The sequence below is a fragment of the Motacilla alba genome, chromosome 7 (genome assembly GCF_015832195.1).
Source record: "Motacilla alba alba isolate MOTALB_02 chromosome 7, Motacilla_alba_V1.0_pri, whole genome shotgun sequence".
NCBI lineage: Eukaryota > Metazoa > Chordata > Aves > Passeriformes > Motacillidae > Motacilla > Motacilla alba.
In genome coordinates, this window is record NC_052022.1 from 23,676,679 (window position 1) to 23,820,857 (window position 144,179).

The 144,179-nt window shown below is 39.5% G+C and overlaps 1 protein-coding gene across 3 annotated transcripts; it reads left to right on the plus strand.

Moving 5' to 3' along the window:
• Positions 1 to 384: 384 nt before the first annotated feature.
• UBE2E3 (ubiquitin conjugating enzyme E2 E3) lies at positions 385 to 54,138 on the plus strand. Of its 3 annotated transcripts, none has more exons than XM_038142538.1 (6): positions 385 to 551; positions 1,818 to 2,020; positions 4,168 to 4,218; positions 48,648 to 48,780; positions 50,493 to 50,640; positions 51,636 to 54,138. In XM_038142538.1, the coding sequence occupies exons 2-6, from the start codon at positions 1,827 to 1,829 to the stop codon at positions 51,731 to 51,733; spliced, it is 624 nt and encodes a 207-aa protein (XP_037998466.1). In that variant the 5' UTR covers positions 385 to 551; positions 1,818 to 1,826; the 3' UTR covers positions 51,734 to 54,138. The 3 variants fall into 3 exon arrangements, with proteins under 3 accessions (XP_037998466.1, XP_037998467.1, XP_037998468.1); XM_038142539.1 differs by lacking the exon at positions 385 to 551 and adding an exon at positions 620 to 995; XM_038142540.1 differs by lacking the exons at positions 385 to 551; positions 1,818 to 2,020; positions 4,168 to 4,218 and adding an exon at positions 25,879 to 26,010.
• The last annotated feature ends 90,041 nt before the right edge of the window (positions 54,139 to 144,179 follow it).

Genomic DNA, 144,179 nt, shown 5'->3' on the forward strand with positions numbered 1-144,179 from the left:
TCAGCCATCGAGGGGCGATCCCCACCCCCCCGTTCCCGGGCCGCCGCTTTGTCCTTGCCCGGCCCGGAGCACGCGCGCCCCCGGCCGCGGCGGGAGCGCGCCTGCGCGCACCCCGGCGGCCGGCAGGCGGGAGCGAGCGCCCCCTCTCCCCTCCCCCGCTCGCCGGGAGCTCCGCCGGCGGCCGCGGGCGGGCGGGGGAGCCCGGACGGGGCGGGGAGAGCCCGGGGGCGGCCGGGCCCCCTCCCCTGCCCGCCTCCGCTCCGCGGCGCGCGCCCGCCGCCCCCCGCCCCGGCCCCCCGGCCCGCCGCGGGAGCCCGCGCCGCAGAGCGGGGCCCGCCAGCGCCACCCGCCGGCCGCGGGGCCGCACCGCGCCTCCCCCCGTCCCCCCCTGCTCCGGCTCTCAATGTTCCACACTGCCCGGCCACAGAGCCGCCGCCGCCGCCGTAGAGCCCCCCGGCCGCCTCCGTCCCCTCCTCGGGCGCCGCGGGCCCGGCCCGGCCCCCCGCCATCCCGCTCCTCCGACCCAGCAGCGGGACAGGACGCCGGCGAAGGTAAGGGAGCGGCGGGCGAGGCGGCCGCCGCGGCGGCTGGGCGAGCGCGGTGGGGGGAGGCGGGGAGGAGGCGGGGGGGCTGGTAGAGGAGCTTTGTTCTTGTTTTCGGCGCTCGCTGCCTGGCGGCGGCCGGGGACGCGGGGCCGGCCCGAGTTCACGCCTCACTTGGTGCACACGCACGGTGCGGAGCGGGGCCGGGCGAGCCGCCGCCGCCGCCCGCCGAGCCGAGGCGAGCCGAGGCGGGCTGGCGCTCCCCACAAAGCGCGGCCGGGCGGCCGCCTGGATCCAGCCCTGCCGCAGCTCCCGCCGCTCCTCCTCGGGCCCCCCCCGGCCGCCGGGGCAGCCCCCTCCTTTCCCCCCCCCGCCTTTCCCGATCGGCGGAAAAATGTCGGTCTGCCTGGCGGAGCTGCGCGGGGAGCGGCGGCGGGGAGAGCTGTGCAGAAGGTGCAGTTTGAATTATGCTTCTTCCCCCTCCGGCAGCTCTGTGGTGGCCAAATGCAGTTCTCGCTGCTGGCCATGTAAATAACCGGGGCTGCTGCTACCCCAGTGGCTTTAAATGTGTCGCGGGGCTTTTCCCCTTTCTAAAAAAAGCCTGCCACCAATAAAAAACCAAACCTCGTTCCCCCCGTGCCAGCCCTTTAAATGCTTAGAGCAAGTGTACATTTCCATCTGAAATCAACCCAAGTGTTACTGGCAGTGTATTTTCTCGGAGAGAGAGGAAGAGGGGGGATCTGGCGTTTGGACCCAATAAAATGCTCTGCTCCAGTGTAAATATTTACAGGTTATTAGTGACTTTTTAAAAAACATTTTCAGTGAGGTCTGTTATTTACAATGTGTCATAAGTTATTAATGTTCATTGCCTAAGTACCCTGCTAAATCTGTCTCATGCCTTAGAACAAAGTCGACAATTGGCATATTGTTTAAAGTATGAAAAAAATGCGAGTGGGTTTAAAAATTGGAAATATCTGTATTTTCAGAGGTGTAAATATTGCTTTGTAGCGGTCAAACTCCAGTCCTCGGGTATGAGACAAGGAAGTATATTTTGATTAATTTCTCCCTGAAACTGACTTGTCACCTATTCAAAGTTTTCTGGAACTTGGGGAATGCCAAGAGAGTCCTGCCTGTTGTATGAACTCTCCTTCTTTTCTTCCCCAGAAAAGTTCCGCATGATGTCCAGTGGTAGGCAGAGGTCAGTGGAACTTGGGGAATGACAAGAGAGAGTCCTTCCTTGTGTATTAACTCTGCCTCTTTTCTTTCCCCAAAAAGTTCCCCACGATGTCCAGTGATAGACAGAGGTCAGACGATGAAAGTCCAAGTACCAGCAGTGGTAGTTCAGATGCTGATCAGAGGGATCCGCCTGCACCTGAACCTGAAGAGCAAGAAGAACGAAAACCTTCTGCCACCCAGCAGAAGAAGAACACCAAACTATCCAGCAAAACTACTGCTAAGCTATCTACTAGTGCAAAAAGGTAAAGGAGGGAGTGAAACATCCTGCAATATTTTTGCACAGTATTTGGGGTCACAGTACTCGCGCTGCACTTGTCAGGGCAGAGGCGTTCTTGTAAAGCTGTGTGGAAGGGAGTGAACTATCAACTTTGGTAGTTGACAGGAGCCTGCTAAGCAGTGTTTTAATTAATCCAAGTCTTGTTGGGGTAACAGTTACACAGAATGGTCCTATGTCTTTTGAAGAGTTGGTACAGAACTTGGTAACTTACAGGCTGACTGCGAGGGGGGCACAAAGTTACGTTTTGTATTTGGAGAAATGTGTGAGAGAGCTTTGGCACTTTTTTTCTGCGTTAGGTTTCCATGCCTAATTGGTATGGGGTGGAGTCCTCCTGTAGTATTTTATTATGGTTGGTAGACTGATGACAGGCAATGCTGTCTAATTAAAGAAGTCATAAAACCCCAGCGGCTTCTCTGGGTCTTATGAGAGCTTTTCATGATGATGCACAGGAGAGCCTTACGCACCTTGAAGGAATGGGTTCATTCTGCCATTCTCCTGGGGAAAACTTAGGTGAGTTTTCTCCCTTAGGATCTGTGCATTTAAACCGTGACGTTCTACAGGTAGCCTCTATCTTTAAATATGAGAATTTTCAGAAACCTTGTTTGGTTATATTGGTTGCACTTTCATTTGCATATAACTTTATTGACAGTGTGGCTCTCAAGATATACACTCTGATAATTTTCTCAAAGAACAGCTGTATGAAATACTCAAACTTTAAATTCTTTAATTCTGGCTGTCTTTGGAGATGAAACTTAACTTTACAGTCCTTTCCCTGGAGTTGCTTTTCTTTGAAAACATTTACAAGTATCCTGTAGCAAGAAAAGTTGTAAAGTAGCTGTGGTATCTTCAAATTTTGCTTATTCAGCGTGACTGTTGTAATTCTGACTTTTACGAACATTTTAGTAATATTGTATTTGACTTAGTAAATTCTTTTTGAAATATGTTAAAATTGTTGCAGAGAATGGCTGCATGGCTTTGATGATTTTTGAGCTTGTTAAAAAAACCCTTTGAAATAGGACTGGCTAAAGAGAAAAAAGTTTTGCAACTACTATGTAGCCCTTATAATTTGTCGCTACTTGTCTTTATTTGACAAGCTTAAGATACAGGTTTTTGACACTGAGTTTTCCCATATTGTCTTTATTTCATTTAATTGTTGCAAGGCTAATTCCATGCATCTCAGATAGTTCAGTAGGCTGGCTGAACTTATTGTTATTAATGCAAGGACATCCAGAGCAGTTTCTGTTAGCTCACCTTTTAACACCTGCTATTTGCATGGAATTCACAGTATTGCTCTTGTGGGTCCTTTTGTGAAGAGAAGTATTGATCTTTTAGAGAGGAGTTAACCATGTGTATTTTGAAATTGCACCTGTTATGTACCCGAATAAACTTAAATTGACAGGAAGTTTTCGGTACTCATTTTTCAGATCTTAACTCCTTGTGAATGTTTGTAATAAAGTTACGCACGGATTATTTCAAGTTATTGTATCAATTTTTATCACATAAATATAGCTACTGTATAAGGTTGCAGGAGGAAAGGCAGAAGAAGGTATGGAGAGAAGCAAAATTGATCCAGAGAGATTATTCCAGTAACAGAGACAGCCTGGCAGATTTGCAAATCCACTTTTTAAACACACTGCAAAGTACTAGGTAAAATATTGTGAAAAGAGTGTGCCTGCTGCCAGCACGGTTCATTTGAGCCTCAGTCATAGGTCCTGTAGCTCTGGTTTAAAGTCATTGTCAAATCTGCTTGTGCAGCTCACCCCCCACCCCCGCCTCATTTGCATATTAGCTTGAAAAGAAAATCTCCCTGGTAAAAAGTGCTCGGATGTGAAAAATAGTTACTTTTCTGAATAGTTGTGGGAAATTTCTACCCAGCTCAGCTGTAAGTGTTCTGTTTACATGCAGTGTGGAGCAGGAAAAAAGCTGCAAAGTTTCTCAGCTGTGGGATTTGGGTTATGCCTCTGAGAACAAAGAGGAAGCAGCCATGTTAGCATTACTGAAGGCAAAGCCAATCTTGCATTTAACTGCATGGTGGTAGAGGGCAGTGTAATTCCCTGATTTATTCTATAGACTATCTCAAATGCTTTGTGTCTGTTCTCATTTCACCAACAGAATCCAGAAGGAGCTAGCTGAAATAACCCTTGATCCTCCTCCTAACTGCAGGTATGTAATGGCTTCTTAAATTGTGGTCGGTGGTAGGAAATTAATGTGCTCAGGTTAACAAAAGGCAAACTTAGTGTTTCCGACGGGTGGCTGTTAGGCAGAAATTGCATACAGAGGATTGAACAAGCACACCAAACGTTTCAAACTGAAGTTTGATATTTTGTTTGCATGTTGAAAGTGTAGTCATTAGTGATTGATGTACACAGAGAAATCTGTTCAGTTTGTTGTTCATAGCTGGTCACTGCCTTTGTGAAACATTAATTATGTGAATGTCAAAATATGCTGAAGCTTTCAACTTAATGTCTGCATGTAGTTTGTACTGGGTTTTTGAGTGCTGAGTTTCTAGAGTGATCTTTTCATTCTGAAGTAAAGAACTGTATGTGATTTTTATATGCTTTCTTTAGTATGTTGTTTAACAGATAAACTGAAGTATTGCCTCTAAATTTATGTGTCTGCTGGTCTAAGTTGTAGTCTCTTGATAAAGAATATTTCTAAGGAAGTTCCCAACTTGCAAGGCACTTCTATTTGGTTTTGGAAAATGAAATTTTAAGCATGGAAGGCTGAGTGATTTAATTTTAAAGTGGCTTGGAATTGAAGCACTTGATCTGTAGGAAAGTTAGATAGTAGCACAGTTAGCTCATTTCTTTAAATCTTTTGCATGTTTACTTTTGTTTAAAGGATACATAAAAATTTTCATTAGCTGTGAGCATCCAGTGTTCAGATTTGTAGCAAAGCTAGCTTTAAATAAAAGCTTGCTTTCATTTGAGGCATCTCCATAAGATTTCTGATTGGAAGGTGTCTTAATAACTCGTGTAACAGTGAGCCATGTTTTAAAAATTTGCTGGAAATGATTTCTGATTCTGTGTTGGAATTGTTTGGCTTTTGAGTAGTTGGTGGGTGTTTTGTGAATTTGATAAAATATGAGCTGTTCCTCTGTCTCACTAATCCATGAGCACAGGGGCTAAACCAGAGCAGTGTTTTTTATTGAATTTGTGGTGAAGGCATCTTGTCCTGAGGACTGTGCTGTGGATTGCCTGTGGCACTCTGATGTGTTTGCATGTAGGGTCACTGGCTCTGTTTGTTTAGGGGTTTTTTGTTTGTTTTGGATTTTTGTTTTGGTTTGTTTTTTGGTGGGATTTTTTGTGGGGTTTTTTGATTGTTTGTTTTTGTTTGTGTTTTTTTTTTTTTTTTTTTTTTTTTTTTTTTTTTTTTTTTTTTTTTTTTTTTTTTTGTGAGGAGATGGGTTTGGTTTGGTTTTAAAGAACTGCTTTAGATAACTTTAAATAAATTACTGGGATCTAGCTCTGTGTTGGTCCTGCACTTTATATTTGAACCATCAAAGGGGCACGGCAGAGGAAAGTATTTAAATGAAATAGAACCCTGACGCTTTGCTTACAGTTGCCAAAAAGATAATTGTAGCAGTTTCGGGTACAGCAAGTTACAGCTTTTAGAAAGAGAAGCTTTCACACTCTGCAGCACTATCTGATACTTGGCTCCCCGGCAGAGCGTGTTCCTCTCATATTAGCACAAGAGTATTGCAGAGCCTTTTGCTTATGAGCTGGTACAGCCAGATGCCCAGGAATGATGTTGAGAATGATGAAAACCCCCCAATGTGTCTAAAATTATTCAAGTTTCTTTCCTACAGAGAGTAGGAAAAAAATGGGGGTGTTTTTTTTTGCCATTGAGGAAGTCAATCCTTCTGTTCCCTTAGGTATTTTTAAGAGGAATTTAGTGGATTTACTCAGTAAAAACTTACGATGACTGCATTTTTACCTTTTGCAAAATTAAAAAAAAAAATCTACAAGAGAAAGAACTTCTGTAACAGGAGATCTGGATTTTCATGATAAACAGTTTAAAAAGAGTTTCAGTCCCCAAAGTATTTACTGTTCCATTGAAACTGACTTGTTAGAAGGAGCCTTTCTGGTACCAAGAAGTAAATGCAGCTGTGTGTTGTGCAGAAACAGTTGGCACTTTTACTTTCTTCTAGGGTGTAGTAGCACAGATTAGGCTACAGACAACATAGCAGGCTAATGAGACCTCTGCACTGCTCATCATGCAACAAGCAGCAGAATGCTACTTACTGCATTTCTTGTGAAAGAAAAAGAATTTGTAAAAAAACCCCAAAACATTCAAAAGCCTGTGTAATTTGGGCATATTCACATGTGCTTTAAAAATAAAAACCTGGTGTCTGAGTTCTCCCAAAACCAGTTTTTCATGCACAGTTGTTTCTCTTCCAGTTCTAGAGCACAGTCTCATCATTTGCAGTCCACATATTGCAAACTTCACAAGAATACAACTGGCAACTAATGCTCTTGGATGCTGATAGTCCTTCTGCTTACTCAGTTACATAAGTAATGAAATATTAGGAATTTTTAAGATGCAGTAATGGCACATATAAAATGTTAAATGTTACTTTAACAGGATACAGTACAAATATTAAAGTACAAATATGTTGAGCTCTCTCATGTCATGTTAAACACTGATATCTGCTGCCACTTCTCACCTGCCACAACTGCCCAGAGTCACCCCATGGGAGTGACCCGAGGCTGATTTATCTACTTTAAAATGACACCGACTGACTGCACTGTGATTCTCATGCAAAAGAGGTGTAGATTTCCCCAGCAGGTTTTTTTTTTTTTTTTCCTGCAGTCACATCTATTGCTGTAACATCTGCTTTATCTGCCCCAAGAAAGCCCGTTCCTGGGTATGCTGAGCAGGCCTGGGCTGCACACTTAACTTCTATTTTAGGCACTGGGGTAGCAGAATGACAGGCACAATAAATTAACTAAACAGTAGTTTTTTGCTTGCCTGTCTCAACAGAAAAGATTGATTTCTGATTCTGTTAATTGGACAATGAACTGTTGAAAAAAATCATGTTGTCATGTATCATGCTGTCATGTTTGTGAGCAGTGAATATGAGCTGCATCCCAGGGGTACCAACTATAAAACTTGATATCTTCATGCTGATAGCTTTACTCCTTAACATGCAGTAGTACTAAATTCCTGTGATTTTGGTGTGATTTTCAAGAAAGATAAAGCATCAAAAGCAGTAAAATTAAGTTCAGTCTTAGACCACTAAAGATGTTGGAGAAAAATTAAGTGCTGCTTTCCACTCATGTTTTCTCCTGTTCAACAGAAAAGCCTGAAACAAGTCAATTACTGTCCAACACACACCACAGCACTAGGACACATTGGTAAACTGAGGACAGGTATCTGGTTCCATTTTTTCGTAGTTTTGCCATCTTAACTCAAAGCTGTGCTACTTGATGCAGTGTGCTGTATTTAATTTCTTTTGTGCTTTTAATAGCATAAAGTAAAGCTAAAAAGATCTTGGCCCTATTGCTCCTAGGCAGCTCAGTTTCAAACCATGGCCAAGCACTTATACATACTTCAAGGTGTGGAAGTGGGCCAAACCCCGCTGTTACAGATCCTCAGGTAAATGCTGCAAAGATTTTGCACATAGTGCATGGTAAATCTGGGCTGCAGTGATGCTCTGAAATAAGTTTGACATATCTAGAATAACTATTTTCAGCTCACAGCATAAAACTGTTTAGATCAGAGGTCACTGCTCTGTAGTTAAGGTTTTGTCTGAGGCTGCTGTTGAGACCTGCAGCTCAGGTGGAGCAGGGCGTTGCTGTCTCCAGCTCTCATTGAATTTCCTGGATTTTAGGGCTGGCACAAGTGGGGCTGTTCCCAGGGGTGCTGTGATTTATAGCAGCTTCCTTTAGCTGTTCCTGGCTGCCCTGCTGATCTACAATAACAAAAATGTGTATTCCCAGTTTTCTTTGCTCGCTCTTCCTCATTTCCATTCCTAAATTAAATGTTGTTCTTCTTTGTGGAAAAGTTTTTGAAGTTCTATTTATTAACACTCATGTCAGCTTAGTTTATAGTTTACAGCCCATTTTACAACAAATCCACTTTAGTGTAAACTTTGCAGGAAATGAATGCAAACACCAAATTCAGTGTATCCACTCAGAGCTTAATTCATGTGGTTTAAAAAGTGGTGAGTTGAAATAGTGCATCTTTCCCAGGCAAGCGGGAGAATGTAAGTCTTTTATATCCTGTGCTGTAAATTGGCTTTAATCTCTTCTCTTTACTAAAGTGAAAATCAGATATTTGAAAGCAGATGGTTAAAAAGAAAAAAAGTAAAGTGGAAAGGCCAGGCAAAACATATGCCTTGGAGCACTGGTCAGAGAAACAACTTGCTTTCTTTGTGGCTGCCGGGAAGTGGGACTTAGTGCTAAAGGAGAGCTGCTTGGATCACCCTAAAGGCTCCCTGCTCTGTCTCATCCTCTAGCCAGTGAGTGCCTGACCTTATAGCTCTGTTTGAAAGATTTTCCTTAATAGGGATTACAATATTGATTCCTATTTATTTTCAGGTCTTGTATGCTAATACATACTAATGTGATTTCTTGAGCAATACTACAAAAGGTGGCAGTTGATGATTTTGCTGTTTGTAGCCTCTCCTAGACTTGCAAACAGGTTGATGGTTTATGAGTAGCTAATTTTGAAATTATGTATTTTAAAAAAACACTCCAATGTGGACTAAGAGCAACTGGAAGAAAGATGTGTAAGGGGTTTGTTTTAATATAGGATTTTTCTGCCTCTGAGAACTGCATTTGTCTCTTTCATTACTGCCACATCTTGGGCTAATTCCACCCTGCAGAGTGTTGCCAACGCCAGGGTCTGGAGTTTGACACAAAGAAGAATGCCTGCAAAGCCCTGGCAGGCAAACACTATTACTGCTTCGGTTATGGACCCATGAATCCAGATGTTTGTAACTGTTAGACTGTGCTTGTTATTCCGTCAGTGTGGGAACACTGCAATATGTGTTTAAAGAAATATTGTGAAGGTATTCCTCAGACCAGCAATGTAAGCTCTTTCAATTGAGCTGTCTGAAACAATGAGGAGCAATGAAAATTTGTGCTGGTGGTGCAGGCTCGTCCACGTGCAGAGGTAGTGCTGGATTTGAGCTAATGCAGCCTTGTGTTTGTGAGGAAGGTGCTGCAGCTAAGCTTGTAGAAGCATTCCTTTTGTTAACATTCTCTGTCTGCAGTAAGGTTATAGGCAAATGTTTACTCTGCAAACAGTTGTGCCTGTTGAAGATGTTACTGCACAGCTGTGGTTTGCTCCAGTTCTGCCACAGAGGTGACTACTTCAGTCAGAAAGTGAAGCAGATTCATGTGATTACTTTGTAATGCTCCCCAGGGAGGGAAAAAAAAGGGGAAAAAAATCATCCAAGTTTTCTTAAATGGTTTAAATAGGTGATTCAAATGAACTCTGCTGGGTTTTTCCTCTCTCCTCTCAGAGTAGGCATTGTTCACACAAAGCTTTTTGCCACACACACCAGGATATGAATAAGCCAATCCATTCCTTTGTCTCTCAAATGTAGTAAGTTTCCATCTCCCTTTGTCAAAACCAGGCATTCTGTTGCTTTTATGAAATCAGGAGGAGAAAGAATATATTGCATGCAGTCAAATAGCTGGCCTTTATACAGTAGCACAAATGTGTGCCCCTCTTCACATGTATGTTTTTTTCTTTCACTCAAGCTGTTGACTTTTCAGATTGGTGTAAGTCCCCCAGTTTTGTGGTTTTTTTCTGTTAATTTCTTGTTGTGCAAATGTCTTCATAGTACTAAATATTGAATCCCAGTGAAAAAAAAAAAATTGTCAATATTTCTGGTTTCCTCCTCTGCAGTCAAAACCCAGTTGTGAGCACTAAATGGTTCTCTATAGAAGAGCAGTTGATCAAGGTGTATAAGAAATAGTTATGTTTAAGAGTGTGTCCCCAGATGCTTATGCTGAAGTTGGATGAGCAAAATTTTCAAAAATCACCCAAACTCTACTTGATAAAGTAACTTGTGACACATTATGCTTTTTATTGTCTCTCCCTGCCCAGCACTGTCACCACTGAGTGCAATAAATGCATTCTACATGAAAAGAAAGCTGAAGTTTGCAGAACGGTTTCGAGAACACAACCCACAAGATTATTTCTAACACTTCCTTCCCCATACAGTAATTTACAGCTAAAAATACAGTGAAGAGGGTTCATGGTTCTTCTACAAACATATTTGAAGTAATTCTCAAATGAATATTGAAATTCTACTTGTTAGCATTGCCCATATCTGATTTATCTAGAGTTATTTCTCCTAAGCTTTTTCTTCCCTTCTCCTTCTTCCTTCCTTTTTTCTAGCCAGAAGACTATAGTCCAGGTCAGAGTAGGAGTGGTGTAATTTAGCACAGCAATCAGAAGTCTGGTGTTTTTATATTTCTGTCCAGTTGTAGAAGCAACCTTTATGTTACAGAGTGGCTTTTACCTTATTTGCTGGTAGTGAGTGAAGCTGCTTAAGGAAGAGGGATGATGCAAATTTAGAAAGGCATTTCAGTAAAATATTTAGGTGTTAAGTAGAGCCAGACTGCACTGTTATTTAATATACTTTCATTTTAAAAATGCACTAGTGAAAGATTGTGTAACTCCTGAATGTTTTGAATTGTGAGAATATTTAAATTACTTTCTTTTCAGTTGAGACTAAATGACAAATCCACTAACTCAAAATGCCTCAAGTCATGGGGTTTTTTTTCCCCTCTGCCAGTATTGACCTCCTGCAAGCTATAAACCAAGGTTTTTTATCAGCCCCCACACAGTGAATTTCTCATGCAAGTATTCTCAGTGGCATAATTAAGAGAGGGTTATGCAACACAAATCAGCATATCTACTCATGGGAGATAGTTTTCATGCCTGCAGATTTGCAGGTTTGACACTTGTGTGAGCACTGTCCACAGTACTGTCCTACCTGCTCTGAAATCTGTGTGTTAGTCCAAAGATTATATAGATACTTCACTAGTTTTAATAGCACTACTGTCAAAATGAGAGGAAAATAAAATTTATATTTGTCTACCTAATTTAAAGTTGCAGAAATGGTTCAAACACTTTTTCATTCAGCTACTGGCGTTAAAGAACTGATGCTCATTATGTCTTAAGTTTTATCTGGAAACAGTAGAAAAGTCTGACCAGTTTTTTAAACAATTCTTTAGGTATTAGTGCAAAAATTTGTGAAAATGCCAAGTAACGGGTCTTAGAGTTAAGGACAAAACTGCTTTTTGGATTTGTATAACTGTACAAAGGCCCTTCAGGCTCTGTGATAGAACTGACTAAAATATGCCATGTGTATGTATAGTTCTTTGTTTTTACACTCAAACTGGGCATTGCTCACCCCTGCCAGCCTGTCATACTTAGTTTGTGATCAATAGTATGGTAAGGTCCTAGCACTGAATGCTTCCCCCTCACACTGACTTGTTTCTGTGTATCAGTTTCTTTACTATTATAGACTTGTGAGACCTACTTCAAATTCAATTTTAAAAAGTGCAAGTACAAGAGAATCAGCTAAACAGCATCAAACCCTTTACGTAAAATTACCTAATTCCTGTGAAACTGATGTATGGGGGTTTCCTGGAGCTGGTGTAACTCGGGTCTGCATAGATGTGGAACATTTTGAGACAAGTAATACACAGATCATATTTTCTGAGCATATTTTCTGAGTTCAGGGCTGGGTAGGCAGGAGCAGGAATATCCAGCTGCCATCTCAGACAGGAGCATGTGTACCTTTAAGCTATCCAGGAGCTGTGCTGTTCCTTTACATTGATGCCTTACTTTGAGCCAGTAACTGCTGGAGATAAATGAGTCCTAGCCTGCTTGCATTAATTTGGATTAATTTTCCCTCTGCAGAGAGTGCACTATACTGTTACCTACTTCAGAACTGTGGCTGGAGCAGTTTTTAATTTTATAGCACTTACCGTAAAACAGACTGACCAGACCTTTTAGGAGCTCAGATACAAGTTTAGTTGACAATGATTAAACTACCATTGTAAGCATCACTTTCAGAAACAAAGGAGGGGTAAGATTTTTTTTTTGATGAAACAGCAAAGTGATTTTTTTTGATGAAACTACAAAGTTAGCAGTGAGTCACTTCGTGTTGGAAGAATCTGTAGAGGACCATCTGACAGTCCCTAGTAACTGATGTTTTCCTTATTGATGAGGATACTGGCCTAGCGCATATAAATACTGCCTTTGGAGTTAACAGTGGGGATGAAAGGGTTCTAGCACATTGGAGGACAGGACTAGAATGCTAAGTGGTGGGGGCAAATGTAGGAAGTGACCTTAAAAGTGTTGTGTAATTTAATAATGAGAACTACAAGGTACAGCGCTTTACTAGGCATAATCAGCTGCACAAATCTGTGGGGAAAAAAAGACTGGATGAGGAGAAGTTCTTCACAATAGGTATAGCCTCTTTGAGTATCATGTGCTTTGAAGGAAGAAGGAAAGAAAGGAAAAGATCTTCAGATATAGAAGAAAGATGCTGCAAAGGAAATAAGGCAATTGTTGCTAGTCCAGGGTTGGTAGTTATGAAAAGCAACTTCAATTGCCATAATGAAGACCTAACATCAATGTAGGAGTACCTCGACACAAAGACAGTTTGCAAAAGGTGGTGGGTCTGCATTGCCAGAGGTTTTAAGAAACAAAGGACTGACAGGAGCAGTTTTGATATAGTTGTTTCTACTTCAAGCAGGAAATAGACTAAGTGACCTCTTAAAGACCAGCTTGTCCAAACTAGCATTAATACTGGATTTAAATTATAATGCTAAAGGAAAGCTTGTGGGGAAGTGATTTTCACTTTATTTAAAAACTGTAATTTAGTCAGGGTTTTGTAGTATAATCATCACGGAAGATATACAGGTGCTATGATTCCAAGCAGCAGCAACAGTTATTTAAAAAGTCACTGGAAGCACACAGATTTTGTGCTGTTGCCAGTCAAAAAAATCAAATGTCCTGTGATTTTTTTGCTGATTTATTTTTTTATTTTTCCCCTCTGTCCCTCCCCCCCCCCCCCCCCCCCCCCCCCGTTTTGGCTTTGTCACCTTCTGCTAACTAGAAATAAACTAGGCACATGTCCTCAGTTCTCCAGAAGTGTGTCACCTTTGTGAGAAGCAAATAGCACAGTAGATCTGCAGTAGATCTTGAATTTTGATGCTTCATACACTCTGTGCTTGGGTGCTCGGTGTTTGTTCCACAGGCCCATGTGTATCTCTAAGACTGAGCTAAACAAAAGCAAGGGGCATTTTTGTCCTTACACAGAGGCAGTTTGCAGTAGCTATGCAAGCACTAATGCATCTTGCCCAACACCCCAAATGGATCAAGCACATCAGAAAGCTGTTGTGAGTGCTGTCTGTGCCCGTGGATCCTGTCTTGAGGCACCCTCTGGAATCAGAGCTCAGACGATTGTAGTGAAAATGTAAGCAGCCTGGCAGGTTTCCAGCTGATGAGTTAATGCTGCTATAAACTTGAGCAGTTCCTCTCTGAGGCATGCAGAAGGGTGCAGGAACTGGGAAGGTAGCCAGCCAAGTCAGAGAACAGACAGCAAAGCTAAAGGCCAGCCTCAGGGATTCACAACGAATTGTCCTGGAGGTGAGTTCCTCCCTTGCCAGAAACCCTTCATGTAGCTTCAGTGGCAGGGCTGGAAATCAGTAAACAAATTAAGGCTCTCATTCAGTGCAAAGCCAGCCTGCCTTTTGGGAGCTTGTTTAACATAGCTTGAGCAAAGGTAGCTGTGCCCAGCACTCAGGCCACCCTGTGACTGACTTAGCAGTACAGGTGTTGCAGAAAGCCAAGGGTTCTCAATCAATGCTGGCTCAATTTGTTGAGCTTGAAGCTGCAGTGAGGTGATCTAGGTTTGAACTGAGGTTATCACTTCACTCTGAAGACTAGACATGGAAGTCACCAAAACATGATAGAGTGAGTCAGTAGAGCATCAGCTGGTCAGATTTCATTGGACAAATGGAACATGGGTGCTGTCCTTTCTGTAAGGTAAGGGAAGGTTAGCAGCAGAAAGCTGGTTTTGTTTGCAATTTCAGTAAAATGTTTATGCCATAAATGCTTTGAGCGGAGTGGATTTTAGACGGTGTGGAAAGTGTTTCAATAGATCAGTAGTTATGCAATAGGAAAGATGTTCAGCTGATGGTGGTTCTTGCTGTGAAGGCTCCTGTTGTGGCAGACTGGGCAGGTTCCTCCCCAAATAAACCTTTTCTGACTGAGGACCTGTCTACTGTGTCCCTGCTGCCTGGGGCTTGCTAATATTTTAGCTGGTGTTTGTCCTTCTCCCTGGTATCCTAACATCAAAGACTTCATCCAGGCTGGAGGATCCGAGGGACGAGTGGAGTGGTTCAGGGTTGGTTAGCTGACACAGAGCTCTGCGTTGTCATTGTGCATCAGTACCTGTCCTAACTTGTTTACAGATACCTAGGGCATATCTGTATCTACTTCATTAATATCAATGGCAAATGCTGTAGTTGGACACTACAGATTTAGCAACATCTCCCTCTGCAGACACCCTGAGGGCCCAAAGAACCGACATCCTTATGCAAATACCTGATTTTCTGTTCAGAGCTTTGGATTTAGAAGGAAAAAAATGAGTTTTGGTTTGATTTCTATGAAGCTAATGCAAAGAGAGGTCTTAAGAGACTAAAATCAACTTGCACTGAATACTCTATATTCACATGGAAGCAAATCTAAGTAATCTAAGTTACACAGCACAGCCTACTGAACATTAAGTATTACTCAAGTGATATATATTCTTATGCAAAAGGTAGAAATACTGTAGAACCTAAAATTCTACAAGCATGATTAAACATTAATCTGAGAGGGTGGTCTTCACTTGATAAACTATTTGAAGCAGTCTGTGGCTGAAAAAGTGTTTCTTGTCTGGAGTAGAAAATTTGTACCATACCCATACAAGTTTTATACAGCCAGGTAGTGCCTAGCTCCACCTTCCCCTTCTTCCACAAAGTCTTGGATAGCTGGAGTAGTATGAAGAGTTGCAGTAGCAACCTGGCTGCTGTGTATTTTGAGTATGATTTGCCTCTTCCTGTTTTTTTTAATAAGCCAGAATTCGGGTGGTATACTTAGTTATATCAGAGCAAACACACTACAGCTTGTTTTTTTCAAAAAAGAAACAAGTTTCTGAAGTGAAAGGGACATCATCAAAACAAAGCAGTGATTTGTTTGATAATACACAGTAGCAAACCTTAAATAGATCCATATGTGGAGAAGTCAGTTACTTTCAAGGTACTCTGAAAACAAATGCAGTGAAAGCATTTTACTTTCAAGTGTTTTATTTGGTTTATTTTCATGGTAATACTGCAGACTAGCATTATTTGAAGTCTGTTTTCTGTTAAACCTGCTTGGGGTTTTTCGTTTTAGGAATAGAAGAATCAAAGTAATTTCTTATCAGTTACAAGGCTCTCGATACTAAAACAGCTATTATAGGCTGAGCACCGTGTGGTTCTCCCAGATGTAAAGGGCATTCTGGCAAAATTCCTGTTCAATGACCAGTGTGCCTTACTAGAAATTAGAGAGGGTGGAGTTGGAGATGGAGAAAATGGAGACTGATGTGAGCTGTACTACTCTGAGAAATGGTTTTTCATCCTTCTGGATGCTGTTTATGCTGTTTGCATTGTCTCTGAATCTCTCTGCAGGCTGTGCTTGATATTTTTGCTATAGATGGCTACTGCCTACTTTTCATTCAGGGAGGACTGTAAGAGAGATTCTGATATTTCTGGGGTTTTTTTCTGACAAATGCAAGTTGATGTGCTTAATTTTTCTTAACTCCCAGATTCTGACCTTGGAAAAATAAATATAAATAAAATCTGTTGTCTGGATTGTCAGACTCAGCTGTGCTTGAACTCTCTTTTTGTTTTCAAACATGCAAGTAAGGAGATAGGAATGACTGTGAACACACCTCTCCCCACACCTGAGATAAGCTGGATTCCTCCATGCTAAAATCATCCATCCAGGCTGGGCAGCTTTCCAGTAAAAATGACACGTGCCCACCAGTGTGATAGCAGCTGGTTTCAGGAAGTGGGAAGATAAGAGTGCTGTTTGGAAAAAATGCACCAATAGAAACATCATTTGGGTTTTCTGCTTCTTGAAAGTGTGTGATGAACAGGTAATTATGAGAGACTGTATTGTACAAGGTCTTAGTCCAAATCCATTTATGCCCAGAAGAGTTCCATGTTTGTTAATTTTGAAAGAGCCATTGGCTTTTGAAGCCTGAATAAAAAAAAAAAAGGCAACACTAAATTGTGCAGTGAGCAGTGGATGCAGTGCACTGAATGTTATTTCTGAAAGTAATTCTGTTAATCTTTTTCTGAAGTTGGTTGCTGATCACAGACCAAGGGGTCAGTTCTGGTGAGCTTTGCAGTAGATGCCATAAGCAATGAGTGCTTGACGAGTGTCTGAGAGATGCTGTACTGCATCTGCTTGTGCTTTCCATATGCAACTCTGTTCCCTTCAAAGTCATCTGGCAGAGTGCAAAGCACCATGAGTCATCCTGGCACTGCTGGAGTGTGTAACTACAGTCTCTTAGCTAGGTGCAAGCCAGAGCCTGGCTTTTATCCAGTTTGGATGCAGAGCAGGACACAGGAACACCCCGTTGCGCTGTTCTGTCTTAGGTGGGTGGATAAACTGCAGTATGAAATTGCACCAGCTGCATGTGTTCCTAAGAAGCTGAAACCTCTGTTAGAAGTGAGCGTGTTCCTGGGGCACCCCAGCTCTGCTCCAGGACCAGACTGAGCCAGGGCACCTCTTTCTCCCGCCCAGGAGCAGTGCTGGGCCCAGTGTGCTGGTGGTGCAGCTGTGTTCCTCTTGTAGCGTGGCTGCAGTGCCTGTGCTAGAGGCACTGTGCCTCTCAGTCTGTCAGTAGTTTCTCTGAGTTTTTTTCTAGCCTCTAAAGTTTTATTGGTGGAGTCTGGATCACCACTGGAATAGAAATTCGAGGGAAAACGTTTTCCTGGGGGAAGTTTGAAAGACAGATGCTTTACTATAAAACCTTTCTATTCTCATTTTTGGAACCTGCAGTAAGTTGTTCCTGATATTACTAATTCTTCTGGCAATTTAGGTATTAGTCTTCATGCTGCTGTATGAATTATAGATTTAATTATGGTCCAGGTGCTCAGAGCTTTGCCGTTCTATATGTTAAATATAAAGAAAAAATAAGTCTGAGTAATTTTTTGGCTTACTGAATAAATGTAAACACTTAGAAACTGTGCCAGAGTATAAATAAATAGAGGATTTACTTCATAGAGAATGTTATTATCTACTCCAGGGTATTCTGCTTTATGGGGAGGATTAGTGCTTTGCATTATACTGGGACACACCTTTTTACAGCTACTATTCTCTGCAGCAGAAGATTAAAAAGTTTTCCTGTAATTCCTTGTATTTCCAAATTTTCTTTTGCAATTACAGCTCATTACTAGGGGCCAAAGGTTGATTTGAGTTAACATAGCCATAACGAGAAACACTCTCAGATTCCATGGTAGGTGTAAATAAACAGCCTACTTGTAGTATTCCTCTTCTTCTGAGTTACTCAGTCTTTTCTGCCTGACACAGTTTTGTCAGTCCTTGATTCACAGTCCTTGAAGGTTCTCATACTGCAAAGCTACTTCAATGTGTGTTTGTTTCTTGTCCTAAACCAATCTTCCCTCCTATTTTCTCCTAACTTATAAGAAAATTTAATTTTTGATTGCAGTTTAATTCCATGAAACTCTTTGCATAACTAACTGTTCACAATCAGGCTGGATACAAGATCTATGAAAAACCCCTTTTTATAACTGAGATTTCATAGGATAGTTGGGCAAGGGACAAGTATGTGAAGTATGTTAAACAACTGGGACTTATTTCTCTTCATTCCTCTTTTGTGTCTACATTTTTAATTACTGCCTTTCTGCTTTGTGGCCCTGAGTCAGAGGAAGCCCACCTTTCTCACCTTTTCCAGGAAACTGTGTGTGTGAATGTGAATTGGCCTTGTTTCAGCTGCTACTAAACATCACTTGACAGAGCCTGTGGGATTACATGCCTGTGTGTCTGCTGCAGTATTGGGGACAAAAAAAAAATTAAGACTGTACTTCTTTAATATATTTCACTATTAGAATGTGCCATTTTTGTATGCAATAGTATGAAATTTTCAGATGAGGGTCAACTAAATTATTCCTGCAATTGTCCCCTTATACTCCTTCTAATTTGTGGGTCAGAAAAATGCGTGTTATTATTTCATTTTTCTTTTGGGCACTGCAGCTACCCTCAAGAGTCTGCTCTTCCTTAGACACGAATTACATATTTGATGCATCTCCTGAGGAAGCAGCCAAAAGTGCATGTTCTGACCTCATCTTTAAGCCTTTCCATTTCCTTTACTCACACTTAATGAAGTTACTATCACAGCCATTAAAGATAATTGTGTAAAAGTAGATTATGTAATTATTGTAGTTGTACTGGTTTAGTATAAAGTCAAGTATTGATTCTGATTCTTTATTTTGGCCCAGTACGGCAATGCCAGTTTGCTCTGATTGTTGGATTTGGAAGACTGTGTTGGTTATTTGAGGTAGCTAGGCAGTTTTTTTCTGAGGAAATCTGAATGGTTTAGAGTACTTTGAGAAAAGAAATTATTTTCCTTGAAGAGATCCTGGGTTTTTTAATGTCTCAAGAGATTTTCCTGGGTTTCTTTGATGCTTAGTACAGGGGATCATTTACAAAGGTTTTGCCAGTATCCCTCAGGTCAGTTGTGGTTCACTGGTATTGATGCTATGGAGAGCTGTGCAGTTGTCTTCTAGATATGACTGGTGTGAATGGATCTACAAGTGGGTTCTTACACTTTTTGTAAGCTCTCTTGATGCACTGCACCTTTTGATTGGGGAAGCTACACATGCAATTTCCTTATTTGAATACACCTCTAATGTGGTTAAGTTTAGACAAAGATCTGGAAGTAAACTCTTCATAGGGATTTTCTTGTAACAGAGTCTAAATTTAGCCTTCTTTTATATGAGCATAATTTTAGATCTTGAAGAACCTACACTTTGTGGGAGGTTAGTGAATGAATGGGCTGGGGGCTGACTGTGTATAGGTTTTCAAGTCCTTTACAAGAAGGAAATGCAGTTGATGTCAGCATGTTAATTTGATGGAGTGGAGTACATTTGTAGGAAGCTTTATACAGCTGTTGGGTGTTAACTTAAAACTGTGTCTTCGTTTGCTACATTTGTTTGTTTGCTGTGTCTTTAGGTTATTTAATAAAACCTGTGGTGAAACACTAGAAAAGCTCCTGGACTTTGTCTTCCAAACAGCTATTGTTGTCAGCGTTAAGGGTCTTCATGTCTTAAACAAAACAGTCATTTTTCCTTATAGCAAAACTATGATTTTGAAACTTACTTACTCTTTATGTGTTATGGCGTATTTTTATTTTAAAAGTGAACTTATATCAATTGGGCCTTTTCTGGATGTTGGAGTCAAATCAAGTCACTGTGACTTCTGGAAATAGAACTGCTACTGTACAAAATCCTTATTAGTATAAAAAACATTCAGAGGAACACTTCAAGTTCGTGCCCACACTCTTCAGATTCCCTTTGTTTCTGAAGGCCATTGTGGGCTTGACTGCTGTATTTCTGTGTCTGTGGTAAATCAGTGCATACAGTGGTGCAGTGCACGAGACAAGGTTGGCTTGGCACCGCTGAATTGTCATCAGTCCGCTCTTGTTATTACTCATAAACTGTTCTTGGCTCTAAGCACCCTATAGATGCTCCCTGTTTAGTGCTCAGGAACTCTTTCCTTCGAAATTGTGTGCCTTTTTAATGTGTCATGGCTCAATTATCACATTCATTTTGGCTGCCAAAATAGCCATATATATTGTCTAGCAAGCGACAGCCTGGGCCTTTATCTCTTTCTGGCTGTTTGCCAGCTGTTTAATTGCAGCCCTGTGTTTGCTGTGTGTCACATCTTATGGTGGTCTATTATACCCAGCTAAAACAATATTTTGAAAATGTTTCAAATGTAAACTAATTCTGTGAGACTTTACATCCTGTTATTTACATGATCTGCTAGGAATGTAATATAGGTCATTTTTCCCCCTACAAATATGAACACTTGTACCTCGGATCATCTTACGAATTTCCAGGGCAGAGAGAAGACAAGACGGGGATACAGAAATGCTCTCTCATCCCCTTGAGAGATGTAATTAAAGCTGTACACTTGTCATGCAATTTTTCATTTGTAGTTTCCAAGATGTTTTTAAAGCTAAATATTCTCTTTGTTCTGCCTTTAGAAAAGAGCAAGCATGCAGAAATTGAGCTGAGATCTCAAAAGGAATAGCAAAGCCTGTGAGCCATATTTCTGCCCAAATGGATACTTTGGGTGAAGGTGATGTTGGGGTTTCCGTGAATGGTGTCTCACAGAGGCGGAGAATGGTGCAGGTGCTGTTTGCACACAGTATATTTGGTTTGGCAGCCACCTGCTTTCCATCGGGAAATACTCTCTGTTCTGCTACCCCACCTGGGGGATGGAGCTGCTCAGTGTGAAACCAGGATATTGGAGGGCTAAGCACTCCACAGCACTTAGGTGTGCAGGGAATCCTTGGGCTAAGTATGAGTCCAGTTTTAGCTACCTCTCTTTGTGCAGATATTTGTATCTCGCTCATTTTTTGCCTGAAGAGCTGTTATCTTGAGAGTTTCAGCTCCTGGATGGATTCCTTTGTGGTGCAAAATGCTTTAGCCTTGAGAGCAGTGAAGGTACATTAGCTAGCAATCTTGGCTGTGTAGATTTTTTGGCAGAAACTTTGCTTTTCCACTGCTTTAAGAGGAAATCAGGATTTGTTCTATTGCTTGTTTAATAGGAAGAATAACTGTTTAACAAGAAAAACGTGATAAAAGTCTTGGTAAACAGCTTTGCAGTTCAGAGGAAGACAGAACAGAAGAGCACTTAAGAAAGATCCCATTTTTGTACAAAACAATAGGTTTATAATTAAGTAGTAAGAATTAACCTTAAAAAAAGGAGAAAGAATAAGTTATCCTGTAGGCAGGATTAGATCTACAGGATTTTTTTTCTTCTTAATTGGAGGGGAAAGGATCCCATCTAGCTAAAGCCATCTAGCGTACTGTAAGAGTCTTGATTTAAAATGGGCTTTTTTTTGAAGGAAATAAAATTATTAAGAGTGCTCTTAAACCTTGTGAAAAATCCAATATTGTGTGAGGATAATGTACTCAAGCATGTGCATGTATGTTTTTTTCTGGTTTATCTGCTAGAAAAATTGTAGTTAATAACTCCCTTTTAACGTATCTTTTTGAGAAGCTGACCTGTTACAAAGTGAGCATTCAAAGGTTTTTAGGAGAGAGTTGTACATATATGGGGCAGCTGGAGTAAGAATGGTTGTGGCAGTTCTGCTGTGCTGTCACTGCATGTCTCCTCAGGAAATGGATCAAAACAGTCACTAATATAATTTTTTTTGTAGCAAGATCTGCATAGTTCCAGTACTCTACAATGTGACCAGTCTATCCAGTGTCAAAAAAAGGCCACTCTGCTTGAGTTTCTGCTTGACAAAACTCCTCATTGTTCCATTAAGCTTTTGTGTAAGTGCTGTGTTTAGCATGTTTTGCATGTGAGTTTTTTACATATCCCAAAGCACTTTACTTTCTAGTGAGTCCAAAGACATCATCAACTAAGTTTTGTAGTATACAGATGAAGTGGGTGCTGAAAGGCAGCCTGCAGAAACCCTTCCTCTCTTCATGCTGCCTGGTTCGATAAGGCAGATGTGCCTGTGTGCCATTGACACAGAGGTGTAGATTTTTACTTGATTTATTAAGTTGTTTTTGTTTCTGAAGAGAAGTTCCAACACTCAGTGAATAGATACCTTTTCATGGGAAAACACTCATGTGTTAGATGTGGTCATTGCAAACTAATGGTGACTTTGGGGAAGTTTCTCTACTATTTGAGGTCTTCAAATATCCCTGAGAGTAGATACAAGGAAGTTAAATCCCAGCAAGGCTTGCACAAAGCCCAGGTGGCAAAGCAATGATGCCAATTACTCGTCATGGCTGAACATTCACTATCTACACAACAACAGATATGAAGGACATGATAAGGACAGGTGACCAGAATGCATAAACCATACACCACTACAGGCTGATCAAGCCTGAGTGATGAAATAATGAAATATTAATGAAATGCAGGAAACTGGTGGGAAGCAGGGTGAGAGCAACACTCTGCATACCCACACTGCATTTGCTGTGGAACTGTTGAGAGGTGCAGTGTGGGGCAGCCAGTGTGCAGAACTGTCACAGACCAATGGCTCAGACAGAGTGTGGACCAGCTGCAGTACTGGTGCTTCAGGGTTTTGCTTGGCTTTTCATGTACCTAAGCTTGCTGTGCTTTCTGTTCCAAGTCCTGTTTCACATGCTGCCTTTGTTCACCATTGCTGCCTTTTTTGCATCCTCTTCCTCTCCCATCTCCACAGCTGTGATTTCAGTAATTGGGACTAAACACTGGCCTTTCTTCAGTGGAATATTTCTTGTATAATCACAGCTACTTTCTTTGGGCATTAAAAAAAAATAAAAAGAACAACAAAAGAACAGTAAAAATATGCATCCTTTGCAGGAACGTGCAGCGTGTTCAGGGTTAAAGCAGACCAGGAAAAGGGGCACTTCCCTTTCTTGTCAAATTAGCTTTGGTTTCTAAGATCCATCACATTGGAATGCAGCCCTGAAATGCCAATTTTCTTGTAAGGAGGAAGCAGAGCCAATTGACTTAAACTTTTAGTTGCATCTGCTGGCAATTTCCACCAGAGGCTAATTACAGCTCACAGCTATCACCAGCAGATGACTGGCTGGTTCCACCTCACAAAAAAAGCAAGTTTAAACCCACACACGGGTTTCTTTTTCCTTGAAATTTTAAGACTGGGATAGCATTTTTCAAGCAGATATTTTACACATACAAAGAGAATTCTTCAAAATTTAGGTAAATTATTTTATCATACAAATAATATTTCTAGGTCTTTCCAAATCTGGAGGTCATTTACTGGGCTTTGTACTGTATCCCAATACCATATCAACACTACACATTGTGTGCATTAAATTGTGATGTGATTAACCCAGCTTACTTTCTGCGTTGTCAGTTCTGGAAATTACTTCAAGATAACTGAAATAGCTCAGACCTTTTTACTTTGTTAATGCTGCAGGTCTGAAAATGCTTATGGGTACTGAAATATTTGCACCTCTTGATACTGTGGTTCCACAGAAATGAATTTTGCAAGAGTGAGCCTTTTCAAGAGTGATTGTTTTCAAAAAAGAATGGAGCATCACTTTTTCAGCTTGCATCACTAGATGGCGTTGCCTAGTAGTCTAACAGCTGAATCTGACAATAGATAAAATTAATGTAAATCTGTAGAGTAATTTAAACATTTAAATCTTTCACTGTATATGTCTTAGGTATTTTTTCACCTTTTCAATCATACTTCTAATTGTTGAAGAATGGGTGTTGTGCTGAAGTGTTACTTTTGCCTGTTGCAGCTCTTAAGCAAGTAGTGAGTGTGCTGTAGTTTCTTCTGTGGTTCTGCTCTTCCTTGGCCTGCTTGAGCACTCCTTGAAGTCGTGTGCTGAGGGATTGAGGCTCAGCCAGAGCTTGTGCTGCTGTTTCATGCACGGTTCTCTCTGTACACAATTAGCCTCTTTTAATGGCATGCTGAAATACTAGCAGAAGGACTGCTTGGAGGATGCCAGAGCAGACAGGCAATGAAAACTCTGCCAGTATTACTTTATAGAAAGCTCCTGGTATATGACATGTGTTTCTAAAGTAGGATGTCCACTGTTATTACAGACAACATGAAAAAAACCAAAAATGTTGTTTGAGGCTTTTATTCTGTTGTTTATTTTGTGGTTTAGACACCATGCCACATTTTTTTCTTCCTGGCTGGTTTCCTCTGTTTTGTCAGTGGTCAGTCATGCTCTGGCAGCAGCACTAACATGACACTGCTGTGCCTGCACATGGGGCATGGCCATGCCTGCCTATTCTCTGGTGTGCTTTTTCCCAGGCAAGGCTGGAGGAAACTTGCCTTTCACATGAGAAGTGTATTTAGCTGAAAGCAAAAAGATGTCAGGTAGGTGGATTTATTCAGGGACGATGGTAAGGAGAAATGATGAACCAAGCAGCTTTTGTTCAGCTCCATCATCTGCCTCTTTTAAATTGTAAGTGAGAATTTGGCATAACATTCTCCCTTTTCTTAGTTCACTAGCACTTTTAAATTAAAAGATCTCCTGCTTGACATTATAGTTATTTAAAAATTCTTTCTTAACCCATTGCAGATGTCTTTATCAGCCTACTAAAAATCAAAGAATTATTGTTGACAGGAATTGGTACAACTCACCTGTTTAGTTTCTTAGTTTAAATAATATTTCTAGATAATGTCAATTGGTTTGCCTGTAATTATACATTTAGATGTAGGGAGTGTGCACACCTCTGGTTTTAACACTTGTATTTACAAAACAATATTTTTAAGACTTTACGGTAGAATCTTAGTTGTAGGATAATGTTGAGTTTGGACACCTATAAAGCAGTATCACATTTCATAAAAGAATGAGGAATAAAAAAGCCAAGTTAAAGAAAGCAACAAACAGTAACCGTGTACCAGACGCTTTTGATGAAGGTTGGTAACCAAAGCTTCTGTTTATAAAAGAGATTTAAAATTAGATGCTAGACCTTATTTGAAAACTTTCTGGAAACCTGTGCAGTGTATTTCTGTATGTGAAGGTAGCTCTTTGCAAAGCATCGCTTAAGAGAAATGTCAAATAAGATCTGGGGAGTGAGCAAGATTGTTTTGAGAACTGCAGCACAATGCTTAACAGCTCCTCACGTGTGCTGGGGAAGTGGTGTAAGAATGCCAGGACAGGAAAACCCTTAATCTTCTTTTACAGATCCACGATTTTAAATCAGAATAATGTGAGTAGCTATAAAGTGATCAAGTCACTTATGAGCTTATTTTTCATCACTTTATACCAGGCAATTGATAGTAAAGGTACAGAATTTGGTACAAGAGAGCACTGGTGGGAAAGGTTACATATTTGAGCAGCCCAGCCAGTTACATACTGAAGCATGTGCTTGTCTCCCATTGAAGGCACTGGGTTTTGAGCACATGGAGAAACACTTTCCTGAGCTGGGTCTGAGGGAGGGGAGTCGGTTAAGCAGGGCCAAACACAGAAAGAGGAGGGGAAACCAGCATGGTGACTGCAAGTGGGAAATAGCTATCGTGTTCATTATTTTACAGGGAAAAGCTCTACCTGTGGCTGTGCAATGCACTGCTAAAATTTGTAACAGATCTCAAAACCTCATCTTCAAATACGTCTGATCCCCCAGTGCCTCCACAGGGGGTGTAGCCCAGTGCTAGGTCAGTGCATTTGGAAAGCATAGGCTTTGGTGCCTGAGCAGGGAGGGGAAGAGAAAGGAGGGGAACTAGGACAGCCTGCCTGCTGTCCCCTCGCTTTGCCAGCTTTCTTACTGCAGCTTCAGAAATACGCCATTCAGAGGGATAATATTTCTGCCACACCTCCATCCCACTGTGCTGTCTGCCAGCAGGAGAGGCAGAAATGTGGAGCCAGTAGTTTTGAGGAACTGTTTAGAAGATCACTGTTTGGAAGGACACTGTTTCATGAGCATAAAATCAAAGTGCACATTCAGTGCCAGTCTTTTCACCTAAATTTTACATAAGGGCTGAATGCTCATTTAATCCTGTTTATTTGGGGGCATTCAGCACATAATACTAAATGTGCTTGATTTTTTTTTTATTTGCAGGTCACCTTTTAATGGAGCTGTAAAAGTAAGTGCAAACTGCACCTTCTTTTGTCATCAGTAAGTGCTGAAGGGTGTAATGCTCAGGGCAGGAGTGGCTCTGGGCTCACATGTGGGAGAAGGATGGGCAAACCCTAGCACTACCCAGTAAGTAAGAGGGTTGAAAGGCATCATGGGCTCTTGTTCATTTGCACTGTCTGTTTGTACAGGCCTCCTCAACACTACAAATACTTCTTTTTGGTTTCTTACTTGGGATACTTCTCAGAGGCCCTGTTGTGCTAATCCTAACAAAGACATGTCCAGAAGAACAGTTTTTGCACTGAAGAGTTTATCTGCAATACCTAATGGTTCTCCTGCTTGGTTGAAAAAGAGATCTGGATAGCTTATCTTGATGTCCTGCAGGTCAGACATAATTAGGAAACAGAGCTCAGGCTGCTGCTCTACTCAGGGAGGTAGCACATACCCCTTTCAGAGTGTCTTACGGAGGAATTTTGTCCTTGGTAGAAGTCAGTTAAGTACACTTTCCACACAATGAATGCAGGCAATTCCTGTGTTCCCTACCTACAGTGGAGTATGATCTGGATGCACTTTGTACATATGCCAGAAATGCAGATGGGGGCCAGATGAAACACTCATAGATCTCAAACCCCCTTTTCCCCTCTCTGATTTGCAGCTATTGAATTAATTAGCAGTGCACATAAACAGGAAATGACCCAAAGGGCGCTCAAATTCACAGTACACTGTGAATGCTTTGAGCTGTAATCTGGATGGCTGGTGGAATAAAAAGTCAGATCAAGAGTCAGTTTCTTTCTGAGCTGCCCTCTTCTGTCACAGGAGCAGATTATAACCCTGCTGCTGCAGATCCTCCTCATTCACTCCCTTCCTTGGCAGCTCCTGTGTTTGAATAGGAAATGTCTGCATATCTGTGGTGGTGGGAGGAGATGAGAATTAGGATGTCTCACGTCAGAAGATCATCAGTCCCTTTCAGGCACCAGGCAGGAATGGGCAGTGTCTGGAGGTGGCTGCCCAGCTGCCACTGTTCTGTGTGTCTGCTGGGCCTGGATGCTGAGTGCTGTTCCTCTAGCAGTTGTGTGATCACTGAAATCAGGATTAAGTTCTCATTTTTTAAAGAAACTGTGTGTGTTTTTTTTAAATTACAACTTTTTGGAAGAAAAGCCAACTGTTTAACCATGGCATTTCCAGGAAGGTGGAAAAATTGCCAAATGCAGGCAAATGTAGTTTTTACTCGTTATGAGAAGCAGACATGAAGATCTGTGTAACACGTGGCTGCCATCACTGCAGAAGTTGTCATCCTCTGCGCAGGGCTGAGCTTCTCTGTGTAAAGTCAGCATTGTAGGAAATCATATAAAACAGATCTGATGTCTTACCTCAGTGCCAAACATGGGAATTTCTCCGTTGGCTTTTAATCAGTTGCAATAATAATAAAAAAAAAAAAGCTTTGGCTTGTCCTCAGCACCTGAAACACACTGTTTGATTGTCAGTGGTTTCATCCCAGCCATCTTTTCAGACCCAAACAGTTTGGATGACTTTTGTTGAGTCTGTTCTGTGAAAATGGAAGAAAGTCATGTTAAGTGCCAGAAGCTGGGAGCTGAGAAGGGCCTCAGCCCTTGTGCAGGCAGGGCTGTGTTGAGGGTCCCTGTGGTGTCAGCGAGCTCTTACACGGAGTCATGTGCATATTTGAAAAGTATAGACCAGACTTGCAGGCAGTGTCTATCGGGGGTGTGTCTTGATTTCCTGCTGGCTCTGGGAGCTGCTCTCTCTATGAATGGGGGTGTGGCTGGCAGCATTAGGAGCAGGGCTGAGGTAGTGCTGCAGTGAGCTCCCCTTCCTGTGCTGTTGGCAGGAAGGCAAGGAGCACGAGGCACAGGTGAGCTGCCAGGCCTGACAGAGTGCCAAAAGGCAGATCTCCACAGAGGCATGAATACTGTAAGGGAACACCAGCTGGCCTAACTTCATATTGAAGGCTGCCCTTCAGTACAGAACTGTCCCTGGATCCTGTGAGGAGCTGTGTTAATGCAGCAGAGTCTAACACAGCAAAGGCAGGATGGCCAGTGCCCCTAAGAGGGACTCCCTCCACACCCTGCACTTGTGTGGAGAAGACAACAGGAGCATCCTGGAGCAGGAAGACTGGGAGAGTGTTTTCTCAGAAGGAGCTCTTCCCTTGCCTTGTATCTTCCTGTGCGCCAGGAAAACATCAATACTCAAGTAAAATATTTTTTTTCTTTTTTTAATTAAAAAAAAAAGCAAACCATTACTTAAAACAGAAGGTTCAACTGGAGCTTGTCAAGAGGAAACACTCAAGTCTCGTGCAGCTATAGAGAGGTTGGTGCAGGACATTTTGTGTGCAGAACGATGTAATGACACTTGCATAAGATGCTCTGCCTGTCTCCCAGCTCAGACCCACTGTGTTGCAGCTTTATTTTTTTCAGACACTGTGTGAATAAACTCAGGAGCAGGAGGTTGAAGCAGCAAGACAGCTGCTATCCTCTCCTGGGAGACAGGGAAGTATCACCATGCCACCAGACCTGCTTATATTACATGGGAAAAACATGCTCAGTTCCATTCTTCTGTATATTTTTCATCTAAAGGTTAGAGCACAGTCTCTAACCTTCTAAAGAAGAGGGACTTTGAAGAGCAGGGCCCTCTGCCTAATTATGCATTAGGCCCCCTACACTAAACAAATAAGGAGGCTGTCTCCTAAGTGGTCTAGCTCCTATTTACAAACCCACAAAGGAGTTAATGGTGCTCAGTTCCTGCTTTCCCTTGATGTTCCCAAGCACCGTCTCTGCCTGGAAGCCTTCTCTGTGGCCAGGGAGACACTTGCCCTGTTAGATGTGAGACAAGGAGGGGGAGGATCATTGTTTCCAGAGAAAGTACTTTTGGCAGTTTTACCTGTGAGAGCCTGTGAGAGAACTTGGATCCCTGCCAGTCCATTCTGAACCTGTGATTTGGCAAATGTGAGGTAGTAGGAGGGAGATTGCCCAACAAAAGTGTGGAGAAGCACACCTAAAAGATCAGTTTGTCCAGCCTTGTCCAGGGTAGCTGAGCGCCTAGCACTTCTTTTCACATGCTGACCATGCTGCAAGGAGCAGCAGTCTACTGCAGAGGGGAGGAGAAGATTGGCAGCCTTCTACCTGTTTGGCCCTTGGCAAGATGTGTGCCCTCAGGAGTGAGCTTGGAGAAACGCTTCCCTAGCACAAGACTTGACAGCAATTTAAATGGCTGATCAGGACCAAAGGAACCTGCTTTTGCTTCCAGCACTCTGTGTTGAAAGGCAGCCCACCTCTCCCAACAGTTTCATCCTCTTCATGTTCTCTCTGGCAGCTTCCACCGTGGTAACTCTACCTTGAAACACATCTTGTGATCCTGCTTTAGACCAGAGAGTGGTAAAAGGCTGGTATGAGTGGCAAAGCCTTGCAGTTAGCTGCAATTACTGGCCACGTGTGAGAATGCTGCCTGTTTCAGCTCTTTCCTGACCCATTCTCCAGACAACATGCTTTTCTGCATCATCCCAAGGTTTCTTGAATCTCCGTTATAACTCCTGGCTTTTAGTTGGAGGCTACAGGATTATTTTGTTTTTTACAGCTTTTCAAATTGTCCAGAGGTCCTGCTGGAATTCTTGGTTGGCTTTCAGGTCTGGCATAAAAATGAGCTGAAATATCCATATTCTCCACTGTCTTCTTACTGTTGCTGGACAGGCCAGTTGTTGCTTGCCTGAGCTCTTACTTCCCTGCAGAGACCCTGGAGATGCAGGAAAAGGGTGCAGCAAGGACCTCTGTGTAGGTAGAACAGGGGACAGAAGTCTCCACCTGGCTGCTAACAGTGACAAATGTTGTGGGGAGAAGCACTGTCTTGTATTTGTTTGCATTAGGAGGACAAGGAGGCATTTATAGAGAGAGGAAGGAAAGCACAGTTTAAGTATATTTAATATTCATTTGAGTTTAAAAACCCATAAATGTTTATAATCAAATAGATAATTCAAATTTACTGAAGTATACATTCAACAAGGAAATATTGCAAGCTAAGGGCTTTGTGATTGCTTTGTTGATGGAGGATGGACTTGGCTGAGGTTATTACAGTATTGACTTGAAGAGGATGGATTTGCTAGCAGGGCGGGTGATCTTGTCTGGCCTCAGCCAAGGGAAAAAAATGAGGGAAGTTAGGAAACTAGTGCCAGCTTGTGGCATTGGATGAGTAATCTCAAACAGCCATAAATATATTGTAGCTTTAAAGTTATAGAAATATATGGTAAGGAAAAGGAAGATTTCATTCAGTAGACAGGATAGTGGCAGTCAAGAGAATTAGTTTACATTTTTATTAGGCATTCTCATTAAGGGAGTGGGAGAGCAGGATTTATTCGCTTCCTGACTCATAAGGCTTATTGGGGATGTTTCAGTACTGAGATCCTTAAGCATCTCAAACTAATGAAAAGATCATTTCAGGGCTCTTGAACTGCTTTATAGCTTGTGATAACAGAAAAGATGTGTTTATTTTGGGAAAGATTGTTTAACTGGTAAAGAAATGTTCTTAAGCACTGGCAGAGCAATATGCCAGCAGTTGTCACATGCATATGTATAACCGTAGCTGAATATGGATCTAATCTGTTTACCAAGAAAGTAAATAATAAGATTGTGGGGTTTGCCCTTGCTCAGAACAACAGTGAATTAACCTGAAGAGATTTTGTTTCTTATGCCAAGAGATTGTATCTTATTTGGAGAGATTGTAGAGGTTCTTACAGATTTTCCTGTAAAACAAATATTAAATCTGAAGAAATTATAAGTAGATTTTATCTAAAGCAGTGGAGGTCTGATTCATTTTTAGTTTTATTGCCTCTTTTTACATTGTTTATTAATTCATTGACTAAACTAATTCATTAGTTATACATTATCAATGTTAATAATTTAGTTGTTAGCTGTTAAATGTTAATCATTGTTCATTTATTAGATATTCATTAAAGTATACTTTATGCCCTAGATAAAGCACAAATTGCGATCTTTTAATGAATTTTGAACCAAGTAAATTAATTCTTACTAGCATTTCCTAGTGTCCAAAGTGTAATACAGTATATTCATTTAAAGCAACTCCACTGACATCAGTGACATTAGTTGAGCCTCAGACAAGACTGAGAACTGAATTTGGTCAAAAGGACTGAATACACTTGTTCATTTTAATAATTCTCTGCATAGCCTATGCCAGCAAAATATTTCCATACCAACTAAATATACCAACCATTATGTACCCTGCATGCATCCTGTGAAATGCTACAGATTAAAATAGTTCTGCTGAAAGCTTTTCAACCTCCTCCATTAAACTTGCGAGGAGTATCTACCCAGAAAGCCTTTAAATAGGAAAATGTCCTCAGTTTTGGATCTAATAGGAAAATGTCCTAAGTTTTGTCCAAAATTCTGGATCTTCACTGGCCTTTATTGCCTCCCTCTCTCCTGCCCTGTTGCATGTTTCTTGGATTTGGCACTAAAAGCCATTAACAGCTCAAGAGCTAAACTTGCTCATCACATTGACATAGGTAGTGAGTAGTGCAGCTTCAGGCTGAGAAATCAGGTCCTCTGCCTAGATCCCCCCCGGTTCCCTGAGGCTAGTCAAGGTCTCTGGTAAATCTTCAGAAAAGGGGACAATAGGATCTCCTCCTGTAGTGTGTTCTGCATGGAATGTTTCTAAACTTGTTCCAGACAATGTAAACTCTTACCTCTCTAGGAACAGAAGGTAATACTGTGTATTTTGCTGATCTGATTTATCATTTTAAGGCTCTGTTTAGTTGACCTCCTGCTGCTGGCATTGGTTACATTTCCTGGATAGTAAAACTGAGCCTGTCTAACTGTCATAACTACTGGGAAAAGGCATTTCTCTGCTTCACTCCTCTCCACAAGTTCCCACTGACCCTCTGCTGACAGCTCCTCAGCACTCATGTGAATTCTCCCCACAAGTCTGGACCTGAGCACACAGCTTTTGTTTCATTTTTGGACATGCCTTTATATGCTGCTCTTCTAAGTAAGAATCAAGATTGCATCCAGCTGCTCCAGACTATTTAAATTTTTCTGAAAGCATGTTTGTCCTGGAACAGCCCCACTGAAAGGAACAGAGGAGTGGGACATGCCAAGCATCTCCTTGGCAGCTCTGAACAAATCCTGCCTGATAACATGTTTCTGTTTGTTGTTCAACAGTGGAGTAAGTTTATTGAAATCTCAATGATCATAATTAGGCTCAAAAGTTAGCGTTGTGTCAGCACACAGAAAAGACGTTGAATGTTGCCTTGGAGTCAAATTTCAGACTTGGTGTCGCTAGTTCCTGTGTGCGTGGTACATCTGCCAGGGCAATGACATCTTTAACCTCTTCTTCAGCAATTGTTCCCATCTAAGACCGGTAACAGCTCTAGTATAGGGCATCTTGTCCATCCTTTTGGTGCAGAACATACAGAGGCAGGCCCTCAGGTGCTGAGGGAACAGTAGTGGCCCCTTTCCAGCCAGACTTTACTTTAAAATCCTGTGTGAGTAGCTTCATTTTATGAACAGCTCCTTGGAATGCAGTGAGTCAACTGATAGAGTCCAGTTTACTTTATCAAATACCAAACTAGTCTCTACCTCAGCAGAGTTTGTTTTTGGTGTTTCTGTGATTTAAGGAAAAAACAGCCAACCGCACAGAGTTTGAGGGTTTCCTTTTTGGGCGTTGGGTCTTTCTGGCTTATTGTTGTTACAACACCCGTGGGACCTGTTGAAGTCTGGAGATGGCATTTGGCCTGGAAAATGCTTCTCAGCTACAGAGTAGGGCACAGCCCAGAGGCCAATAAACACCGTACAGATGGCTTTAACTTCTCAGCATCACCTGTCTTATGCCAGGCAGGGAAACGGCTTGATGCCGCACTCAGCTGGCTTGTTTCCAGACTTCATTAATGGAGTCACCATGAACAAGGCCTGCTCCTGCCTCCCTCAGCACTGGTGTGTCATATATTCCCAGAGCAGAGTGTGGCACTGAGGAGAGTTTTGGGTAAAGCAACTTTAATATTTTTCTGTATTATTTGTGTACACCACATGTTGGTGGAGTTTTCCTGCTGCTCTTTCTTCCTTACTCTGGTTGCTTGTTTCTGGAGGTGGCTGCTGGAGCCTGATCATTCTTGAAGGATCTGGTCATAATTCAGTAGCTGTGCAGAAATCTGTGATAATGTTTCTGTAGGTTTTAACTGTGTTGTGTGTGCTTTTACCAATGTGTCTTCTGTGGGTGTGTCTGAGCTGCAAGACTGGGATATCCAGCCTCAGGTGCATGAAGAACTTTCTTTGTCTTTCAGAGGGAATTCGTTTAGTTCAGATGTGCTGCTACTGGGATCATTTTTTGTCTTGTTCAGTAATGCAGCTATGTTTTGAATCTAAGTCCTCAGCTAAAGTAAAAGTAAAGTATTTGAGAAAACTAAAACAAAAGAAATCAAATGTTTCTGTTGTGTGTTTATAAAAAGTCTGTTTACAGTTTTATTTATTGAGATGGAAGGTGGATGAGATAATGTCTTTAGAGATGAAAACCATTCTTACAGATAGGGGTCTGCAGAGTAAATTATTCAATCCTTTGTCTTTTTGTGAGTATTTGAGTGTTGCCACGTACCATCTCAAGCTCTGATTTAGATACAAGTTGCAGAAAAGTAACATCAGTGTCATGTATCTGAAAGAAAGCGGGAGGCAGGGAAGCAGCCCTGTGCAGGGCAAGCATTGTGGTCGGGGAACTGAGAGCAAGCAAGGAAACTCTCAGCGTATTTGGCTGAGAACTGACTGTGAAGAAATCAGAGGATTTTTTATGTCTTACCATTTTTAGACTTTCTTTTAAAAAATGAGGATTACTAAGCTCAGAAGGAATGCAGCTGCTGCTGCTGCTGCTTGGACAACTTTACAAATACCCAAGTGTAAAACAATTGCAAATCTGAATGTGCATATGTATGTTTATGGCAGACAGGCTAATTGCAGTATCTCTAAAATTGTACATACTACTGTCCCGTACTGTACAGTTGCTTTAAGTTTCTGTTTGTTTTTCAAATTGAGGATGCTAGTTTTGCCTGTTTTGATGTGCATTTAATGCATCCTGTTATATTTTATTTCCTGTATATTTGCCTCATTCTTTTGTTATGACACTGGCATTAGTTTGATATCTTTCCTAGCAAAAAGGCCTTGCTCTTCTCCAAGACTTTTTCTTCCTTATTTCTCTCAAGGGACGTTAGTGGCGAACTCAGCTCGGCATGTGAGCCATAGCTGTTCTCTGATATTTTGGTATTTTGACTGGCAGGAAGCTGTGTGTAGACAGTTTGCTGTATAGGTTATAGGTACAAAATATTTGTCTTACTAATAGGTGATGTCTCTGAAATTGTGAAACATTATTTAAGACAGTGTACAGTCAGGTAGTTAAAGGGAATGTCAGGAACTTATAGGAGAGTTTAGACTTAAAGTTGTCATGTGTAACTTTGGATTTAGCATTACCTAGTTTATGAATATTTAATAATCTCCTCTAACATTTCCTTGTCATTTTTCCTTTTCCTTTTTTATTCCTTACTATTGAAATATTTCTAGATTTAAAAGAAAGACTTTTGAGGAGAAATAAATGTTGACAGGAGGAATATAAGCACTGTTAACAGATCAAAGTATTTCAGGTAACTGCAGCAGTTTTGCGTTGATATAGTTTTGAGATTAAGATGCAAACAGCTAGAGGCTGTTTAGACTCATCATCCTCTTTAGACTTAATTTATAGTAAAAACATTATTGTTTTCATATTACGCAACAGACATAAACCAGCTAAGAAGTATTTTGCCAGTGTGGGGAGGGATGGGTTGGAAGTGGAGGAATAGCAAGGAGGATGGTAGATTCCATCAAGTGACCTTGCAGCTGGGAATGCCAAGGCCTGGAGAATAACAGTGTGGGAAACCATATATTATGCCTACTGCTGTTTATCCTTTGACTGTTTGAGAAAAGGAATTTCTGTGTAGAGATAACACAGGTGTTTACAGAAACTTGGAGGCCCTCTTCCAGACATGCTTGAGCTCCCTGTGTTGGGAGAGAGATCAAAACAGAGATCGTAAAAAGCAGAGAGGAAAATCAGAGCATGGTGTTAACCCATGCATGCGTGGCCCTTTGATAAATGGGTGCAAACAGCAGCCCTGTTGCCCTGCCTGGGACTGGGCTGAGCCTGACGGTGCCTGCGCCCTCATTTTGGATGTCTGCAGCCCAATGTAGTTTTGGGATCCTCTAGCCAGTGAGGTAACAAAATAAATTTACTCTTTACATTTCAGCTGTGTTTTTTTGGTTGTCCTCAATCAGCTGTGTGTGGTCATTCACTCAACTACATAAAAAGAGGGCATTTGACTGGAAATTCAGGAAGAAAAAACGCTCTAGTTCTCAGTAGTTGCTGTTAGTTGTATGGCATGCTCTGAAGCAAAGCTTTGTAAACAAAACTCCTCCAGTTTGAATATGAGTCTAAGATGAGTAATTCAAGCAAGTTGGAATCAGTGATGGTGAATGATGCTTTGGTTTGCTGTGTGTCTGATATGTATTTTCAATAGATAGGAAGCATGTAACTATGTCATTTATAATTAATGTTTCTTCCTTGATCTAAGGGATTGTCTAGGAAAAGGAATTTTGTCTTCATGGGATTAGGATTGCCTTCATTGTAAGAAGTGTAACAGAAGGATTACTAGGGGCATATTCAAGGAAAGGGCAGAAGGTCTTTTTGGAAGAGATGGGAGGCATTCAGCTTAGCCAGATGGAGGAAGAGAGGTAGAGAAAACGTATGCACATTCTGGGAGAACCGCAGTCAGTCTCTGCTGGCTGAGTTTTTAGTGAAGACAATTTTTTTCTTGCATTCCTGAAGGGAGGTTGAGAAGGCTGTGAATAGAGTAGGAAGGTGTAAAGAGCTTGAAAATTTGAACTATAAGGAGGCTGGAAACATACAGTCTGCAGAAGTGGTACATTAGTTTTGTGGACCAAACTTGTCAAAATTAGCCAAAAAACAAGTAGATAAAGCTGGAGGCAAGTCACTGTTTAAAAGCTGGGATTTATTTTTCTGTTGGCTGCTTTCTAATGCCAGATAGACAGCTATGTTTAGATTATTTGTGCTTGGCATATCAAATGTATCCTGTTGTTTAGATACAACCCTTACCCATTCCTGCTTCACCTTTTTCCTTGACTCTATGGTCTGCTGTTTGGAGCTGTGCCCAGACACCATTCAGAAGTTAAAATCCAGCCTGTGCTTGTTTGATAGACAGCACTTTATTGGAAATGCCAGCAAAATTGCCTCCTGGCCCTTATTTGGATTTGAGGGTGGAGCCTGACCTTCAGAGCATTAGGGATTTTGAAGGCTAGGATATTTGCAAGGTGGGTCCTTGCTGCTCCATTCCTGCTGCCTGGGGAGGGTTTCCAAGAGGCATCCCAATGGCACTTTCTCTCCAGAGCCTGGAGAGGCAGGTTCACCCTTTTCAGTGCTCCACGAAGTTCTCCCCACATCACACTGCAGGTCTGGTCAGGATCTGTAGCTTCAATATAATTGAGCTGAGTGGATTAGTTTATGACTGTGTAGGCAGTTGATTTTTAAGTGACTAATGTAATTCTTGTTCATAGGAAAGCTTGACATAGCCACTTAGTTGATCCAAGAAGCACAGAAATGCCAATCTGCTGAGTATATATAAAGGTTTCAGAAGGGAAAGAAGAACACAAAAAGCATCATCAAAAATATATCACCATGCCATGTTCCACTTCATACTGCTAATTGCTGTCTTTATACCTTGAGTGGTTTAGCGCCTTGTATAAGGCATGAATTGCTGCATCTTCCATGGCTCAGACGAGTCAGTGGTTATTGAGGTCATGCCAGGTGCTGGAGGTCTCTCCAGGGCAGATCTTGAAAGGGAGGTGCTAGTTCTGAAGTGTTTGAGAGGCATGTGAAAGTGTGATAGATTAACTGCTTCAGAGCATGCTAGGTGATCTATCTTTTCAAAGAGCCACACTTGTAAAATTGCTGTTGTAACAACTGAAATTTGTTAGCATTTAAAAAAAAAAGAAGATTCATGGAAATGTTCAAGGCATTCAGGATAGCTTGGGGAGCCAAGTGCCCTAGAGGAAAATGGTGTAAATCTTTTCTTTGTTTTTAAATATGCAAAAACTTCAGATGGGCTCCTGAGAGCTGCCAAAGATTGCCAAGATTGACAAGGAAAGCTTAAGGGAAAAGTCAGAAATGACTGATAGATCAGCTCAGCATTGACTGTCAGCAGGAGAATAGTACCACATTTTGCAGTACTTCTCTTCATAGAATATATTCTGAACAGTTTTTTACTTTTAGTCTGATTGAAAAAAAAACAGTGTTGCTGCTTTAGCTTTACACTTCTGACTCCCATGTGGAAGCCTGCATGTGCCTTGAGTTCATCACAGCCTTGTAGCTCAGGCATAGCACTGCTTTGAATGAATGGGGCTTCTTACTTCCTTTCTCCCAAAGGCACAGAGGATGTAACATGTAGTAGAAGGGGCCAGTCATTTCCAAGTTTTGCTGTTTGGGCCGTGCCAGCAGCAGAAGGATTATGGCATTCTGTGCCTGCTAAAAGGGCGGCTTCATGTCACCAGTCTTCCTGGATAGTCATCCGCATGTGAACACAGCTAATTCTATGTTTGCCACTGCCTTTTAGCCACTGAGGTTTTTTAGTGAATACTAGCATTTGCTTGAAAAAGTAGCTCAAATTAAGATCGTGATTTATGTATCACATGGTTGGAGACATTACTTCTGTAGTGTCAGTTCTTATAAGAGTGATGTTCTGAATGCTTTTGAATATTGTCTACTAAGAACTATATTTTAGGTACTTAAGTTAGTATTTTGGAGAAGGGAGGTAACATGATGCTTGCAACAGATGACCTTCAGCCCTCAAGGAGTACAGTATTGTAGGCTTATTACCTAAAATGCATGCGTCTAAATACATTTAAAATTGAGTGCTGATAAAGGTTGCCTATTTTTATGGTATGTAACTGACAACATCCACAGGGTAGAATTTGTACAAAATAAAAGTGAAGGTATTGCTTCCAATTTTAGTTATGACAGTCTTTCTGCAGGTGGTATTCAGCAGTCTTGGTGTTTTGCCCAAGGTGAAAACTCTTTTGTCCAAAGAAGTTCAAATAACACAATGCTGATGTTAAACAAGACATTGCCACTGTACAGCTACCAAAAATCTGTATGACACCCATTGCTCTTGGTCGGGGCATAGGATATGTTTCCTACTTCGTCCGCTTCCATAGCACAGTGAGAGCATGGTCAGACATTTGCTTTGCAATCAGCTGAGCATACAGAGAGTGCTGCCAGCTGCTTTCTGTGGTGTTTCAAAGCCCTCCCAATTCTGCCAGCTGGAGGATTCATGTGAATGGGGTCTATATTGGGGTCTATATTCCCACTTTGTACAGAATCCATCCAGTTACTTGGTAAGTATCCCTGTGAAATAGGTTATGTCACACTGACAGTCCCCTGTGTCAGCAGCACCGCAGTAACAGAAATACTCAACCAACTCTTCATCTTTTTCATTAAATCCCCCAAGAGGAGACATTTTAAAATCATTTCCATCCTTCTAAATTGTAGACTTGAATGCTCAGTGCTCTGCAGAGTATATCTCTGCATTGCCACTAGCATTTATTTGGAGTAAAATGTTGTGGACAAAGCTGTTGCATCTAAGTAAATGTCTGACTTGGTCCTTGGTTCTCTTTTCATCCTCCTATAAGATTTTATTTTAAGTTACCCTCAATAAGTGTAACACTTGAGTGGCCATATGCTTGGCAAAAGACAGATAATTACAACTGGTTTTTGTATTCATTTTTGTAGTTCTGAAGTTATTTTAAAAACACAGCCTAAAGGACTTCTTTCATAATTAATATGTTTTCACATAAATCTGGAAATGCCCGTACGTCTACTCAGATCTCCGGAAAAGTGCATTTAGTTCATTAGTTTCATGCTGAAGTGTTAACATTTTAGGTTGTTTTATTAGGGGAGAACAAAGAACTCCTGCTTTGTTGAAAATTTGTTACACAAAATAAGGATGAAGAGGTTCCAAAAGAGCTAATGCTAAGCATTGGAAACTGGATGAAGCTGTGCAGATTGGAAAGATTTCCAAGACATCTGGTAATTAGCTTCCAGTTCTTATGGAGTCCTGTGAAAGCTGCTGCTGCTTGGTGAAGGGAGAACAGGAGTGAGATGAAGCCTAACTCTGAAAGCTGGATCTTTGTGTTCACAAATTATCAGTGGGCTATTGAAAACTCTCTGACTACCCCTTTGGAAAAGTAACTCCTACAAAAAAAAAATGTCCAGTATTTCTCCCATTGCAGGTCTATCTTCAGTTCTGCATTACACAAAGCAGATTCTTATCCTCAGCTGATTTGTTTTGAGACTCTCCAAGCACTCATATTTAACTAGTGAAGTGGACATTGTTGGGCTAATGTTTCAGAATGCAAATGGATCCTGCCCTGTTCTGGTACAGGGTGGTTAATGCTTATAATGTTGGGTCACTCTACAACTCCCATACTAAATGAGCATTGTGGAACAGCATCAGAGAGAGGATCCTGAGCCCTGACTTTATCCCTGCTGTAGCTCTGGAGCTGCACATGCAGAATATAATTCCAGCATGTGTTAAGCCAGTTTGGGTTGAGCTGCTGCAGCCCCCTCTTTTGCCCTCCTCCCCACTGCAGCAGTTCTTATGCTGCTGCTGGCATCTGAGCCAGTCTGCAGCCGGCTGCTGCTTCCAGGAGTCTTGGCAGCAGTCACTGGTTACTTCTCAACTTGCTCAGCACCACAAAGCAATTAATATCAAATAATAAATTAGATATGTAAAAATTGTCAGCAATGATAAACTTGTCCCCTGCACGGAATGTGAAGCTTGTCATCATTTTGCTCTAAGCAGAGTTTAAAGCTCATAGCCAGAGTTCGGGTGCTCATTTCAATGGAAAAAGAAACAAAAGTGAAAAGCTCATTTAATCAACCCTCAGTGCAGGAAATTTGGTTGGCCAGTGTGGAGACATAACTAAAGACAAACCTTCTGAACATTGAACTGTTGTGCTGAACAAGGTTCTTGAGTTTTGCCTAATCAGATTCATGCCCCTTCAAAACAGGTAACTACTTTCAATTCAGCTAGTCCACGTGGTGACCCCGAGCACGTTCCGAAAGGAGCTGGACTGGAGAAGGTGTCCATATTGTATGCAAGGTGGAGAAAGTCTTGGTATATGAACTGGGAAAGAACAATTCTTTTTTGAGAAATACAGCCTTTTTTTAGTTACAGAGATTTGCATCAGACTTTCATGGCTTCAAGGTAGGCATCTGACACAGGGGGCTATGGCACAGCATTTTCTGGTTTGTTATGCTGTACAGTCTGATGTGGAAACAGAGGCAAGAAGAAGAAAGTATTTAAAGGTAATAATAGAATTACATTTTGGAGAAAGCTTGTGCTAGAAGGTTAGGAAGACTGGACCAAGAACTGACTTAGATGCTGAAAATGCAGACTTTTTTTGAATGAAAATATTCAGTGTTCACAACAGGTTAACTTTCAGGAAGTTAGTATGAAAGCTAGTATGAAACAGCTCTAAGTACAGAAGTGATATGCATGTATTAGAGGTCATAAATCCCCAAGTAGGTGCTTCTTATTCAGAGTGTTAATGCGAGGTAATGGAGGCAAGGTTACCTGACTGACTGGTTTTGTCTTTACTTCTGTGTAGGCAAGCAGGAACTTCTTTGCTGAAGTTGAAAGCTGATTTTTTAGAGGATGGGGAAATGCAACTTCTAAATCTGTTATTGTGAAGTGATAGAGAAACCCAATCCTGGACATCCTGCAGATGGAGGAGGAGGTTCCTCTGTGGGAACACCAGGCATGTTGTGTGTTCACCTTCTTGACAGGTGGATACACACACATTTCAGTGAAGGTGACTTCTCAGCAATTCTCTTTCTGGGCCCTTCATGAAGTACCTGAATAAATCACGTTCTATAAATTGCACTTTATCCTTTTATGATATTAGAATCAAATTTTTCCACAACATTAACGCCGTTCACAAGTTTTATTACAGAGTCTGCCTTTAGGCTTGAATTATTGGATTGTGGTGATTCTCTAATTCACCAGTGTGCTTTCTGTCTTGAAAAACACATAGATGGTTCCTTTCAATTTTTGGATGAAGGTACCTTCCTTAGAAAACAAAACATAATCTGCAGAGAGGTAGAAGATTTTTTTAAATACCTTGGTCACATTTTTAATACATTTGGAATTGCCTAATAGGTATTTGGTGTAGCTGGATAGCTGGGATTTCATTTGAATAGCTTAGTTAACTTGCAGGCTTAGTCTGTTGAAAATTGCCCCTTTCTTGTTCTTAGGCAAGAGTATTTGGAAGTTTACTACATTTTTAAAGCCAGTTGTATTTTTAGTTTAATTAGGTCTTTTAGTGAAATAGTTTTTACTTCTTTCTTCTACCATCTAAAGGGTGTGCATAAGGGATGTTGGGAACAATATGTTTTTCTCTTTGTTGACATTAAAAGTGTTATTGAAAATATTGGTAGGAAATCCTAAACTGGATTTCTCAGTGTCACTTAGCTTTGTGACGTGAAAATTTTGCAGTGGAGGGTGGAGGTGGCTGATATCTGGAACACATGGGTGCCCCAGAACAACTGAAATAATGTCATCACCTGAGGGTGAGGTGGTGGTGTGGGATTTGGGAGTTGTACGTTGCAGTTATACTCCACAGCACGCATCTGCTGGATGTATTTGTGGGTGGATACCTTAAATTGAGTCTGCACAATTTCTCAGGTACCATGTGATTCTTTCAGTGTGAATTGCTAGAATCAGGATGGAGGCTAAACATACTGAAGAACAAAATATTTGTGTATCCCAAATTGGTTTTGTTTGTGTTAGGGAGTTGAGAAGGATCCTCTCTTACAGAAGAAAAGCAAAATTTTCCATGTTTGCTAAACCCAGATTCATCAGTAATTTTGAGTGGAAGAAAAAAGGGAACTGTGTACCCACTAGATAAATTCCTTCAACGAAAGAAATTCTTCAACGATTTGGCCTTAGTACAAATTGAGTCTTATATCAACAGCAAGAAAATAGTGTTTTGACACTAGCACTACAGGTCTTTCAAAACTGATGAAAGGGATCTGGTCTTTTATTTTATGCTAAATTAAAGATTTGTTATTATGAACATATGGCAGAGTAGCAGGAAATGTTTCCCTTTACTGACTGTCCTGCTCTGTGTTTTATTAGGTAGTATGGACGATTTCTCCAGTGTAGGCATATGAGAGGGACTTCTGTGCATATTTCAAGTTAGTTCCTGCTGAACATTTGGTTTATTTTAAATTTCTTCATGCCTATGAGATTTCTGTGTCCAGAAACAATTCACATTGGGTAAACTTTTTTGTGTATTGCCTGGGTAAAACTCCTCTGTCGAGCATAGACATAAAAAGTCTGATTTTTGTTACATGGTTTAAATTAAGTATTTCTGTTGTAATTTAGCAAACTTTGTTCTGGTATTTAGTTACTTTTTCAAAAGAAAAATTACAGGAATTCTGACTCCATAATTGGATTGGGTTGTTCTGGAAGATGGAAAGGACCTGCACAGACTTCTAACTGCAGCAAGAAGGGTCCTAGGAACTAGTAGGAATACAAGGAGGAAAGTAATCTAAAGCTATTGTAGCAGTGAACCTATTTAATGGGGCTTTAGGCAGTGGGAAAACTGTCAGCTTTCCAAAATACATTGCTTGGGTTTTCTACATATTACAGCTTTGATGGAATTAGCAAATGATTTGTTATTTAGCTTCCTTTGGTAACAACAGTGTATATTCTTCTAGTAATGGCAATTTTAGCACTGGAGGTTCTAGTGGTGTAAAACACCTCTTTCCCTTCAGGGTGATTAATAGCAGATCTGCACTGGCTGAGGTCCCCTGATGGTTTGGTTCAGTGTGACCTGAACCAAACACAGCCACTTGGTTACATTTCTAAGCCAGAGCAAGCGACTAAAGTTCATGCCCTACTCTGGCTGCAGGAGGGCAAATGACACCTGATTAAGCATAAAGCTAATAATCCATGGATGGATTGTGAACGTGTATGGTTTGGCCAAGTTAGTTTAGGCTGGATCAGCACTTTGCTTGGAGTAGCCATGCTGCTTTTGAGGAGCTCTCAAGTTACACTTGCTTTGCATTGAACCATGTCCTTAGGCACAAGTCCTGCGGTATTTTACAACCAGCTGAATTATCAGGGGATCCATGAGGTAAAAATAGGCTGGTGGTTTTTTTTTGAATGCTAATTTCTAGATTTCAATCATAATGACATTATAGACTTTAGGGAAGTGACACAAGGAAAGATTTGTACACTGAACTAAATCCTTATATCCTCAATTCCACAGAGTCTCTGTGCATTTGCTAGAAGCAGTAAATAACCTTTTCCAGCAAACAAATATAGCAGGTGGTTCAGTGGCAGGTAAAATAAAAACAGTTGTAGCTATATAAAGAACACAATAGACTGAAACTTTTTCTTTGTAAAAAATTGCACATAACATATAAACCTTAATAATAGTGAGCACCTTATCAAAATGTGTTTTCTGCACAGTTTTGATACATTGCTATAGACAGCCCTCATGTGTCCAACCTTAGAAAAATGCTGGAATCCTAAAATTAGGGCTATACTTGTAGCTCCTGTCAGTGAAACCAGAATGCTTTCTGTGTCTGTAGGATGTAGTACCCAGATTCTTTAAGTAGAGGTGCTTAGGCACTGGTACTGATAATATGAATGCTGAGAATAAGCACTCCAGAGAGCCTTGTAAACAAGGCATTGAAAAATAATGAAAACAGAAATTTTTATCCATGCTTGTCACAGGTCATAGAACTGAAAGCCACACACAAACAAACATATGCCTTTTAATTAATGTTCATTTCCTTTCTTGCACTCTATAACCAAAACCACAAGAGTGCCTCCACACTTGGAAAAGAGAATTAAGAAAAAAAAGGATAATGGACAAATTTCCTTCAAAATGTTGAAGATATCAAAGCAAGAAAATATTTTGAGCATTTTCTATTCCCATGCTTAACATTAAAACATAACTACTAGTAGTAAGTGGTTTGGGCTCTCTCCAGGCCTCACTGAGCAAGTCAGACAGCTTGCACCAGATAAAGATCCTTTGGTTGCTTGTGAAATTATTTTTTGTTCTTTAATTACCAGCAGCATGACAGTTTGTATCTATATCTAGATAAAAAGATAGTGTGCTTCTAGATAGGGTCGTCTAGCTCTGTTTTCACTCACTTTCTCGCTGCATGGAGGGGTGAGGAGGATTTTTTCAAGTCCTGAGCTTAGTGGCTTGAGTTGGGAGCCAGGCTCCCCATCCTGTTGGTGAAAGGTAGGCGTCAGATGGAGCACGTTGGTGTTAGGGAGTATTTAGATATTCCAGGTGCTGCAGTCACTCTTCTCTCTACCCTGATTGTCTGGGTAGCCTGAGGGGCAAACATCAGCATCCACACTAGATATCCTGCATGGTAAATATGAATCTCCACCTCTATGATAAGTTGAAGTTACTTGAGCCTGGGACATTTTTCTTCCACTGGAAATGAGTTCATTAAGCTCAGAAGCTGAGATGGTGAAGCAGGCAGAGTCCCTATAGATGGGGTCTGTATATTTACCTGAATTGTATATGCTGGTAGGATCTGTCACAGCCCCTTTAGTATCTCATGGTATCACACTGAACTAGATAATTCAACAGCTTTAGCTGAGACAGTGGTGTCCAAAACACAGCCTTTTGTGCTGGTAACATCCTGAGTGCCTTTCTTCCAGCAGTAAAAGTCAATTTCCAAAGCTGTGTTGAAGATTTCACAGAGCTTCACTATACTGTAGCGTTATGAAGTGGATTTTTCAAGCACAAGGTTATGGAACATGCTTGAGGGCATTTTTCTTTCTTAGTACCTCCAGTTGAAATAAGAAAAATCAAAAGAGATATCTTATCCCTCTCTTAAAGCACTGACTTCACTTGTACTGCTGTAAAAATTATATAGTGACAGAGTTGTGGCTGAGCAGTCTGTGAAGAACTTCCAAGAGTTTTACTTTGGCTGAATCTCATTTTGAAATAAACGTTTGGGGAGGATAGAGGGAGGTCTTTCCTTACGTAATTCTCACCCTAGGTGCCCCATTTGGTTTGTTAGCTGCTGCTTTTTTAATAATGAGTAGAGATCTTTTCCAGTCTTTACAGTTCAATGATTCTGCCTGCTTGGCTATCACACCTGAGGGTGAAGCCTTCGAGAGGAGAATGTGAGAAAATATTCCACCACTTAAACTTGTGCCAGGTAGGCACCCCCGGTGGTTTTTTTGAGGTGTAGACCAGTACCTTTAGTTCCGTGATACCAATGACATTTCTCATAAGGCTTTTAGAGTCAGACACGCTTCACTGTTGGAAGCTTCCAAAAACAAGCACACCCACCCCCCAGATTTCTATATGCTGTTGCATATGTATCATAATATAGCATAACACAGAGTTAACATCACATGTAGCTAAGTTACATTTTCCTTCATCCTTTTCTTCTCAGCACAGTCTCAGTACTATGAAGTTGCATTCTGTTGCCAAACTTAGAGTCTTGTGTTTTAGAGGAGGGCTGTTGACAGCAGTGCATTTAGTAAGTGCAGAAAGCAAAATGCTACCAGCATCATTGTAGATTGGCAGTTTCTTGTCCTGCATTTAGTTCCATATGGGCGGCTTCAATGCATTTTGATTTAATAAATTGTAACAAAAGCTGAACTTGGATTTCTGTAACCACTGCATCGGGAGTCTACAGGCTTCTTGCTGGTGTGAATGCCGCTGCATCCACATGAATGCTCTTAACACTGTGCTGGAAAAGCTGTCCTTCATCTTTGGGAAACTTGAGAGCCAGGGTTCAGCAGAGTTAGGTTTGACAGACCTGCTGTGAACCCAGGGGCCCCTCAAGTTTAACCTCATGTCTTTTCAAATTTACCATCTGAAGTCACACTTGTAAATTAAATCTGTTCTGTGGACTAGCTTGGCTACAGCATGGTCATAAATCCTTTGTCTTATCTGAACCAGGTATATATCCCTCAGTGAAGTGGCATAATGAATATTTGCTTAGGAAGCAGATGCAGCCAGTTAACTCTAATTTATTTTTAAAAAGCAATCCATCTTTAATGTATGAAGAAAACCCCCTTAATTTTGCAAATAATATTTTGTCATTTCAATTAAATTGCTTTGTTATTTTGTCTGAGATTTCTTTAGCCCATATTGTAAAAAAAATAATCATGTGGATTTTTTGTTGAGAATGAAGTATTGGTGCCTTTACTGAATTTGTGATGTTCTGAAGCTAATTTAGGAGGACAGCAGGCTGTTAGCAATGGGCTGCACTTGTATGCTCTGTAGCCAAAACACTGAAGCTGTCATTCATACCTGTTGCTCCATCAAGATTTTGTGTTTTGTGGCTACCAGCTCATGGATGCTCTAGCTCTGACTTGTTAAGTGATTACCAGATAGTTTGACCCTGGGCTGGTGCTGCACTTAATCGTGTCTGATTCACTGGGCTGAAGCATGTCACCAATTTGATACATCCATTTCGTAAATTTGATTGAAATGCGTCCAGCCATTGGAGGTGTACGAAAGAAAGGTACCCGGCATGCAGGGCAAGAGCACTAATGCCTGCATTAAACTATAAAGCAGTCATTAGGACATCTTATGCTGAAATTAGTTTGCTCCACAGAAATTTGGTTTTCAAGCACAATACTAATTAGCTGTAAGTTTGATGAATGTCAAGAATTAATTGAAACATTTCAGTGGTCTGTGTGGGTTTTAAATGTTGTCATTATTGCCCCAATATTTTCAGTTCTTACACTAATTGCTTTTTAGGGAGCGTGAATAAAATTATCTTCTGGAGTACTGAAGGTACAAGTGGTTCCTTTCATTACCAAAAATGGACCTGTTTGCTTCTAAATTTCCCTTTTTTTCCCCCTTAAAATGTATCTAGTATTTTCCTTACACTTTTATGTATGCAAATAGAAAGTAAGGTTTTAGACCCAAACTTTATTTTTGACAGAACCCATAGGGTTTTTTCCCCTAGCTGTGCTCTGGAGGCCAGCATTCTATTGTTACCTACGTTCATTTTGGCAACAGGAAAATAGCTACAGCTTCATAAAATAATTTTTATTTTTAATTAAATAGGATGTCATCCAAATTCCATGATTATTTTGTCCTGTTTATGAAAGAACTGCAACATTTGGTAGATGAAATGTCTACAAGATAAAAAGCATCTTGGAAAATTTTGAATTGAAAGTGAATTCATAATCAAAATTAGCATTTTTTTCTCAAATGTGATCTTAATGTAAAAATAGCTAAATTGGGGGGGGAGGGGAGATTGTGCAGACTGCTGATATTCTTTGTCTCTGATATCTCCGTATTTGAATACATAGTAAGGATAAATGTCCAGCATGTTGTGTTACAGACTGCAAACATATGTATGACAAATATGTGGAGTGACATGACATAGGAAGAGCCTTTTATTTGTAGGGAGTTTCCTCTGTGTGTTGAGCAGTTCCAGAAACCACAAATTCCCAGGCTCCAGTGTGGTGCCATGCGCTGTCACTCGCGTCATGTGCAATTCACATGTGACAGTCCTCAGGGCCTGTTCTGGGCACCACAGAGGGAGAAGGATGGGGCTGCTTCAGCATGTCTGGGAAATGGAGATGGTGCCTGGGAAACTGCCCAGGTGGGGAAAACTGAAAGGATCTTTTACAGTGCTGTGTTAGTGGCTTATCTGCATGAGTTCAGGGCTGTTGCTCTCCATAGCAGTCAGTTCAGTAAGTTTGGCTCTCAGCAGGGTGGGTTCAGGACCCTTTGTGGAAGGTTAGGTTAATTTTTATCCAGGCTTGCTAAAGATTTGACTTTTTTGGTGGTTGCTCCTTTGGGGGGCAAGGGGGAGGGGTTTATTGTTTAGTTAGGGTTTTTTGTGAGGAGATTAGATGGTTACTGTGTGATAATAGCATTAGTGACAGCTCAGAAGTTGTGAAAATGCTGGTTCATTATCCATTCTTTCAAACCTTTACTTTAATAATAATTATACAGTAGCCCTTTCCCTAGTGAGAAATGCATTCTTAAAATAAAATATTTTTTGCTCGTTGTCTCACTGCTGATTGCCCAGAGGCATAACACAAATATATCCTGAAGGAACAGTTATTTGGAATGACTGCTGCAAGAAGCTCAATTCCGCCTTACTTGATTCTCTCACCCTTCCCTAGTTTTGCTGCCCATGGGTGTAACATTTCACTCTAGCCTATGAAACAAGTAGTAATAAATGTGCATCAATATACTTGAAAGCCACATTTTTTATCAAGGTGTGATCTGTTAAATGCTTGGAGAAGACTAATGTGGTCAAGATGTAAAACTTCTTTTGTGTTACGAATATGATGGCACTGAAAGAGTGATGTAGAAAAGGTGATGAAAGGGTGGTGTAGAAACTCAGAGTAATGACATACTCAAGTAAAGAGATCTGGGGTTATGTTTTGGACAGTGAAAAACCAGTAGAGCATGGTCATTCTATTTCATTGCTGTCTCTCCAAAGGGACAGCAGAGTACCCAGCTTTTGTGCCAGTTTAAAACAACTAGCCTACTGAAATCAGCTGGAAATTAGGCAGGTGTTAAAAATAATCAAATGTTTTTTTATTCAATAAAATGAATGCTGAAGGAAATCCATAAAATGCCTCTCTCAAAGGTACATCTGACTCTTTCTTTCCCTCTCCTCTTTTTTTCTTTATGCAGTGCTGGTCCTAAAGGAGATAACATTTATGAATGGAGATCTACTATACTTGGACCTCCAGGTTCTGTATATGAAGGAGGCGTTTTCTTCCTGGATATCACATTTTCATCTGACTATCCATTCAAGCCACCAAAGGTAAGGGTAAGGTTTTTACCGTGCTTATCATTTTTTCATGTGAGAAGAATACAGTTTGCAGCCAAGTGACTGCACATCGCTTTCTGAATATCAAATTTGTTTATGGTCTCTTGAAAACTACAAGGTCCAAAATCTTGGCTTGCAGTCTCAGAAAAATCCCATCCAATTTACTTCTTGATTACCACAGTTAGTACTGATTTCCAAACTTGACCAAGTGATAAATGAGATGATAACTCTGATCAACAGGTAAGAATCAAGAAATTTTAGTTCTAGTAGAAGACAAGACTGTCTTATCTTACCTTCTTCTCATTCTAGCTACTAAAATATATGTATAATAGTCTTTCCTGTTATGAGCCAGATTCAGTATTAAATATTATGAGTAATTTTTTTAAAAATAAGAAAAAGCTAAAATATGTTCACATAGAAAACTGGAGCATTATATTGTGACTTAAAATTGGGTAAATTAGTGTGATGAATTTCCATTATTTTAAAATATCTATTTACTATTGGTAAAACCAGCAATCTTGTTTGATAATGTTTTTGAGCAAAAGCTCTTTTTTATTAAATTAAACTAATCTTAAATTAAAATGTCAATTCCTTGCTCAGAAATAGTATGGACACCTAATAAATTTTAAGTTACTAATGGATATGAAAGAATTTAAAGGTCATTCCCTTTTCCCCTCCCTTACTGTCAAATTACAGCTCTTGACCAAGTCACCAGAAAAGACACTGCAAAACTCTCACAACTAAATGCGTTTTATCACACAACATTCTACAACTTACATCTTTGGGGGCTATAACTATGTTACTATAAATCTAATACCTTTTTTCATTCCTAGAATGATTACAGCATAAAAATATACACTCTGTATTCCACACTTCTCTTTAACCCACAGCATTTAATATGTTCTGAATTAAGAATGTTATACTGAAGTGATGCACAGTTTTAGACAAATTCCTCATTCAAATCTTGTAGATATTTTAGATCATGATAGTTTTTAAATTCTTAGGATACTGTGGATTCCATTCCCCCCCCATCATTCTGAAAAAGAAAAATTTCCGTATGTTCTTGTGCTTTGTGTAATTAAAGCAGTTACATATTTCTCACTTCTTGTTTGTGCAGAATGTTCACATGCTCTATCAATATTAGTCTGAAATAATTTAAGGATGGATTTAGTTAGTGTAATAGCATTGTTTTGGCTGTATATTATATTCTGCCTAATGAAGGGTAAGGACAAAGATTTCATTGTTAATTTAACAAGACTAATTTTCATGGTCTGTATTTAGTCTTTTGAAAGAAAGAAAAAGATCAACTAATACTGCCCACGCAGACAAATTCTGTGTACTTCTTCATCTTCAGAAACTACAGTAAAGTTACATTTGTGATTCGAATGTTCCTGACATGTGGTATGTTCATTAAATAGCTACTGTACTATAAAGTAGGTCCTTATTTTTGTGGGTACCGTACAGAGAGCCTGTGTGAAAGCAATTTATGCACCTAATCTCACCATGATAGGTTTCTTAAAGGCAGCCCTGGTTACAGAAAATTGTCACTCTTACGTTGAACAGTTGTGGTTTGGAAGCTGAGCAGAGAGGAACTGCCTCTGCAGAAGCTCTGCAGAACTGGGAGTCCCACAGGCTGCTCAGAGCAAGGGGCACCATTCCTGGGCAGCACTGAATGACCATCTCTGTCTTTCATGCTGTGATTTCAGGTTACTTTCCGCACCAGAATTTATCACTGCAACATCAACAGTCAGGGAGTCATCTGTCTGGATATCCTGAAAGACAACTGGAGCCCTGCTTTGACTATTTCAAAGGTTCTGCTGTCTATTTGTTCACTTCTGACAGACTGTAACCCAGGTGAGGAGCTGATAGTTCACTGAGAGACTCTCAGTCATTTGACTTAGTTGCCATGGAATGTAATTTGTATATTTGATGGCAGGCAGATTAAATAAAATTTAATTTTTTTTAAAATTTGTGATTAAGCACTCCATATTGGATGTGGTCCCACTTTTAATGGTGTTTTTCATTCCTGTGACACAACAGAAAGTAAATAGCACTAAGTCCTTTTTTTTCCAAGATATGATGGAGAAAATAAGCTGATGTCATTGAAGGTCTGTATTGAGGGAGCTCCAGCAAATGAGTGTTCAATCCAGGAAAGGAGCAATATTCTCCTGAGTTATAAATCCTGCATGTCGAAAGAGGGTGCAGGAAGTGTCTTAAGACAGCAGTTGAAAGGTTTAATCTTGCAAATGTGCGGGAGGTGATGTTCAGAGAGAACTCTCCCTATTTCAAAGACGCTTCCTTGATCATGCAGGGAGGGGAGGAGCTCCACTGGAAGCAGTACAGATTCTCAGCAGCAGCTGTGTGACCAGTGTCATTAGGCAATGGATGCTAATTGCCTGCGGTCAGGGCAGGAACTGAGCAATAGTGCTAGGGGACCGGTCATTTACTGAAAGTGGTCACAGTTTGGGAGAAATAGATCAGCCTCTTAGGTAGAAAGGCTTGATGGCTCCTGAAGGGCTCCCCTCGTGTGTCCTGCAGCCCTAATGCTCGACAGTGCCAGGCAGCGCTGCTGCATGTGTCCTGCAGGCAAAGGGCTGAAAGCAGAGCACCTGTCTGAGGCAGGATTCATTCATATGCAGATAAGCACAATAGATTTCTGCCGTTTTCTGTTTGTCGTGCTTGGTTCATGTGTGCTTTCTTGGAAATGTCTTCTATGATAAGAGCTCCACTGTATTTCTGCTCTAAACTATATTTTGGAATGGATGCTGCGTTTTAAAAATATGTTCTTACTTGGGGATTTTGGTTACTTGTGGGATGGATTCTGATGCATTTTCTCCTGCTTATTGCAGCTGACCCTCTGGTTGGAAGCATAGCCACTCAATACCTGACCAACAGAGCAGAACATGACAGGATAGCCAGACAGTGGACCAAGAGATATGCAACATAAATGACAAACTCCTTGTGCAGTGTGAAGGTGCAGAAGGCAACTTTGCAGTGTGCAACAAATCTTTATAGCCTTTACAATACGGACTTCTGTGTATATGTTATACTGATTCTACTCTGCTTTTATCCTTTTGAAGACTGGGATACTGCCCCCCAAAAAGGTAAATGCTATCAAGAGTAGAAGTTTGTAGCTGTAGATTAGTTATGTTTAAAATGCCTACTTGCAAGTCTTGCTTCTTTGGGATATCAAAATGTATTTTGTGATGTACTAAGGATACTGTTCCTGAAGTCAACCAAATATTATAGTGCATTTTAGCCTAATTCATTATCTGTATGAAGTTATTAAAGGTAGCTGTAGATTACTAGGAATTATGTCATTTGTATTAAACCCAGATCTATTTCCAATATGTGGTACATGCTGTTGTGAAAACTGTTTTAACTTTTACCTTTGTCAGTTTGTAATGAAAGGATTTCCTTTTTCCCTTTGTAGCTCAGAGAGCACCCAGTGTATCATCTCAAACACAATAAACATGTTCCCCAAGGAGTAGTTTCTTTGTTTTCCTATTTTAAATTAATATTTTAATAAATTTAGTTATAGTAACAAGGCAAGGCCAATATATCACAGATCCCTGTGGATAATTTTTAAATTAATATGCATAAGCAAAGGCTTGCTATTAAATGTTTAATGCACACCTGTGGATTAAGTTTTCCCTGTTTTGTTTCTAACAGAACAAGTGAAATTTCTAAAATTTTCTGAAATGTAATACTTGTCAGCTCTTTCTCAAGTTGAAATGATCACATTTCCTATGCTTACTCCAGAAGTTAATGTAGCTGGTTGCTTCAGGGCCAGTCCTGCTCTCAGAACAGGCTGCCTCAGACTCACTACCAAGATTTTTTGCAGGAGGATGGCCAAGTTAGAGATAGTCTGGTGCTTTTTTTTTTTCTGAGTAAAGCAAGTTGGACTTGCTGACCTAGAGAACTGAGTTATCCATCGAAAAAGGTCTTCCAAAGCATGATTGAACACTGTATCATCTACCCAGAATGAATTTAATCAGATTTATATAACATAAAAACAGTTGTGGGGGAAATAATCTTTCTTAGTAAAAATGAAATCTGTAAAAGTGTTTTAGACTACCTTTTTCCCCCTTCACTTCCTGCCTTGGAAATTTTGTAACATCTGTAAGTACAAAAATACAGCTTTATAGTACATACAGTTTAAAAGGTAGAGTCACTAATAGTTTTATAATTTAAGCTTTTATAGTTTGCCAGTCACAGTAATTATTATAAAAAAATACACTTGATTCCTTTAAATGATTTTAAAATTACACTTAATTTTAAATTTAACAGTCTCCCTTACTACCTGGTGTTTTTTGGCGATAACGTAGCACTTCCATCGATAAGATGCTCTGCTCATTTTAATATATGAAAGCTGAATGTTAAGTTTAAATATTAAATCAATACAAAAAATACTAAAGATTTAGATCTAAAATTACCATTACTATACAGGTCCCTGGTTTTTGTATCACATAACCTTTGACCATGAATTGTCCACCCTACTTTAAATATTTCTACAGATGCCTGAAGGTGGCTTGAAGAACTGTGTATCCCAAATATCTCAACCTAGAAGCCAATCTCTCTTGGTAGCTACAAGATAGCTTTAGAGTTCAGGTTAAAAAGTGCAAAAGGGAATGAGAAACAGGATCTGGCAGGTGAATATGCCTAAGTCAGGTAACAAACTAATGCCAGGAGATGAAGTGCTGGAAATCACTGCTGAAGGTGACCAGAATTTCTTGTCATGTCATTGGATGTGTGAGAAATAGCACAGATTGGCAAAGAAACAAGGGGCTATCACATCTGGGCTGCACGTCTAAAGTCTGCTCCCTGCTGACCATTAGTGCACTCGTGGGCCACAGGGTGCTCGTACACCACTGCAGTGACCTTCCAGTGGAGAGCAAACTATGGAGTTCATGCACTAACTGTGTTGCCTACAGAATTTACAGATATTTATATCATAAAATATTCTGCTATAAAAATACAGGTTTTAATTCTAATTTTAATGTATTTTGGGTTTGTATCGTACCTACAACTTCAGATACCTAGGTGTACAAATGGGATGCCTTGTTAGTGTTGCCCCATCTTGCCTTCCTTGCAATTGGATCCTTTACACTGAATTCCCATCCTCTTTTTTTTTTTCTGTTGGTTTGTCATTATTCTGTTCTTTTTTAATGTAGATTTTTTTTTGTGTGTAAATTTTATATTTACTGAAGTAAAGGTTGTTTTTGTGTAAACATTTAAACTTTAAAAGAAAAAGAAAAGAAGCTAATTTTGTTTCTCAAGTTCTCTCTGCTAAACCATGCAGTAGAAAGAAATTTGTATTGTTAAATAAATCAATTAGTTGTTAAATAAGAATGTGTGTCTGTTTTCATGGGGAGGGAAGAAATCCCTGCTGGAAATATATCCAAAGCACTGGTTGTGAACAGTGTCTGGTGTTTCAAACTATTTCCTTCCTGGCTATGCTGGGATGAATACTGTATGCTACCAAAGAATGGCACTGATCCTCTTTTACAGTTTTAAGAAGATAGAACAGAAAATTATCACCAATCACTGGGCTCTGTATTTGGGAAACAGTGAACCAAAATGACATTTTTGTGTAAAGCTGAAGATACTGCGCATGCCCTCTTCTTCTCCATTTTGGATGGGCTTTTCTTTTTCTGTTGTCTTTGGGATTTGAATGGGGAATGCATGCATCTGGCTGGGAAGCTGCCCAAACTGGGCTCCATGATGATCTGGCATAAAGACATGTGGTGTGGAAACCAGCAGTCCTAGCCTGTGACACACCTGAGGAATAGAGAGGGGTAAACACCTCTTCAGCTGAGCTGGTGCTATATTCACAGCAAATGAGAAGGGATGGGTAAATGTAAGTGCTTAAGAAATAAAAATACTGCATATAATAGAGAGGCTAATAAATATCAGCCTTGTTGTTTCTGCACTAACATGTTTTTGGAGTCTCAGTGATGTGTGCTGTGCCTGATGTAGAGACAGTCTCACTGATCAATGCTGACTAGTGATCGTTCCAAGTCTACAGCCAGGAAGGAAAGGGAGTCATAGAAAGCAAGACCACAGGGCAGCCCAAGCCATGGGCCAGGCTTATGCAGCCTCAAAAGGAAAGCGACTGCACCAGATCTGGTTCATGCTCTGCTCCCTCCCTACCCTTTGGGGGGAAAGGAAACTCTTTCAGGCTTTGTGGTACACCAGTTCCTGCTCTCTACCAGCTTATTTTTGGTCATTGGTATTGCTGAAAATGAGACCAAGCCTCTTCCTTTCTTCACCTTCATGTGTGAGAACCAGATTTGTGGCCTCTCAGAGATGTTCTCTCCTGCCTGCACCATGACAGGAAAGCTGCAGGGCTGAAGGGCTTTGCAGTGGCTGGGTGCAGTTCTGAGCCACGGGGCAGCCCTGGCTGCATGGCTTCCCCAGGGCCCTCCTGAATCCCCTCAGTGCTGGAGGGAAGAAAGCTGCAGACCACAGCGGCTTCTACAAAGAGCTCATGGCCTTCTGCCTCTGGGGTTTTGTCTGTGTGGGCAGAAGCAGCAAAGGAAGGACTCCTGACTCCAGGCTGAAGAGTGAATTCCACCTTGCCTGCATTTTCTTCAGCAAAAATCATCAATGTATATTTATGTCAAAGAAGGAAGGCTTGTGCAGGAATCCTGGACTAAAGCAGTTGCAAAAGACAGTGACAGTAGTGTGACTGAAGTGCAATTTGATTCAGCCATAAACCAGCATTGTATTTTGGCAGCATGTGCTATAGCCAGGGCAACAGATGCATTTGAGAACTTGGTGCTGCTTTATGCACAGCGTCCCTTCAACTTCTCCTTGGTGGCACCACTTGCATTTGTGTTGCACAGTAACTTCCAAGGCTGAAGCCCCACTCCCTTTCCTTCACTAACCTCTCCTGACTGAAGGTGGCTGCAGACAGGTTCCAGAGCAACACGAGGGATTATGTAATAGAGCACTCCCTTCTCCAAAGGGAAAAGCAGGGCACAGCTGCCTGACCTTGCAGTGAGAGTTGGACACATTCAAGTGTTCAGCTTAGATGAGAGAGCAGATCATGCCCTTGGAAAATAGTGGCTGGAACATTTGCAGCAGACTGGGGCTTTTGCTTTTTTAATCCTTAAAAACAGAAGCCTGCTTCAGCTTGTCTCTCCCCATCTCTCTGCATGCATGTCTCTGGAGGGTAGCTATGACTTCCTCTGTTGCTGGGTAGAATAGATGGCATCCAACATACTAGCAACAATTTGGGGATCCTTAAAAATAAAAACTGTCAGGAATAGATAGAAGAGGCACAGTATGAAATTTATATAAGTCTCGTCTCTTCGTGGGACCACATGCATGAATATAAATGCACAGAGTCATCTTGTTGCTATTGCTCTTCCACAGCTGAGGTGTGGATGGCCCTATCTATTTATATAGTGTTTCCAAGTATTGGGAAGGATTTCCTAACTTTGTGGTCCAAGGTAAACCACGTAACCATCCTAAACGATTACCGTAACATCCTTTGGCAGTTAATGCTACAGGTATGTATTGGCTGTGTGAAGAAAGCACTTTGTTAGGTAATTATTTCATGCAACCTGGTATGTGAGCACTTAAGTTTATGCCTTCCAGTTTTATACTGTGAAAAATAATGAATAATTGCATCTGTTCTCCTGGATCCCATTGGTGATTTTATGTGTCATCATTATTATCAGCTCCTGGTAACCTCTTTTTTGTGCAGGCTGTAAAGTCCTCATTTATTTGATCTCTGCTTATATGGAAGATGCTCTGAAGATTCTGGTCACCTTTGTCTGTACATTTTGTAATTCTGCTCTAGTTAATTTAGAGGAATGAGAGGTCCACACTGCATGCAAAATATGAACTCAAAGTTCATCTGGAACAATGTTTTCTGGTTTGATCTGTTTGCCTACTAGTTCAGAATGCTTTGCCTCTTTGACCTTTATTGCTTAGCTAATGCCTTCATTAAACTGTTCAGAGAGGCTGGGATCTGTTTTCTGAGAAATAGCTAATTTAACCTTTTATGTAGATCTAACAAGTGTCTTTCCCCATATCTACTGCTTTATATTTATCAACACCAAATTAATATGTGATCTTATCTTCCACTTCTCTGAAACATGAAATCCTACATGACTCTTGGCAGTAAATTTTAGCTTAGTCTGCTTTGAATATTGACTCTGTTTGTGTGCTGCATGCACCAGGGGTGGGAGGTAACAGCAAAAGTAATAGCAAAGTGCAGTGGACAGGTCTGACTGCCAAGAAGTGATAGGTCCCTGAGGACAAATTATCATCTGGCTTCTGAATGGCACAAATGAAAGCAGCTGCCAACCGTTTTCATCAGTCCGGGCTTTGTCTCCCTCTACAGAACAAATGTCAGGTCATTATTTAAAGAGGACCTCAGCTTGGGTAAATTTCCAGAGTGCTGAATGAGCTGTCATCCTGGAGATTAGTTTTCTGGATATCATATAGGTAGACAGGGTGAATCACAAATCTTGTGGGAGACCATTCCTCTGAACACAGCCACTGGATGTATGTCTGAAGGATACAGTTGGGTTAGAAATCTGTAGCCTAGCATGCATTCACAATGCCAGGCAGCAGTAGTGGGGCTGCAAATGTAGAAGTGATAAATGGGAGGAGAATGAAGCTACTGCTGAAGTACAGTGGGGTGTGATGGCACTTCTTACACTCAGGAAGGCAGCTTTGTGCAAGTGCAGAAGTCTAGGGTTGTGTTTATGTATTCCAGTGTTTTAAATGTGTGTACTTTTGTGAAAATTTGCACCAAGCTGAGACTCTCGACCCCATGCTAAATAAAGGTTACCAGTACTTAACAGTTCCTAATATATAGGCAGTGGACTCAAAGTGACAGAAAATTTTAAAATTGTAGTCAGTTTCTGAGGAGAAATATTAATACACCCTATGCTAATCTGCTCCTGCCTAGGTTTCCCTGTTAACTGGGAAGCAAATGTGCTGCCTTTCGCTGGAATGATCAGTTATCACAGAAAAGTGACATTTTTATTCTATTCACTATTACATGTTGCTGTTTGCAAATAGCTTTTTTTTTCATAAGTATGGATTTGATGAAGAACTAAAAACATTAAGGTATCAATTAAGCTTCATTCATTGATTCGGCGGATATTTTACTGTAAAAATAACCTGAATTACCTTTTTTAAATGAAAAACATTAGTGTCTGGACCCAACCATAAAGAAAAACTAAAATTAGGACAAGTCCAGTGCTGGCCTTGTTTAGTCCAGCTAATTTCCTGCCTTTCCATGTGAAAATAAATAAATAAATAAATAAATATGGTAAATACCGAGCCAGGGAAATAGTCACATCCCGTGAGAAGTTTTCCGCCGAGCGGCCTTTCCCAGACGCAGTTGTAGGGGCGGGCCGGTTGCCGCCAGGTGGCGCTGCCGCTCCGGCTACGGCCGCGCCGGGGCCCTCAGCCGCGCGGTGACAGAGCCCGAGCGGTGACAGAGCCCGTGCGGTGACAGAGCCCGCGCCCTGACAGAGCCCGAGCCGTGACAGAGCCCGCGCCGTGACAGAGCCCGAGCTGTGACAGAGCCCGTGCGGTGACAGAGCCCGCGCCGTGACAGAGCCCGCGCCCTGACAGAGCCCGCGGGGTGCTCCCGGGACGCTGCCGCAAGCCCCGCAGTCCCGGCCTGTGCGGCAGCTGGGCTCCCCTGGCCCGGCAGAGCAGCGGGGGAGGCTGCGAGCCCGCCCCGGCACCCGGGGTACGGGAGGGCGAGGCCCCGCGGCCCGGGGCTCCCCTGCCCGTGGGGATGGAGGCCTGCGGGAGCGATTGCTGCCTGTTCTGCTCAGCAGCCGCTGCGCGTTACACTCGAAAGACAGACGCTTTAAAACGTAGTTTTACCCCAAAATTGTTAAAAATTAGAAGCTGCAATAGATTAAGTGAAGTAGCTGCTCCTAGCCCCATAGTCCATCTCTGTCAAGTTCATTAAGCTGCTCAGCTCCGCAAAGTTAAATAGCACTTACGTAAATCCAACAGCTCTAGGGAACACGAGGCGTTTGTGCACTGGCCCGTACCTGTCAGCTTGCTCATTCTCGGAGTCTCTTTCTTCTCAGACAGACAGACCATATATTTATGGTGCTGCTGCACCAAGATGCCACTGCTTCCAAAGAACAGGCTGTTAAAGAAAATAAACACACAAGTTAAGAAGAGATATTTTCTATCTCTATTAACTATCTTTCAAAGTTAAATCTTTGCAGATGGATAGATTTAGTCCAGATGGAGTAAAATACCATATTCAACTTTTATTTTGTTTAGGAAATTAAATATTAGACTCTTGGCATTAGTAAGCCATTTTCCCTCTTTTTATAGGCCACATTCATTTATATGTCCCACTCTAAAAGCAAGCCTTGCTGTCCACTGGTTTTCTCTCAGTAACAAAGGACTGATGGTGCTGCTTCCTTTCCTCCTTGGCAGCCCATTCTGCTACTCAGGCTCACATTTCATCCAAACCTGTGGCATTTGTAGGGGGACTACTGCTCTGTAGGCCAGCAGGGCTTTTCCAAGATTTTGACATGTATTTGGCCACTTGAAGGGTAACCTCGGCTAAACATTGTCGATCAGGTAAAGCTCACAGAGGTGACTTGTGTCTCTCTCAGCTTTCAGCTCCAGTGATACCCTTGCCTACTCAGCCATAGTGCCTAATGCTGTTCCTGTTTACCCCTCTGGCAGCAGTTCCCCAGTGTAACAAATGGAGTTGTACTAGTCTGGCACTCTCTGTTTAAAAATGACACATAGTTAAGTATTTTAAATTTACCAAATTGCTAATGATTTTCAAAGGCTTTAACTGAGTGATTATAGCAGTCATTGATTTTTCAGGCTCCAGCCTATGCTATAATTCAGACACTCCACGAAGGAAGTCATGCACAATCAGATTTAGCCATCATTCACAGGGAGGCCTGTGCAATTACCATTGCAAACGTCAGGTATTGTGTTTGCCTTATTAACTTACATTAGGAACGTGTAGAGAAGCTGTGAAAGAGCAGTTGTCTTAAGACATTTCCTGTGGTAAGGTTTTTATTAAAGACATCTACATAGCCATAAACTGCAAAGGAGGATGTTTGATGCAAATTGATGAGATTTATGTTTGAATGTGTAGTACCATCTGTAAATGTGCTGGAAATCCTACAAAAGTGCTGCTACATCCACAGACTGCATTGGGAGGAACAAGTACTGTCTGGCTGTGGGCTTTTTAAGCATTTAGCAATTTTGACAGTCAGCAGCAGTGCTTGGAAAGCTGGTTAAAAATGACCAGGTTTTTTGCAATCAGGCCAGGATTGAGGTTGGAAATTGGGCACAGGGCAGTACAGTGGGAAGTCTCATGACACTATACCTCCATCTCAGGCACTGCATGGCATATCTGCCCCATCCATCACACTGCTAAGACAGTTGCTACTACATGAGGAACCTTCTGGCTCACTCCCTTGGGGTATTGGACGTTCTACCTGCTGTTAAGTCTGTCTAGACTTTGGGAACCTTCAAATTTCTAGTTAGAGGAGGAGCTACAAAGAAAGGATGAACATTTCACAACACAACTCAGTTTTTTGTATAATGGCAGTCATTCAGAGCTAAGGAGCATTTACCCCACAGTAATATAAAAACATTCACAAAATGATATGTATATGTCACAGTTGAGATGGCCATGGTGTGCAGAATACAATTTCAGAAGGCTTTAAGCATTCCCCCATACAGAGTAACACCATACCACATCAGAAGGCTCCAAGCATCTGCCCACACCAAGTACCATCACGGCACTTCAGAAGGCTGAAAGCATCTGCTCCTTCTTAGTCTTCAGCACAACCTTTTATACCCTCATATTAATGCATTGCACCTGTGTGCCCTTCACAGCTCATGCATTGCACCTGTGGGCCCCTCAGGGCTCATGCATTGCACCTGTGGGGCCCCTCAGGGCTCATGCATTGCACCTGTGGGGCCCCTCAGGGCTCATGCATTGCACCTGTGCGCCCCTCAGGGCTCATGCATTGCACCTGTGGGGCCCCTCAGGGCTCATGCACTGCACCTGTGGGGCCCCTCAGGGCTCATGCATTGCACCTGTGGGCCCCTCAGGGCTCATGCATTGCACCTGTGCGCCCCTCAGGGCTCATGCATTGCACCTGTGCGCCCCTCAGGGCTCATGCATTGCACCTGTGGGCCCTCTGTTCCCTTTGGTGATTGCTCAGTGCACCTGGGCACTCCACATCTCATTACCTTCAAGGCTGCTCACCTGTCCTACACAGCTGTAGCCCATTGGGGATGAGGCTTGGCCACAACTCCACTCCCAATTACCACAAACTGTGTGCCTACAAAATGAGAATCAAATGAAGAAGTTATTTGAGAGCAATTTGACAAGCTGTTTCTTGGTATTAAAGCCGCAGCTCTTCAGAGGGAGTGGATGAGGTCTTGGCAGTGTCCTGGGATGCACACATTTGGGAAACATGAAGCCCTGGAGACAAGAAAGTTTAAAATTCCACAAGGTTACTACCTGCTCTCACCTACCAGAACTGACTTTTACTGTGAAGATCTGACTGTCTCTTAGAATCTAAGACTGAAGATTTTTTTCATTGCAGTCAACTAAGGGAACTGAATTAGCTCTTTTCAGGTCTTTTCCCCCTGTTATTTTCACCCTTAAATTTACAGCTCCTGCTTTTGTTGTTGTACAACTTACTCAGTCATTCCCAGGCATTTTTTAGTGATGCATTGGGAAAGAGGCTTTGGGAGCTGCTTCTGCTGGTTTAAGACCAACTAATTTACTGTAGCAAGTGCCAAGCAGGCTGCAAGCACCAGATGAGTACACCTTCCTCATGGCATATACGCCACTACAAAAGATTTTTCTCCCAAAACCATCCTTCCAAGCCTCACTAATGTTTTCTTTACCACCCACTTTAAGCATTTTGAAAGAAGAGTTATTTTCCTTCAATTTGTTATTATCAAATACTAATGTGAAGGCAGAGCTTCAGTCTTAAATTAATATAAGGTTAACAGTCATGGCAGCTGAGTGATGGGGAAGCAGAAGTGGCTCTGGCTGGCATGCAGAAGGTCCCTGGAGACCATTGCACTGGCAAGAATTATTGCCTGACGGGCAATTACATTGGCAAGCATCAGCTGGAGCACAGTGCACCCTACTTTCTCACCTCATCATGCCAATTCATGCCGCCAGCTTTGTTCTGACACCCATCCTCTATCACAGGAGCAGGTGGCAAGGAGCCAGCTCTGCTCAGCATGGGAGTCTGTGCTCCTCAGAGAGCCCATAACTGAGGGCCAGCTCAGCCTTCACTGTGGCTACAGAAATCCAACACAATGCAAAGGGCAGAAATAAAGCCCAACTGAAAAAACCCCAAAAGCTTGGACAAGTCTAAAGAACTTTTCTGTAAACAGGAGGAGCAAGATAGTGGGAGCAAAGAAAATAAAACAGTCTGGAGCAAGACCTGACTGGTGACAAATTGACAGATGGACAGCTCTACTCATCCTCCTCCTAGGAAAAGGGGTGATCATTCAAGTGTGAGACAAAAGACATGGACAGGAAGGTACAGATTTCCCCATCCTAGCTTCCATCCTGCCACCTTCTGAGACACCTGTGGTCCCACTGGGCCTTTACTGCTCTCATCCTATTAGGGTGGGGGATGGGGTTGGGAGGCAGATGAAGCCTGGCCCTGGGCTGGAGAACTATAGGACGGAGGCCACCAAGGGAGAGGCCATGCTGCCCAAAGACTGGTGCATGAGCTTATCCTTTGGTCCCTGGCCAGGTGTCTCAGGCTCAGCCTGAGACTAGAGTTAGGGATAAAGGACTAGGGTTAGGGATAAAGCTGATTCTGAAACTGTTGAATTATTGCAATTTTTGTTTAATAAATTAAGAAATTATGGGAAGACTGGAAGTCTAAGATTGTGTGGCCACAGAAAGTACCTATAAATGAAAAAGAGAAGCACCACAGTTCTACTTGTTCCAGGCAAAATGTTATTTTTGCAGAGCTACCCTGTAATAGTGCCCAAAACATGCTTTCATTTTATTCGAGAAACCAAGACATATTTTGAAAAATAAAATAAATAAAAACCAATATCACAGCTTAATTATCATCCCTAAACGTTTACATGCCACCTACTGGCACTTTGCTTGCTTTATACATCTTTTTTAAATGCCTTCAACATTAAGAAATGAATGTTCTTTTTCTGGAAGAACTCCACCTTAGCTGAAAATATGGAGGGAAAAAAGTGGTAAGAACAGAAAAAATAAGTATTTGATTTTACACTAATGTGCAGTGAATAGCCCAGATGTCTTCCATGAAAGATTTGAACATCACCATCTAAATTTTTCTCTTGGCCCTACACCAGCTGCACCAAACCCAACAGATACTCACTGCTGCAGATGTGGGGGGTTTGAGCCTACACTAAATGAAAGAGCAATCATTCAACATATATCAGGCATCACATTGTTGAAACATGATAGGAAGCCCTGCCAGCCCCACTCTGCCCCACACATTCAGAGGCTACTACCGTGCAGTGAGGACTGAGGACTGCACCCACTGAGAGCTACAATTTCCAGCCCTCTAGCAGCTGACAAATGAATGACCCAACCCAACTCGTCAAACCAGCAAACAAGGAACATAGGGAAAAAAAGATGTAGTTTTGTGCAGCTGCCTTACATTACATCAGCTCAGTGTGGGGTCAGGTGTGTGCTAGAACTCATGCACAGGCATGGGTGAGACCGCATAGCTGTGAGCAGGGGAAGAGACACAGAGATGGACAGTGGGAAGATGTCTGCCCTTCTCAGCAAAATGAACTGCCCTCTTCCTGCAGAGTGCTTAACTGCTTGCTTAAGTATAAATCAGTCCTAAACTGGGGCCTTTAAGCTCTTCAAGGTGGGGACCCTATCTTCAGATTTGAAGATGCTCTGCTCCTGTCAAACAACTGCGGTTCTTCCTTTCCTTTCACATTGCTTTCTAGTGATACCCAGTTGCATTCAATTACAAATAACCTTGGAAATCTGGCACAGGTAGATCTTCCTGACTGGTTATCAGGAATGTCATATTAAACATTACATTATCTCCACTCCTTTAACAGATAAGTCCATTATCTCCTGTCGGTATCTGGTCAATTTTCCTCTCAACTGAATGCTTCCGTTTGATGATGGAGAGGCCCATGCTAGAAAAGGCATTTCTGAGGCCTTATTTTTCCCTGTCTGTGGTGCTTTAGCTCTCTCATTTAGACTTCATGACTTATAAGTGGACTCAAGATACACAGTGAAATAAGTTGTCCTTCTCTTCAAATACAAATCCTGTTTTATTTCATTAATGATATTTATTTGTTCTTATTCAGACAGAGTGATGTCAGCAGGGCTTACTAATAGCCACAGAAATATGCTTTTTTTTCCAGTCTTTAGTAGACTTATATAAAAACACAGCTGCATTTTTTCTCTAGGCTGTGAGTTGCATATTTTTTCACAGCATCAAATACTGTCTTTTTTTAATACCTGCAGCCTAGAAAAAAACTAGCAGCATGGTCTCCCTACCTCTTTTAACTGCACATATGTCTCTATTACCTAAAAGTGGATTTGAATGTGTACCTGCAGCACATGTAGAGGCATGATTTCTGACTCATGTTCACTGAGGCTTGGAAAGTATATTCACTGTCCATTCCCCTCACTCATCACTTCTAGGTATTGGATAGTGAGTTCCAGTGGACAGTGATCAGTAATGCACACTGCAGCTACCCTTGGTTCACATTTCACTCTTTTTCTTTCCTATTTGCCAGGGGACCACAGTGCCAGGGACTCCAGCCCCCAGCACACAGTGTCAGCTACTGTGGTGACGTACACAAAGATGCTCAGCACCAGGATATGAGGGAGAAGGTTTCCTCTAATGTATAATTACAAATTTGTTAGGCTTCTCACAAATAACCCTGTGTGTTCACTTTGGAAAGAATAGTGCTGTAGAGCTGAGGAGGTGGGAAGGGAAGCACGCCGAAATTAGCACGTTAAGGACTGTGCAAATGGAAGTCAATGCAGTTTCAGATTCTGAGAGGACTTGAAGATTAAGTCATTTGGAGAAGAAACATCAAATAATAAAGTAGCACCTGTGCCCTTGCCTAGAATTTGGAGTACAGTCTTTCCCAACACTCACATTAGTATGAATTTTTTTTTTAATTCTGAATAATCTAGCTTCAAATGATCAAATTTTATGTGAGGTCCTATTGCAGCCTATTTTTTTCAGATGCATTCACACCAGCTAATTTGGGGAATGATCTGGTCAGTTTGGGCTTTTGAACTCACACCTCTGTGCTCCTGAGCATGTCATCGCTCCAGAGTCAATTCATTGCTAATTAACACAAATCACAGGGACATAACCTTTGGAAAATACTGCTGATGCACAATGCATTTCAACACAGTATCCAGCACTGAGATGTGATTTGTTGGGAACACTGTTATAAATATTCTTTTGTACAAGAGAAGCATGGCTAAGAAGAAAACCTTATCTAATCCTGTTTTATGCCACATGCCAGATTAAATGTATCAATTGCTATCATACGGGATCCAGATGTAAATATGCTGTCAGCTTTAAATGGTATTTTAATTTTATAAAAATATAAACCCCATGGCTGAAATGTTTTTCTGGTTTTTCTTTCCCATGTTGGATTAAAACATCAACAGCTGTGAAAGAATGTTTCCAACCATGCTACAGGATCTTATTATTAAAATATTGTCCATACATAATGTCCAACAAAAGGAAATTTTAAGTCTTGAACTCTCTGCCTCTGCTGTACACACATTAACAAATACATGGCTTAACATTTCAGAATTTCCTTTCATCCCAAAACAAAATTGGGAGTTACCATTTCAAAAGTCATGGAATAGAAAAAAATCATGAACTTCGCAAATACCAGAGGGAGTTTAATTGGGCAGTGGGCTGAGAGAGGATGAGGATTTTTCATTTTGGTGTCTCTATTTGCATGTGTGCCTTCCAGGGCACCATCATCAGCATCTGAGCAGCCAGAACAAAGTGGCTTCACCTGATCAAAAGCACAGAGGGGATTTTCAATAATTTCCATGAAAGTTAATATTGATGAACATCATGTGTTCTTGCAAAAATTTGATCACATCAAACCTATTTTTCTTCAGTGAGGAAAAAAAAGAACTTTTCTTCAGAAAGATGAAGCAGGGAACAGTTCATAGTGCAGGGATGGTTAGAGACAAAAGATTTTGAAAATTTTGTGAACAATGCAAATTTAGACCCATAAACCTCATAGCTCTGTGAAATTTTTCAGTAAATACATATGTACACTTTGTAGGGCGTTTCCCTTCACCACTGTTTTGTTCTCATCCACACCTATGTGAAACTAGAATCACTTCCCTCAAGCTGTTCTGCTTTAGACATTTTCATTTTTCTGTGCATGAATTTCTGATTTCCTCCCTTTATGTTTTCTATTTATCTATTTCTTTAGTCCCATTTATAGACTATAGACTCCTTTCAGTCCTCTTTCAATTGCACTGGAGATTTATACACCCTGCTATTTCAGTGGGGAAAAGAAATATCCTTCTCCTATTCTATTCTAATAATGTTGAATTTATAGTTACACTTTGGAGTAGGATGCTTTTCAGGGTTCTTTTTAGCCAAAAGGGAAAACATAATTAAACCAAGAAGAGGCAGGCCCTGATTTGCTGCGCATTTGAGGGAACATTAAACTTTGCTGAGGAAAAATACCCTCCTCATCTCTTCCAAATCAAACATGCAAGAGTTTTCTTCCCTTACAGGTTTTCCATGTCCATCCCACATCTTCACTCATCAGATGAGGGCTTGTGCTGCAGTCATAGCCTCTGATCTGTTCCCTACTTGGTAGAGCAGAGCCCCAGCAAAAAACTTCAGGACATCTGAGCTCTCTCTGTGTATGAAGTCTCCTGGGGAAATCCACAAGCACACCTTGCACTTCCACTGTGCATTTACCAACTTGCTGCTGCCTACAAGGCAGTTAATAGCAGTCTCTTACCCACTTGATGCTCTTTTGTAGGATTCCCTTCTCACGGTGCAGCTCCCATTTCCTGTATAAGTTATTTCAGCTTTTGGGTGCAGCTGTTTGGGAAGGATGCATTTTTTTGAAACTATATGTATGAATAAAATCTGGAACAGTTGCATTCTGGACCCTAAAGAAGACAAATACTCTAATTATAAGAAATCTTCTAGCTGATCTTTGCTATGTTTGGCTGGCTGAAAAAAATGTTACTCCAAAAGAGTGAAAGTGCTCTCAAATTTCCCTTTAGATTCAGGATTTCAACATCTCCAGTTATGCCATTGATGGCAAATCTCAAAGTATCCTGTTCTCACCAGAAGAACCCTTTGCAGATAAGGCCTTGTCCCTGACTTCTCTCATTCCATGATGGCAAGCCCTGAGGCTGCCGTGGCTGTTTGTACCTGCATGAATGTTCTGTCCTAACTTAGAGGAAAAAGGATGCAGTATGCAAAGAGAAACTATTGACAGTAACATCTGTGAAAATGAGGCTGTTTTTGACTCTGTGCATATGCATGTATGTCACCATTCCTCTTCATTTTAATAAGCAGATTATTTCTTATCTACTAAATATTTGGGGCTGGGTCACAGTGGCAATTATGACAGACGTTAGCGTACTGTCAAGAGTATCCATGCACCAACGTAGCTAGTATGCAAATACAGACTTTGGGGAAAAAAAATAACATCTTATAGCCAGAAGTTGCTGACTTTGAATTGACTCTTTGGACTAAATTGAAGAATAAGCACAGAAATGCCCCTCCTGAAGATCTGTCTGGAGATTTGCTTTTGGATAACACACTCCAGAAGACTGTGTAGACCTCCAAGCCCTGTTCCCTTGCCATCCCTGTTTACAACTCATCCCACAAAGGGAAAATTCTAACTCCACTTTGTGATGCATAGGATCATCTTCTGACTACCCCCCCCCCCCCCCCCCCCCATTTCCCCCCCTTCCAGCTTCACTGTCCCTTGACCTTTTAAAAGACAGAAAGAGGAAAAAGCCCTCTCTCAGCTTTCCCCTCCCCTTCCCTGGCAGTGCTCTAGTGAGACCCAGACAGCTGCCCCAGACCCCTCTCGTGGCAGCAGCACGCTGGTGTGCAGGGCTGCCCTCACACCTCAGGCCCTGGGCAGCACACAAAGCCCCCAGGCCAGGGCAAGGTGGAAGTGCAAAGCCAGGCTGGGTTAGGCTCTGGATACCCACAAAGTGCTCAGCCCTCTGGGAGGCTGCCAGTGCCCAAAGTGGTGCAGGGCTGCTCTCCTGCTGCCTTTGTCCTGGCAGCAAACCCCCCGCTTTGTGTGCTGGTGGGGCTGCTCGAGGAGCTTCATCTTAGAAACCAGGGAATCAAAATTAATCCTGCTGCTTCATGATGTTGTATTCTTTCCCTGCATTTGCATGGTTTTCTATGTGTACCTCCCTATAAGCAGACAGAGTGTGACTTTCTTTTAAAATTGGTCTGGTGAAGATAATAATTTTTAGATGATAATTTGAATAGACTCATAGATATTCAGATCAGTTGGGGCTGGAAGGGGTCTCCAGAGCTGGTCCAACCCCACCACTGGCTCAATCTGGGTCAGCCAGAGCCTGTTGACTACCCACCCAGCTGGACTTCGAGTAATTCCAGAGATCAGGATGCCTCAACTTCTCTGGAAACCTGTTCCTGTGTTTGACCATCCTCACTAGGTGAAGATTTTCTCTTATGCTTAAGGGGAATTTCATGTGTTCAAGTATTTCAAATAGTGTTCCTGAAACATGTTGCTTTCAGTTGTCAGCAGAGTGTCAGGTGGAAAGGGACACACACCCTGAAAAGCACAGCTGTGATTCACTCAGTGATACTGAGTGAAATATAAAAGCTTTACTACTAAGAGCTTTCCAAATTGAATGTGGTATATTCATTCAAAAGTTCTTTGTGTACACAGGTCAAGAGGAGGGTATTTTCTTTGCGCTGTCTTCTATCCTTTGTACAATTCCCAATGCTTCCAGCAGCTCAAAATGATCTTAAGGTTAGATACTGTTTCTGCTTGTTATCAGGCCATTACCTTGTCATTCTGTCACAGAGGCAGCTGAATAACTTCAACATGCCTGGAACAGTGCGATAAACATGAAGATATTTTAAAACATTCCATACTACTTGCATGACATTCTGGGTTTTTTTTCCACTACAGATTTCATAATAATTTGAGAAAAAAACACACCTTATTTCCCTCAACCAAACTGGCAGAAATTACCTGGTCTACTATAAAAACAAGTACAGGTCTCAGCTAGTTCAAAAGTCCTTAATTTTCCTTTCAGATACATTTTGAACTTTTTTTTCTCTTTCCTGATCACCACAAACAACCCTGCAGATGGATCAGACCCACTAATTCCACCAGAGAGGTTGTGCCACGGCTGCGTCCAGCCACAGCTGTCCTAACGCACAGAGTCAAGAGCATCTGATTACTTTGTTTCACTAGGCAGGATAATAAAGCTTTCCTGAGCAGCAGTGTTTACAGCAAGTGAACTATGCGAAATCTCTCCCCTCAACTGCTATTACACAGCTTGCAACCTTTCGTTCAGGAGATTAAGTTTGCATCTCTTCAAATTATCTCTTTGTAATTGGAAAACTTTCGTTTTGACAGAGACAATGTGGCAGCCTCCCTGCGAGCCTCGCTACAAGCCAGTGCTGAGTGCCATCTGGAGAACTGATGCCGAAGTCAAGCAACAACATCCTGTCATATTTTATCTGGAACTTTGGAACAGAACAACTAATAGCATCTTAAGCTTCATTTGTCTGGCTCTCTCATGCTCTTGGCAGAGGTCATAAGCAATGGTGGCTTTGCTGATTTGCTGCATCAAAACTAATTAGGTTACAGTGCTCACTGACAGAGCCTCTCATAATGGCATAAAAACCTCAGGCTTTGACTTTGCTCATCATGTCAAGGTAAACTTTCACACTCATAAAACTTGCACCTGTATCATCTCTTCAGTCATAATTTTAACATCCATTAACAGTGCTTATTCAGCTTGACAGACTCCTATATTTCACTTCTTGACTCCTATATTTCAGTTTTCCCGTCCCTCTTTAAGAATGCTGTTGGTGACAAGTGGGGCTCGTGGCATGAAGGCACATGCCTGACGTGGCAGATGCAGTATTCCAAGCACAACCTCTTTGCCTTTTCCATGCTTTAGAGCAGCAAGAATACCCCAGTCTGACTAGATGGGGTTTGTATGTCAGTGCACTGAGAATGACTCCTGCTTCCTCTGATGAAAGCCTGGCAAGATGACCTTTTTACCGAGCTTATAGGAAATCTATTCTTTTACCAGACACTTTCAGTTTGTCTTATTGAATGAGTCAGTTCCAAAAATCTGAGTAAAATTAAGATAACCGTTGCACAAGGTTAAAATTAGGGCAATGCTCAGGGTAAAAGTCAGGGCACATCTTAACGGCTCTTAGTTCAAGAGAGAAACCAGCAGGAAAGAAGATTTCTGTCTGCACTGAGGGAAAAGAGAGAAGTAAGGTTTAACAGTTTCCTTCTTAAATGTTGTAAAACATGTCAGCAGGGGGCTGTGGCAGTAAGAGGAATTGTGCTTTCTCACAGCAGGGAAGTGGCAGTTCACTAGACTGGCTACATTGATTATCAAGATGAGGCCGTCTTAAAGAGCAAGCACAGCACTTAAATGTATTATAATGTGTGGAAAAATCATTATTAAAAAAGACAGCACTGTGTATTTGCTCTAAGACTTTCCACCTGCTACTGCTTGCAGGGGCTGTGGGAAGAGACCACACAACTCTCTTTTTTACTTGTGTGATAAAAATATCAGCTGAATGCTAGGGAGAGCTGACAATTTTGCATAGCCTGGATTTTGCTGGACATTAATGCCAGATCCTCTGTATTTGAGAAAGCCATTAGAAGTGTGTAAGAATGAGGGTTAAATAATGATTTATTTATATATTTCTCTGTTCAAAGTGATTACCATGCTGTTACTTAATATTTTTGCACTTCCTATTTATTTATTTATTTACTTTTTCCTTATGCCTTTTTTTTTTTTTTTTTTTTTTTACATATAGGAACACCACAAAACCCTTGAACTTATAGTACTCTTAATTTCCTTTTAATTGAGAAAAAGGTTCTGAGTTACATTAAATTGATAATTACAATTCAGAGCATTTTAGATTGCACTGCACCTTTACACCTGTCTGATTTGTCTTAATAGAGAATGCTCTGGGGTCTCTGAAATCTTCATACTCTTTCTGTCCTATTTAATGTATTTCATACATTATTAAAAAAAAAAAAATGGAAAATTTTTGAGCAGCACACATTCCAGTGTCATAAAATGGAACATATGCTGTTCACCCCCAGGAGCATTTCCAGTTGGGAGCTGTGTCTTTCTTAACATGGATGTACATCAATGGTTGTGACCAACCATGTGAATGAGTGCTATATGATAATGAACAGATGCAAAGACGTGGACTATTGGGTACATATTAGGATACCTGATTATCTGAAGAGACAAGATATTTAACAGGGAAAAATCAGTACAAAATTAATGATGTGGATGGGCTGCTTTCAAACAGGAGACTAACGTAGGCAAAACATGTAGGTTGACAATGCAGCATTTAAGGAGATTTTAGCCACCCGAATGAAGAGATATTTGAGGATATTTAGATCCCAAACACCCTGTACACATAAACACGGTCATTGTTTTACCACCTTTATCTCGTATGCCTCATGATAACAAAGTTAATTGTATGCATAAATATGTGCAGGACTACAGCCACATAATGGAGAGAAAGTATTCAGCATGATATACTCAACTCCAATTAAGTGGTAGAAATTAAAGGAATGAAAATTAAGATTGAAAATCAAGAGAGCTCTCATCATGGAAATGTCAGGTTGTGAACTGTTTTCCATGGTTGATGAGTAAAGTTTCGTTGTTTGGCTTTTACAACCAAAACAAAGCAACCAATTTCTTGATAAAAACAAAACAGCAACCCACACACCCTAAATGGGTCAGGCATTCACCAATTGTAACCTCTACATCCACGTGTGTGTCTCCAGACTATTTTTTGCACAATCAGAAGAAAAGCAATACCTTATCATATGCGCTTGGTAGGATCTACAGGTACAGATCATTTAGTCCTTTGGGAATATACTAAGTGTTATGTCGCCACAGGACAGTACAGCAGCTAGCACTTGTGAATAGGGAACTTAGCATAGTCTGGTGATACTCCCTGTCTCTAGTCTGAAGGTTTTTTTTTTACTATTATTTGATTTAGGAAACTTAAAATTCCAAGACTGCTCTCTTGGGACAGAAAAAATGAGCTGAGAGACTGCATTGTGGACTAATAAATATGGACTTATTTGCATACATGCAGTATTATCACTGAGGACTTGGGGGAAGAAAAAAACTCAAGTGGCTGTTTTATATTTATTTTGAGGATTTTTTAAGATGGAGTTTTAAACCAGAATTATATAATGTGAACCAAAATACGTACAACTTAGATTTCAAAAATATGCTTTCAGAAGAGAGGTGCACTTCATTTCCTTTTTTTTCTTAAACCGCTCAGCCGAAATACGAGCTTTAAATCTGCTTACCTCAGGGAAAAGGGTGTTGTCTAAATTACCTTACCACATTAGAGGGGTTTGTTGTGACAACATATTAACAGAGGCTGAGTGAGAGTACTGCCCATTACTCAAGCCTGCTTCCAGTGCAGGAGTGCTGTGAGGACCATGTGTTACAGCTGCTTTGTCCTATGAGGTAACTTAAAGAGGGACATAATCCAGCCATAAATTCACAACATGAATTCCCCGCTGTAGAGTAGCACTGCTGGATATAAATGTGCCACAGTCAATCTGTGCAAAGGCATAAAAACATGTTGGAAAAGAGGCAGCAGGACTGAGGCACAGTGGGATCATGCTGTGCCGCATCTCTGCTGCTGTGTGGGCACCAGGGTTTTCTCTCTGCCTGTGTGCTTGGGACCACACCATAGCACATCCCACCCAGAGCTGCCCTCTGCTCTCCAGTGGGCAGAAATTACCATGTGAGAGAATGGCCCTCTGAAAGACTAAAGGTCGGGAAACTGAGAGGCTCCTACTCCAACTGGCTTTTCTCTTGAATTCTCAAGTTACGCAGGAATGACTCTTCCCATCATTAATGTAGTACATGCTAGTGATGTGTGCCAAAACTTGCCTCTTTCAGTAATAGCTTTGTATCTCCCAGGTGCTGCAAATCTGTAGAAAAGCTGAGTTCTTCAGATCATTGTCCTTCATGGTGGCAGGATTCAGTTCTAACATACATCTTCAAATTAAAAACCCCCAAACATTAAGAAGCTGACAGTGGTTACAATTTTGACACCACTAATCAAATCCAGAGAGTACTCACTGTCACTGACAGAAAGGCACAGGACAATAAGAATGGAACTGAGAAATGGAGATGTGACTCAGACCTCAGCCTTTGAGGATGGAGATCGTCAGGTTCTCTGCATGACAGCTGCAGTCACCTTCTGTTTCTTGTTTTGCTAAGTTGTTTTTCTGCAGTTGGAGATGGGTGTTAAAGAGACATTGCCAGTATCCAGTCTTTCTGCCAAAAGTGGAACTGTCACCAGCATTGTGCAAACTCGATTTGGCCTCTGAGCATGCTAAATCATGTTTGTTCTACATTGATAACATTCAGTTTATTTAACTGCCTTCAAAAGTCTGTCTAGATTGCATTCTGTTAAAGGATATCTCTGTGTGTGAGCATGATAGGAAATCATCAACAATCCAGGGTTCAATGCTGGAGAAAGAGAGGCCCTTGTGGCTCCCCCAGAACTCATGACATGCTCAGACAGCCTAGATTAATACTGGAGTTTCATGCTTCTTATAGGGACTTAGTTGTGACTGCAGTGAGTTTTCTAAACCCACTCAGCTGGCACCGTTACAAAATGAAGAACATTATAACCTAGAGAACATACTAATAATCTCCTTAAATAAAACACATTTTGTTTGCAAATGTGTTACTTCTATAGTCTAGAAGTAACACTGTTAACCTGGCTTAGCATCTTGTAAGCTGTGTTTAGTTTGGTATTTTCCCATGCTCAGCAAGAACAAGTTTTTTTCAGCTAGTATGTTACTATGTTTCAGAGGCATGTTCTGTTAAAACAAAGGACTGCGCTCCCACACCCTGGTAAGGAGAGGCAGTTCAGATTGCTAAAAGGGCCAGAAATGTAGAGATATATCCTCTGCAAGAGATCTGAATAAGCATCATCTAAGCCAGCCCAACTCTATTGCTTGGAGGGAATGTGATGTCTCCATCAGTTTTATGTTCCAAACACAGAATGTTGAAGCCTGTTAGACCTGTTTCACTAAGTAAGATCCTGTGGCTGCAGTAGGAGACCCAGTCATTTTGTGAAGAGAGGTTTTATTTAGCTCCTGGCATTTCCAATAAAGACCCAATAGTTTCAAAACTTCCATCTTTGGAGGAGATTTCTTCTTTACTTCTGTAGATCAGCTGCCAGCAAACTCCTGGGCCTGTGAAGAGGCAGAGTTCAGTCAGTCTGTTCACAGTATGGAAAGTCATTGGCCGGTCAGCGAGGATTCTGTTGAGCACAGCACCCTCTCTGCCCATAGAATCAACCGTCGCTCTTATCAGGGGCAAGCATTAGTTCCTATATTTTTGCAGTGCAATGTGCATTTTCAAAGGCCCTGTTCTGAGAAACTGGAGGGTAAATGAAAGGTTTTTTTCTCTTTGTCTCTGCCTTCTGATTTAAAATGTAACTTGCACCCTTTTTGAACCTCTGGTTGCTTTTAGCTGCTCTCTGTCTCTGTAAATAGTTGACAAGGTCTAGAAACAAAGGCCATTGTGAATGTTGTTGCTGTTCTTTCTGCCTGCATGAGAGGAGGCAGGAGAGAGAGGCAGTCGTCATAGAAGTTGTCACGGTTTCTCCTTTAATTTTTTATTGCACTGAAGAAGATTCAGGAGACTAAACAAATAAATCTGTCTTAGGGGAACACATAGGTAAATCCATACTAGACCCACTTAAATGCCCTTTATGTTGATAAATGAAGTTGCAGTCTGCTACTAAAGCTTTATCTGCAGTTGCCTTCGTTCCCCTGTGTGTCTCTCTAACACAAGAGCTGACACAAATATGCCAGAAAGCCACATATTTTGCCTTCAAAAGGCAAGTGTAAATGTTGCCATAGCAACACAGAAATGCAGAATGCTACTTTTTAAAAGTGGTAGTGGGGAAATGAGGAAGAGATAAACTGAGGGAGAATTAGGGGTTTACAGAACACAAAAAAAGAGATGGTTCTAGGATGACTAAATGAACAGAAATTTGCCATGAGACATCTGAAGCTACTTGCAAGAAAGTTTGTCTGAAACACAAACAACTCCCGTGAACTAGGTAACATATTTAAAAAATAGTTAGAATTTTTTCATCTCATGTGTCTTACATGAGAGAAAATCTGAATAACCAGGGGTCAGACAGACCTTGGGCTTACCCAGGTCTATTACTGGAAAAAGAAACTGCTAACTAACAAGATCTTTCATTTTTATAAACAGTTTGGGACATTCCACACCACTGTCAAGATTTGAAAGTTTCCACTGCAACTGCTAGACATTAAATATTATAAATAAATCCAGGAGAGCAAATGCTAGCATATCTATCTCACACTAGACCCTTTGGTTGAGAAGCTTTTTCTTCTGCTTGTGTCTTCTCTGGTGATGTAAAAGATGTCCTATTCTGCTGTCTCAAGGATAGGTTTTCAAAGGTTTTATCAACGAACTGAATAAAAATGGTTTCAGTAAGAAAAAAGAAAATTGAGAAGGAGCCATTAAAGAAACATACTTGTAACTGTGTTAAAAATATTTCACAACAATTTTTTTCTCATCTCATAAGAAAAAGCTGTGCTTATTTCCGAACCACTGTTGAAGGTATTTTGCTTAAAATGTTTTGTGTACATCTGTTTGTGTAGGTGGTGAATCTGGGTGTTGCAGACTTGAGAAGCCACTGTCAACAAACCCAAGGCGACAAGAAAGAGCCCAAGGCCCTTTGGTGATTGGCAGATTCAGTCACTGAAATGCTGCGCCCAAAGCTGAAGCCTGAGCAGAGTCTGTTTCACAGAACTATGTGAACACCATCGGAAACTTTTTTCGTTTTTGCTTGTTGTTTAAAAAGATCAGCCATCTGAGGACAATTCATTTCCAGGACTTTATATAACATGTAAAGTACTGTGAGGGGATATTTTTAATGTAGTTGCAGTTTGCTCTAGTATCGTAGAATATGGAGAATGTCTTCGCTTGTTTTTTTCCATTCCTGTAGCCTGTACTGTAGATACAGATAATACCATTCAAGACGGAACAGAAGGTTGCATTTTCATTTGGAGTTGACAAGTGGCACATAATTTCCCAATTTATTAATGTGAAAAGCTGTACAGAAATAGAAAAAAAATTCTGGCTGCCATATTTACAAAACTAAAATATTATTGCTAAATGCCTTAAAAAAAAAAGTGAAAGAAATATCTATATAAAGAAATCTTTCAGGCAGCTTTTGCTTCTGCCTGTATTTCTGAATTTCTGGGGGATTTCTGCAGGTCATCTGAATGACCCACAAGAATCTTTCTAGAACTTTCTCTTCTTGTCCTCTGCAAAGGCTCGTCTCCCCCTAAGTAACAGATACCTTTAAATGCAGGTATTTTTAAATGCAGGCTAGCAGCCACACTACTGCAGGTATTTTGACTAGAACAACTCATCATTTCTTCCCTCACTCTGCAGCTATTGGCTTATGGTGAGGACGGCTGGAAGTCACAAAACTAAGATTGAAACAAAGCTAACACAATGAAAGTTAAGCACAAAAAGTCATAGTGCAGTCTTCTTAGTCCTTTTCATAAACATGCTGATGGTTGTAGCACTACACATTGGGTAAGAAGTCAGGAGCTCTGTTCACCTAGCAGGAAAGAACTGTTACCCAGTTCTCTATAAAGTCAAGAATTTACTGACCCATCCTATTTTCCTTATATATACAAATTGATTTTTCACCAGCAGCAAAACAGCTTGAGACAATTAATTTTTACTTATTTTTTTCTAGTGTGGAGAGATGCAAATTTGCAAACCTGTCCTGTATCTTTATCACAAAATAGGCTTTAGTATCACATCTACTTGCTGTGTTTCTAACCACAGAACCCTTCAGAGTGCCTTATTTGCCATGTTCAGTGGTACTGGATGCAAACAAGCTGTGGTTTTCTGGGGAACAGGCAGACTTAGTGACAGGCACTGCAGCTCTAAGCTGGTTTTTAGAGCAGAACATGGAAAGCCTTGGAAAGCTTTTTTCATGTAAGTCACCCTATCCAAACAATGTTACTTACTGGGTTCCCAGGTCAATCATAAATTATTTCCTGTACACATAAATAAGCATTAGCCAGTGTTCCCTCTCTCATCAGAAAGTTCCCCATCCTGAAATGTAGCTGTAGTAATTTCCAGTGAGAAATCTTGCTCACACTTTTAATGCTTGTCAGCCCCTTTTGATAAGTGCAGATCTGGAGCATCTGGGGCATGGTGCCTGCTCAGGAAAGTCAGTCATGATGCCTCACAGCCTCAGAGGATGCTTTCTTACTACTTTCACAGGTAGAAAACACAGAATATGAACTGAGGAGAAGTGAAAAACAAAGCAATCCTCTGCTGCTTCCTCTGCTCTAGCCTCAGATTGTGCCATTTGACTTCCATTTAAATATTGGGAAGGCTGTGGATACATTTTTTACTACGAACTATTTATTTCCTGAGACTTTACAGTATTGAACTTGCAATCACAAATTTCAGCTGGGATTTGTTATAATTTTATTCTTAATTCCATTTCCAGTGAGGGGAAGTAGATTCTTTTAAAAGACCTTGATGAAAAAGAAAGGGTTTCTTTTAAGAGCACTGGAAATGGAATCACAGGAGTCTAAGGATATTATTGGGAATGTCATCCTGGTTTCACAATATACAGCTATGTGCTGAGGGGTGTCTATGGCAGGTAGGTAAACACAAAAACCAAACTGTACATGAGCATAGCTATATGGATGTTTGTTTAAGGCTTCGGAAATACGACCATGTCAAGAGAATATGTCTCTTCAAGAAGTTTTAAAATGTCCCTAAAATTACTAAGAAAATGGATCTTTGAACCAAAATTGTGAGGCTGAAGCAGAGAAAGGAAAGCAAGATTGTATTATACAGCCTCCTATGGAGGGGGATATTCCCAGGCAATGTAAAGTAAACACATTTTAATGCTCCTCATTACTCTGTGGCACGAGTGCTCTGGCCACTTCAGCAGACTGTGCTGTCATGTACTCCCAGACTCCTCATTACCACATGGTCCCACGGTCCATCTGGAGTACCAGCGCAGAGAGGGCAACACAAAACCATTGGGAGCCTGGTACAAAGCAGAGAGACAGAGCACTGAAGGAACCACAGCAGTGTTTGCAGCAGCTCCTGCAGCCCCCAGACAGCCTCACTGGGCAGAATGAGTGAGAGAAAATCCACTCCTGCCCCATTAGCTACATGAATCTTAATTGCTTTCTCTTGTAGGGATACCAAACATCTTTGTAAGCAGCATGTTCAGACTGTTACATGCAAACGTACATGTGATACCTCTATGAAATATGCAAATATCACGTGCTGAGCTATGATCTGATATGCATGTGTATTTGAAAGCCTTTCCCATGCTTTGGTTCGTGTACTGAAAATTTCTGACAGTTTGTTTAAGGTAAACAGAGCCAATCTGTCAGCATGATTCATTACCAGCGCATCTGATAAGTATGACTTAACTTGCAGTAGCCTTGTATGTTTTTAAAGCACTTGCCTGCTTTGCAGTTAGCAAATTACCACGAGGCAAGCAAACACAAAAGGAGATAACAAAAGGAATGATGGATTCAATCACATTACAGAGGAAGTGAGATGATGAAGAGATTGCTTTACCGAGCTCAGACACCTGGAAAGTAGAGTGTGTGTCTCAGCTGCTCAGACGTAGTGTGATGCAGAAGCCTCATGCTGTGCACAGGCATGGCAACAAGAGGCTGTCATCACATATTGTCCCACATTCCCTTTTATATGTATTTCCCTGATTAAGTTTCTGTTGTGACAGCTTTTGAACAGTAACACCTTTCTCTTTTTTGCCTCTGAATTCTCTCCCTTGAAAGGTGCAAATTATGGTTTTACTGTGGCCTGCTAGAAGTGCAAATAAGTACAGCATAGCCAAACTGGGACAATCTTGAAGTAGTAAAATATCGGGGCTCAGTCCTGGTGAAAGCTAATATGTATGTATTGATACACTGGGGCTAACTAGTGGGGAATATGTGTGTGAACTTCCCCATGTAGTGTGAAGTTCTGTATTTGCACAGCTTGGGATAGTGGTAAAACCAATGACGAGGGAGACGCAAGCAATGTAAGGATGGTTAAATCCTGGGAGCAAAGCAACTTTTGGAAGCAGTTGCTACAAGAAAGTTGTATTTGTGTCCTTTCCTCACTCAACTAGGGCCAAGTGTGCCTTGCAGAGTAAAAGGTGTAACTCTCATTACTTGCTTCTGAACTTATTTTGACTTCTCATTCTTAGTATTACAGAAATTCTGTGCCTGACTCAAGCAGCCACTCAAGTAGCACTTGTACCTGCTGTTGTACAGAACAGAAACCACTTCCTCGACCACAACTTATCACTAGCTGTTTGTCAAGGCACACACGAAGCTCTCATTATTCTATTGCAACTTCTTGGCGCTGAGTGCAGAAAAAGAGAAACAGAACCACATTTGCTGCTGTATTTTCTTTTCTTTCTATTAATGGAAATAGGCTTCAAGAAATTTATGAGTTTGTATGGCTTTGTTTCTATATATTGATGTTACTAAAACTAAGTCAATAATGGTTAGAATTCAATAAGAACACATGTTATCTGATCTGCACTGTATGTCCTATTTTCACTTGCCTGAAGACAGAAAGAAATCATCCTTCAGGATAAAACTCTTGATGTTTAACTGCAGGTGAGAAGAAGCATTTTTTTTTTTTTTTGGACTGAAAGGAACACCTCTTTCAATTCCTCACCAAGAACAGCAAAAGTCTCTTCTGCTACAGAATTAAAAAGGCCTGTTTCATCCACAACTTGAAAAAGTAGTGCCTTTTTCTAGTGTGCCTGCTGGCAGAGGTGAAGCAAGCCTGGTTGAGAAGGGAACTTAATCAGCCAGTTAATGTTTTTCAGATCATTGAAATAGGTATTTTAGCTTTATTTTTTTAAAGTTAATCATCTTATAAGAATACCAGAAAGAAGTGTTTAAACAGTATGTAAATAGGCAAACTTGCAGGATGTGAACCCTTCTTTGGGTTTGGTTAACCTCATGTTTGTGTGCTTGAACACAGATGAGTTCCCACTTTCTTTTTTTGGTTGGACTAACAAAAGATACTGCCTCTGCCTGCAAACAATCCCTGCTTCTCCTAAATTAGCAACCGTCCTGGCTGCTCCCATTACCACTTCAGGAGTTTTATTACAGAGCTATAAAGTTCTTTCTGTGGCATCAGAGTGCCTTTTATTCTTACACCAAGTGGGAAACCCACAGGGCTTCAGCTGAGCTACTTGTATGCAGGAGCTTACTAAGCCTCCAGTGTAACCATTCTGGAGAGTCTTTGCAAGTAAAAACTGCTTGAAGCTTAGCAAAATAAAGATGTGAGTGAAAGAAGAAAAATCCACAGTGCATTTTAAGAGTTGCTTCCCATTTTTAGTATAGAAGATATATTGGGCATTCTTTCAAAAGAAGGATGTGTTTTTGCCACTTGACAGTCACAAATATAACTCAGCCATAATATATTGCTCTTTACTTCCCTCATTTAATTCAGCCATTTGCAGCAGTTCTGCATATTCCTGTACACAGTCATTTCAGTGAGATATGAGCTTTTGTGGTTAACTGGATCTTTTAGATATTTCTAAGATTTTTTTTTTTTACAAAATGCTGAATGGAAAAACAAACATCATTCTTGTTTGAGTTCAAGTTTTAAAATCTAAACAATATAAAGTAAACTAAATTAAAAGTTAGCAATTTAACTCTATATATTCAATGTATAAATTTAACATTATTTTAGCAGTATTAAAGTATGAAAGAATAACTCCTTCAGAAATATGCATTTATACAAGTGTGAGGCAGCCAAATGAACAATTCGCCTTTGAAAGCCTCAATCACTAATCTTTTGAATAGACAAAGTATTCGTTTTGACTGATTGTTTTCTTTTCCCTTGCTTAATAAAGTTCAGCTCATCGCTTCATAGAGATTAGATACAACTGAGGCAAAATAGTTGGTGGTTTTGCTCAGGATGCATTTCTGTGAGCAGAGAAGTCCCAGCTGGCATGATTTCAAGTGCAAATTCTGCTGGGTCTCCTGCCTTGGAAACTGTTATTGAATTTTTCTCTCTTGTTCACTTTAAGTCTGTCTTGAGTAAGCTACTTCTGCAGCCTGACACACACTTTCAGTGCCCCCAGATTACAGAGCACCACGTGACATAATACATTTCGACACCTGCAGGTGTAACGTGATGCACGTCACAAGAAATAAAACAAAGCAGAGGCATGTAATTTTTCTCCTCCTCTGTGGACTTGTAATATCCACAGGTGGTTGAATTTTTCTTCATCTATGCCTCGATTCTCACTAAAGGACTAGAGTAGCTGAGGGCAGCCCTGAGCAATGGCAGAATGTGGGACATCCTGGGTGACTGCTGTGTTTTCACACTGCCCCACATGTTTAACTGGGTGCCACCCAGCTGTTTGCATTGTGTCAGACTGAAGTTCCATCAGGTGAGTTTTCCTCCTTTGTGCTTGGCAGAGAAGTCAGACAGGCTGTGTCCACACTGATTTTCAGCTTCCCTCTGTAGACAGCCGTGGCTGCAGAAAGGCCAAGCGGGCTCTGCCACCCACAGCCAGCAGGTGACAGACAAGGTGCTGCTGGCCTTGCTGGATGCACTAAACCTTTGGGCTGCCTCTGGCTCTGCTGGAGGTGTCCTGGAGGGGTGCTGGGATGCAGGGGGGAGCCATGGGGCTGGCATCATTCAGTTGCTCTCCAGTCTATGCTGCCTGAAGCCATAAAGATGTAGTCTCAGCACCGTGTGTCACTTCCTGACATGTGGCAAAAGCAGTAGAAGTGTGCTCAAATGAAAAGACCCCTAAGCACTTTCCTTCCTTCAGGAACCAAGCATTACTGAAAGCTGAGAGCCAGAGGTGAGAACTGCCAGGTAGATACACTGTATTATTCTCTTTAGTACTAAACATAAGGCAAAAAACCCCTTTCTCAGTATTTGAAACTGGCTACTGACTTCACAGGTGTTGGCAATGGAAAACAAATTATCCTGTAAAGGGTGAATTTGCTATATTAGTTTCTTATTGAACACACTAACATCTGGAGGAGAAGAAGGAACTTTTTCTTTGTATTTGCAGGTAGATAGTGCAACTAACAGCATGACCAGTAGCCAAACGGTTTACTGTCTTTTCCTTTTTCTATTTGGGCACTGAGATACAAAGTTGAATTTATCAGCAAGTGAGGCTGGCAACTTTCAGTTTTATTCAGATAGCTGCAGTGGGGAAGCAGTCCCTGCCACAATGCCTTCTCTCATCGTCTCCAGTAATCTCAGCAGTCCCTACACAACTAGATAGTGAGTTTTTCTGACTAGTTCCCTCAAATAGGTTTTGATATTTTTATCAAAAATATAAATCACTTGATCTTGTTGCCCTTTGTACATTTGGCAAAAAAGTTCAGATATATATATATATATATAGATAGATATAGATATATATGTGTGTAAGTGTAAGCAAACACTGTGCCTGTGTGTTTGCTGTTCCTGAACAAAGGGCATTGTCCTGAAGTAAATGAAGCCTCAGTCCTTCCCTCAGATTTTATCAGCTTCACCACAGATATTTGAGTTGCAGGGAAGAGAAGTGATGCTTCTCTCTTGAGAGCTCAGATAAGCAAGCCTCTGGCTCACCTCTCCTGCTGGTTGGTGGTGCCCAGCTTATCCACACACATCAGCTTGTCTGCTGGGCTCAGTGAGACTATTGAACAGCCATTTCTGAATTGCTCAGTGTTGGCAGGTTTTCATACACACATTTGTATGTACTTGTGAAATAAGCTCTAGCATGGTTAGGATAAACTTCAGCCTCTAGTCTGCTGTTGGTTTGAGCTAGGTAAACAGTTTTACTCTACATGATTAAACATTTCAAAGACATTGCATGTGGAGGAAGAAAAAATTCATGGAATCATTAGGGTTGGAAAAGACCTCTAAGATCATTGAGTCCAGCCATTATACATTTTGAAGATAACTTTTGTAAGAAATGCAAACCAGCCAAACAATTTCACTGAAGAAAGAGAATTAGCTCTTTCAGTATGAAAGCCAAACGTAGAATCAGTAGACACTGAAAAACTTACCCAGCCATATAAAAAACTTTGGAAACAAATTTTGGAAATACACAGGATAAGATCAATTCCTGTAGAAAGAATTTTCTTTTCCCACAGGAAGTGACACCAGCCTGCAAATCACTTCTCTGCTCTCAGAGATGTTTCCCATATGGATCTGAAGACATTTTCATTTCCATATGTCCTGAGATAATTTCTCAGCCTCTCATCCTGCATTAATCCAGGATATCAGATACAATACAGCCAAATGTTAGATGGGATGTTTGTACATTTCTGTATTGTGAAATTCAAGGGAGTTTTTATCTAAACATTAAAATGTATTCCTTTGCTCCCAAAGCAGTTCCATTTAATTTAGCATACCAACATCTTTCTGGATTGAAATCTTTTCTATGTCATTCAAGGGACCATTTCAAGCCTCACAAATGAAATTTTTTTAAATATGTACTTTCAAAAGTGTATGAATCTCTGGAATTTTGGTGAGAAATTAATTTTCTTAAATAATCTTAGAACATTCTTCTACATAAATATGTTTTGAGTGATGAAAAAAAGAACACCAATGATACAAATTTCAGTCATTTGGAAGATAACCTTCATATGATGTTAAAAGAAATCAATGCCTGTCAAATTTTAAATTAAGCACCCAATTCACTGTGCTTAATCTACAGAGCTAATACAAATTGACAAATAATTTTGAACAAACCTGAAGAAATGCTAATGAAAGAAACATAAACTTGAAAAGAATTTTTTTTTTTTCTAAAAGAAGTGCTGTGGGGATATCTAGATTTTTAACTGGCAAGAGATTTGAGCTATTCCTGGGAGTCTCTTTCAGGAAAAGAGTTTTATATTTTGATGGACAATGTCACATCTGTTAAGATAAAATAATAAAAATCTTGCACAACCAGCTCTAGAAGTTTGTCCAATAGAAATCACAAAGATGGGATGGAGGGCAGACCTTCTTAAGACACGAGCCTTCCTCATAATCTGAGACCTCTTGATAGACATATGAGAGCATGAGTTATCAGAGGATAGTGGGGGAAAGTGACATTTAAACAAATGGAGATGAATGTTTGTTTTGATCTCAGTTTCCCACTAGGCAGCTGTAGAAATCTATTGGCTGGCATATGGTGGAAAAAAGATTACTTTGAATTTTTAACACCCAAAAGTAAAGCAAACTCAAAGACAAGAATTAATATTATACATATTCAGAGTATAGGTGGTTTTCCATTCTGAAATCTGGAGTAAACTCTTACTTTCACTAGAGCTCTTCTCAAGAATCTAAGAATCATCCTTGTCTTGTGACACATTCACAGCCATAAAGAAATCACCACAAAACCTAATAATTAAGTGGAAATTAAAACCAAACCATGATAAAATTCTCCATTAATCAAGGAGTGACCTTCTCACCAGAGTCTATGCTCTTTTAGAAGGAATCAGAGCATGGCCAAATATTTCCTGGAACCTTTGCATGCTCTATATGCTGTTTTCTGGTTTGAGAGGAGTCTGTCATGTCCAGTGCCTTTTATTTAGCTAGTCATTGAGAAAATGAGAGAAGCTACTCCAAAACCAATTTCATTTTTCAGTCACTGATCCATTCACTCATTTATTTTCTGCTCCTGAACTTGAGATACCTTTTAACAACATAAGTTTTTTTAACAGAGGAATGCTGCAAGCGTACTTGCACCAGTGCAGATTCATCTCCAAGCACAGAAAAATCGCAGGGGCAAAAAATGGCAGAGATTTCTCCTGTATATAGATGAACTTGGTTTTTCCTCAGGTTCTGAGGCAGTTCTGCTGGCGGCCCTGAAGCTGCCATTGTGCCTCCTGTCTGATTGAGCTAGAGATGGTTGTTTGGGCTCCTTTAGCTTCCTAGTTAAAATTGCTGTTGGTGTATCCCCAATTCACTAAAACTTAAACACCTTGGAAAAGAAGATATGGCTCAATTTGCCTTCAAGATATCTATCTTATTCAAAGAAATTCATAAACTAAAGGCACTAGGTGTATTCTTAGCAGGATTTCAGGAGCTGGCCCATAGAAGCCACAGGTGGTACAGACACATTTTGCGCCCAGAAGGGATCATATCAACAGGGAAAATTGAGCCAGGTTCATGTTCAAATTCTGTGTGATTCCCTTTGGGTCAGATATGTGATATGTGATATATCCTGACCAAACTGTGCTGTGCAGAAGAGTTAGGGTGCTTGGTGCTCACCCATGGTGAGTACTAGTGGCACCCCTGTAATCCCAGGGTCTCAGTCTTCATCAAGTCTTCATGGTGTGGTAAAGGCTAAAGGAAAGGAGCAGTTCAACTTTAGAAAAGACAGCTGGACTTTTCAAAAACCTCAGGAAATGTTTGCTTGAGTTTCCTTTGTTAGGCTTTGAGTTGCAACACCAGAGTTGCTGCTCAAAAAGAAGCTCAACACATTCACTATGCCATTGTACACTGTGCTGATAAATATGCAGAAAAATGCTATCTGTTTAATCTGCATGGGCATTCAAGTCTTCTGTAATACTTGTGAGAAATACTGGGCTGAATAATAATTTGCAGTGCAGAAAAATAAAGTAATTCTCACAGCAGCTGCTTCAATCTTCATAGTAAAAACAGGAGAGCTTGTGCAGATGCACCAGTCTTAGGAGCCATAGAGGCAGATGTATCAGAGGAAATACCAATACATGGTTTTGCATATTTGTTTCTCACTTAATCACAGCTAGAGTAGCATCAGTTTTCTGTCCATCACCTTTTCTTCCCCACTGTTTCCTGTAGTGCATTAACACCACCCAGCTTCTCCCTTTCATTAGCTGAAAACACTACAGAAAAATAGCAGCATTTAAATACATCTATATCTTTTCAAAATGGGTATTTTGCTAATGAATCTTTATTCCCATAAATAGGACACCAGCAGTTCCTCTATCTTCTGCACTGGGTTCATATCTTAGCTAAAGAAATATGTTGCATCTGCTTGTTGTTGTTTGCCCGAGCAAGGAGGACAGAAGCAGCTTGCTCTTGCTGAAAGAGAAAAGAAAAAAAGTCTCCTCAAAAGTGCATAGGTGGCATTTGTTTCACATTTCATAGGCCTGGGCAGAGGTGTCAACATCATGAACCTCCAAATGGTGATGGAGTTGGTTTGGAAATGTGCATATGAATGACTAATAATTTCTTCAATATGGGAAGTTAATAGGTGTATTATTATCTCCCTGTAAGCAGACAAGGGGCAACTAAATAATCAGTAAAATATCATTCCCTGGTTGAGCACGACTCAATCAATTCTTCTTTTCTTATCAATTCTTCTTCTATCTGATAATTTGTGAAAATTATCTATTGTCAGATATATTCTGCTCTCTTATGATGATCCAGCTTCTCATGATTTCCCATTTGAAAGCATCTCACAAAAAATGTATTTCAAGAGAAGATATTTGAGGATGGTGATCTAAATTAACTCAAATCTCCAGGAGAGGGAGGAATTGTTAAACAAGATGTGTATGCTGGAATTCAAAACAAGAGAACAGTAGGAGAGTAGGAAGTGGGGTAGGAAGAGAAGAACAAGAAAGATCAGGAGGAGGGAGGACAGCTGATCCTTGGCAGTGGATAGAAATTATTGCCATGCTCTCCTCTTGGCCTAAGTTCCCATTGCACTCCTGTGATGACTCCTCATTGTGTCTCACTTACACATTTTGTAAATAGAAAGAGCATTTAACATACTTATGGGAAAATGTTATCAGAAAAACATTTCTGTGTCCATTTTCTCTTACGAGCTGAATTTGCAAAACAGATGACACAAGCTTTGACACAAATGCTTGCCACCCCATTAAATAGAAAAGTCAGAGTAAGTACCGTACTAAGTCACATAATATTTATCACATGGTGGTGATATTTTTTTTCATTCTGTCTTTGATGGAAAAAATAATACTTGTGAGTTTTTAGTTTCTTTTTTTCTCTCTTAAATAACACAGGTCTGTCCTACTGCACCCGTATGAGAAAAGACAGGTCACAGAGCAGGAATGTCTGCAGTGGCTGTTCTGTTTCATGCAGATTTGTTCTTTAGTCTGAGATTATTCCAGCAAAGCTCTGTCTTCTGCATGGGTGAACTTCTGCCCTATGGTAAGGATTTCTTCTGCCAGCCTTAAACCTCTTCCTAGGTTTTACAGACAGGAAGAGAAAGTAGAGATACAGGCAATGGCTTACTGGGGGACAAGTGGTTAGGGGACCATACTCCTCTGCTCTCTATCAGGCTTTCTAAAGACTCAGTTTTATGGCCAGATGTGTTGCTATTTTCCATGAAATGAGAGAAGACACAGATGCAGGATGAAGCCACCATCTGCCAGGGAGGGACACATTCCACTACCAGTCTGATACAGCAGAGCACCTTACTTTGGTGACTTTTACAAGGGTGTATTAACCACTTAGTCATACAAGTGTACCATTAAAAGGACTGTAGCGTGTCTGCAAAAAATCTTCAAGTATTTCCTTCACAGTTCAGAATCTCCTCTCTTCATGAGGTTTGTTTTCAAGAAGCCATTATTTTCTTCATTATCTGATCTTCCGGAGACTGAGACTGACTGTAATTACTGGTATATGATATCTTCTTATCAAATTGTGTTTACAGGAATATTGCCAGTGCTTGCTGCCGTGGCACCTCATGAGATGTCTTTAGGGGATGCTTGATGTTGATATGCACAGGAGAGCTCACTGATCATTGTAAAACTTTGTAAAAATACTCATTCCACTAGAGTTCCTGGTGGTAGTGAGAAGTATATTGGAAAAAGAAACACCTAGGTCACCTGCAGTCACCTGAAATTGGTTTGCTTATTCACTAGATTTAATTAAAGGATTATTGAAAGTGAAATGCAGCATAGAGTATAGGCCTTGGAAAACCATTAACTGAGAAGTAGTCACAGAGAAAATAATGTCATTGTCCTTGATCCCACTCCTGGCTCATACTCTTTTCACCTGGGAGATCCCCAGGTCTCCCAGACAGGGAAGCTTTAATGCAGCAGAGGTTGATGGGTTGAAATGCACTCTTTCCATGTGTGTCTCCACTGGATAAACTTGCCAAATGCCACTATTTTTTCATAAGAATGCCTAAACTTCTTCTATTTCCTGTGTTGAAATTAGGTCTCAAATAAAATTGCTCATAGTAAGTATTTCTTTGATTTTTTAATATGTTATCGTACTGCTTAGCACTAAATATAGGGGAGAGAGCACAGACCACACCTAACTGTTACACCATTACATGAAATGACTGCCAGAAGTCAGGGCTTCCTGTAGAAAGATTAAGAAGCATGCCAGTTTTTCAACTGTCTGGATCCATATGTCTTGTCGGTGGTGTGTTGGCTAGTCAATGATTGAAGAGTCAAAAAATTAGTTATCTTTGGAAGATGGTCCATTAAAAAGGGGTTTTAGTTAATTAAAAAAAAAAGATTGTGCTTTTCTTGTATTCTTTTAAAATATTTTCTTAAATAAGAATCTTGTAATTGTAAGTTAACATAATAAAATGTAGTGGAATAGAATGCCTTAAAGGCTCGTAGCTAAAATCTAAAGTCATAGACTGTATCTATTTTTATTTCAGAAATGACTAACAGCTCAGTTCATGTCTTTACCAGCTGTAGTTGTGCAGCTGAATGGGGAAAAAAACCAGATGTTCACAATATGAAAACTTCCTCTCATAGTTCATGAACTCACAAATGTGTATGGCAGGAAAGTTGTCTGTTTCTATCACAAATGGGAAACATAACCATCAAATACAGCTTGAGATCCAGGCCAGAATGTTTTTACAGCAGAACTGTTCCAGGGGCACTTCCCAGGACACAGGCAAATCCCAAGATATAGGATAGTATATTTTCATTGACATTGACATTGAAGCTGGTATGACTTTCATTTACAAAAATGTATGTGTAAATGCCAGTTTCTCATAAACACATTATTAAAATGTCTGTGAAAGAGTTTTTAAAAACAGTTGGATTATACAATTATCATCTTTTCTATTATGGTTCAGGAGCAAAAAAAAAGGAATTGGAATTAAAATAACTGCCCTTCCAAACATTTACATACAGTGCCTTTTGGATACTGTGGTCACTTGAGTGTGATAGGGACCTGAGAATTCACGAAAGTGGGCTGCTAACAATGTCTAAATAATATCAGCTCAGATGGTTACTCTTCCTACACATGCCACTTACTCTTCTAATTTGAAAGTAAAATAACCCAAAAATACAGAGATTGTTCTCATTTACTTGCCCAGAAACTTTTCCAACAATAACATTTTGCTGATTCCACCACAGTGACATCAGGGACTTTATTGGGCAGGAGCTGTGCATCTCCTGCCCCAGCTGCCCTTGGCCAGACACTTTCTTCTCTTATTTCTTCCAGCGCCATCTAAACATGGCTCTGTCTACACGGGGATGCCACAGGTGGACCATGGCTTCTGATGGGGTAGAGGTGTACCCCAGGACCCTGCACCCTTTTCACAGCAGCCTAATATCTGCTCTCCTGCCAGACTCTCCAGACAGGCCTGTGCTGGGTTTTTCATGCCACAGATACTGGACCATAATAAAATATCCTACACTTGAGTTGCCCCTTTCCACTTTAGGTGGGTATGGGGCTGCTTTTCTGTTTCCTTTAACACATTTACCTCTGTGCCAATTCAGGGTCACTTCTTTCTTCAGTTCCCCTGGTTCCCCTGTTATTACAGACCAATTGAATATTTTCCCCAAATAGGAAACTTGTAATGCTTTACTTAAATGTTTCCCTACACTATGAGGGTGTGATTTTTTTTCCCAACTTCCAACTTTCTAACTTTCTTGCCCTGGAGACTTTGCTGCAGGCTACAATCACATGATAGTAATGGCTGCATGTCCTACGAATCCTTGACGGAAGACCGAAGAGTGTAGAGAAAGTTAAGCTCCCCCTGGACCCGAAAGGTGATTCAAGTCCTTTCCATACTTCTGTGAGTTTAGTTTTTTGGGAAAGTTCTCACACTGCAATAAGTCATCTATACTTCTACAGGCTGGACATATTTCCATCCCTCTAAATGAGTTAGATTAAAAATGGAATTCACAATGTATCACCTGGTATGACTGATTTACATTAGTAGGAAGCTAGAATAAACCTAAAAATAAATGCACAAAACAAGAAAACAATTTTCAACCCAAACTAACATTTGCTATGGTTTTATCATATTAAAGGAAACTGAAAAATCCAGGTTTTAAACATGTTTAGCACATGCACAAAGCACTGCCTTTAGATACATTTTGGTTTGGAACTACAGAACTTCTATTCCATTATTGCCTATATGAACTGACTTGTCTATTGTATACTTAGTATTTGTCTCCAAAATTTTTCTAATCAGGTAATTGCTAGTTTATCATGCAGAAAATAGAGCCTTGAAAGGACAGTAATGGCATCATTATCATCCACAGTGGGCTATAAAAGAGCTTTACAAAATGAATAGGCAGTGTTTCACCAAAGTATCTATGAAAGTTCCTCTATTTACAGAGTAAAATACCCAGAAGTTTTAATGTTTATTTGCTCTCTGGCAGCCTAAAGAAAATTTAAGTGTGTGTCAGTTTAAAAGAACCACAGGAGACAGGACATCGGTTTCCCTGCACAGATGTCCCTTAATCCCTGCAGTTTTTCTGTGGGAACTGGAGAAACAGGGTCTTGCTCTCCACCCACATTATATTAGTAATTTGCAGAATAAGAAATTTTTCAAAATAAAGAAACAAATGCCTAAACCGAACCAAAACTCCAGCAAAAGTGAAGCACACAATGAAATGTTCCAAGTTAGGAAGCATGGACTTGTGTTCACTTACAAAATCATTCCCTGTCTAATCTCAAAATGAATGCCCCTTCATCTCCTTCTTAAACTGAACTTCTAAAGCTTAAACTTCAATGCAGAGGTGAAAAACCTTCAGAAATTTCTGGTTGGAGAGAGTAATGTTTGACTTGACTTAGTAAAGAGCTATTTTAGTTTACCTTATTTGTACATTGCACACAGAGTAAAAACCCTTATACTGACTGACTCAGCTTTTATGCATTATAAAGTGGGTGATAATGCTTGATTTCTGTTAAACAAATATTCTCTTTAAAAGGTTTTCTTATTTAAACGGCTTAGAAATTTATTATATTGTCATTCAAATTTTAATGTTGTGAGGATTGTCTGTTTATTTTAAAAGATATTTTTAACATCAGTCTTTTACTATTTGTGGCTAATACTGAAATTTTCAGGAGAATATGTGAGTAAATGATCATATTGTGAGTTGAGGTACACTCATCTACATGGACACGACAATTTCACACCTGAGGAGAACAAAAAAAAAACCAGGAGAAACATTTATTCAAAGAAAACTAAAATAAAGCATTTGTTTTACTGTGTGAATTAAAAATTTAAAATATCTTTTGAAACAGGCAATTGAAAATAATGTTTATGGAGTATGAAAATAAAATAGCAGAAGCAAAAAACCTAGCCAGCTGGAAAATGTTAAAAGGGGCAGAAACAAGAATAATCTCTCTTGCTAGATTACTCAAAGTGGGCAGGAAAACTTAGTAAAAAGTTTTCAGGAAAGGCAGAGCTTGACAAATCATTCTGTGCCAACACAGATGTAACAAGATTTGCTCAGACAGTTGACGTACTTTTCCTATTGGCAGGTATTTGTTTAGACTTGTGTAATAAAACCATCTGAGATTTATTGATACAGTGTAGTGTTAACTTTTCATTTGGGACTAAAGCAGGAGGTTTTTATGCAGTCATTTCAGGGAGTTGCAGCCATCCTGCCCAGTACTAAATATTCACATCAATGAACTGGAAAAACTGCAGTAAATAAAATTTGCAGGCAGCATTGGACAGAGGGTGAATCCCAGCACAGTTAAGCCAGGAAAGTTGAAGCAAAGTGTATTCAGATAGAGTTAAATGCAAAATATGTCTAGGGACTAGGAATGCAAACCTCAGCCCAGAATAATAAACTAAATCTTGGAAAGCAGTGACACTCAAGAAGAACGTATATTTTTTAAAAGTTTTTCAATTAGAGAGGCAATGAATTCAGTTTGTTCACTGCAAAGAATACTGAGCACCAATATCTGCCACAAAAAGGGAAGAAATGCGTATTTCAGATTCTTTAACCTTGTGGAAAATCCATGAGAACAGCAAGTGCCTGGAAGCTGAAGCCAGGGAAATTTAAATGAAGCATGTTAGAGCAACCTTAGATGAACATTAGATGTTAATAAATAAACAACTGGAATGAGCTGCTTTTAAAGGTCATGTACTTATGGTCACACTTCTCCTTCAAATAAAGAACTGATGATCTGCAGCAGGATAGACTCTACTTAAATTCAAGACAGATATTAGTAATTGTCAGAACACTGAGTGAACAGGTGTTTAGCAGGTCATGAAACAGCACTATCTGATGGTCCTTTCTGCTTTAAACTCCATGAATACATGTACAAAGTTGAATACAGTGATACAGTAGTATGCAGATACTACCCGAACATATAATTAACCTGTAGGTGCCAAAAAACCTCTTGCATGTTTCAAGATCCAGACATCATTAAAAGATCTTTAGAGAAGGAATGGTACCAGAAATGTGATGTGTAATCACTAATTCTGAATTTCTCTGGTTTGTCACACATATAGAAACATCTTTGGAAGGTAAGGAACTCTCATGGATCCATTCTAGACTCATGTTGCAGCCCTTATCTGCATTTATATATTACTTCTGAAAGGAAAAAAAAAAGTATTTGTGAATTTTAATAAAATACTTACTGCATTCAACCTTTCAGATGCTGCAATACATGTTCTTACAAAATGACATGGCTTATGTGTGCACTTCCTTGAGTGTGATGGGACAAGGGAGGTGCTACAGCCTCTCCCCAGCACCAGAAAAATATCTGCTCCCTTCCCTCTGGGTAACACTGCTCTCGGACTCCTGGTGGCAGCTTCACCTGTTCTCATTTTGTCTGAAATGCCCACGAGGATTCACAGGGCTCCCTTTTACATGAGTTTTAAATTCCTGATCACAGGGTCAGTGTTCTTTGCTAATCTGTTCTGTCTGTGTTTCTGTACAGGCTGACTCATGCTTTCCTATTTGAAATCAGTGTTCTGCCATGACCATCTGCTCCATTACTTTTTTCTGCTTCAAAAATATGAAAGAGACAAAATAACTCAAAAAATAATGTTAAATGCAAAAGGAGAGATTGCCCTAAGATTATTCTGTAAGACTCATCATGACATGATAAAGTAGAAATTTAGGGCCACTACGATTTATTATATTCAACCAACTATTTTCAGGACAATGCCTCAATATAACTGTTAACTGGCAATAGAATATGAGCTGACATATTATTTCATAGCAATTGATTCAAACGTATTTTAAAGTGCATCTTACTGTCTTGCTATACTAGCCTGTCTATGCCTTGTCTATACTGGGGCTTTGTCTGTTCTGAGCCTTTCCGTTCCTCAGCTGCACATCAGTGCTAACACGTTCAGCAGCATCCTTGTGTTAGAGGGAAGTCTCAGGAGGCTGGGCCTGTCTGGGGTCATCGATTTCCTCAGAGCCAGGATCTCACTCAGTGTTAACAAGAACTTCACATCTGGCATTATTGTTGAACATGGATGCTGATGTGCAGGTTTCCTTGTCTCATTTCTTGACAGACTGGGGCAGGCTCTGATGCCAGCAGCCAGGACTTTCACAGGAAGTTCTCAGTACTAAACACCGCTTGAGTGAAGAACAAATCTGGCTATGGAGTTGGGATGCAATTTGTGAATGAAAAATTTAATTTAATGGGCTGCTTTTCCTTTTCACTTCAAAATTAGAACAGCAAAGTAATAAATAAAACAGGTCATAGTGTCATTCATAAGCCACATACATATATATGTATGTCAGAATCTACCTGCACAATTCTCAGGTAACTTGAATTCAATTCTATTACTCAAAATTATTTGAAAAACTAAACTGTTGTTGACAAAAGTAAACAGAAAAGCTTTTGCTTCATTTTAACTTTTTCCTTACATCTGATTCTGTTCTTCACTGAGGTATCTTGAACATTTTGTTTAGCGCAATTAGTGAAATTCTGTATTTATTGAGAATTGTCCTTTCATTTCAGTGGCCGTTTAGATATGCTGACATGAAAAAAATAATGGAGAATAAGATAGTTCTGGCTCCCAGTGAAGAAAAAAAATCTCACTTAGTAGAATCTGTCTCCGACTCATTCCTTCAAAGAGAAGGTTTCGGGCTGTTCTTCACCAGACAGAATGACAGAATTCTTGGGTTAGGATACTGTGTGTGCAGCTCCAATGGATGGATGGGTTATCTCTCAGCTCATGGTTTCATAAGTTGATATATGCATATGTATATATGCGTGCATGCACATGTACATGTACATATAATGATATGCAAGTCTACACTTACTGTCATAAAAATAATGGGTGGTCACCCTCACAATTGTACCAAAAGTTCCTGCTAAAAAATCTCAGTCTCAATCATTGGCTCTGTTTTGGAGAAACTGTTGAGAGATATCTGTATTTGTTCGGCTTTCCTGTTGTCTTCTCTAACTTTGCAAACTTAACATGGCATACAGAATAGAACAGTTGGGGGTTCTGAGCCCAGCAGTTGAGCTCTATTGGTTTCACACTGCATTCACATGCAGTCCTCTTCCTACAACTGACATTCATTTTATTCATCCTATTGATCCTCTAAAAAAAGGATTTGTTCTCCTCATAAACAATGGGAAAATTGTCACTAGGGAATTCCTAATCATGTAACAGAATCAGATATCCAAATTATAAAAAAGGAAATCATTTGAAGATAGTCGTATCGGTGATTTCCAGGAGACCCAACAAGTATTTCTGTTCAGGATGGAAAAAGGTCAAAATGCCATTTACATGACTGATGTTAAACCTTCTATCTTGTAGGCTTGTAAATGCATTGCTGCCTCACAGGCAGTTCATGTTATGAAAACATTTTACATTCAACTGGAAGAATTGCACATTTAACTTCAAAGTTAAAACCTGCCTCAGGTGTTAATTTGTCAGGTCGACAGTGGAACTGTAGAAATGTCAGAGGAATTGGCTCAAGATAGAGCTGTCATGCCCCACAAATTATTCCATCTGGTCTGTAGTCCCTACTGCAGATATTGAATCTAAATTTCCCATAATTCAGGTAAACACAGATACCTGAAAATCACTGAAGAATGTTTAGCTTGCTTGAGCAAGACTTCTGAGCAGTATTACAAAATGAGGAGCTATTACGTTGTACTACTGCCAGCTTGCTCTATCGCTTTTAAATTGGTTTTGTATGCACAAATAGCTACAGAGCTAGGGCATGTTCCTCAAACAGATAGTTATTTAATCTCTTTTAAATTAAAAAGAAGGCTGTGAAGTTGGTTTTATTTTTGAATCACTGTGGTAATGAATGCTTGCAAAGAGATAAAGGCTCTGGTAATACAAACATAAGCAATGCCCAAGTGATTTAATTCACTGACTTTACAATGTTCCTGCTGGTTACAGAACCATTTGGCATTAACATCATCATTGCTGTTAGGGACTGCTGAGAAGTGCAATAAAACACCTTACATTTTATGCCAGTTTCAGACATTAGTGATTCAAAATCAGCGAAAAGGATTTCCCCATTTTCCACCTCTTTTTTTTTTTTTTAAATACGAACAATCAGATGAAGTGTGGGGCAGGTTAAACAAAGCAACCTGAGGTAAAGCTGATGGATGCCTGGCATCTGGGGGCAATCTGCTGGTAATTGCTGGATTCACCCTTCATGAGTTTAAGGTGGTATTGTCTTTATTTGGCAAGAACTACTTCACAAAGACAAAGCCTTTACAAACAAAACTCAAGTGATGTACGGGTGATCTTTGGATCACAAGAGAAACTTGATTTTGTTTACCATATTTTGTTACTAAAATAATATTTCTGATTAAAATGCATGCAGAGAATGGATATGAAGAAAAAAGTGAAGTAGTGGTTTATTCTCAATATTTACTGAAAAGTTTTTTTCTTGGAATTTGGTGACTTATGACATCAAATATCTTTACCTTAAAAATTATGATGGCATAGGAACTGCAGCTAACTTTAAATCATATACAATCTCTTAAAGCTTTGATTAAGTTTATGATGTTTGTTTATAGCACCACTGCTTCAAATTATTTAATTTGATCAATCTTTGCATTTTACAGTTTATGTTTAACATTTAAGAAGATGAACCCTTTTTTCCAAAAAATTTCCCAACCTAAATTGAAAAGGGAAAAAGATGTATTAGTAATTCAACTCTCATATTTCTGATTACTGCTATACAGTTTCTCCATAACAACTTGATACTATGTGTGAGATAATTCTGAAATATTTGTGGGCTAAATATTTCTGAAAACATACATTAAATAGGAACCCGGTGTTATCACCATTAGTGGAGTAAAATATTCCTGTTAAATGTTTCCAATAAATCAGTCAATGAGGCAGTTATTTAATTTCTATGATCTAATGTCTCCTGCTACTTTTAATTAAAAATGTACCTAATCATGTAAACATTATTACAAACAAAACATTTTCTACTTATGAGTTTTTAAGTGTCAGCAAACACATCTGGAACTTTGCTTTACAGATGATAAGAGTGTCCGAATTTGACAAGAACAAAAATGTAGACAGCAAATTTCAGGAGAAGGATGGGGTCTTGTGTTTACTTGAAGCAGTCTGTAGAGATGAGAGTAACATACTGAAGTCTTCATTTAACCACCAGCAGTAGACCATTAATTTAGCAAGGTAACTGCTTTCAGAGAATGCCAGATATTCTGGAATTCCAAGGGACCTGCTGCCTACACTTTTGTCATTTTCTATAAAAAAAGTGCAAGTGCATAAAAAAACCCGCTGTACAAGATAGCATTTAATCACCATGTCTGCAGAGAATTGAGCAGCTAATACCCACTCCTGAGAGACTTTTACTGGTGACAAGAAGTCAGAAGACAATGCTGACTTCCCACAAGGTTGACTAGCCACTGCATCTTCTCTTCAGGGACATAGACATACTGAAATGTGTTAATCTGGAAGTGTACTCCAGTGGGACATAAAAAACCCAAACTCAGGGAAAGAACTGGGTTTTGCCACAACTGTTGTGCATCAGAGCCCCAGCTCCCTGTTGTTTCCTGGAGCCAGGGCAGCAGCTGGATAAGTGTTGGGGCTGGCTCAAGGTGGATCCGAAGCGAGATGTTGAATCCACACCAAGTAATTCACTGAGGTACGGAGATACCTCAACTAGCAGGAGACCTGGGCTGTAGAGGTGGATGAAATGGTGACTTGGAGAAGCCAACGTGAAACTGCATTTATTTTTCTATGTTGTAGTCTTTGAGGTATTAAAAAAGTTGTAATTGCTGCTAAAAGCAAAACTGAATCTTTGTTGGATGCTGCCCTTAACCTGGCTGCTGGTCGCTCTGGGGCCAGTGAGGACCTGCCATAGTTTCTTTTTCTTTGCTATAGGGATGAGCTCTGTGAAGTTGAGAGGGGAAACAGAGGCTGCCTGTTGTCAAGAATCAGCAGCACAGTTAGATCAAAGTGATTATCTGGCTGGGCTTTGCCTGGAAGGACCACCCCACCATAAAAGAAGGCACAGATCAATCACACTCAGCATCTGCATTTGACAGGAAGTGCCTGAATTAAGCCTTGCATTTCTCTATGGCATCTGCACAGCTAATAGATGAGAGAGACATGTCTGGAGTGTGATTAACCTATTTCAGTAAATTAGCTAATCCAGACCTACACAACTCTAATGTTCTGCCAAGTTGCATTCATGTAGGTCATGAAGAAGTCAGGATTTAAAAAAATACATGTAAAATAAGTTTCCTAAGTATCTTTTCAACATTTTTTCCTGTTCTTTTTACAAATTCTCATTTAAGTAATTGTTTATATGTGATGTCCTTGATCAGCTAAGGATAACAGCTTTGATACCACTGAAAATTTGCCAGAAGAAGACTCAGTTAAGGTCTATTATTAATTTGAGAAATATTTTGAATAGACTATTCAACAGATGATTACTCCATTGCTGTATTCATTGTCAGTCTTTCTTTCACTCTCCTGAACAGAAGACCTCAAGTTGTTAGCTAATGTTCATTTTGTAAAGCTTCCTTGAAACCTGCTGAATTCTTGCCCCTCAAATTGGAAGGGTGGAGTAAGAATAACAATTGATTACACCCAGCAGAAATAGAATTTTCATTTAGATATTGTTTAGATTGCATTGTGACTGACTGCACAACAGTGTCTCTGTGCAAATGATGTTTAATATTTAACTAGAAACTGTTAAGAAATTTCAAATTTGGGTTGTAAAACTCAGTGTTTTGGGAGCAACTTCTAAAATACCGTTTGATAACCTAAAATTTTATTCCTGGATTAATAATGCATCAGCACTGTTTTGAAGTGAAAAAATGGAGCTTTGTTCAAAGCACTGATAGGCAGCACGGTATGGGGAATGTTGTCAGGCTTAAGGCACGCAACTTTATCAAACAGAGAGTAAACCCATGTTCTTACTGCTCTGCACAGGAATGTCACAATGGGAACCTCTGTTTAGAGAAAGGCATCTTAAGGGCACAAAAAACGCTTTGTACACCAACTTCAAAGTGAAGCTGCATTTAATTTAAAGGCCTGTTTGGTTTTCTAGAACAGCTCTTAATCTTTTTCTATGGGATACTCTCCTGATGCACTGCAAAGTGTTTTCTGCCTACGCTTAGTTTATTTGTGTTCAGTGTAAGGATTGCAGTGAAAAGATTAGAAAGTATTGGGTTCTGCAGGCAAACAGTGAAATAAAGTCATGGATTCATATGGATAGTTGGAGAATGACATCCCTTTTCCAATGTGCAATTTCTGTTCCTCTGCAGTTCCTGAGGAGTGAGTGGGACACTTCTGGTCTTCATGCCTGTCTGTAACAGGAGCCGCCAAGGTGCTCTGGCCAAATAATCCCTATTGTGCCATGGAGGGAAGTCAACAGCTCTGCCCCCACCTGGCACTGATTTGTGATTTAGATGATGATTTCTGCTTTTGGGTCCATGCTTGAGCTTGGACCTCCCTGCTGGCATCTTCTTTGGCTTTCAGGTCTCTCTTGTTCAAATGCACTCCAGTGTATCCCCATGAGCCACACGAGCAATGTGCCAACAATTTTAATATTTTTATAGTATTTTTGTGGGTATTTTTCCCCAGGGCACAGTGCTTACTGTCATGTACCAGAATGCAGCCTTACATCTAGTGTGATATGTTTTCAGTGAAAGGGTTCAGAAACCATGGACATATTTGCTGAAATGAAGTTTTCTTTCAGCAGGCAGTTAAAGGCTGTGAACTATCTACTCTGAAATTACCCTGTAGAGTGACAATTTTTTAAATAACAAAACTCTTTACTAGAAGAACATGAACGTTACTTCAAACCTAAAGACGAAGCATCACATTTTTATTGCGAGTGGGGGTTACTGAGGGAAGAGGGGACCTAAGGAAACAAAACACTCATTAAGTTACTTCTATGGTTGACCTATTGCAAAATTAAATGATGATGCTAAATCTAATCTGCTTCAACAACAAAAAATCAGAAATACAGACAGCACTGCATTCCTTATGAATTCAATAATAAGTACTACAGTATTTATAAGTTTACACTGGTGTAAATATATGCTCAACTTCTGACTAATAATTATATTTGCAACTATATTTAGCTATCAGATTTGTCGAAGTAAAAGACAACTTTGTATGAACAGGAAAACCAACATCATAGGGGCATTTTGTGTCACTCTACAAGTGCTCTCCTGGAAGTTAGCTTATGAGCATCTGACTATATGTATTCTTAATTAGTAATTGTGCTTTCAGCTGATAATATATGGATTTTCTAGAAAATTTACTTGAGTAAATGGCCACATTTAGCAGTCTTATCCTCTCAAATTCTTTTTCAAGCCATGGGAATTATTTCTTGCTGTGCTAAGGCAGCAGGGTTTTCTCTCTTAATTCTTATCATTCCATTAAGTAATCCTGCTGAGCAAATAGCTGTTATTATAATAGTGTAGATTTTCTGCTGCTCCATTGGAGTGAAAATAAAGTTGATAATTGACCAATATGTTATAGCATTTATCCAGCATCTCGAGGTAATCCAACCCCTATTCAGGTGATTTCTTTTTTGCCTATAAATATAAAAAAAAAAAGGAAAAAAGAAGTGATGATATCAGCAAGAAATTATTGTTAGACAGGAATGATCTGCACAGACTGCGACTTACTAGTCAGTACAACTGTCCTCCAAAGGAGAGTTTCATTCTTACTTTCAGAGTTTCATTTTGTTGCATATTTCTCTACTTTTTAAAATTTCTTTTGTATATTCTAACATTGCTGATCAGTCCATGATTTTTAGGCAAGGTTTTCAAAGGAGTCAGACAAATGTATGTACTCAAATCACACTGATTTTTGCACTGTTTGAGTGAGGGTTTTCCTCACTGGAAGTTTCATGCTTCTCCTTAAATCAGCAAGAAATGCTTACTTCTTGGAGTAAGAGCTAGCCAGAATGAACCTGGTTTTTTTTCAACTCAATATCCAGGCACTACAGAAGAAAGAGGAGGAAATACAGTGGAATAGACACTATGGTCTTCCACTGCAGTCACTGAAGTGCAGAATGAAATTCCCTGTCAGCATTCCTCACTGAGGACTAGGCTCTGTAAGAGATCCTGCTACCACAGGGGCTGTTTCCCTATATAATTTCAGCTGCTAAGAAGGATTAACTTTTTAATGACAGCATTTGCACCAGCTTTTCAATACAAGGCCATGGATATCAATCCTTTTTCTGTCTTCATTCAGATAGTGTCCTATAAAAAGGAGAAGACTGCTGTCCTTTGATTCAGAATTTCCTTTGTGATGGGCCCTTTAGGAATTCAAAGATTATTGGTTTGGTGCACTTTAGAGGACAAGCAAAAGTTTAAACAAAAAGCAAGGCCTTGGGATTATTTAAATCCTCATTAACTTTAATAAAGGCTTTGGGTTTAGATGTCTGATATATAAAGTTTTGGATTTATATCTTAAAGAACAAGAGAGGAAGAGAAAAAAGCAGAACCGTAAGAATTCAACATTAATAAATGGACAACATTTTAAAACAAGGTTTAAAAAATATGTTAATTTCAGAACAAAACAAAGAAAAATGACAGAAATTCAAGAGGTATTGCTTTCACATTGCATAGACACAGGATAAAGAAATATTTTTTCAGAATCCAAGTTAATGGCCACTTTCTTAAAGTACCCAACATTTCAGTTTTTCACATCACAGTGAGAACAGATTGAGCTTACCTAGCTGCTGTTTTTAAGACAGAAATAGAGGCTGAAAATATGTTTTATGTTTTCACCTCTAACGAGTTATTTGGGCTTGTGTCATTCTTGCTTTGTGTCTGTTTTGACCAGAGGACATTTTATGTTTGGACCAGCATAAATGACCGACAAGCACTCTATGAGCTGAAATCTTCACATTCTTGATAAAAAACTTTTATTAGTTTTTCATAGATCAATATTAAAGTAATGAATTTATGTGCAGGGAATAAGTAAAAATAACTCTGAGGAAAAGAACTATGTGTTATGATAATGATAATGTGTTATGATAATGAGAGAAATTTAGTTGTTTCTTTTAAACATCTTGGCTCTGGTCTTTGCGCAATGATCAAGGTAGCTCCCTTAGATGAGACTGTGTTGGGGTGTAAAGTCTCTTTTCATGTTTTAATCATGTGCTATTTTTGCATACGTTTTCTTTCTTTCTTTCTTTCTTTTTTTTTTTTTTCCAAGTGCTTCAATTTACTCACTATTTATAGTTACTGCATTCAGCTATGGGAAGAAACTGAAGCTACATCCTTTTGCTACTCTACAAGAACTTCAAGGCCTTTCTCAAAGGAGGCAGAATGCAGCTTATATTTTTCCAGTTAGCGTTTTCTTTATTTAACCTGAGACTTCCTGTTACTAAAGAGTGACTTGTGTAAGGAAACACCAAAGTAAAAGTTCAGCTCATTAGGAGATCATTTTCTAGAGCTAAGTTGATTCTGCTGAAGTTTACCATCCCTTGGGTGATTACTGACTAATCCATAAGAAATGAAAAATAACAGAATAGATAAGATAAACAGAAAGCTGCATATGGAAGTAAAGAGAAAAATTTTTATATTCCTCTCCACTTGTCAGCCTTACTATGTTATCCTAACACAACAAATAGCGAGGATTTGGGTTGTGTTTTCAACCTCTTTGCCTCTATCCCTCAGCAGTGCACATAGCTGGACACACCACTATAATCACAAATGTGTCTTAGCAGTTGGTTCTGTAAATAGCATGAACACAGATAACATATAAACCTAGTTTCGCAAGGAAAAAATGAATATGGAAATCTGGCCCAGACACTGATGATGTCTCTGGCCTTTCAGAGAATTTTTCAGTTTTGTTGGTTGTTGGGTTGGTTCTCCCTACCAAAAAGTGTGGTGGAATCTTTTTGACCGCCATATGTGGGAATTGTATATTTTCTTTATAATGACTGAATGCAGTCAAAAAGTTTGGTGGAGGCTTATGCAAAGCAAAACCTCAGTGCTTAGGTTTGGTGGATGCAGTCTTATTTGCATTACAGGAAAAATGTTGGGAATGACACTGGAGACTGCAGGGGCTGTGAAGCCACCAGCAGCAGCAGGGGCTTGGCCAAACTGTCCAGTCATGCAGCCCTATATGCCTGAGCCCTTGCACTGCCCTCAAGTACAAACTAAAAACCTACAAGTGATTTCACCTGTTTCATGTTGGTTGTGGCTGGAAAATCAAGCTCCAAACTTCTGTCCCGATTCTATGCACACTGTAAAACTCAGGGAGACCAAATCAATGTGCTTGATAAGACCAGAAGTTGTCATCATGTGGATTGTGGAGAGAAAAGGTTTCACAGGCGGTCTTTGCAGACCAGAGTGATTTAGCAGCAGACCAGATTTCCCAAGGTAGAAGAGTGAAAGCAGGCCCTAAGTAGTGGTTAGTGGTTTCAAGTGACTCCAGTACCTGCAGACAAGCCAATGCCACAACCACTTTAGGCTGAGCAGCTCCTGCTGATAACTGCGAGGTTGCAGGGAATTAAGAGGAAACGTTCAAAATCGGGCACAGGTTTTCTTTTGTCCTTCCAGAAGAAGTCAGCTGATCCAGTGATTTTATATTTGGGTTGCAAGGGTGCCCCAAAAGTGGGTCACCATCAACTTCTAAAATTTGAAAATCCCGATACAGTGCAATCTTGCCAGGTGTTCCCAGAAACCTTGTCCAGTGCTTTCCTTTCTACAACTAACTTGACATTTCCATTCAGAAATATTTCCAGTAGGCAAGGAATCTGAGATCAACCAATGTTTTTTAACATGTCAAACTCAGAGACAGGCTGCAGAGATTTGTGAACTTTTTGTTCTATGAGAGCCAAAATTAGGGGAATAAAAGCTTCTTGTAAATGTTCTGTTGAAAAGTTAATATTTAAACCTTTTAAAAATTCATTTGTTTTCAGTATAAAATGTTCACACAGCTTGTAGGAAATCTATTTTTGGGAGATAACTTTCTCTTCCTACAGTTCTTTTATCTTATTTCTTCCTCTTCCCAAGCAACCAATAAAACACATGAATGTCTATAAAAATAGCAGTTAGAATCAGTAGAATACTGTATTTGCACATATTTTTCATGCAAGGATTTCTTTTTTCTAGAACATGCTGTGTGGCATGCAATATCATGTCTTCTTCCTCTCAATGGCAGGAAGATGTCTGATCTAATTCAGAAAGATCATCAGTTAACAATTTTTAAGAGTGGCATTGTTTTCACATAGACAGCCTTGAAACCATATGGTCTTTCCTTTTTCTTGTCTTGCGCTTTCATCTAACAGATATTTATGTCTGAAAGTACTGGAAAGCATTTAGCTTTTGAATCTATCCCTACCTTCTGGCACGTTGCTTAATTTCCAATTTTTTCATCAATGAAATCAGTGTTGCAGCATGAAAGTAGTTTTCTCCTTCTCACGTTTACCTTCCAAGGTAAGTGTTCAGTACTAATGATAAAACAGAGCAAGCTGAGGACCTGCTGAAAAGAAGCAGATTTGTCTCAAAGTTTTTAAGCTCTTTTAAGTGAACCAGTACATTGGAAAAACTTTCAAGAGCACACATGATTTTTTAGGAATCATGCAAAAAAGTAGCTACAAATGTATGCTGGATGGTAAAATATTTTAATTTTTTTCTGGAATCATTCCAAACTTGAAACAATTGAAGATATTTTTTCTGACCAAGCAGATGATAGAGTCTACCTGACTCAGCAGGGTACTTCAGTACGTGCCCACATCTAAGTACAGCTCATCTGAAGAAAGAGAGTTCAATTGGTCTTGTTTACCTGCAAATCTGGTGTGTAATCAATGTTTTCTGAGGCTGGAACAATGGCCCAGCCTGTCTTCTCTGAGCCAGCAGCTCTTTGTGTGATATGTCCCAGGGGACGTGATGATTTGCACTTTGTGCCATAGGTGGATGAGGTAGATCCCTGTGCCTGGAGAAGTTAATCTCAGCTCCAACTGCTGTTTGCCAGTGTGCAGGTTAAAAGGGGTTCAGGATGTGGGCAGTGAATGAGCACATTCAGGAAAGCCTGAGTTGAACGATGATCTCCTTTGTGCAGATGAATGCTTGTCTGTATATTCTTCCATCTGCCTCTGATAATCATGGGCATGCATCCTTAGGGACCCAAGAAGGGGCAATCACCATGCAAGAATAAGTTTGTCTGTGCCTTCTTACATTGTTTATTACATTTGTCTTGTCAAAATGTACACAATAATCCTCACTGGTGCCCTGCAGGATTAAGTTCTCCCCTGCCATTTATTTCCTTGTCTTCAGCAGCTTTAATTTCCCTAAATTTCTGAACATGGGTTACAGACACTCTTGTGGATGTCAATTGCTACATTTTGGCCTTAAATCCAGGAAATTCAATATGCAATGGTGCATCCCAGATCTAAAGAGGCAGTGGGCCACCCAGCAGCAAGGGGGAGAGATTGTAGGGGAACTGAGACACATCAGACAAACAAACAAATAAAACCTGGCAAGGAATTATTCAGTGGCTGAGCTGAGTGCTGTGTGCAATGAGTAATAAATAAATAAATAAATAAATAAATAAATAAAAAGGCTAAATAAAAAGTCACAGAGAGGAAAAGCCTGTGTGAAGACAGTTATTTATTATTATTCTTGTTTTAAAGGGTTCAGAAAGTTGCATTTGTGCACCTTCTGTCTGCACAGCTCTAGCATTACCTTTTAAGATATTTACCCATCACAAGTTACATACTGTGTTTTTATTTACTTCTTAAATTATAGATGCTTTTCCTGACACCAGGCAAAGCTATTTTTTCCTATGACAGACAGCAACATTCATCCAGAGGAAACTCAGTTCAGAAACAGTGTTCTTGTTAATGCCACCACCATGCCATGTACCTGGCATTTACGGTTGAACTCAATGATCTTAAGGGTCTTTTCCAACCTAAATGATTCTGTGATTCCATCATAGGTCCTGCCAATAGATTTTGAGAAGCTCCCTGGGACTGGTATTGTGAAATGAGATCATTGTACTAGAGCTGCCACTTCTTTGGGAAGACACTCCAGAGTTAGCCTATCTGGTGTTGAAACTTTTTTTTTTGGCAAATGCAAAATTTGGATATTTAAATAAAGTAAAGAGGTTAAAAATGATATCACATATTTGGAAGCATTATGTGTTGATCCCCAGAGAAAGAGATCAAAGAATCAAGCTCTAGAGAAACATTTTTTTTCAAAGACCTGGTTTCAAAGGAAATAAACATGTTGATGGTAGAATAAAAAAGTTAATTAGACTAACATACCACTAAGCTATAAGATATACATATAGATAATTCTAAGAAAAAACAAAATTTGCAAGTAAACCTTAGCTGCACCGAAGAAGTTAACCACGAAGACCAGGAGGGCGTTGACATCTGCAAGCAGAAGGCTCAGTGTAGGCCTGAGGTGAACCACCTCATTAACCATCTGTCTTTACAGAGATTAGATCTGAGATGTGACAGCCTTATGTGTTAATTCTGAGATTACCTCAGTCACTGAGGCCTTGTTCCTTGCGGTGAGTTTTAACTCCATGGTAAAAATTACCTGGGCGCATGACCCTTTCTTAGATTCTTTTTTATTCAAAATCTCCTTTTTGAGCAACTGAGGATAAAACCTCTCACATTTCCATGTAAAGATCCAGAAATGTTATTTTCCCCTTGGGTTGTCTTTATACATGGTGCCTCGCTATTGGGGTTAGAAGCAGTGTTTTGTTTGCGCAGCAACTTGCACACAGAGATATTGGCTGGCCTCTTGTTTTGTCACAAGTGAATCAGTATCTGTTCCTTCTCCTCCAGTCTGCTCCAAGGCAGGAACTGAGCATGGTTGTCACAGCGTGCATCCTGCATGGCTGTCAAATGAAGCAGCTCGTGACAGGGAGCTGTCCACCCAGCTGCTCCTCCCTCTACTGCTCTCAGCACTGCTCAGGGCCAATGCTCTGTCAGGTGCCGTGGGAACAAATCTAATAGAAGAGAGGAGGAAAAGCCACATTGCAGGCAGAGCAGGAAGGGGCTCTGGTTCATCAAGAGCATGCACAATGACGGGGTTTTGATGACAGAGTATGGTATAGATTGCATAAATACTGCCCTTCTATATATTTCTTTCATGTCTGACTCCTGTCAGGTGATTTGAAGTGTCTAAATCTTGATTCTACTGCCAACATAACAGAGACTCCATGAAGATAGGATTGTGAAGGTTCAAGGAGTGCCTTTCTGGAGCTGGCTCAGAGGGCTGCTAGAGCTTCTCTGTAGAACCAAATGGCCTGAAACTGGCTGTGTGATGCCAGTTAAAGATGCTGCCTTGCAATACAGAGCCAAAACATTGCCACAGTAAGGAGAAAAATAAATAAATTGCTAACAATTTGGGAAGCTTTCTGAAACTCTTTCCATATAAAGCTGTTTTGCAATCTGTTATCAATCTGCAGTAACCCAGTGAAGAAAAATAGAGCTATGGTTTCAGTTTGAATAGCAGGTCCAGTTGCAAAAAGCTGCTAAAAACATACAACACCAAATTTGGAAGATCTCAGTTTCATATTTCTGGAAAAGGATACATTGGCAGAGACATGAGCAGAATTTTTAATTTATACAAAGAAACTTGTCTAAAACATGTTTATATTCCATATTTAACCAGGCTTTGGAGCTTGAATTATCATACCTTTTTGCCTGAGCTGGAAGATTTTCTTTCTCAGTACAAGAACTTTTATTCTGCCACTGGAATGGTTAAATTTAAGAGTATTTCTGATCAATCCTCCTCTAAAACTATAAAAAATTTCACAAGGCAACTCTCATTACTAGTGATTAAAAACCTCCAAAACGTTTTAAAACCCTTCTTGGAGCCTGTTGTTATGGACACTTTCCAAAGATTATCTTAAATGCTTTAAAAGACACTTTGTACAATCATTTCATGTAGCTGTTGTCAGTCTAGTTTTGTCTTCTCAGATTGTTTTCTTTTTTTTATGAACATGTTTATTTCTGTTTCCAGGATCTGCAGAGAGACTCCTCCTTCTTCCTATAGGAAATTCCTCTCCCCTTGCTTTTTTTGGTGTTTATTACTTCTTTTTTGGGGGGGAGAGGGGAGTTAGGTGAGTGTCAGGGGGTTTTGGGTGTTGTTTCTTTTCTTTTTTTCACTGGAGTTCACAAAACAGAGGCCCAAAGGAAAAAGGCCTTTTTGTCTCATGGAATAAATTACAAGAAATAAAATTAATTTTCTAGCCAGCTCAAATCATTTCAGTGGCAGAAGAGAATCAGGATTTCTCTACCTTTTCTCTTTTTCCCAGAGATTCCTTAATCTGCTGTGTAGTGTCTTTGAACCACTGCTAGTTAACAACTCAGCGCGATCACAAATGCACAGATCAGCACAGGTGAAGATATCTGAGATGAAGGATTCCTTCATTTTTCAGAGGTTTGTCTCAACAAAGCTTCAGAATAAGAAGTAAAAATGCTCACAGAACAGGGGAGACTCAAAACATTTAGCATTTGTACAAGAGCTAAGTATGTTGCTAAGAAAATAAAGGCATATTATTTTTTCTGGATTCAGATTAAAATGAGCCATGTCACAGGGAACATAGAGTCAGATTCAGTGGTAACACATCATGTAGGAGATGTGGTGTTCCCATTAACACATTGAGCTTCACACCCAGGTAGTGCTGGTAGACATTAAATCTTAAACATCAGCATCTGGAGAACCACAAGGACAACCAAGACAGCAATACAACTAGGGTTTAGATGTTTTGTTCAGACAGACAGTATGTGTGTTTTCTTTCATTTAGTCATTTAAAGTGTCATCACAATGACAGAAAAATGTTTCTGTAAAGAATGAGACAAACCAGATTTCTGATTACTCTTGGTTATTTGAAACTGGACAAGAGATTCTCTTGTTAGATATTTATGCACTTTGTCTTTCAGAATCAAAATGGATAGCTCCATCTCCTGCTCAACTTATAATTAAAAGATTAAGTTAATATTTTATCATCAAAGAAGTTTCAATAAGGTTTAATAATTTTTTGGTCAGATAGCTTTGAGAGTTCTCTGGCAGACCTCAAACCAATAAATGTTTAAGGAATGTTCTCACAAGACAGCATTAGTCAATGTTTCTTGTTTACATATGATATCCTGAAGATGAGGAGTTGGACAAGTTTTGTGTTGAGCTATTTCTAGACAGCTCTGGATATCTAAAATTGTAACAAAGAATTATAATAGTCAAAAAATTTGGCAGGAATATAAATTTTCACGCTTGAGAGAATTGTGCTGAACTGTAATGGGGAAAATGTTTTTGTCCAGATGCAAGTTTGGGCTGTAAGTTTTCCTGTACATTCTCCTAAAGCAAATGCTATTGTAATATTGAAGCTAACATTATTTGTCTAATTATTCATATTCATTATTATTGTAACATTTTGTAAGAACTAGAAATAATGATTATAAGGAGACAGAAGATAGCTCCACTGGAGTGCAAGACTCTTTAATATACAGAGTGGCATTACCAGCTCTGGCTCTTTGTAAATGGAAACCAGCGGAAGTGAAGAAGCATAATTCATATGTATTGGATTTCTTCCCAGTTTCTAATTTCTCATTTCTGTTGAAATGTGGGAACTGCTCTGAATCCAATTCCCATGGCATTTAAAGACCTGACTTATATACAGATATATTTGTTACTACATATTAAGAAGAACATGCATACATAGAAAAAGATGACCCACGCTGTGCCTTCTTGAGATCAGAATATAAATCTTGGAGGGTTCAAGCTGGTCTGCCTGCAAGTGCTCTCCACATACTGAATCCCTGGGAGGATAACTTTGGACACTACTGTATCTTTATCCAAACACCAAGAAACTCCGTCCCTAAACTTGAAGAATAAGTAAAACTAATGAGATGAGGATATCTGGCTGTAAGAGAGCCAGAGGAGAGAGAAATGGCAAGAGTGCACATTTTGCCCTCCCACATAAGTTCTTGCTATGGTTTAAGCCTGTGGTATATTTCTGTCACCTAGTGATGATTTTCTGGATACAGAAGCAGGAGGAACACTTTGTAATGATCACATTGCGCCTTCAGTGCTGCTCTCCAAGTTATGCTTACGTCCCTCCTTGGTTTTATTTGGTTGGAAGCACATTGGCAACAGTGCTTTCAGCATCAGAAAGATTTAAATGGCTGATATATACTAGGGCACAAATCTTCCTGCCATCACAGACAGCTGTGAATTGCCATGCTAGAATAAGCAAAATAAAGATAAAGCTAATATAGAGTTCTACTCAAATACCACATAAGAAAGTATTCAAGTCTTCTAAAAATGAAAATTTAAAACTTATAAAACTTCTCCTTGATCAGTTATGAGGAAATCAGAAACTTTATTTTGATATTTCTAAACACCTTTGAGAATTCCCTCCTCAATTGGCCAAAGAGCCTGGAATGTATTGAGCACTCTACAGTCAGTGAAGCAGATCAGGGTTAAGTGAGTACTCCAAACTTATGATCTTTGCTGCGTTTTTCACTGCATGGGTAAAACAACGTGAGGGCTATGGCCTAGATCCAATAAATCCTAGGGACCTAATCAGCTTAAACTGATTGTATTATTGCTATAATTTTAATTTTTTTTTAATTAGGCAAGAGCAAATGGAGTATGAGATGAGGATCCCAAAATCACAACGTCAATCTGGAACTAGGGATGATGGAGTTAAAAGCAGTTTCTTCAGTGTACCTAAAATGGGGAGGCAGATCCTCTGAGCCGTGCTCTTCTTTAGCAGAGGTATTTATCATGAGAATCAGAGAGCAAAGTGAACATACGATAACTAATGAGCTGCAAAATACAGCATGCCAAGTAGAAGAAAGCAGAAAAGAAGCTGTGTGAAGATCAGACTGCTTTTCTGGAACACTTCCTGCTGTCTCAGTTATCTCTTATTTTTACACTGGTATATTAGTTCTGACTGCATGAGTCAAAGTGTCTGGCAGCTCTCATGCCGAGAGAATGATAAGTGACAGTATGGAAAAGAAAGAGATACAAATTCTATTATTTTCCTATTTGTGCCTGTTACGTTTAATACCAAAAGCAGCAGAAGTACTATGAAATATTTCCTTCATACAAGAAATTTTCAAAATAGCAGTGAAATACAGAGAGGCCTGGACATGAAGTCCTTACAGTGGCAAGGTCTCCTGTTCCACTCCATGAGCTTTACCCTGCTCTGAAGGGATGGCTGAATGTGCCAGGAAAGCTCCTTAGAATGTAGCTGTGGCCTTGAGCAATGAGCTCACTCATTTGGAAAGCAACTGATTTTTACAAAGCAGCACTGGGCAGAGGGAGAGACCTTGCTCTTGGGTTGACAGTAGACACTCTGGGCTATAATGATATCTGTCAGTGGCAGAGGAGGAATACCTGGTTTTCCAAGCAATTTATTGTAATAGAAATAACCTGTTTCTTGTGACTACTCAACACCCTTCCATCTGCTAAACATTTGGAAAAGGCACTTTCCATCCAAATTGGATCAGATACTAACTGCACTGGCACAAAACAAATGCTAAAGCCAACTATTTCTGCTCGGCAAAATTTGTCTCAGACAAAGCTTAAAATCTTCTTCCACTGATGACATTTGACATGCTCTGTTTGTTCCAGCAAAATAGGTTCCATGGAATAAAATAGGATTTTACAAAGACTAATTTCTACCATTCAAACCCCACAGGTCTGATTTCTTGAAGCTAAGCAACTTGTGAATCTGTGAGCACTTTCAGTGACATACCAATAAAAACATTAATTATAATAGCTGGAAGTATTTACAGAATTATAAAAAAGGCATTTTAGGACTTAACAGATTTTACCATGCTTCCTACTGTTTTAGTGTACTTTAGCCTCTGAGCCGCACTTGCTACAGTCCAGGTTTTATGGTAAATCACTAATTTTAAGTGCAGTTTTTGCAGAATGCAGATTGTGCCCACACCCTCTCTACATCCCCTAGTAAAACTGGTTTTCTTTTAAAGAAAATTTACATGAGTAAACATCAGCTCATGAACTTATGCGTCTCTGTCTACTTTGCTTCCAAGCTTCTTATGCTTCCCCTGATAATGCAAAGAATGGCATATAGACCCTGTCCTGGTTTGATGAAACAGCAGAGCTGCTTTTTTTTTTTAAATTTCTGCACCAAATAATGAAACCTATCTATGATAGATTCTGATATTCCTCAGGGTGAGAATCCCAGCTTTTAAAACACTTGAGGACTTTCAGTTACTTTTATGAAGACACAGCAATAGTTCTTACAATTATGTTCTACAATGAATATTAGAGCCCCTCCTTTTGCTAACAAGGATGAATATTTGCCTCTTCTTTTTCACTCTTGTATTTTCTAGCTAAATATCTTCCTTTTTATCAAAACTTCATCAAAAATGTGATCCTGCTATGTACCACTCATATGTCTTTTAGTATTTCTTCAAGTATGGATCCAGATAAACTTTCATGATTAAGTTGATGCTGGGACTTAAAAAAAACAACTGTGTCTTTTATTCTGGGATAGAAAGGATATATTTTTGCTCTTTCATGGAGTTTTAATGCAAAATATAAGATATGATTTATATATCTGATCCTCTTTATATCCCAGTAGGGATATATCTCACTGAAAGTATCCATTTTCTAGTAATGACTAACATGTATAAATATTTATATAATTTCTTGTAGCTCAGCACCACTAGCTATCGAAATCTGGTGATTTTGTTGTTGTTGTTTCTTTTTTGTTTGTTTGCTTCTTTTTTGTTATTGTTGCGGGTTTTTTTTCTATACAGCTTCTTAGTGCTAGAGTAAAATGATGAGGTTTGGAATCAGCTTGGGAGGTTTCCTTGTTTTTATCAATACTTGGCACTGCAGGCTTTCTGTGGTAAGCAGTTTTCTTTTCACTCCACTCTTATTTCCTTCCTTGCTGTCTTAGAGCATATGTCTTTACCAATGCCTAATTCCAGAAGACTTCCTTAATATATCTGAAGGCACTGACCAGGAAGAATGTGCTTTGCTACTAAAAATTCAAAAATGCAAAAAATGAAAGGCTCATATTTTTAATTTTTCAGACTTGCAGGATTCACACTGATTTAGTGTAAAATTTTAAAATTCATTATTTTTTTTTACTTTCTGCCTACAATTCTGTTGAACACAGAACTTTATTTCTTTGGCAGAAGAAGTTCAGGATTCTTAAAATTAATTTAGATATTTGCTCATTTCATTTAACAGTATCTAATTATTCAACAGAACCATTTCAGAATTGTTTGAGTTGTGCTTTTTTTCCTGAGAAAATTTGTATTTGTATTTTTAATTATTCATGAGATCCTTGAATTTTACAAGGTGAATAAATTTTGGTTTATCTTCTTTAACTACATTTAAAAGATCCCATAGAGCCTGAAATTACATGCAAAGATTCACGTATGTTAGTTTCAAGGGATTGCAAGAAAGTGGAGATATGAAAGGAACTTTTCAATAGCACAGACACTGGAGTCAGAACTCTAGGTAGCTTATGTCACACAGGAGGGAGCAGGGTAATAAGTATTTGTCCAGCAACATCAGGTCTTTGTTAAGAGTTCTGTGATAAGAAATGATACTAAGAAGGGCTCTTGGGTTCTGTTCAAGGCCCCATCTAATACCCCACAGCTGTTTGAAGAGTGCTGGGGGTGGGAGATGCTGGGAGCTGTGCTGCGGGTGCTCAGAGGCCATTTGAACTGCCTCCTGTGATTTCTTTGGAGAATTGCTCCAGTGCCTTGTTAGCCACAGTGGTTTATTCCTGGTTTCTTCTCAGTTTTCGACTGTATTTTTCCTGTCCCTCACATGAAAGAAACTCTTCATGCAGAAAGAAAGAAGAGAGGTAGGTACATAGTTTCAGAATGACACAGACATACTGTGATAAAGATAAGCATTGTGAAACCCATTAGCTACCCATCTCCCTATTTCTGTGGCTTTTTAGACAGAACAACTGTTTGACAGACTACTGCACTTCTTAATTTATGTAGAACACAAAATGAGTGGAACAAGGCCATGAGTATTGTTCTTACATCAAATTAAGGATTTAGCTGGAGCATATATGCCTGAAAATACTCAGAAAAGGTGAGCAGAATAAGGTTAAATATATTAAGAATATTTTTAGTTTAATGGAGGTGTAAAAATTTAGACTTGATTGTTGCATCATAGAAAATGTGTTAGGAGGTATGCAGTAGTTTGTCCATGTAATTTTTATATAAGAATAAGACCATAGAAAATATGACTTACTGTGGAAGAAAAATATTAATGACATGTGGCTAGACATCACAGTGGAAAAGAAATGGTTATTTCATATTTCTATACTGAATTAAATGTAAGAAAGAAAAGGCCTAGCTTCTAAGGTAGACTTATTCCATTGCATAGTGTGATATGTTTAACATGGTAGATAATTTCTTTGATCTGTTTGCACACTGGCATAAAAATTCATTGCTTTAAAGGGCCTAGAACTTCTTCTCAGCCTTCAGACGACAAGCTCATTGCATAATATGACCGTATTGTTGCAAGGTAATAACTTGGTTGGAGAAGTATTCTTGTGTGTGTGCTCTATTTATTGTCATTTAGCAAACTGTAGCAAAAAAAGTCTGTTACTTTTTCTTATATTAAGCTGTTAAACAGTTCATGCAGCAAGTTTTTATGCGGTTTAAAATTGCATAAATTTTTTATGCAGTTCAAAAAAATTGCATAAAGTTTTTATGCAGTTTAAAACTGCATAAATTGCAGTCTGTATGGCAGTAGGTGCAATTTCTGCCAGACTAAAAGTTCCCATTTAGACAGGTTCATGTCCTTCACATCATACAAGCTAAAAGGCTGCCAGAGAGCACACTCCAGTGTGTTTCAGGGTTGCCTCAGAAGAGATCATCCTAAGAATCCATCCACAGTGAGGATCCTCATGCCAAAGGAAAAAATGCAGCCTAAAGCAAATTTTTCACATTTACTCTAAATCATCATCACAAAGAAATTTCTTTCAAACAGGAGATTAATTTTTTTACCCCAAATTACCAATTTGAGTTGAATAGCATTTTCCATACTCTTTTTGATTGCTTTCAATAAAGGAAGGCAGAACACCAAAACCACCCAATCTTGAAACATCTTGCTGCAAAATCTTAGAGCAAAGTGTTTCCACAATCAAAACACCTTTTATTGTAGGAATTGAATTTCTATGTATAAATAGATCTCTCTGGTTAGCTTTTTGAAATGTATTAATATGAAACAAAGTATTCCATTTAGACATGAGGGAAGTATTTTTCTATATATAAAACTGAATCTACAGGAACTCCAGCCTGTCCTAATAGTAATCTTTTTCCAATTCAGACAATCAAGAACATATTCAATTATTCATAGGGCTGTGATTCTAACTGTTTACAACTATTTCTTGTTGTTTGGAAGATAGATGTAAAAATCTAACTGTAGAGGAATACAACACAATAGAAAGAACAGCTATTAGAAGGAAAAGAAGGTTGGTGTGATGGAGGAAACAGACCAGAGAATGCTCCATCGGCTGATACACCAGTCAGTGTTACTGGACAGCCTGAGAGAAACCACCTGGCTTATGGAAGAGCCCATTATCTAATTTACAGACAAAACACGAGAGACAAGTCATTTGTAGAGAATGAAAGATCAGACCAAGTCCCTCACTTTTTCCTCTTGTGCTCTGTTCACAACATGTAACCCCTCCATGCGCAGATCTCCATCCTGGAGCTTCAGACCTGGGAGACTCTTGGCCATGATACAAGTGATCATAGCCTAGTGACCAACGTAAATTTGCTTCCAAGCTGATTGGTTTTACAGCTGAAACAGCTGTATGCAAGAAACAAAGGTGCTCCATGCAACAATTCTGAATGGCAAGCAGTTGGATGCAGGGCCAGGAGGAAGGCCATGTGGGATCTTTTGGGAAGCTTTCATGGTGAGCAACAGCACCTCCAGCGCCTGGGTGAGTAGTAGCCAGGAAAGACATCATCAAAAGGTGAGGAGTAGCATGTCTTCTTTTTTCCTTCTCCCAGTCCTGGTGGGTTCCCACAAACACATACATCCCAGGTGGTGAAAGAATAAAATACAGCAAAGATGTCAGCCTGACTGGTAGTTGCCACTAACCCCCATCAGAGCAGGGTTTGCAGTCTCCATAGGGCTTCCTGCCTGTTTAGCATTTCTCTGACTCCAGCTACAGTCTGCTGTGATTCTCATCCTGAAATGTTCTTCTGCAGGGGAAAACAGAGACTGGGGCTACCCAACATGAGACATTTTCAAAAGGAGTAGTGGAGCATGGCCAGGACCTAGATGCCTATGTCATACTGACTAAAGTAGTGTCAGCATTTATACTTTCTTTCAATTATAACATAAAGAAATGTCCTTTCATAGCTTATCCAGCTGGAAAAATTGAGAAGAAACAATAGCATGACATTTTCTAATCAGATATTTTTCCCACTTTTCCAGAAGACAGTGTCCATCTGTTTTAGCGTCTGCTCAATGTAGTTCTAAATTATCCTAAAACCAACTAGCAAGAGAAATGGCTTCACTGCCTTCAAAACATCAAGATCTAAGAATTTCTTGGGGACAAAAAAGTTGCATATGTCATGGTTATAGCTGCAAAAAATGTCCCTGACCCCTGCTCTCTGCCCATTTAAGTAGAATACACAATCTCCATTTATTTCAGCAGGTTTGAGAAAGTACTTGACTGAAAACTTTGATGATTACAAACAGAAATTATATTTTTAAAGTGCAAAAATTTTCCCTGCTGTTAAAGGCACTGACCTTTTGTTGTCATTTCTACAGAGCCCTTACAGCAATAATGAGGGATCAAACTTTGTCCTTGAAGTATCACTTATTCTATGAAACATTTGGGTTTTTTAAGTAATAAAACAATGTACACAGGTTTTGTTTCCACACATCTCACTATCTAACCAGAGAATATGGGAAAAAATCTGAAAAAAAACTGCCTAAAACAATCAAAATTTTAAATTTTCCTGTAATTCCTACTAAAACTTGCTGGAGGGTGAGAGTTCGATCTCATTTTCACCCACACATTTGCTCCTTTTGCAGATTCAGGGATCCAGGACACTTCACAAAAGTAATCTGGTATCAGAACTCACAAAAAAATTCAAGCTGGAATGGACCAGTGGAGGTAATTCAACAGTTTTGCTTCAGTTATCAACTCACAGGATATCTTCACAAAAAGAATTTTATCTTGGATGATTATAACCCAAGAGCATACTGGATATATGTCTGCCCGGCATGTGAACATTTCTGCTGAGAGTTAAATTTATAAATTCACATTTTTTCTACACACAGTTTATTCTGTTTTGTCAGATTGAATTTATACATAAATTTTGATATGACAAAAAAATAATGCCACAATTTTCAGTCCAGTCAAAAGAGAAGTGGAATTTTTTCATTTTTTCAGACTGTCAACTATGTACTGACTTCTAGGAAGTTTTATAAGTATTTCATACTATATTTCATAGTCTCCTTCTTATGTGTGCTGACCCTTCTTCTGCCTTGCACATTATTGATTCCAAATGTGACCCTCCAGCTTGTGTTTCTTTCACTCTGTGTTGCCAGTCTGATATTACCTGCTTAAAAGAGGAGGAGTGACACAGGCACAGCTTTTCTGACAACATCACTCAGTCTGACAGATATTATTAACGTGAGGTAACCTCACTGCAAAAGAACAGGAGGACCTTTTCCCTGTGGAAGCCAGTTGAGATTCCCCATAAAGCAGACAATAATAGATCTACAAAAGACTACTTAGGCTCAAAACATGCAGTAAATGTATTTCTAATCAGAATGATCCCCAGAGCCATGTTACCCAGGGACTTCAGATTAGAGGAATGAGATACTCTTCCATTGGCTTTGCTACTCTTCCACTGCCCATTTTGTTGAATGCCAGTTGCCTGTGTTGAACATACAGCAGCAACAAAGGCTTCAGTTTTGCTTCTGTTTTTACCACTGGGTGAAAACAAGGTCTGCAAGCAAGGAAAAGATGTTCACCCACGTGTACTGACATCTGCATTAGTTAGCAGTGAAATCTGATTTATCCCACGTATTTCTGTTCCTTCATTCCTTTATCCCACAGTCAGAGCTGTTGCTGGTTCTGATTAGCATTTGTACATTTCCAATGGAAATTGGTAGATTTTTAAAGAAAGGAGGTTGGAAATAACAGGAGATGACAGTGACTGGTGAGTGATACATGAATTGTGTTAACAACACATTTATCCTACAGACAAATATCAGGGTGGAGTGCAAAGCAGGGTGAGAAGCATCATGATGCCTTTAGAAGAGATGAAATACAGTGAAATGAAATATAGATGACACACATATCAAAACCAATATGTCTAAATGGCTGACCTTATTTAGACAAGGAATGACATTTACATGGCAAAAGCAATGAAATTTAAATTATTACCTTTAAATGGCAGTAATTAAAGAGTATGAGGCTACAGCAGTTTTCTGCAGAAATAAATAGATATATGAGATCATGCGTTAGTGATGGAAAAGCCTCCATTCAGCACATAATTCTCTGCAGATTTTCTTTATTTGAAAGGAGTGTTACAGCGTTATCATCAGAGTGACTAAAATTAAATGAATTAAAATGTCATCTGGAATTAAGTAAATCCTTTCATTATTATTCAGTCTATCAAAGGAATCCTCACATAACAAGGGGGAAAACCCCACAGTTTATCTGATAAAATCAGCATGATCAGTGATTTCAACCTGAACTGTTTATTGTTTTCAGTAAATTGCTTAAAATTAATTGTATTAAGGCTTCCTACTTATTTATTTTTAGCTCAATGGACAGTTTCATTGAATCAATAGGGTTATGCTTCCTTCAGAAACTGTAGAAGAACTGGTCTATATGTAGATTTTGGTGAGAAATAGTGGTAACAAAACTAGAGATTTTAGTGTCAATATAGTTTAAAGTATATTAAATACTTATTTACTATTATATAATCAGTGAATATTGTGGAATATAGAAATGCATCCTTCCCTTTTAACATGTTTGTGACAATAAATATGAATAAGCACTCTTTGATAGGTCAAATTCTACAGTCACGGGAGCAGTTATATTTATTTCCTTGTACCCTTCATTAGTTTTAACTAGGAGCACTTTGAAAGCCATTGCTGTGAGTTTGTGAAGCTGGCCAAGGATTTGCATGTGGAGGGAACATGAGGCAGTGATGTCCCACACGACATCACTGTTGTCCATGCAGGACACAGAGCTCTGCAAGCACAGTGACTGTGAACTGCTTAGGTGCTTGAACTGATGAAATGGCTCAAAGCTTTCCTTGCTGGGAAAACTGCTTTTAAATTAAACCATTTGTCTCCAACATGTTTAATTTTGTAAAAGGAAAGAAAGAAAAAAATGGGGGAAAATGTTTGAATTTTTCCTTAACACTCCTGAGATTAATAAGAATAAATCAGGGAAACTCCAATCATGATGCCAGTTTTGTTTATCCTGTAGCACTGTGTTCTGTTCTTTGTAGGATCTGGGCACTGATGCTTCTGTAGTCCAAGTATGCAATCCTATATATTCTGTATGAGTTGTTTAAAGACATCTTACATACAGGAGAAGTATTTGCCTAAGCCTAAGCATAGATGAAGTATAATGAACAATCTGTTAAATGTTAATGTAATTTATCCTTTCCTAATTTACAAACATGACATATTGCATGTATTTAGTGTTAATCTCTTTTAGACACTCATTTGTTTTGACCTATGTCCATAATATATTATGTACCTTGAGAAATTTATCTTGTCACTTTGAAACAAGATTACAATTAATATGACACACATGAGTTTAAATTACTACTCCAACTAGAGATGTGTGAGTAATGAATTAGCCACTGTCTTGAACTGTTGGCAGACAATTTAAATTGCCTGACTCTGATGCACGATCTGGAATCGCTAAATATGTACACGGTCTTAAGTCAACATGTTTTTTAGATCAGTGACTGAGCAGTACTCTTTAAGCACCTTTTTTTTCTAAGGGAAAATAGCTAAATAAAAGTTAGCTTGCGACTGGATAGTCAGATGTCTGACTGCAAACAATTCTTCCACAGATTTGTTTTGTCACACCACATTTGGTTTGCGATTGTAAGGTCAAGCCTAAAAAGTTAAGTGGCTGCCTATAGGAAGCAGGACTGTAATTGTGATATCATTAGAAATACTAAATTGTGGTTAATACTTTATATTTGTACTTGTCACTTGTCTGGTTTTTGACAAGAGGAGGCAGTTTTGATGGGCTTCCTGTGGTCCTTGTGTTTTTTATCCTGTTATCCAATTTTCTGCTGCACTGCTTTCCTTCTGTCACACTGACTGCTAGCCAGCCTTGTGTCCTTTACTGGAAGGGCACACAAAGCTTCTCGCTATAGTGGACAGAAATAAAAGGACATGCAATAGTAGGGATGAATTTTGATAAGTACCTTATGTCCCCTGTCCAGGCTAAGTCATACATGATCTATATATCACCTGGAGGTCTTTCAAATCTTATAGAAAAAGTAATGTTTATGGAATATGTGTAGATATAATTTTTTAAATAAAAAGAAATCCTGAAAGAGAGAAAACAATCTATGATTTTAAAGGCTCTTTGTGGATGACAGGAAAGCATTTAAGTTTAGTGACCTTGTATCGCTTGAAAAAAAGAAATTGATCAAACACCAACTAGTCCATAAACCACAGTCAAAGTCCTAGTATATAGGGAAATTAATACTCCCCAAAACTCCACTTTTTACACAGCTTATAATATTCAGTAATCTTTGGATATAACTTTCCACTAACTTTCCTTTTTTTTTTTTTAATTAGAGTTTGGCATGAACAAGATTGAATGTATGCAAGGTTTTTACTCTGTACACTTTCACATGCTGGTTTAATCTGCCTAGGTTTGCCTTCTGCTAAATTTATGTAGTGTCTGCTAATATTCACATTTGTTCCTATTCTTTGAAAGCAAGTGTAAGCATTGTGTGAGGTTTGAATTGTTGGATAAATCCCTGGCTTTTTGTTATATCTGATGTTAGATTTATCTGTCTGAGTGTTTTAAAACCCCACATCCACAAATTTCAGGATATAAGCATAACGATGCAGGCAAGGGTGTATATAGCATATAGCAACAGCATAACATCAAGGCTATGTCCAAATTGACAAAGCCAGGAGAGCTTTGGGTTTCTACACCCAGGTTCATGCTGCATTTGGATTCCATCATCCAAAGGTTGTTAGATGTTTGTGACACCTAACCTGCCTCTCAGGTTAGGTGCCCCAACCTCTTTGCCAGGGATCTGCAAAGCAGAAGACAGGGAAGTGGCAGACCCAGTCTGGACAATCAGGAGCCAAGGACTGAAGGCCCCAAGCTCAGGACAGCTCTGTCTCATTGCATATATGCCTAGTAGCCTACTCTAGGTTTTCAAACAGCTCTCAGCCACTTTGTTTTCCTCTTTTTTCTCATAGCTGAGGTAGAAATGCTCTTGTTAACAGCTGTCACTATATCATTTGCCATAGACTGCCCAATAACATGGCTCCTGGCATTGCTGAGAAAGAAAGACATTAAATGGGAAGAAAAAGTGTACTGTTAGGTGTCAGAGACATACCTGCATTACTGAAAGAAAGTACATCTTCAAGGCCTGGCTGAATGGGGCTTTGAGCAACCTGGTCTAGTGGAAGGTGTCCCTGGCCATGGCAGCAGGGTTTGGGACTAGATAATTTTTTAATTTTCTTCCAACCCAAACCCTTCCAGTATTCCATGGTTCTATGATCTAATATGGTCCCATGATCATTGACAACTTTAGAAAACACCATTCTTATTTGTTATATTTTCAGTACTGGGAATTTTTGCCTTATGTAGAACATCTTTTGTAGATCTTATCTATAGCTCTTGCTAGACTCAATACCAATGTCTACTATAAAGGAAGAAATAACTGCCTCAAATATCTGTGAAAATTTGCTAACACAATTTTTGGGGAATGAGGCAGTTTCCCAAAGAAGCATCTGAATCTTTGTTAGTCACTTCTAAATCTATTTTGAATAATGTAATAAGTCATGAGATTCTAGATAATCCCTCTACTTTAGTCATGCACCGGACTATGATTTAGTAGCTCTCTTTTTATAACTTTTTTGTAAGAGTTTTTTAGACACCATATGGGGTGGAGGATGTAGCTGGAACAGATTGTTGTTCATTAATCAGTAATTCGTACTTCATAAAGAGCAGAATTAGTATTAAAAGTAACAAATTCTCTAACATTCTTGGTCAGGGACATCAAGCAATTACAAACATAATGATTGTTGTCTCTTCAGGGTTTCTTCCACAGCCACCTCCTTCATTCCCACAGAATAGTGAGTGCTTGCAGTTTTATGTTTGGAAATAAGTGTCTGCAACATTTGCACTGGATTATTAAGAAGCAAAGGTGATACAGCAACAAACTTAATCACACACTGAGCAAATCTAGGATGAGACCACAGGTGTTATGTGATATCATAAGAAACCAGAAAGTTAAAGGTATAATCAAGCTTTGAAAAGTCATGAAAAAGTCAGATCAGTGCAATGCTCAAATGTTTGGTAGATCAGAGAGGAAGAAACATTACTGTAAAGAAATTAGTAGGATTTTTACTATATACTGTAACCACCTCTAAGATGCACTACCCAATACATTAGCAGGACACGTATATCTATATACTTTTCTGGTTTTATTTTATGCTACTACCAGCAATCTTAATAAATCCTACCTCTCAGGAGAACACTTCAGTTTAATAAACGGATGACACATTGTAGCTATTATGCATAGGATCACAATCAGAGCAGGCACTAAAGAGTCCTCTGTAAGGTATGAAAGATGCCTGGAAAGTGCCTTCAGGTACAAAAGAAGTGTCTGAATTCTTAATTACTTATGTGATTAAGTCTTTTGGATTGGATTTATTTTTACATATAATACAGCAGGAGTTTATTGATGTAAACAGGTCAATAGTGGTAGTAGTGGTACATATCTCTGCTACTTTCATTCTGTTCTCTCTTACATACTGATGTGGTTTTTAAGTATGAGAAACTAGTACTTTTTGGAAAATTTATTTATTTATTTATTTAGTTATTAGCCCAGGTGTACTTGTATGTGTATGTGTGCATGTGTGTGCTTACACTGCTGTGTGTTCTAGGGTTTATGTGGAATATCACAAAACAAATCACTGAAAAACCTGGAGACATTTAAGTTATTGTTCTTGTTCTTAGTGTGCTGCAGAAAATGGGGTCATGTCCATAAAAGGGCTCTTAAATTTTCCTGTTCAAGTACAGACTAGATGGATATAAATCAAAACACAGGCAAGGAGCTATTCCTTTCAAAATTTTACCTACATTTAGATTGTGTTTTTCTGTTTTGATGTTTCTTTTTCTTGGGTAGTTTTTTTATAATCTCCTATGGTTTAGTGCTGATGAGTCAAATGTGACTGTGATGCAAATCTGAACTTCATGGATTCTCATTCATATTGCAACTCCAGATGTCTTGTGGTTTTGGTGTTACAGTAGAATGATGCAAAGTACTGAACGTTGTCACCTATGATGTAAAGTAAAATGTTTTGTATCTGGATTAGAACAACCCACTACAGAAAAAAATGTGGTTGTGGTTTTTTTGGTTTGGTTTGGTTTGGTTTGGTTGGTTTTTTTCACCCAGTGACTCTAGCCTTATAATTTCAGTAACTTTGTAACTCTGAGATCTCTGGACCAGCCATAGAAATAAAGTCTGAAATTTCCTTAGCAATAAGTGATTGCCAGAGACAATTCCCCTTCTAAGCAACAATTAGGGCATTAGCTGAACAAAGAGCTTCATCTGGCAATTAGTATTCCTGTGGTGAACAGGGAGAGAATTGGTCAGAGATACAAGAGGCTCAGGCTGCAAGAGCTGAAGCAAAAGGCTCGGTGTGCAAGCCTTCTGATGCACCAATGCCTTTTCGCCTCCCAGTTTGAGAATCTCTTGCATTTATTTTTCACAATAGTTTAATACTCTTGTGTCGAAAGAATACATTATGGTTCAAACATTCATCTCTGCTTCAAAAGATAGGCAGCAGCTACTGGAAACAGCAGGGCTCTCTGCTGTGTTTTTAGTCCTGAGGCTGATCAATAAACTCCAGTGACACAAGGGAGGAAGGGGTAACACACTCACACACTGCTCAGCCCCAGGAATGCAGAAAGGATGAATAGAAAGCTAAATGTTTCTTTAAGGAATGAGACTCAAGCACAGATGGCACTCTGTATTCATGGAAGGCTCCCACATGGTGCAAAGAATTAGAGCCTGCAGGGCCTCATAAAAATAGCAGAATCACCTATACTTAAAATCTTCAGCCTGATTCACTCTCAGCTACATCGCTGTAAGATAGTAGGAGTAAAGGTATTAAAGTCATTGGATTAATGCAGTGTAACGCTGTCCTTAGGGCTCTCACCCACTGTGTGAAATGCTTATCCAAAGGTCTTGTAGTGACTGTGTCATGAATAAACCAGCCAAAAAAACTAAAACTCCAGCTTTAGCCATGATGAACCAGATCATGGGTTCTATATGGGGCCATGATACCCCTGTTGAGGTGGAAATAATCCAGAAATCCAGTTTACTGGAGCATCTGGGTTCTCACAGTGATTGGAGTTTGGTCTTGTATTAGTGATTTCTAAACTACCATCTCTACGATTCTTTTCTTTAGCTCAGAAATAGCATGAAGTCAGGAGAAAGAAAAAAAAAAAGGAAAGCCTGTTTTTTTTTGCCTAGTAATATCCAGATGCCTAATGCATCCATAAGAGGAAAATAAACTGATGTAATGCTCAGCCTTCTAAGCTGCAAATCAGAAGAATAAAGTTTCAAATACTCCAGAAGTTCGGCATACCTGCAATAGATTAAAATATTGCTGCTGAAGTGATTTGGCTAATTTCAAGAATCTGCACCTTAAACGGACATCTTCTGGAATCTGCTGGACATTTGTAGTGGATATAAATAATGCATGCCACATTTCGACAAATATTTGTATTAACTTTGTCCAATTAAATCCTTCCACAGTTTCTATATTGCTAAATTTACTAGTGCTACATACATGAGTGCCAAAACAGATCTAAGACAAAAAGAAAATAATCTCTTAATTTTGATTCAAAACAAAGGCACAGTTCCTGTCTTTGATGTTCCCTAGTAGATCACTTGACAAATGTAATTTCTCCAGAATTTATGTGCTCTGGGTGTGCTAGTTGTTCTGAATTCTCCCTAGTAATGGGAAAAACTAGTTATGTCAGTATCATGTTTGCTGATGTTTAAAAATGAACTTTTAGCTGAATTTCTGGTGCCATGGAAGTTCTGTTAAATGGACACAATTGTATACTTAAAGCAATCTGGGGAGACAAAACCCCTTCATTTAACTGCTGCACACCCAGATGTGCCAGACTGCGCTGGAGGCATGTCTTCCCAGTCTCAATCTTCTCAAGCATGAGTGAGTTGTGTTGTGGCTTTCTGCTAATGGGATCTCTCCACACTGGGGTGCCCGTTGAGCTGTGATTCATGAGGCTGTGGACCAAGGAGGGCTTTCAGATACCACAACTTGATGTAAATCCACCAAAACCAAATTTGTGGTAGAAAGGGTTGCTGATGAGGTCCTATCTGTGAGAAATATTTGGGTTTGAAACAGAACTGACTTTGGAGGGAAGGAAACATCATCAGATGAGAGTCAGGGTCCACCATATGTCTTATCAGATATGTAATGGTTGGAATTAGGATAAAATTAGAGACAGAGGAAGAAGAATGGATTGTTATCTGAATAGCAATGGGATTGTTGTTCTTTATGAATTACAGCATGTGTTCCAATTATCATGTCAAACAGAGGCAGTATTCTCTCTGTAGAGCTCCAAAGCATCATATGTGCAAGATTTCTGCCTGCCTGGCCATGTATCAGCCCTCAGAAAACTGCCGTGGCAAAGCCAGGAGACCCCTGACACCCTAGGGAGGCAGCCTGCAGAGCCCAGTGCCACTACTGACTGCAGCTGCTGCTGCACGGAAGGACACTTAAGTACAATATATAATTTGCCAGACTGATTTTCCACAGGTGCTGCATTTTCCTAGGCGGATGCTAGGTTGTTTATTTGATGGAAACACCTCCAAGAGTGACATAAAGCATAAGAGGTCCAACTGGTCTGGTCTAGATATATAGCTTAAGTACAGAACCCAAGTTCAGTGAGGATGGATTAAGCATTGATGAATTTGGAGATCACAGAAGTGATGATCTTACAAATATACATGCTTATTAGGCACTATAGAGCCAGCACATAAACTAAGTTGGAGTAATTAAATAAGAGGAAGGCGAAGGGGTGAAAGAAAACACCATCTGCTAACTCTCTATCAGTCACTTATAAGCAAACTGGAATATAATGAAGGCCATTGCATTCTGATCATGAATAGATCCGTCTGCTTGGCTTGTGTTATTCTTCTTCAAAAATAGTGCATATGTTTTGTAACAGTTTGGTAAACACATGAAAGAGAGAGGAAAAAGAAAGCTAAAAATTCTCTGCTGAACTGTTTGAACTGAAGCAACTTGGATGTTTCATGGCATTTTTAAAGTATTTATTTTACAATCTTAGCATTGACAATATCAATAGTTTGGTTTGAAGGTAAGAGCTTGATTACCCAGTCAGCAATTTCATGTTACCATAAGATCATTTCATTTGACAGAAAGAATCCAGATCAACACTAATTCATGACCTGACATTCTCAGTTATTCATAGCCATCAACTGATGCTATTAGCTGGCTGCTAAACATAGGGTGCTCACGGAATCTCCTCTAAGATTGAAATAGCAATTGTTTTCAAGTTAGTGAAATTTTCAACATGAATGGTGACTTTCTAGGCTATTAATATAGAAGAGTGGTGTAAAATGTCATAGCCACCTGTTGTGTCAACTACTAGAAGCCAATAATATATGTTAACACAAGGCAAATATCCTTTAATTTTATATATATATATATATATTTGTATGTATGTATATGCATATGTATCTACATATATATACAGATATACTGAAAAGATAATTTGATTAGATGCAAATAATTCAATTATTGCAAAAAGTAAAATCCATTGTAGTATTGTCATTGTTGTGGGCATTCAAATTGTGCCCATGAAGAACTTAAGCAGGTGAATGACTTTGTACAAAAAGGAAAATGCCACAATACGCAGGACAATAATGTGTAAAATGATTTTGAATTAAAGTCTTTTTTTGAAAGTCACTACATTGAGATGTGAAATTACTGATACAATATTTTAAGGACGTTTTCCAGCACAGATGTGGTAAAGGTTCAGTCCTAGTGATGTTAGCTCAGTTTAATTATGAAATCAAGAAAGAATTTTGGGAATCTTTGCAGAAGCTGTGAGGCTGGTCACTGTTAATAATATTTAAAATTCAGCATCCCAATTTGAATGGAATTTTTCAAAAAAACAGCTCATAACTAGTTCTTCTAAGACAGGAATACTTTTGGAAGTTGATTTTGTCATCCACTTAAGATAGTACTGTGCCTGTTCTGATGCCAGGATATGGTATCATAGTAGTGTGAGATCTGTGTAAGATTCCTCATTGTTTCTTTGAAGTTATCAGCAATCAAGTTTGTGCTCAGGAAGATGACGGAAGCACTCCTCTGCAAGGAACGCAAACTGCTTCACCTGCGGAAGGCACAACCACGCCTGCCAACGCAATGGAGCTGGACAGTACTCAGGTGACAAACTGCACCTGGGGAAACGCTTCTGGGGAAATGTCCATTCTGTCCCACCCAAATACATATATTTTCCTGCCCAGAATTTTTGGGGAATGGCAATGTATTTCTTAAAAGCAGCATTGAGCAAAATAAACCTAAGAGGACATCCATTTTATTTTAAAACCATGTTCCTGATGCCACTAATTTTGCTTTCATGTGTTACAGCAGTGAAGCACGACGTTTTAGCTGAGAGAAGGAAACAGCACACTTACACCAGGAATTAATTAGGATTTCAATATACTTGAAACTAATTTTAAGAAGCATTTATGTATGCACTATGTTTTTCTGCTTGCAAATGCTCTCTGGCCTAATTTCAGTTAATGAATTTAATTTTGAAAAGTAAACTGAGGGTACACAGACATAATTGTGCTTGAGATATGCTAGTAATATTCTGTAGAGAGTCAGCATGGTTGCATTTTTTCCAGCTCTTAACATGTTTTTACAGGTATGCTCCCAGAGATTATGAAGTTGCTTAAGCGTAATTCAAATTGGTTTCAAGACAGTTCAGGCTGGAGGACTAGAGCACAATACTTGGGCTGACAGTATTGGAGCCCAGAAAACCAGGATAGCTCAAGCTCACACATGAAGCAGAAACATACACCGTTCTTGGGGTACTCCTGTAAGATTTGGAGACTCTGAGACAGAGGAAAGAAAAACTCCTTCCAGATTGCTTAAAGGAATGCTTTTTTCCAGCAGCTAATTCTTGCTACTGAGGGAAAGTGAATTGCTCCCTCTATGTTCACAGTTGCCCAGCTATGACCAGGTAACATTTTTCCACTGATGGGGCTCCCTGAGGACTTTTCCCAGAATTCCATGGTTTTTTGCCTTGCAACCTCCACAAAAATAAACAGAAACTGCTATGTGGCTGCTTAAATGTGAGTCTTGAGGAATTGCTTTCTAATTGTCACAGTACAATAAGGGAATGTCAGTGCTACAGGATGACAAATGTGCTGGGGCTGAATTTCCCTCATTTTAGCATAAAACCTGTTTATTCCCTCGTACTTAACTTGTATCACATAATCATCAGGGACAAATGGATGCTGTGGGAGCCACTCCCACAGCTAAACTCTTGAATATCTTACAACTCAATACAGAAAATGCATCTTTGCTGTGATTTTACTGTCTCAATGGAGTTATTTAGACTTAGCTGAACATTATATTGAATTATCTCTTGCAAAATAACCCCCTGTTTGTCTATCTGACATCCAGAAACTTGAAGAGGTTACTTGCTGTCTAATGTCATAGTCAATTACTCTTTAAAAGAGTTTTACCAGGTGGCACCTGGCTAACTGACCGTAGCTGCCCTCTCCTTAGAGGCAGCCTCCCTAGGTCAGCTCTGAAGTTCAGGGTTGGGGAGCATATGCACCTTATCTGCTAGAAATAAATAGATGGCATCTCCACACAAGAAATAATCTGATTTACCTGGTGATTTACATAAAGGCTGTGATAGGAGGTTTATATTTGCCCTTTTTTAATCACTAAACTGCTGTCAAGAACCCATTCCTATTAAAATCAAAAAGCCAGGAGGGAGAAATATATTTTAGTATCATGAAACACATTATTCCTTGCATTTCATTTCATTTCAAAGCAAACATGGGCCCTGACACACATTTATTACAGGGAGATAGTGTACAATAAATGGGATGAAATTAAATTTAGGAGTGAAAACTGTCCTAAAAACAGTGGAAATCACATGGATCAGTCAAGGCTATTAAAGAAATAGGCACAATTCCAAACCACTCCCACCTCTCCAAACATTGTCATCTTGAGGCCTGTGCCAAACTATTTCAGACCCTACACAGTCCAAGACTAAATGTTTACACAGGAATATTTGGAAAGATAAAACCCAAGTAACATGACTCTGTAAACCGCATGAATCCCTTTCTTCTCTGTTTAAAATCACTTATTCTGAATGAGAGTATTCACACATTGGGATTTAAGGTAACACAACTGACTTCAAATTCCACCTTCAGATGAATCTTTTTGTATGAAATAAGCCCTGATTTATAACTGATACCTGAAAGGCTGCCTTTTGACTCCCCTGGCTGTTTGCCTGAAAGCCTGAAAGCAGATGAAAAGGTGTTAAAATTAATGAGTTAAAAAGTATCCTGCCTATTTTTAGAAACAGGGAAGATTTTATTCCTCCTGGTATTACAGATACAACTTTACTGTCACTATACTGATTGCTTGCAAGGTCACTCTAATGCTCTGTGTCACGGACTATTTTTTAAATAGAATTTACTTTTAAAAATTATTCTGGCTATCTGCCTAAAAGTAATGTACTTAAATTTATCAGAAGAGGATATTTCCAGAAAGCATGCACTGCTATTTAATTATTTCATATCTCTAACATGTAATCATTTCACAAGCCAGCTTCATCTCCAATCAGCTTACAGAGAAATGGGAGAATCCACTGAAAATAGCAGCAGTGTTCATTGTTGCATGAGAGACTGTGGTTGAATGGGGTGACCTGTTGTGATCTCTAAACTCAGGGGAACAGGAACTCATAACAGGATATGTAACCAAAGCCTGACCTGTTCACAAAGTCTGGAAACTCTTGAAATACACAGCGATTTAATTAATGCTTTGTATGATAAGGATGTGCATTTTAATGAAAAAAAAATGCAAGTAAGTGTTAAGTTTAAAAAAAAAAAAAAGAGAGCTAGCTGAATAGAATTCACATTGCTTTACTCATAGCTTGCACACATTATCAATAGTCATATTGGGTACTTTATGCCTTTAGAAAGGAGGTAACTTATTTTAAGAACTCCTCTTCATATCATTCATATCTTTAATATGCCGTAACACACTGTAGAGTTCCTCTTTTATAGGACACCCACATAGCCACATGGGGAAAAGATTCAGACACATGGCATGAAAATGAGTCTGCACTGTTTGGTGGCATACAGAATTATGTCACTATAGGACACGAAACGAACACCACGCTGACTGCTGTTCTCAAGGTGAAGAAAAAAGGGGAACATTTCTTTTCTGACTCCAACATTTATTGTTTTCCAAAAGTGATAGTGGATTGTAGGGTGACAGTGCCACCTCCCCAGTGACACTGGACAAACCAACAGTCAATCAAATTTCTCCTCCTCCATAAAGAATTCAAAACAATGAGTTATTTACAGAAAGTGTGTGAGAAAGTTTGTTACAAGAATGTAAACCTCAGAAGGCTCAGAAAATCTTAAAAATCAGGGCAACATCATTACACTGCTCCTTAGCAGAACTGCATCTCAGGTGATATTTCTGAGGGAGCTTTGTGATATCATGAGAACAATAGTGACATTATAGAGTTATTTCAAATTTCAATGTGTATTCTTCCATCTGGTAAATCATGAAATCAAGTGTGAAGTATTTCTACATGAAAAAGAAGTGATCTCACTATTGATGTCAAGAGACAGCTCCCTGTTGATGTTCTTGGCATCTTGGTCTTATACTAGTAAAAGAGCAAAAGGTAAAAAACTTGCATTAATTATTATCATTTTTGTAAGCTATTGAGTCTTAAAGGAAAGAGTCTTTATTGAAAAATGTATTTAAAAATAAATATTAATTGTCTTGATTATGGAAACAATTTTAGAAGATAAAAAATATCTATAAAATTACTAAAATCAGATACTAAATGCTCCAGTTCTTTGTAAGTTTATTGTTCTAATATGAAGTGCCACTGTAGGTGAAAACAGTGCATAAAAATGGACTGATTCTTTTTTGTTTTATAAGTGGACAGAGAGATTGTCATCTGTAACACATTATTTGGTGTGACCTAAGTTCCACGAGCAGACTCTCTATTGTCATCCAGGTCAAGAACTACAGAGCTGGACTCTGAAATAGTTTCCCTAAACTTTTAATGAAAACCTTAGATTAGAGTACTATTGCTATTATAATTATTATTATTGTCATTAATTATTGTGACAACCTGCCTCATTAAAAAAATAAATGGATTATATTAAGTGAGTTTGGATGGTCCCTATTTTGCAGTGGATCTCTGCAGTTTCTGAAAGCTTGAGTCCAAATGGCAAATTCTAAGGTCCTTCCTAGGGTTCAGACAGTTAAGATTTATTTGTAATAAAGTAACCTCAAGGGATACCAACTAAACCAATATTTTTTTTCTGTTTATTTTGGTTTTGTCTTTCATTTTCCCAAGCCTAAGTTTATATCACAATAATTAGAGAGAAACATTTTCTCTGCATTATCATTTGATAGTACTTGGTCTTTACTTTGTTTCAGCTTTTCACTTTTTTATAATGAGATGCCTCATGATTTTTCTTAAAAATTTTTTTTGGACAAAAACAACAAAAATGTTTAAAATCAGAACAAGATCTGACTGCCAAAAATTCTCAGAAGGTTTATAAATTGTTAACATTTTTGCAAATGTCTGGGAAAAAATGCCTCTTCTGAAGCCCCTAGTCCTAGGATTTTCTTATAAGTGCAAAGAGAAGTGTTAACTTTGGTGCAAGTTGATCAAGCACACTGGCTGCCACAAAGCTGACCTCAGTGAAGGGATAGGCAGACATATTTAAAAGGGATTTGACAGCTTGCAAATAAGGAAATAAATTCCATGAAAATATAAAGAAAAACACAAGAAATATGGTACTAAAAATCTTCTGTGTGACTGGGGTTAAAAAGAATACATAATTTAATACATTATAAAATTAATATATATATAAAAATAAGATAATACATATAAAATCACCATAATTTAATTAGCATCATTTTATGAGCAATGAGAAGGATACCACACACTGGCTGGAATATTTACTTCTCCCAAAGTACCTGCAGATGCAGTTTCCAGATACCTCCCTTTGTGCTCTCCTTCTTTGGCCTGGGAAGAGACTGTTCTGTTTATTGGAAATTTTTCTGAATAAAAAATGGCCTGATTTACATTTATTGGTTTCAGGTCACCAAAATCAGATTGAATCTCTGTTTTTTCATAAGTTTTAGATTCACGCTTCTTAAAAAATACTGTTGTTAATGGCTGTTATAAAAGCCATACTGATGTTAATGGCAGACAGAAATAATGGCTCTTGTTCTAAAAATTTCTTGCTGTGTGTGAAATTTCATTAAAACTGCCTTTACAGTAGGCTTTTGATGAAAAAAGAATAACTTACATATAAAAATACACAATACATAATTTCAATAGTAGGCTCTGCCAAAGCACAGAGAAGAGAAGCAGATTTTGGCAAAAGCCACAGAGTGACTATTTCTGTTAAACACAACTGTAAGCAATCATTGAAGTCAGTTGGTAGCTAAACAAACAGGTTAAATTTATCCATAACATAAATCTATCACGTACTCTTAACAAAATTAAAATAGTATGTTTAACATCAATACATAACCTTGTTTAGTTCACATGAATGAGACTTTCCTTGTTTCCATCAGTAGAAACAGAAACAAATCAGATATGTTTAATTTTTTCAATCAAAATATATAAACAAGAAATGTTAACATTAGTCTAGGAGGTGAATCTTGTAAAGAAAAAAGTAATCAAGAAAATTTTAAATTATGCTTCTGCCTAAAATAGATCCCTGTGAGAAAAGAGTCAACTAAACATCCTTTTTTTCCAACTGACCCCCAGAGGGACTTCCATCAAAAAGATTGTTGGACATAACTTACTATATGGGAATTTACCCAGGAGTTATTTTTGTGATGACTGCAAGAAAAACTTGTGAATGTTTCTGGGAACATGATACTTGAAATCAAAAATAAAATCATTCCTTTTTGGGTTGTTGGTTGTTATCAGCTGTGGGTTCCTTTCTGAATACAGCTCAGAGTGAAAGAGCTGACTAAAGGAATGTTCTTGGATCAAACTGGTATTTTCTTTTTTCTGTATTTCATTTTAATCTTCTGTTTGTATGAGAAAACTTCTCTGTGGCATATAGCTAACTCTCATCTTAAAATACAGAATCTAATAGTCATTGATAAATCACATGATTACAGAATTGAAGCAGATATGAAAGGTAAAAACATATGAGAGAAAGCAGTCAGAAGAAAACATGAGATTAATATTATTTCATGAAATCTGTCTGCTTCCTCAGGAAATGTTTTTACTTTGGGTACCAGGGAGGTTGGACAGGATAGTATCTTTTGGAACATTGTTGCCTATTCATGTAAGTGCTGGAATAAACATATAAACTTTTAAATATAGCTAACAATCCAATTTGAAGGGCTACAGTCTTTTGATTTTTTCCCAGTTATTATCACAACCTTTGCATTTTTCTTTCAAGTGTATGTTAATGCATATGAAAGATGGAAACTCATTGCCTGTATCTCTTTGTACCTTCGTTTGCCTGTGTTGCAGTACTTATCGACAGCACACGGGATAAACCCAGCCAGACACTGGAGAAAAATACAGATTTGATGAGTTCATTCTGCAGTATTAAATCAGGAGATGGGAAATTGTATCTTGGTCCTTTTTATTAATTTAATCCCTGTAAAATTCAGTTCCATGCTTACTGGAGTATTTTGTTTTCTTTCTGTAGGACCCTGTGGGAGAATCTATCCATCATCCAAACCCACATACGATACAGCCTGAATAAACACAAGTTGGATTCACCAGGAGATTTGCCAGTGATGCAATAAAATATACTGACACTTCTTCACATATAGTTACCATGTCCTATGTGCTTTGCCTTTATAATTTACCTTCTGGGAAAAGTAATATGTGATAAACCTGTTGCAGGTAGCAATAAATTAGTAAATGCAGAACTGATTCAGAGTGGCTGTGTCCGCCCACCTCTAGCCCAGATGTTCTGCTGAAGATTTAGAGACTGTTTTGCAGGCTCTCAGCCTCTGAGTTGCATTCTTATAGAAAAATGGAAGCAGTTCTTTTTTGCATGTGCCCCTTTGAGCTTTTGTTCTTCCATTCCTCCACACTCCTCCCACACAGAGCCTCTCCCCTGTACAGCATGTCCATGTGCAAAGATTGAAAGTGGTTTTTAATCTGCAGCACAGCTTCTGGTGTATTATAGCTTTCCTTTAAACCATCTTGTAATATCTTTACTGGGATTTCTAATTATTTCAGTAATTGTATTGACTAAGTCATCAGAAAGTACTTTTATTTTATTGGAGAACTGTTGCTAGATCAGAAAAGCATAGTTTTTGTGGTCAGAAGGGCTAGTTTGGTCTATCACTCTATACTTATCCTGTCATCAATATTTCATCAATTAATCTTTTCCAGATTAGCAGTAATTCAACATTGAGTACCCAGAAGCTCAAGCTTTGAGATTCATGTGGCTCCTCAGCCCTTCAGAATAATATATTAATTAGGCTAAAGAGCACTGAAGACAAATTATTTAGTCCTTGCAGTCTTATTTCCTTCAGTTGTCGTATCTTTAAACTGAAATACAGTTGTGACAGGTAATGCTTATAGCTTGAGGACAGCATTGTCTGACAACACCGCTGGCATTTCTGTTAATGGCAGACAGCAATCTTTCTGATCAGATGAAAAAAATCAGCATTTAAAACCCAATATGCAGCAAGGGCAACCAAGCAGCGACAATGGCCACTGAGAATTTGGAAACCTGTGAGTAGCTCTTTTGTATCTGTTCTCAGAGGGCACTGAACGGTAGAGCAGTAAGAGACTAAAGGAAACTCCCAAGGAGGCTAATCCTATTTTACTGTGCAAAGTACTTACAAATTAAGGGCCAGATCTGTGGAGACGTAGAAGTGCTTTAAGTACCTTCTACCTGCATTTCAGCCTTAGGCCTTCATTGAGATAGATGGGAGATTTCAAGAAACTTAATGGCTGTATATTGACTTCCTTAAGTGCAGCATCAACATTACCAACATATTCACTACACATTATTTTAAAACATCTCAGTTGGTTAATGTGATCTAGTTATACATCTATAATGGCAGAAGCATCAAAAGCAAATAAGGAACACAAAACTAACTGAAAGTAATTAAATTACTTCCTGGTCTGATGATGAAGAAGTCCCACAGGCCACAACAGATATACAAAGAGGCCAACAAAACCTGTAAATGAAAATTTTTCTCTTGTGAGAACTCCCACTGTAAGTGCACACAGCACCCTTGCTGCCTGATTTTTAGTTGTTAACACTCCACAGTCTGAGAACAAAAGCTCTAGAACATCCCAAACTGTGACATTTGGGAGTCACCAAAAAAAAGCAAATTTGCTTTGGGGACTACTCTGGGTTCACACGTTCTTTGCTTCCTAGAGCACCAGCACAGCTCTAGATAGATGTGATATGTCCTACCTGTAGGTGCAGAACAGTTTCTCTGTTGGTTTGTTTTGGTTTTGCAGGCCATAGTGCTATTCTCTTACACAACAGAGCTAGGTAACTGGTCCCAAACTGGAAGGTGAGCAACTTTGGTTCATAGCTGAGCCAATTCACAAACTGCCACAGAAAGGATTTCTTTTACCTTAGTTTTTAGTAGCATGACTGTTAGTGGCATAGACTGTTGTGGCAGTCCATGAGGACCGGTATTTATTGAGCTAGGTCCTGCTCCTGTTGCCTCTGCTTGATAGACACCACAAGTAATGAATAGACCCAGCGCATTACACTTCAATGTGTGCACTCCTGGATTCTTTGATAGTGAAAGGAGCCTGAATCCTCATTTCACATCAGCTATAGGAATGCCTGGGATTCACTTTTTCCTCTGAATGAACACACATCTAAACTGCCTTTTAAAATGCCAAGAGATAATGCCAAGAGATCAAGAATATATCACAGTCCTTGGATAAGTGCGATTGCAACACAGTTGAACAATAGAACACAGGTTCTATTGCAGTCCAAGCTGTTCTAGCTTTACTGTTGCCTATCTGAATCTGTTACCTCCTACTCGACACTTGTCTGCAGCACACAGACAGCCCACACAGATGTAAACTTGTACTTGCATGTAAAACGCTCCTATGTTTCCTCTTCCTTAATAGTTTGCTATTCTGCTCTATCTGATGAATATTGGCTCTCTGTAAGCAATTATATTCTCAATTAGATGTAAGGTACTAACACCTTTTTATATGCTGGAATGGTGTGTAAAGTCAAAGAGAGCTCAATTCTAAGCAAACCTCTGATTTTATGGTCATTACGTGGGTGACTACCCACAGTGCATCCTCACAATGAGAAAGCTGAAGGGAGCAGCTTCCAGTACAAAGACAATTCTGAGGTCAACTGGCAAAAACAAGCATGTAAGAGGTAGCTGGCTGTAGCTTTCAACTTCTGCTGAATTGTGAAGGCAGAGGGACCTGAGACCCCCTCATCTTGCAAAAATGACTTTTCAGTGTGCTCTTGGAGTAGGAACCAAAGAGCTCTCATGCCCTGAACACCAAAATGTCACCCTGGGTGATATAGTATCCCAATGATAAAGTAGCACATAATTTAATGCAGCAAACAGCTACAGATTCACAGCTGAGCAGACCTGCAAGGAATCACATTATTGTGCACAAAGGAAACTGGATGATATGAATACGATCTGACACAACTGACAAAACCTGACAGTATGTATCAAGCTAATCATGCAGAGAACAAGTATGGGCAGTTTTCAGAAAACAGGCTTTTGTCGTTTATTTGTTTTCCAAAATACTGCATAAAAGACTATTTTTGACCTTTTGCCCAGTTCCCTGAAAGTGATGGAAAAATCTTCTCTGATTTCATGAGTTGTTGGATGAGGCCCAGAGCTTGCAGTAGAGTAGCAATTTAGTCTGAAGGGCACTGTCAAAGCCATGCGGAGGCAGTGGGTTAGGATAGAGGGAGAGATTCAGGCAGAGCTGAGATTCATAGGGAGAATTATCAATATGAATCTTGCAAAGGCCCTTCTCCACTGTGCATGCTTCTGTTTAGCAAGATCAATCACTCACTTCCACATCAACCAAATCTGTCCAAGACTAAGGGAGATTGTAATAATAAATAATTAGCATTTACATCACACCTTTCATCTTCAAAGCATCTTACAAACATTCACTAATTAATTCTCACAACAGTTTTCTGAGTTAGGGATTTTCAGCATTCATTAAGAACTCAAAAAATCTGCAAAGTAAAAAAAATAGGCAGCACACTCTCCCTTATCTGACTGTAAGAGTGTTTACTCAAAATGTGGCATGTCTTGGGAACGCTTCTGTACCTCAATGCTCTAAAAAGTAAATACATATAGTAGCCTCATGAGTGAAACAAGGTAAAATAAACCCTATTAAGTCTTTGTCATCATAAAAATATTAAATACATTAATTTTGAAACAATTACAGAGCTACTTCATCCTTTTTTTTCAAAACCATAATCTTTGGAACCACATAAGCATACAGAATAAGCATAGAAAAACACCTTTAAGTGCTGACTGGGTTAATGTTTGTACAGTGCCAGTCAAACACATGAAGTTATAAGGTGTTTCCCTGGCTTTTTTCCCTAGAAACACGGAACTATCAGTTTGGGTTATGAGATGTGATTGAGGCTGAGAATCCACAGAATCCTGTTTTCACTTTCCTTGGGGCTTGAGTGGACAAGAGTTAAAGAGGTCGGGGTAAAAGAGGCTGTAAAGGAGGCTTCTCCAGCTACCAAACACAGTGTGCTGTGAGTGTGGGCTCCTGGTTAAGACCAGCAGGGCTGAGGAGGGCAAAAATAATGCTCCTACTTTGAGGGCTACCTCATTTCCACAGCAACCCTGGCAAATCGGCTTCACCTTCACTCAGGAAGTACTGTTCTGAGGGGCCTAAGTAGATAAATTACTTTGTATTATCTTTCCCATTTAAACCATTTTTCTAATGAGGCTATTGCAAGACCACATATTTGAAGTGAAAGGTGCCAGTGGGTGCTTATCTTCAACGTCTCAGTTTTGTTTTCTGAGTGCTAATGGCAGAGACAGCTCACACACCCCATAACTGGTATGGTTCTGCCTTTCAGGGACTCATCTGGTTACAAACACACCAGTATTTACTGTTGAAACTATGCAGTCCTGGAAATGGTGTCCTATTTGCCTTGGTGCAATCCTCTGGGATGTCCTGTCCTGCAGTTCCAGGTGTGCTCAGGGAGCAGAAGCAGGTCTGGAATTTTGCAGCAGAAACTTTAGACTTAGTTGTAAGGACATGTGATGAATCCCCAACATATCGCAACTCAAGATCATAAAGCTCGTTTCCAAAAGTTCTTCTTCAGAATATATCACTATAATTGTACCTACAATCTCGAGTCTCAAAGCTGTCAAGCTTCATGGTTTCATTTCTAAGTCCTTCCCACATCAGAACTATATCAAAACATGATTTATTTATTCTTAATTAGAAACAGTGAAATTATTCCAGTTTCACTGGAGAAGAGCTGCATTCATGCTCAAGCACTAGGTAGAAATTAACACCTTTTTGGTGAACTCAGTCAATGAAGTTTCAACATCTGGAAAGTGCATGTGGTTTGGCAACTAATTCTAATAATTTTACAAGTTCAGTGATTTTTTTTCCCAGTCCATTGATATTCTTTCCAAAAAGATCATGGCACCATTTTGTCAAAGATGTGGATTTATTTTTTCATTTTGTAAATTTTTTCAAGTAGAGCAAATTGGACAGTTTGTATTCAGCAGCAGAACTCATTTTGAACAATACATAGGTAATGGAGCAAAAGATGTATAAGGTAAAAACATGTGCTGAACATATGTACTCCTATGATGCATGCCAAAGTTAATTAAAAATCAGACCCTAATTTGCTGTGGGATCTAGACAGCATACCAATATGTCCAGATGTTTATAAATGAGAAAAATATATTCTCTATTGTAAGTCTGCATATGCAGACTCTGGGAAACTATTGTCCAAGTGTTTTACACTCTCAGATCCCTAAATACAAACATTCACATTGTTGAAGGTATAGTTTATAAATCCTAAATACAATTGAGACCCTCTGAGGATTGCTCAATTTATGTGAAAGAGACTCAATGTAAAGCCATGTTTGGAAGTCTTAATAAAACCCTCTGAGAACAGGGGTCCTTAGGCTATTCAACAGGAGTTTGTCAGCCTTTCTTCTGAAGTTCAAGGCAAGCCATAAATTCAGATTGTCCAATACTACTTTTGTATGCAGCATGAAAAATAGAGAAAAAAAAACATTCTTCTAATACTTGATTTTTGTACTCATTAATGCAATTCTGATTCTGAAATTTAATTACTAACCTTCATGCCATAGAAGAATTGTATTACAGTTATAAAAATAGTTAAAACACCACAAAAAACACCAAGTCCCAAAACATATTTAAAATACCTGTTTGCACAATTTGCAGTAATCTACGCAAGAAATCAACTGCAAAAACCACCTTGGGAATTTATGTAGCAAATTTCTTTATGTAGCAATTTAATCAAGTCATGTTTTTTTTAAGAGTACTACTTATAGAATAGGAAAAAAATGTAGTTTATATAATTTTAGTTGTTTTCTTTAACATAACATTTTTAAATATTGTTAGCTTTTGATAAAGTAATAACAAAGGTGGGGCTCATAACTCGTAGTGTTGATTGAGTATAGTGGGAAATGGAAGATTCTTGACTGCTGTGTGAAACACTGACAAAATCTGATGCAGTGTTTTGCATCTTTTGGGCACGTCCACTGTCAAACAGAATAATCAGTACCCCTGTATCAGCTTTAACTGGCATGCAAACAAAGTTTTGTACTTGTTAATGAAATTAGTTTGATATTTAACGAACCAAATTATTTTATTATTACACCTCACATTTTTAATACCCTCTTGCTACAAAACTAGTTTCTATTTAAGAACATTTAAAGCAGCCAATTCTCCCCCCTCCTTTCATTTAATATTTACCTCTTCCTATTATGAATAATATAATAGTACTGAAGTTAAGAAAAAAATCCTAAGTGATGGCTAAAAATTAGAGTCGTGTGTCCCACTAGCAGCAGGGAGTTCCCAATTTAAGACCAAGGTCTTGGAATGATGAGAGACAGCGATTGCTGAGACCTCTGCTTTGCACACAGTTCAACTAGCTCCACTCTTCCCTTGGACTTTCCACAGCTCCATATCCAGCCCTCTGCTCTGCCTTTTCCTCAGGTTGTGAACTCTTTTAAAATGTATCTACTGTTACGGTTTTAACATTCAGCAGAAGGGCATAGTCTTTCTTGGCTGTCTTCTGGGCAATTAAATAAAATACGTAATTGGTCCTGTATTTCTGGAGAACAGACTCTTGATAGAAAGGAATTTCTATTTTCCCTTTTGAATGTAAAAAACGCCACAGAAAGACTGCACCAAGTCACAGATTTTTTTTTATCATGGCATAAATATCGTGAAGACATGACAGATTTTAACTTGCTAAGAATATTGTAAGCCAGAAGCTGCACTGACTCAAGCAACACTGACTATAATAAAATGTGCAGAAAGTTTTCAGAGTATTAAATAACTTGATAGTTTCTCAATATGTCTGAATACTTTTTCTACATACATTGTTATGGAATCTCTTATGTAAATGGATTAATTCACTAATTGTTTTTCTTCACACAGCTACTATTAACAAACACACTGTTATTATTTTTCCTGTTATTTTAACCATTATTTAACTCTTTACAATGGTGGAATTCTATGGTCTATTGTGCCATTTCCTGGTAGACCAAAAATGCCACCACCATTTCTTATTTTGTATTCAGGACTAACTGACAATTGCTTCTGCTGGTGCGTAGTAGAGCTAGGTGGAGACTCAGCTCAATTGATCATGACAGAAGAAACAGAAACTCCTGTCATGAAGCTTTTCCTAACAATTGTCTGTGCAGTAATGAGCAAAAGAGGTAAATAAAATAATTATTTAAAAAGCAGGTAAAATTCTCTCAGGACCACCTGATCCTCTCACCTGACATTTGATAACTTGCACCACAGGGACATTACTCATTCTATTTCATCTTCTGTTAATCAGTTACTTTTCCTTCAATTATAAATGAGTCAAGGAAAGGCAAACCTTGCTTTGCACATTTGCAGCTATTGAAGTCCCATTTTGATGTGCAATGCTCACACTGTAACACCTGCATTGGTATCAGCAAGACACTCCACTGTCAACAGATAGCACCTTGGAATTTCTCCTTAGGTTTAATGAGAGCAGAATCCTGCTCTCTCTGTATCACTGTTTTCATGTGATGCTGAGATGACTGTTAGCAATTTAGGAATTGTTACTTGAGACTTTCTTTAAATATTAAATAGAATAGAAACATAAACAGCACATTCAGGAAAAATAAGATTATAAAAACGGGTTTGAAACACTTATGATCTGGGTCATTGTTAACATTTCTTCTATGTTTTCATGCTATACATCTCATGTATTTTTCATTGCTCAAGGTTTTAGGTGTAAGAATCATAAGCTTAATGAGAAACAATATTTTCCCTTACATTGTAAATATCCTGACAATGACTCTGAAGAGCTGTTAAGAGAAGCACAGACAAGGAGTATTGGCTGTCCCCTAAAGCTGGGAAGTAGGTTCCACACGTGAGGAGCTCAGGCATTCTGACAAGGCCACACAATCAGCTGGTGTTAGTGACTGTGGATTAATACTAACTTCTGATTCCAGTGCAATTAATGGCCATTTGAGGTGGTCTCAATGGCAAGTCAGAACTGAAGTGTACCAATCTAATTCTCTGTAAAATCTGCAAACAACATTTATATGAAGCTATAGGGTTTGAATCAGTTGATCTGTCAAAGAACATATGCTAAAGCCAAGACATACTTTAGAAAGTAAAAAGTGGATGAATGAGTTTGTACATGGGTAAAAATCTGAGGATCCTAAATACTGTAACGTCAACACAAAGTGTTGAATTTTGAGACAGAAACTTAATAGCTAGCTTGCTTTCACCTGGAATCATTGTTATTAGTGGCAAACCATATTATTTGCTAATTTTTTTTTCCCTTTTGATTCCCCAAGAGGGAAGGTAATAATTCATTGGTATTCCCTGGTATTGACTGAGTTTTAATATTTATAGTCAAAAGACTAATTTGTGCAAGAGAACAAGACTTATTTCTTCCAAAGGTTTGGTATTCTGTCAAGTGGTGTAATTGCAGTCAAACCACGATGTCACCGGTCTCACCAAATTAAGCAGTAAATAATAAACCTGCAAACACCCGTACTGAAACAGGCCTGACTGATGTTCAGGTAATTGCACACATACTCATTTCCACTCGCATGTTCCTCTTTGTAAATATGCAGCACAGATGCGTGATCCACAGGAGCAAAAGAAAGGCAACATACCTAGGCAGAAGAAATTCAGACACTTCCAACTGTGGTTAATATTTTTGTCTGACTATTGGAAAAGCTGCCAGCACATACTTTTCTGGGACTGCAAAATCCCAGGAAGTGAGGCTGTCTTACACCATTTGAAGGGGCAGCACAGGAGGCCCCAAGGATGGGAATTCACAGCCAAGAGGGCGTATTTTGGACACAGTGGCAATCATGCCTCCTATCATTTCGACAGTGAGAAAACAGCTTGGTGGGAATCTTTAGCTGAAGCAGCAGAAGGACAAATAACTCCCCTGGGGAAAACAAGAATGAACAGAGAAGAATATAATCCCAGAAATCCTGGAGAGGCAAAATTTAGCTGGTTCTCATTTAACCCTTTGATAATCCATCATTTAAGAGTGAAATTTTAGATCATGATGCATTAGGGATCTGAACTTTATCTGTGAAATGAAACTCTTCTTTCCTTGCAAGATCTAAAGAGGTTAAATTGTCTCACCCTCCATATTATATAAAAATGTTAGAATCTTCAACACTGCTTCTACAGCTGCCTCATCAGAAATTCAAACACAAAACATACACAAATAAAATCTTAAATTTTTATCCAGGTCCTACCTAGAAGTGTTTGTAAAGGAATATTAACAAAGCTATGAGCTATACTTATCATTGGAAGACAACTTTCTCGCATCTTTTAGAGCTGCAACAAACCACCTGTGTGTCCATGGCAGTATGCCAGAAACCAACTGCATGATTTACGCCCACCAGCTTCCTATGAACTGTGGGAGTGTAACCTTAACCACCATCTTCTTGCACAAAAGATCCTGAGAACCAATTTTTTTTCTTCCCCCAGAAGAGCACACTGAATGAAATATTAAACATACTTCCTGCCTCCACATTCTCAGAGCCTGACAGGGATAGCATCTTTTTAGGAAAGCAACTACTATTTTTCATGCAACTTGAGAAATGCTAGCTTAGTTAAAAATGTCTGTGCTACAGTTAGAGTCTGACTCTATACTGTCAGCTTTGTAAAAGTAGTTAGACACTTAAATCTGAATAGTATTAGAGCAATTAGGCATCTGAAGATTCAAGCTTTGGCTGTTATGCTAGTCTTAATGCCCAGTTCCAGAGCTGAAATAGTAAACTGCTACCCTGGACATTTTAAGGATCCATCTCTACTAGGGGGTTTATTTGTGAAATATTTTTTGCAAATGTTTAGGCAATAATTAATTTTATATGCAGTTATAGACCCAAATGAAGAATTTAAGAAGCATTATAGTATTTAGTAAATAAAAAAGCAACCCTGTGAATAATTTCTTTAAGAGAAAAATTTTTAAAAATATATAAATAGAACAGTAAACCATTGTCACTACTAGAATATCACCCACTAATTAATAGACATTTCTCAAAATCTCAAATGTTCATAAAATATGGGTAAGAGCAATGCATAGGCTTGCTTGGATGCCAGGGCTAGACTTTCTTTTCAGATATTAGGCTGTGTCTGACTATCCACGCAGCATCACTCACAGCTAATGCCATAGAGTCCTTTCTTTATTACCTGCACAGTTTTTTAGGGGAAAATTTTTTTCCCATG

What these genes read in the sequence shown, in the direction of transcription:
- UBE2E3 (XM_038142538.1), top strand. Translation starts at nt 1,827, where the DNA reads ATGTCCAGTGATAGACAGAGGTCAGACGATGAAAGTCCAAGTACCAGC. An exon ending in GATCCTCCTCCTAACTGCAG is followed by an intron (nt 4,219 to 48,647) that starts GTATGTAATGGC and finishes TTCTTTATGCAG; the next exon opens with TGCTGGTCCTAAAGGAGATA. An exon ending in TCTGACAGACTGTAACCCAG is followed by an intron (nt 50,641 to 51,635) that starts GTGAGGAGCTGA and finishes TGCTTATTGCAG; the next exon opens with CTGACCCTCTGGTTGGAAGC.